This window comes from Plecotus auritus (assembly GCF_963455305.1).
Source record: "Plecotus auritus genome assembly, chromosome: 2".
NCBI classification, from domain to species: domain Eukaryota; kingdom Metazoa; phylum Chordata; class Mammalia; order Chiroptera; family Vespertilionidae; genus Plecotus; species Plecotus auritus.
The window spans coordinates 112,734,828-112,856,723 of NC_137771.1; the positions used below are offsets into that span (position 1 = coordinate 112,734,828).

The following is a 121,896-nucleotide window of genomic DNA, read 5'->3' on the forward strand; positions in this document are numbered from 1 at the left end:
ATATAAAACTGAAACTTATGAACACAAATGGCAGAGTGGTGGTTGTCAGAGGGAGGGGGTTGGGGAGAAGAGAATCATAATATGAGGTGACAGGAGAAGATGTGAGTTTGGGAAATCCACACTTGAAACCTATCCATATATATAAAAGCCCAGCAACCTGTGGAACAACTCGAATGACCAGAACGACCAGTTGACCAGTCGCAATGATGCACACTGACCACCAGGGGCAGATGCTCAATGCAGGAGCTGTCCCCTGGTGGTCAGTGGGCTCCCACAGGGGAGTGCCACTCAGGTAGAAGCCGGGCTCATGGCTGGCGAGCGCAGATACAGCAGTGGGAGCCTCTCCTGACTCCAAGGCAGTGCTACCAAGTGGCAGCAGCAGGCACAGAGGCCGGGATGAGTGTGAGCAGTGCCCAGCCCCAGTTCGGGCTCCTCCCTAGCCGTCTGCCACTTGGTGCACTGCTACATCCCTCGGGGGATGTCTGGCAACTGGACATCCCCTGAGGGGTCCTGGATTGCTGTTTAACTGTTGGTGATTTCCTGAAGGCTTTTGAAAAACATTTTTCTGGGTAGGCTTTTCTTTCCCCCCAGCAGCACACAATTCAAAGGCACTAGCTGTGGAGCTGCCCACTGTGGAGCCACCCAATCTCTCCCGCATCTAGTTGGATTGAGTCTGGTGCATGGTGGGGTGGAACACGCAAAGCCACTGCCCACAGGTGGGAAATTGGTGGAGGTGGGATGTAGATGCAGGGGCCTCAGAGCTGGACCACCTGGCCCCCAGTGTGCTCTCTGCCTAGAGGCATCCAGCTGCAAACCTCTGACACCATTAATTGGATCAGTGGTAGGGTGGAAAGCGACCCGGGAGGGTGAGGAAATGAAACTTGGGGTGAGTACCACAGGTGCAGTCCCTGTGACCTTCTCCTCTTGGGATAATGCTGTGCTCCCTAACCTCCCACACCAAGAGATAAATGTGGATTCACAGAGGCAGGCCCCCAAGGTGCTTCAGCTGGGGGGACGAGAGGAGTTACTCACTTCTGACACCCCACCCTTTGCTTTAAGGCTGCATTCTTCTTCTCTAATACATGTTGCTTGAAGTACAGGATGGTTTGTGTTTAGACATGCAATAAACATGGGGAAAGCAAATTTTGTGCTTTAGAATAAAAGAGTCTGAAGTCTTTGGGGGGTGTCACACACACACACACGCAGAGTCTGGGGTCTTTGGAGGGTGTCACACACACACACACACACACACACACACACACACACACACACTCCTTCCTCCCCTCTTCCCTGGCCTGGCGAATCTTCACGCAGAAAGTTAACCCTAGCTCCTCAGAACCCATCCTCGCTGGAGTGGCCTCTGTTTTGTTTTTTTTGTTTTTTGTTTTGTTTTTCTCTCACAATGTTTTTTTCTAACCTCTAAACCAGCAGTCGGACATTTCCCGAGGGGTCCCGGATTGCAAGTGACTATGTCATAGCTTATAAACTGCTACATCCCACACACAGTTAAACAAGGAAGGTGGCTTCTGCAATATTTGAAAAAGAGATCTGTGGCTGTTTAGTCCTAATTAATCAGAAGAACCTCCAAACGGTCCACATTCTGTTTATTCTACATGGGGATGAACATGCATTCCTATATATTGTGAACAGTCTCTTAGATTTAAAAATTAAAAACTGGCAAGGCTACTCTAACACTGAAAAAACAGGATGGTGCAGTGATGACATGCATGGACTGTGGCTTGCACATTTTGTGGTCAGCCCTGATTCTGACACTTATAACTGTGTGACAAAGCCAATTACTTAACTTCTCTCTGGTTCAGTTTTTCCACCTATAAGATGGGGAAAATGGTTCTACTGTCTCAGAAGGATCATGTTATGTACTACTTTTTATAATCAGGGCAAAAAAAAATGTAGCTGCCCATACAATAGCAAGAAGCCTTTCACCTGTATGAAAAATATGGTCACTGGTGCATGCAGCATCCCAGATCGCAAGAGGGATGTCTGACTGCTGGTTTGGGCCCAATTCCTGTGGTCCTAAATCAGCAGTTGGACATCCCCCGAGGGGTCCTGGATTGCAAAAGGGCACAGGCCAGGCTGAGCGACCACCCCTCCTCACCCCGCCATGTATGAATTTTGTGCACTGGGCCTCTAGTATGTTCATGTTGACCAATGTCAGCCCAATCAATTTAATAAATAAAAAAATTTAAAAAGTACTTTCCCAAATGTTTTTCTTTGATGCTTAGTTCTTTGCTCTCCGTTTCAATTGTAACCAGCATAATCTCAATAACTTTTTTCATTTCAAGCCATTTCATTCTATTATTTACACTTTAATGCTTTGATGCTGCCATGAAAGTTGTATAGACTAATTTTTTAAAGTACTACAAAAGTGAATGAGAAACATCTACACTAATAAAAGAGAAACAGGCAAATTGACTGTACCTCCGCTATGCCCACAAGCCACGCCCACCAGCCAATCAGGAGCGAGTATGCAAATTAACCCAACCAAGATGGCTGTGGCCACAGAGTGAGCAGGAGGCTTGGGTTTCCCCAGCAATGGAGGAAGTCAAGCTTCCTGCCCACTCTGGCTGGCCCTGGCCTCCACTCAAGGCTACAAAGTTTCAAATATAGAAGATAAATAAATCCCAACAAAAATGGCAGCAGCCACAGAGCTGGAGAGAGCAGGAAGCTTGAGTTGCCCCCGGCGATGGGGGAAGCCAAGCTTCCCACATCCCTGGTCAACCCTGGCCTCCGCTCAAGGCTACAAAGTTTCAATTATAGAAGATAAATAAATCACAGATACCAGGGCCTCCGCTTGGGTCGCCGGAGGGCGTGGCTTGCCTGCAAACCACCACAGGCCCCTCGCCCAAGCTGCCCCACACCACAAGGGAACCCACATCCTGATCCGGGAAACCCTTCATGGCAAACCAGCCGGCCCCCTCCCAGGCACCAGGCCTCTATCCTATCTAATAAAAGAGTAATATGCAAATTGACTGTCACTCCAACACACAAGATCGCTGCTCCCATGTGGTCAAAGATGGCTGCCCCCATGTGGACACAAGATGGCTGCCACAAGATGGCCAGCAGGTGAGGGCAGTTGGGAGGGACCAGGCCTGCAAGGGAGGGCAGTTGTGGGTGATCAAGCCTGCAGAGGAGGGCTGTTAGGGGTGACCAGGCCAGCAGAGGAGGGAAGTTGGGGCTACTGGGCCTGCAGGGAAGTGCAGTTGTGGGGGACCCAGGTCTGCAAGGGAGGGCAGTTAGGGGTGACCAGGCCTGCAGGGGAGGGGAGTTAGGGGCAATCAGGCTGGCAGGTTAGCAGTTAGGCATCAATCAGGCTGGTTAGGGGGTGATCAGGCTGGCAGGCAGAAGCGGTTAGGGGCAATCAGGAAGGCAGGCAGGCGAGCCATTGGGAGCCAGCAGTCCTGGATTGTGAGAGGGATGTCCGACTGCCCATTTAGGCCCATCCTACCGAAATCAGGCCTAAATGGGCAATCAGACATCCCTCGAGGGGTCCCAGATTGGAGAGGGTGCAGGCTGGGCTGAGGGACAACCCCCCCACACCCATGCACGAATTTCGTGCATTGGGCCTCTAGTATCTTATAAAGTCAGAATGCGATAGTATGGCTCCATATTTTCAGATCTCCTTAAATATGATGAGCCCATGGGACTTATGAAACACATAATAAAAGTAGCCTCATTTGAAACTTTTGGCGCCTATGCTGGCTCATCTTATGGGCAGTTAAAAGTGTCCATTTTCAATGAATAAGTTTAAAGTAGATCTTGGCATCACAGCATCTGAAAGAGCATCCTCCTTGTTAAGGTGACTAAAGATAAGCTTCATACTACTAAAAGCTATAGCTAAAGGTTTGTCAGGTGGGAAATGAGTGAGGCAAGGTGTGTAAAAATTCACCCTGATGCCCTGCCAGTAGTGAGTGTTTTTATTTACTTCTACTACAAAAATTTTCTGATAATGCTGTCTTTTGTTGTTTTTGAGCCTCTGACAAACCTCCAACAGTCTTTATACTTAATTTTCCAGTAAGTATAGGACCAATTGGGCTCAGCACATAATTTCCTTCAGTGATGGGGTGGAATTGAAGCTTCTGTTGAGGCATCTCATTTCCAGCTTATTGTTCAACCCATTAAGTGCCATTTCCTTTACAGTTAGAGATACTCTTCTGAATTGTTCTAATCTGATTATTTATTCCATTGGACTAATATGTGTATTCTTTTGTGAAAGTTATGCATGACATAAATATTTTTACTGTGATTAAAATTGTTAGCCTTCACTTTTACTACAAATTAGTATATACACTATAAATAATTTGCCTGTCTCCTACCTTTCTGGTTCAGATAGGGATATAACAAGAAGGCATTATAAATTAGAATAAAAGTTAGGAGGAGGATGATACTTTCCTCTAAAATCTATATGCAATAGATAAACTTACTTTGTGGATCTAGAGACCAGACTTTGAAAAATACTTTTATAAGTCAAATGAAGTGTTGAATTGAAATTCTCTTGATCACTTGCTTTTCTATTCCATGTATTTTATCATTTTATATTTACTCAGTCCTATCTCTTTAACTGGATGCTGGCATCCTTGATAATGAATGTCAGGAAAACATCAAAGCCCACATATCATCAGTCATTTCCACCTTAGCCCTCCACAGGTCTTTCTTCATCCTTTCAACATGTATTCACATACCCCTTTAACTCCATAGTTGGGCATTATCCTCCTGATGAATTTCTTTTAGAAAAAACTATTCTGGATTGACACAAGAACTCAAACTCTTTTTAAGATCAATATCTAATGTTTTCCTCCTTTTATTTTACGTAAAATAATGGATAAAAGACACATGGCCATTTCACATTTTCTTCTCTCAACTATTACACATGGATTGGAATTGACCAATGACTAGTATGGGTCCCCTGAATGGGTCTCCACCTACTTTTTTCCCCCAGGGAGGAGTATTAAATTCTTTCCCAAAAGAGGGGTATTGAATTCTTGATTTATCTCTTTTTTTTCTGCTTCTACACTTGAACACAGGTTGCCTTAGTCAAATAGTTGCATAGAGAAGCAAACCTATCATCCATGTACAATAATCTTGCTGATCCTTGGGCCTTTTCTCAATAGTATGCAGTTTGTGTGAACCACAGAGCCTTCAAAACACATGGTACTATGATATCCTATATAATAAAACCCTAATATGCAAATTGAACAAACAGCGGAATGACCGGTCACTATGATGTGCACTGACAACCAGGAGGCAGATGCTCAATGCAGGAACTGCCCCCTGGTGGTCAGTGCGCTCCCACAGGGGGAGCACCACTCAGCCAGAAGCCAGGCTGATGGCTGGCAAGCGCAGCTGCTGCTGCGGCAGCAGGAACCTCTCCTGACTCCGTGGCAACGCTATCAAGTGGTGGTAGCAGGCGCAGCCAGAGACTGGCAGGACACAGCCACCAGGCCTGGCTGAGCATTGATTTGGCCATGTGACTGATGTTCATGTCCAGTTACACTGACTGTTCACATTTGTAGGGAAGCAGGGCAGCCCACTCCTGCCGCACACCTCACCTTCTAGGCTAAGAAAGGCCTGCTGATCTCTGTGTTTCTCCTCCCATCCAGAATCAAAACCTCTTGGGGATGAATGATCCCAGACATAGCCCCAACACGGGCTTGGTGTCACTGTCACAGACATTCCCAGTTATTACAGCCCGTTCCTCAGCCTGCAGTGCCCTACTCCACTCACAGCCACTCCTTACCTATCACCCCTGAAGACCACCTTATGTTATCCTACTTGAAATGTGAGCAAGATCTCAAATGCCCACCTCTCCTTTTTTTTTTTTTTTCCATAGCTCCCTTGCCCTATCTTTCTTCCTCTTAAAACCTTGCATTTTAAATATATATATTTGATTGATTTCGGAGATGGAAATAGAGATAGAAATATCAATGATGATAGAGAATCATTGATCAGCTGCCTCCTGCATGTTCCAAACTAGGGATCGAAACCTCCCACGGTCCCTCCCGTTGGCCGGCAGGCCCTGATTGGTGGTGAGGGAGGGCGGGGGAAGGTGGGGAGGAGTGGAACCTGATTGGTCCTGATCGCTGGCTAGGCCTAGGGACCCTACCCGTGCATGAATTTTGTGCACTCAGCCTCTTAGCAATAAATAATTATGAATGCTATAAATTACTGAAAATTTTAATAAGACTAATGGTTTTCCATGCCTTCTCCCTTAAACCTCAAAACTCTACAAGGCAGTTATCACTATATTTTTCAACAAGAAAAGTGAACATTAGAAATTTCAATAGTTTACTCAAGATCCTCAGTTAGTAATGGCAGTGCTTGCACTATGAGGACTCATTTCAAACTCCATCATGTTACTAACTCCTCCATGTGCAAGTCACCAGGATAGTTTAAAATATAGAATTACTTGGATAAGAAAATATAATTTGGCTGTGGGAAGCTAGTTGCAGTAGATGTTATGTTATTTTGTAACTAATAATAATAATCCTATCTAGTAAAGAAGGAATATACTATTTGACCCTCACACCATTGCAAAGAAGGTGGCGCCCACAGCCAATAAGGAGGGAATATACTAATTGACTGCCCGCCCTCAAAGATGGTGGAGCCCACAGCCACAAGATGGTGGCGTCCAGTCCCATTAGCCCCACAGGGGTGGCTCTGCACACCTGCCTCCAGAGTCCCCCAGCCCCCTCAGCCCCCCCAGCTGCCCAGGGCTGACTCCAGGCATAGGCAAGCCACGGATGGTGGCTGCCCAGCCAACGTTTGAGGAACAGGCAAGCCTCAGATGTCAGCTGCCCAGCCACCCACGGCCACCTGAGGCTCAGGTAACCAGGGCCAGCTGAGGCTTGCAGTGGCAGCAGCAGAGGTGTGATGGGGCATCGCCTTCCCCTGGTCGCCTCCTGTCCCTGAGGGCTCCTGGACTGTGAGAGGGGGCAGGACAGGCTCAGGGACCCCTCCTCCAGTGCATGAATTTTCATGCACTGGGACTCTAGTAGTAATAATAAAGGTCAATAACATTTATTGTGTGCTAACTGTATTCCAGGCTTTGTTTTTTCCATGACTTTTCTCGCTTGATCTTCAGAACAATAGTTTATCCCCATTTTACAAATGTGGAAAATGTGACTCAGAATGTTAAATGAATTAGCCCAGGGTCCTATGTTCCCTAGTATCTAAGTGAGTCACAATGGCACACCACTCTGGAAACATGTAAGGGAAAATAACAGAAGTTCTGACCAGCCAACAAGAAAAGCTTAGTTCTAGGCCTGGCTATGGCACTAATTATGTCTAAGCTTGTACTTGTACAGTGCTTCATAGGTTCAATGATTTTCATGCTTTTTATGTGCTTTTAATCAGGCTACTTTCTGACCCTATCCCAGTTTTGTAAACTTCCTTTGCCTCAATTTTCTTATTTATAAAATAAGGTGGTTAGCCCTAACCAGTTTGGCTCAGTGGATAGAGCGTCGGCCTGCGGACTGAAGGGTCCCGGGTTCGATTCCGGTCAAGGGCATGTACCTTGGTTGCGGGCGCACCCCCAGTGGGAGGTGTGCGGGAGGCAGCTGATCGATGTTTCTCTCTCATCGATGTTTCTGACTCTCTCTCTCTCCCTTCCTCTCTGTAAGAAATCAATAAAATATATTTAAAAAAATAAATAAATAAGGTGGTTAGATAATAGATGATTATCATGCTCCTAGCTCCAACATTCTCTAATTATATGAATTAGAGGCAATCATATGCATTTTGTTCACAATTCTAAATTTTTACTTTCACTTCTAGATGAGCAGAAAATGACATTCTTATTTTGTTTTATATTTCACTTACACTAATTTTCTGTAAATTTTTAATTAAGAAAATAAGGGTGCTTATAAAAATAGTATAAAATTATAAAATATTCTCATCCTCCCCTTTTCATACTCAGAATAAATAAATCTTAACTTTTTATAGATTTTTTAAGAAATAAATCCTGTGTAACAAAATCAATTTCCATACTTTCCCATAGACACCCAGACTTACTTATATCAAAGGGGTTAGTAAGACAGAAAAATACCCTGGAATAGTGTTATATATGTGTGTTTTTTGGCTGTGTGTGTTCATATTTGGAAGAAAAAGTAAACAACAAAACCTAATCAAGTTTAGTCACTAAGAACATGATGAAATGGGCAAAAAAAAAAAAAAAAAAAAAAAATGGCTTCAGTGTCTTCTGCCGTTTTATGGGTGTGCTCAGAGCCATGTGAAAGTGAGGCAGTGGAAGCTCCTGATCGGTCTGCAGCCCAGTCTGCTCAGTGGGTCATGTGAAAGCAGCATAGTGGCCAAGAGCCAGTATCCTGGAGCCAGGCTTTCTGGACTTGAATGCCAATGCTGACACTTAATACCGTGTGCTTGCTCTTAGGCAAGTTACTGTTTTGTTTTGTTTTTCTCAGTTTCTCCATTTGTAAGGTTGTTTTAAGTATTAAGTAAATTAATATTTGTTAATATTTTCAAACCATGCCTAGAATATGGCAAGCATTATATAAGAATCTAAAAATAAACAGTGAAGAACCTTACGGTCATTTTTGTTCAGTTTTTTTCTGAATGCCTATCATGGACCTTGGCAGATTTCAATTTCTCAGTTAATATTTTTGAATGAACAATACTTACGTATTTTCATTGTTAGAGATTACTCCATGAATAGTTTTATTTTTCCTAGTTGGATAGCTCTAGATCAGCAAGTTTCAACCTTTTTCATCTCATGGCATACATAAACTAATTACTAATATTCTGTGGTATTGCATCTTACATTTAAGTAGTTTATCCATTTTGAGTTTATTTTTGTGTATGGTGTAAGTTGGTAGTCTAGTTTCATGTTTTTGCATGTATCTGTCCAATTTTCCCAACACCATTTATTGAAGAGACTGTCTTCACTCCATTGTATGCTCTTGCCTCCTTTGTCAAATATTAATTGAGCATAGTGATTTGGGTCTATTTCTGGGTTCTCTATTCTATTCCATTGATCTACATGTCTATTCTTGTGCCAGCACCAGGCAGTTTTTAGAACAGTGGCTTTGTAATACAGCTTGATATCTGGTATTGAGATCCTTCCTACTTTTTCTTCTTTCTCAGGATTGCTGCAGCTATCAAACAAACAAACCCCAAATAGTCACAGAAATCTTGAGAATGAAGAATAAAGTGTGAGGGATCACAATACTGGATACCAAAATATACTACAAAGTTTTATAATCAAAACAACCTGACACTGGCACAAGAACAGACATACAGATCAATAGAACAGAACAGAGAACTCAGAAATCAACCCAAGCCACTCAATTAATATGTAACAATGGAGGCAAGAACATACAATGGAGTCAAGACAGTCTCTTCAATAAATGGTTTTGGGGAAATTGTACAGTTACATGCAAAAAAACCCAATGCAACTAGACCACCAACTTACACCATACACAAAAATAAACTCAAAATGGATAAATTAAATGTAAGTCGTGAAACCATAAAAATCCTAGAAGAAACCATAGGCAGCAAAATATTAGACATCTCACATAGCAAAATTTTCACTGATACAATGCCTACGGCAAGAGAAACAAAGGAAAAAATAAACAAATGAGACTACATCAAAATAAAAAGCTTCTTCACAGAAAAGAAACCATCATCAAAATGAAAAGGGAACACAGTGTTTGGGAGCACATGTTTGCTAATGATATATCTGATAAAGGGTTAATCTCCAAAGTATATTAAGTACTCATACAACTGAACAAAAAGAAGACAAATAATCAATTAAAAAATGGGCAATGGACTCTTCTCCAAAGTGGACATACACTTGGCCTAGAGACATATAAAAATGCTCAAAGTCACTAATCATAAGAGAGATGGAAATTAACACTGCAATGAGGTACCATCTTGCACCTGTCAGATTGGCTACCATCAATAAATCAACAAAGAACAAGTGCTGGTGAGGATGTGGAGAAATGGGAACCCTAGTGAACTGTTGGTGGGAATGCAGACTAATATGATCAGCATGAAGAAGAGTGTGGAGTTTCCTTAGAAAATTCAAAATTCAACTGCCATTTGATCCAGTGTTCCCACTTCTTGGAATATATCCTAAGAATCTCAAAACACCAATCAGAAACATTATATGCACCCCTATGTTCATAGCAGAGCAATTTACAATAGATAAGATCTGGAAATAGCCCAAGTGCCCATCAGTAGATAAGTGGATAAAAAAGAAGAATCTTTTTACCATTGAGACAACATGGAGGGACCTAGAAAGTATTATGCTAAGCAAACCAAGGTAGTCAGAGAAAGGCAAGTATCATGTGATGTCACTTATATCTGGATTCTAGTGATCGAAATAAACTGATGAACAAAATAGGGCCAGAGGCATGAAAGTATGACACAGACTGATGGATCTCAGAGTTGAAGGGGGAGACAGGAGGTCAGATTAACCAAAAGAACTTATATGCATATATGCATAACCCATGGTTACAGACATTAGTGTGTTAAAGGCGAACAAAATAGGGCCAGAGGCATGAAAGTATGACACAGACTGATGGATCTCAGAGTTGAAGGGGGAGACAGGAGGTCAGATTAACCAAAAGAACTTATATGCATATATGCATAACCCATGGTTACAGACATTAGTGTGTTAAAGGCCTGGGGAGGGCCAGGAACCTGGTGAATGGGGTTATGAGATAAAATGAGGGACATCTGTAATATTCTCAACAATAAAGATAAATAAGAATTAAAAGATTATTTCTTATGCAAGGCAACACAAGAGGAATTAAATGATTGCTCACTATAGTATATCTTTCTGTAAGACCCAGCTTTCTTTTTTTTTAAATTTCTTTATTGATTAAGGTATCACATATTTGTCCTCATCCCCCCATTCCCATCCCAAACCCCTCCCCACGCATGCCCCCACCCCCCTGTTGTCCGTGACCACTGGTTAGGCTTATATGCATGCATACAAATCCTTTGGTGGATCTCTTCCCCTTACCCCCACCCTCCCCTACCTTCCCTCTGAGGTTTGACAGTCTGATCGATGCTTCCCTGTCTCCGGGTCTGTTTTTGTTCATCAGTTTATGTTGTTCATTATTTCCCCTAGTTGAGTGAGATCATGTGATACTAGAAATACACTTATAAGAACCGAAAATGAGACAAGCAATAGACCCAGCTTTCTGAACTATGTTTTATTTGGAGAAATCCTATCTAATAAAAGGGTAATATGAAAATTAACCATCACTCCTACACAAATATGGTGGTGCCCAGTCCCCTCAGGTCTGCCGAAGTCCCCAGTCCTTTCAGCCCAAACTGATTACTATGGCAAGTGGACAGAGAAGGTTTTCAGCAAGTGTGAGAAGCAAGTGTAAGAAGCAAGCCTTGGTGGGATAGAGGGAGACCTGGCAGGATCAGGGCCTCTGCCATCCCGGGAGGCCCTCAGAGTTCGGTTCTGAAACCACAGAGACCCGCTCCACCGCACTGGGGAGGAAGCATTGCTGCTGCCCACCCAGCGCCAGGTCCCTGGTTAAGGAAGCTGGTCCAAGTTGCAGCCACGAGGCCTGGTGGGGCTGTCCCACCCTGGACCATCCTGGCTGAGTTCTGGCAGGGGCAGCCAGCACCTCCGGGATCACTGCCCCCGGGCCGCCTGTGGACACCAGTGGAGTGGGCCGGGTTGAACATTTTAATGAAAAGGGGACGCCTGTGCCCCGCCCCACCGTGCCCCATCCCTGGCGAGGAGAGGGCAGCGGGATCGGGGATGCAGCTTCAGGACCCTGTTAGGAGGCACCGGGGCTCAGGAGGGCCTGGGAGCAACCTGCAGGCCACTACAAAGAAGAGGTGCTGAACCGCCAGGACACCAGACAGCTGGCTGCTGGAGGCATGCAAAGGTGCAGATGAGGTGGCTCTCGCCTGTGCTGAGCTCGAAAAAGCACATCGACAGCCTGATGGACAAAATCACCTTTCTGAAGAAGGTGCGTGAAGAGAAGATCGCGGAGCTGCAGGTGCAGATCCAGTATGCTCAGATCTCTGTGGAGATGGACGTGTTCTCCAAGCCTGACCTCTCCACCATGGACATCCACTCCCAGTAGGAGAAGCTGGCTGCCAAGAACAGGCAGAATACAGAAGAATGGTCCAAGAGCCGCTTCACCTTGCTGACCTAGAGCGCTGCCAAGGAAGAGGTGTCAGAGAGCCACTGCCTGCTCAAGGCCAAGACCCTGGAGATTGAAGCATGCCAGGGCATGAACGAAGCGCTGGAAAAGCAGCTGCAAGAGCTGGAGGATAAGCAGAACACCGACATTAGTGCTATGCAGGACACAATCAACAAATTAGAAAATGGGTTGAGAACTACAAAGAGTGAAATGGCATGATATTTAAAAGAATACCAGAACCTCCTCAATGTGAAGATGGCTTTGGACATTGACATTGCAGCTTACAGGAAACTCTTGGAAGGTGAGGAGAACCGGCTCAGTTTCACCAGCTTGGGAAGCATAGCCAAGGGCTACTCCCAGAGTTCCCAAGTCTTTGGCCGATCTGCCTACAGTGGTTTATGGACCAGCTCCTACTTGATGTCCACTCACTCCTTCCCTTCTTAATACTCCAGCCACGTCCAGGAGGAGCAGATCAAGGGGGAGGAGACTATCGAGGCTGCAAAAGCCAAGGAAGCTAAGGATGAACCCCCCTCTGAAGGAGAAGCTGAAGAGGAGGAGAAGGAGAAGGAAGAGGCTGAGGAAGAGGAAGGAGAGGAAGAGGAAGGAGAGGAAGAGGAAGAAGGTGCCAAGAAATAATTTGAGGATGCAAAGGAGGAATAAGGAGGTGAAGGTGAAAGAGAAGATGCCCAAGAAGCTGAGGACGAGAAGAAAGATGAAGGTGCTGAGGAGGAGCAAGCAACCAAGAAGAAAGTTTGAGCCCCCCTTTCCTTAATTATTTCAGGAATAATCCTCATGAAACCAGGTCAACCCCGTCACCAACCAAGCAGTTGAGTTCCCGATACTATATGAATTAAGAAGTCAATATATGTAACATTCTGAGGTGACTGGGGTTGGACATTAAATGTTGTGCTATGACTTTTCTCCTTATGCAGGGTATCTGTTTGCTTGCAGAGTGGCTTCCAGGCTTGCTGCCAGCCTGTGCATGGTCCATGCTTATGAGTTCAGGGTCTATGACAATGTGAATAATTCAGATGTTTACAATAAAAACACATGGATACATGAATTCACTAATGTTAATGTTAAACTTCATGGAAAAAATAGTCCTTTGAATCTTTGGTGGTTAGAAATTAAAGTCCTCAAATCATGTGCAATAAATAGTAAATAAAGTTACACTGAATTACAAAAAAAAAAAAAAAAAAAAAAAAATACATCAGGGGCCAGTTCAAAGAACTGGGGAACCATTCCCAAAACAGGAAGGGAAGGGAAGTCACAGGGTGTATATTATTTCTACCAATTATATTATTTCCTACTACTTACAACATATACAATGTAATGTATTAGATGCCTTCCTATTGCATGAAGTACGTATTCTCATAGAGTAATACTGGTAGATATGTTATAGTTATGGTGGTATGTCATAGCCTATCTATACTAATAAAAGGGTAATATGCTAATTAGACCATGAGACCTTCCAGATGTCCTTCTGGACAAAGCTATGGTGGCGGGGCTGAGGCAGAGGCGGTTAGGGGTGATCAGGCCAGGAGGGGAGGGCTGTTGCAGGTAATCAGGCTGGCAGGGGAGGCAGTTGGGAGCGAGCAGGCTGGCAGAGGGGCCAGTTGGGAGTGAGCAGGCCGACGGGGGGGTGCAGTTAGGGGCAAGCAGGCCAGCAGGCAGAGTGGTTAGGGGTGATCAAACAGGCAGGCAGGTGAGTGGTTAGGAGCCAGCGGTCCCGGATTGCAAGGGGTTTGTCTGACTGCCGGTTTAGGCCCGATCCCACACCAGCAGTTGGACATCCCTCAAGGAGTCCCAGATTGGAGAGGGTGTAGGCTGGGCTGAGGGATTCCGCCCCCCCCCCCCCCCCCGCCATGCACGAATTTCATAAACGCAAACTTATGTTGAAATATATGCTACTGATTCAGACACATTTAATACATTTATTTGGAAAGGGAAGAAAATACAATGTGACTCTACCAGTAAAAGAAGAAAACTGTGGCTAATGCGTGAATATACCCCCTCCCCCGAGAGAGAGAGAGAGAGAGAGAGAGAGAGAGAGAGAGAGAGAGAGAGGAAGTTAGAGGTTTTTTTTAAAGGGTTATTTTTCAAGAGAAGGGTCTTGTCTTCTAGATGAAAAAACTTTCCCTGGTCCAGGCTGTTAGGGTCACTGAAGGAGGATGGCACAAGGCCCAAAAGGGTAAAGAATTATGAATTTATTAGGTCATCTGAAACCCAGATGGCTGAGCCCCAAAATGGTGCCAGCACCCATGGACTGGAAGTCAGAGATTTTAAAGGATTCTAGGCAGGCTTTCTCTGTGGGGAGAATTCTCTGGGCATGTCCTGAGGGGGTAAGATAATGGTCTCAGCAAGTGGAAAGTGGTCTTAGCAAAAGGAAATGTTAGTGTGAAGTGATCTAAAGGTCAGTTCCCAGGGGACTGGGTGTTGATTCAATTATTCGATTAGAGCTAACATTCCAGCCTTTTTGTTTTATGGAATAGGGATGAAGGTCATATCATCCATAGTTACTTCCTGCTGAGGAGGGGTGTCAAGACCAAAGGGGGATGGACTTTGATTGTAGTTGGCTAGAACACTGTATAGATTCCTTGTGGTTAGAGCAAGGGGTTGCAGCATCATGATTTCCCCAAGAGAATGGTTTGTGAAGGCTGGAAAGTAGTCCTATTGAGTGTCTTGGGAGGTAAAAGCTGGTCCTGAGGCTTCCACATCACTTGTCTGGTTTTGTTGCCTTTGTGGGCCTGGAGCTGAAATATAACTGAGGCCTACATGTTATCTTTAGGGAAGAAACGATTAGGGGTCTAAGCTGCCTAACCTGGTGGAGACAAACTGTTTTATACATTTTAGTATTGCTGGGGCAAAAGCTACAACAATAAGAATTATGACAAGTGGTCTGGTGGAAGGAAAGAGATATTAGTTTGGAGTATTGTAGTCTAATATACCAAAATGGAGTTTATTTTCTTAATTTCATTTGTCCTTGGTTTAGGAAGCTAGGATTTACTAGATGGCTACAGATTGCTTGGCATCTGGATTTTCTAGATGGTTGCAAACTGCTGTTTTACTGTCTCAGTTTCCCTATTCTGCTTGTCCTGACTTACTGGCCTGTGTCATTTATATAACTCCCTTTTAACATTCCTTCCTACAAACCTTCTATAACCTTCTTTAACCTTCTTACAACTTTCACAAACATTCTTACAACTTTCACAAACATTTTTACAATGTTAACTCACTTTCTTTTGCCTTCAAAATGCAAGTTCATTACCCATGCCTTCTATTATCAAAACCATACAACTTTTTTTTCACTTTAATTAGAATTCTTAACTCTTAAAAACCTTAATTTTCCAATGATAACCAAGAAACACACTTTCAAGAAACACACCTTCAACAAAGATATTACATTAACAGTTCCAAATATACTTTATAGATTTTCTGCAACAAAAGCTAAAATCGGGTGAACTTAAAACTTGTTGAAATATTTAGATGTTTATTGTTTAACCCAGAAATACTCCAATTTAAGTTACCAATTAAGCATATGAGACTGGAGAAAAGGCAGATGGGGGGTGGGGGGGGTTCACTAAGGACAAGGCCCCAAAGTCTGTGCTAGGACTGCAGTTTCCAGGCCTCCAGCTGCTTGGATTTAAAACTGCCACATTTTTCCTTAGAGATAACAGGATGAAAGTGAAGCGGAGGTATGTGACTGTGTTCGGGACAACTGGGTTTTTTGAGGGGATGTGCAGTAGCCCTGGTCAGGCACCAAGGTAGAATAAGAAAAGAGGGATAAGGGAGTATTTAGTAAGATGCAGTGTAGAGGTGAGGTGGCTAATGAATGTGAGATTAATCTGTCAACCCCCATAATAGAGACTGAGGAGGGGACAAGGGTCACAGCAAATTTGGGAGGGCAGAATAAGTGGCCCCAGTTTCAATTAAAAAGGGGATTGGGTCACCTACCACCACAATTGCTACCTGAGACTCTGTCCTGGTGATGTAAGTCTGTGGGGCCTTGTCAGGGCCTGGGCAGCTTCAGTCTTTGGTGGCCAGTCCCAGGAAGTCTGGGAGTTCTAAACCAGATCGAGAGGACAGCCTTGCCGTATTGGTTGAGGTCTGACCTGGAAGGGCCAGACTACAGTCTGATTTCCATTGACCTTCCCTTCCACACTGTGGGCAGGGCCTAGGCAGGGCCCTCAGAATTGGGCAGGAGTTGGCCCAGTGTCCTTCCTTGTTGCATTTGAAGCATGGGCCTGAAGGAGGCTTAGCCCCTGACTTACCATTGGTTGGCGGACCGGCACTACATTTGAGGTTCATGAGAGCAGTGGCTAGGAGCTGAAAGGCCTCCATCTGGGCCTCAGCCTTGGCCTGATCTTGCTTTTATTTTTGGATTTGGATCTCCTTGTCTCTATTATTAAAGACTTCAAAGGCCAGGTTAATGAGGTCTTTTTGAGAGGTTTGTAGACCTGTGTCTATTTTTTAAAGTTTGTGCCATATGTTGGGGGCTGTTTGGGATATAAAATGGGTATTCAGAAAAAGGGTTCACTCTAGGGAGGTAGGGTATAAGTAGGTAAATTTCTGTAAGGCCTCCATGAGGTGGGAGAGGAAGAGAGCTGAGTTTCCTCAGGGCCCTGAGTGATTTCATTAAGTTTATCATAGTTGACTGTCTTATGGGCAACCTTTTTGAGTCCAGCAAAATATGGCTACAAAGCCAGTACCCTGGTGAATTAACCTGATAGTTCCCATCTCAGGTCAGTTTAGGGGACCACATCAGAGCCAACTGTGTTTGCCACCACATCCTGTCTATGGAAGGCATGGACATGGTCCTGAGCTGCTAGCCAGATGCACTTCTTCTCCTCTGGGGTTAAAAAGGAGGACAGGATGGCATAGATGCTGTGCTAGGTCAGATCATGGGACTGGGTCAGGTACTCAAATTCCTTAGTAAAGGTGGTGGGGTCAGTGGAAAAAGACTTGAGACGCCTCTCATTCTGTACAGGTCGGGCATGGGATGTGCACCCAAACAATACCCTAGGCTCCAGCCACCTCTCAAAGGGACAAGATGGGGTGGAGGCTGGGCTGTCTTGGGGAGAGTAAGAGGGGGCTTGCTAAGGAGGTCAAGGGACTGGAAGAAGACATGAAATCTGAAGACAAAGGGTGGTCAGTCAGAGGAGGGACATAAGGAGGTGGGTTCCAGGGACCCTGAGGGGGATGGGGAATCAAGTGATCAGAAGGATTGAGTGACCAGAAGGATCAAAGAGCAGGTCTGAGGGACCTGATGGGTTGGAAAAGGATGGATCAGAAGCCTCAGGATAGAAAGGTCCAGGGTTGGCAGAAGAGAGCTTTAAGTGGAAAAGTAGGATTTGATAAGTAGAGCAAGTTTTACAGAGAGAAGGATGATTAAGGATTATAAAGAAGGCCAGAATGTAGGGGATCTCTGACAACTTCCCAATATGTGACAGAAATTAAGTCCCAGAGAATGTTAAAATTTTGGGCCAATGTGAATCATTGTCTAATTTATGTTGTGGGTAAGGAGCTTTGGCCGTACCTCTGTGGAAAGGCTGAGTGTGTTAAGATTATGGAGGACACATCCTAGAGGAGTGTTTTTTAGGGGGATGGGGAAAAAATCCCCGTGGTATAAATTAGGAAGAAGAGGTAAGCAACAAAGAGAGACCTCTAGAGCAAGACTAGAGGGAGGGCGACCCTGCCATCTAATCAGGCTCTGGAGAGAGGACAGTCTAATCCACGTGGTGGGCATCCCCTGTGACAAGGTAGACTGTGGGACCTGTTCCTGGGGCTGAAGCTGGACTGGAGAGGATTTCTGGCCTAGTGTTATGTCTTTTGTCTGAGATGAAGGCAAATCAGAAATCCAGAAGGGTGATCCAATTGTCACTTACGGGAGACGACCGGTAAATGAGCCAGTGTTGAGTGCAGGGTCAGCAATGGGAAAGAGAGGTCCCCGATCTGGCATCCTCCTTGGCTGGTTCTGGAGGGCCCATAAGGGAGGGAGGCCTAATTGAGGCTGGCAATCATGTCACCTGAGTAGGATTCAAAGGTAAGCCCAGGCCAGTTGCCACTGCCTACTGCTCTCTGAATAGGAAACTTCAGGTGACCAAAGCTGGGGCGATGTCTCGCCTACCTCATGGAACCCTCCCAGATTTTCAGCACCAAATGTTAGGGTCACTGAAAGAGGAATGCACAGGGCCAAAAGGTATAAAGAATTACGAATTTATTAGGTCATCTGAAACCCAGATGGGCTGAACTTCAAAATGGTGCCAGCACCCAGGGACTGGGAGTCAGAGATTTTAAAGGAGTCTAAGCAGGCTTTTTCTGGGCAGAGAATTCTCTGGGCAGGTCCTGAGGGGAAAAATAATGGTCCCAGCAAGTGGAATGTGGTCTTAACAAGTGAAATGTAGTCTAAGCAAAAGGCAATGTTGACTGTGAAGTGGTCTAAAGGTCAATTCCCAGGAGAGGGGGTGTTGATTCAATTATTTTATAAGACCTAACACAGGCAAAATATGAGTCCAGAGAAAGTGAATTTGAGAGACTGACATTAATTTGAAATAGCCATGATATTTCTGTACTTTCTTCAGATTGGCCTTGGAATATTGAGAACACCAAATATGGGAATATTGAATCATCTCTACTTCACTTGTTAAGTTTTAAGACATCCTGTACTTTATCTAGGCTTTTGATTTGTGACATAGATGCATGGATTAGGATTTATATTATGGCCAAGTAGATTTCCTCCAGGATAATGGCCTTCCAAAGGATAGACAATTTTTGAGAAAATACCCTTTATGAAGTAAGAGTAAGGGTAAGGGTAGTTTGAAGTGAGAAGTATATAATGCAAAGATAACCATGAAGTTACCACATTCTACATATCTGTGATTGGCAAAACCTTCTGGAGACTGGCAGTATTTAACAACTCTATTTTTACTAGTTCATAGTTCCAGACAAATCTCCATTTCAGACTTTCTCCAAATGATATTAGAAATGGATGTTTATTACACATTTGAAAATGATAAAAATTGAGGACTATTTTAATTTGGAGCATCATGAAATTCCCATGTAATTTTAAAATAAAGACACACAATTTAAATATACAAATTATGACACTGATGCCTTTAATTAAGCAAAGCATTTGCAAGGCCATTTTTCAGGCTTAAAAAGGAATCACAAATTTGTAAATCCAATGTTTCTGCTTGTAGAGATAAAACCTTAAAATGATGTCATAGTGATAATTTTCTCAATGTTTGGCAAGTTCAGTTGGAGTCAAAGTGGAATGTTTATAACTTAAGAATTTACAAAGGAGCTGTAAGTGTAAACTCATGTTCACATGATACTTCACTTAACGAATCCAGAATGGACAAAAATGAAAAAAAAAATGTGAAGAGAACACAAAATGTCTTTATTTCATGGTCAGAAAATTTAACTGACCTCTCCAGATTGCACCAAGTTTCCCCTCTGAAAAACAAATGGATGTATTCTTCCCTATATTTTAGCACATCCAGTAAAAAGGAAAAAGTGACAAATACTTTAAAAAGACTAACAAGATTAAATTACATTCATGATGTTTAGCTTGCTTTGAGAAAGGAAAAGAAACTTAAAAATTTTTTTAATTCAAATTTAAAATTATTTTCCTAACAGGAGAGAATAATGTGTGTGTGTGTGTGTGTGTGTGTGTGTGTGTGTATGTGTGTGTGTTTCAAATGGCTAAAACATGAAATAAGATTATTGTTAGTAAATGATACTGAATAATGCACAGAGGACATCTTCCATGTTGATAATTCCTCTCATTGTCTGGAATAATGTTGTCTCTCTTGATTTATTTTAGTCCAAACACAAGTGGTTTAAAACCATTATATATGTAAATATACAGTAGTTTAGAATGATTTAAATTTGTGAAAGCTAAAACCATAAAACTATGGTTGAAATTTTATTGTATTTTCCCTTGATTTAGAAATACTTTTCCTTTTTTAATATATAAATTTTTGCCTTTATTATTTACATACACTAGAGACCTGGTGCATGAAATCTGTACATGGGGGGGGGGGGGGTGGTGTCCCTCAGTCCAGCAATCCAGGACCACTGGCTCCTAACTGCTCACCTGCCTGCCTGCCTGATGCCCTCAACTGCTCCCCTGCTGGCCTAATATCCCCTAACTGATCTCCCCTGCAAGCCTGATAGCCCCTAACTGATCTCCCCTGCTGGCTGATCGCCCTTAACAGCCTCTGCCTCAGCCCTGTCACCAAGGTTTGGCCAGAAGGATGTCTGGAATATGTCAGGTCTAATTAGCATGTTACTCTTTTATTAGTATCCTATCCTATCTAATAAAAGAGTAATATGCAAATTAACCATGACTCCACTACACCCACAAGCCACGCCCACCAGCCAATCAGGAGTGAGTATGCAAATTAATCCAAACCAGAGCAGGACACTTGGGTTTCCCCAGCAATGGAGGAAGCCAAGCTTTCCGCACACCCTGGCTGGCCCAGGCCTCCACTTAAAGCTACAAAGTTTCAATTACAGAAGATAAATAAATCCTAACAAAAATGGCGGCAGACACGGAGATGGAGAGAGCAGAGGCTTGAGTTGCCCCTGGTGATGGAGGAAGCCAAGCTCCCGCAGCCCTGGCCTGCTTTGTTCTCCACTCAAGGCTACAAAGTTTCAATTATAGAAGATAAATAAATCCCCAAAAATGACTGTGGCCATGGAGCAAGCAGGAGGCATGGCTCTGCTCAATTATAGAAGATAAATAAATCCCAGATACCAGGGCCTTTGCTTGGGTTGCCAGGGGGCGTAGCCAGCCTGCAAACCACCACAGGCCACCCCACGCCCCAAGGGAACCCCCACCATGATCCGTCACACCCTTCAGGGCAAAACAGCCAGCCCCCACCTGTGCACCAGGCCTCTATCCTATCTAATAAAAGAGTAATATGCAAACTGACCATCACTCCAACACACAAGATGGCTGCCCCCAGGTGGTTAAAGATGGCTGCCCCCATGTGGACACAAGATGGCCACCACAAGATGGCCAGCAGGGAAGGGCAGTTGGGAGGGACCAAGTCTGCAAGGGAGGGCAGCTGTGGGCGATCAGGCCAGCAGGGGAGGGCAGTTGGGAGTGACCAGGCCTGCAAGCGAGGGCAGTTGGGGGTGATCAAGCTTGCAGGGGAGGTCAGTTAAGGGTGACCAGGCCAGCAGAAGAGGGAAGTTGGGGGGAACCAGACCTGCAGGGTAGGACAGTTTGGGGTGACCAGGCCTGCAGGGAGGGCAGTTAGGGGCAAACAGTCTGGCAGGGGAGCAGTTAGGCATCAATCAGGCTGGCAGGCAGAAGCAGTTAGGAGCAATCAGGAAGGCAGGTAGGTGAGCAGTTGGGTGCCAGCAGTCCTGGATTGTGAGAGGGATGTCCGACTGCCCGTTTAGGCCCGATCCCTAGGGCTGAGGGACACACCTTCTGTGCATGAATTTCATGCACCAGGCCTCTAGTATAATAATAGAGGAATATGCAAATTAGCCAGAATGCTGTAACTTCACAACCACTCAGCAGGAGGCATGCACAGCAGGAGCAGGTGGGAGGGGACTTCCATCACCAGAGGGCCTCCATGCAGCCTGGGGCAGCCCCTGGCAGAGGCATCCCCCGCCCAGCCTGGCCCGGAGGCCTCCCGGCCTGGGGGCAACCCCATGAAGGAGGCCACCAGCGGAGGCATGTGCAGGCCTTCTTTGCTGCCCGGCCAAGAGGCTGCTCGGCCCGGGGGCAGCCTCCAGCAGAGGCGACCACTGGTGGAGGCGCACACAGACCCACCATGTTGCCTGGCCTGGGGGCAGCGCCCATCAGAGGCGGCCAGTGGCAGAGGCATGAACAGGCCTGCCCAGCACTAAGGTGACGCTACCTGCCTGTGTCCCCACCCAGTGCTGAGGTGAAGCTGCCTACATGTGTCCCTGGCCTGGGACGTGATGCTGCCTGTGTGTGTCCTGGTCTGGGACATGGTGCTGCCTGCGTGCATCACACCCAGTGCTGAGGTGAAGATGCCTGCCTGCGTCCCTGGCCATGGACGTGATGCTGCCTGCCTGTGTCCCTGGCCTGGGACGTGAAGCTGCCTGCATTCATATACATTTTACTAATTTCCTTTCATCTCTGACACTTCTATTATAGAGAAAGGGCAAATAACAATATTAAAATATTTCCTCTAATTAATTACCTTTTGATGTGCACAAATTTCGAGCCACTACTTGACAGGAGATTTGCATATTCTCAAATAATAGAGAAAATGCTCATTATGATTTATTAGAAAATATGTAGGGAGTTTATAGTCATTTTGCTATAATGTAAATGTATGAAGCATACTTTCATCTTTATTTATTAACTGGAGGCCCAATGCACAAAATTCATGCAAGAGTAGGCCTTTGCAGCCACGGCGGCTGCCTGGATCCCACCCTGGCAGCCGTGGTGACTTCCTTGATCCTACAGCTGCAGCCCCCTGTTTCATCCGGAAGGACGTCCAGTCTAATTAGCATATTACACCTTTATTATTATAGATGATTTTATTTTTGCATTAAAATGCCAGTTTGATTATATGCATGCTTAATCTCATGATCTCACTCATTTGTAAAATATAATGAACAACATAAACTGATGGACAAAAATAGATCCAGAGACAGAGGAGCACCGAAGAGATAGTCAAACTTCAGAAGGGAAGGCAGGGAGTGGGAGGTAAGAGATCAACAAAAAGACTTGTATGCATGCATATAAGCATAACCAATGGACACAGACACTGGGAGGGGAGGACTTGTGCTGGGGGGTGGAGGTGGCTGGGGAGAGGTCATTGGGAAAAAGGGAGACATATGTAATACTGTATGTAATACTTTAAACAATAAAGAATTAAAAACAGAAAGAAATTTATCTGATACAGTGTTCAAAATAATGATAGTAAAGATGTTCAACAGCATGAGAAAAGATATATTAACTATGAAAACAGAAATAAAGAATGACATAGCACAAATAAAAAACACACTGGAAGGAATACATTTTTCCTTCCCTTCAACATCAGTCTGTGTGAGTCCTTTGTTCCAAGGTGGGTCTCCTGTAGACAGCAGATATATGGGTCATGATTTATTATCCACTCAGCTACCTGATGTCTTTTTATTGGGGCATATCATTAGCATATTACATTTTGATTGTGTACATGTACCACATTTTTTAAATCACTCATCTGCTTATGGGCACCTAGGCTGTTTCCAAATCTTAGCTGTGGTAAATTGTGCTGCTATGAACATAGGGGTACATATATCCTTTCTGATTGGTGTTTCTAGTTTCTTGGGATATATTCCTAAAAGTGGAAGCACTGTGTCAAATAGGAGTTCCATTTTTAGTTTTTTGAGGAAACTTCATACTGTTCTCCACAGTCACTGCACCAGTCTGCAATCCCAACTAGGGTTCCTTTTTCTCCACATCCTCACCAGTATTTGTCGTTTGTTGATTTGTTGATAATAGCCATTCTGACAGGTGTGAGATGGTACCACATTTTGATTTGCATCTCTCAGATGAATAATGACTTTGAGCATGTTTTCATATGTCTCTTGGCCTTCCTTCTGTCTTCTTTTAAAAAGTATCTATTTAGGTCCGTTGCCCATTTTTTGATTGGGTTGTTTATCTTCCTTTTGTTAAGTTGTATGAGTTAAATGTAAATGTTAGAGATTAAAACCTTATCAGTGATAACATTGGCAAATATGTTCTCCCATGCAGTGGGCTGTCTTGTTGTTTTGTTGATGATTCTTTTTCTGTGCAAAAGCTTTTTATTTTGATGTAGTCCCATTTGTGTATTTTCTCTTTAATTTCCATTGCCCTAGGAGCTGTATCGGTGAAGAAATTGCTTCAGCATATATCTGAGATTTTGCTGTCTGTGGATTCCTCTAAGATTATTATGGTTTCCCATCTTACGTTTAAGAAGTTTATCCATTTTGAGTTTATTTTTGTGTATGGTGTAAGTTGGTGGTCTAGTTTCTTTTTTTACATGTATCAGTCCAATTTTCCCAACACCATTTATTGAAGAGACTGTCTTCACTCCATTGTATGCTCTTGCCTCCTTTGTCAAATATTAATTGAGCATAGTGGTTTGGGTCGATTTCTGGGTTCTCTATTCTATTCCATTGGTTTATATGTCTGTTCTTGTGCCAGTACCAGGCAGTTTTGAGAACAGTGGCTTTATAATACAGCTTGATATCTGGTATTGAGATCCCACCTACTTTGCTCTTCTTTCTCAGGATTGCTGCAGCTATTTGTGGTATATTTTAATTCCAGATGAATTTATGGAGAGTTCATTCTAGGTGTTTGAAATATGTTGTTGGTATTTTAATGCGGATTGCATTGAATCTATAGATTGTTTGAGTAGTGTGGACATTTTAATGATGTTGATTTTAACAATCCATGAACATAGTATGTTCTTCCGTCTATTTATGTCTTCCTCTATCTCTTTCTTCAGTGTCCTGTAGTTTTCCGAGTACAGTTCTCTTACCTCCTTAGTTAAGTTTATTCCTAGGTATCTTAATTTTTTTTGGTACAATAGTAAATGGGATTTTTTTTTAGTCTCTCTTTCTGTAAGTTCACTATTGGTGTATAGAAATGCCATAGATTTATTTGCATTAATGTTGTATCCTGCTACATTGCCAAATTCATTTTTTAAGTCTAATAATTTTTATGGAGTTTTTAGGGTTTTCTATGTACAGTATCATGTCATCTGTAAATAATGACAATTTTATGTCTTCTTTTACAATTTGGATATCTTTTATTTCTTCTTCTTGTCTAATTGCTATGGCCAGCACTTCCAGAACTATGTCGAACAGGAGTGGTAAAAGTGGGCATCCCTGTCTTTTTTCTGTTCTTACCAGAAATAGTTTTAGTTTTTGCCCATTGAGTATAATGTTGGTTGTAGGTTTGTCATATAAGGTTTTTATTATGTTGAGGTATGATCCCACTATTCCCATTTTGCTGAGGGTTTTTATCAAGAAAGGGTGTTGGATTTGGTCAAATGATTTTTCTGCATCAATTGATATGTCTATGTGATTTTTATCTCTCAATTTGTTTATGTGATGTATCACGTTTATTGATGTGTGGATATTGTACCATAGCTTGCATCCCCAGGATAAATCCTACTTGGTCATGTTGTATGATCTTTCTGATGTACTGCTGGATCCAATTTGCTAGAATTTTGTTAGGATTTTGGTATCTATGTTCATGAGGGATATTGGCCTGTAATTCTCTATCTTTGTGTTGTCTTTATCTGGTTTTGGTATTAGCGTAATGTTGGCTTCATAGAATAATCTTGGAAGTATTTCTTCCTCTTACATTTTTAGTAGTAATCTGAGGAGGATAGGTTTTAGTTCTTCCTTGAATGTTTGGTAAACTCCCCCATGAAGCCATCTGGCCCTGGGCTTTTGTTTGCTGGAAGCTTTTTGATGACTGCTTCAATTTCTTCCATAGTTATAGGCCATTTGAGATTTTTAGAATCTTCCTGATTGAGTTTTGGAAGGTTGTATTTTTCTACGAATATGTCCATTTCCTCCAGTTTGTCTAATTTTTTTTAAATAGAATTGTTCATAGTATTTTTTAACAATATTTTTTATTTCTGTGGGGTCTGTTGTTATTTTGCCTCTTTCATTTCTGATTTTATTTATTTGGGTCCTCTCTCTTTGCTTCTTGGTGAGCCTGGTTAAAAGTTCATCAATCTTGTTTATCCTTTCAAAGAACCAGCTCTTGGTTTCATTTATCTTTTGTATTGTTTTGGGGTGGTTTTTTTGTCTCTATGTCATTTATTTCTGCTCTGATCTTTATTATATCCTTTCTTCTGCTCACGCTGGGCTTTTCTTGTGGCTGTCTTTCTAACTCTTTAAGTTGTAGAGTTTGATGATTTATTAACATTTTTTCTTGTTTTTGTTTGTTTGTTTGTTTTTAGGTAGGCCTGTTGAGCTATAAACTTCCCTCTCCGGACTGCTTTCATTGTGTCATATAGATTTTGGATTGTTGGGTTTTCATTGTCTTTCATTTCCAGGATGTTTTTAATTTGTTCTTTGATCTCTTTGGTAACCCAATTATTATTTAATAACATGCTATTCAGCTTTTAAGTGTTTTAATTTTTTGATGTTTTTATTGTAGTTTATTTTTAATATTATGCCATTGTGATCTGAGAAGATGCTTGGTATGATTTCAAATCTCTTGAATTTGAAGAAACTTTGCTTGTGACCCAATATGTGGTCTATCTTTGAAAATGTCCCATGTGCACTTGAGAATAATGTATATTCTGTAGCTTTGGGGTGAAATGTTCTGAAGATGTCAATGAAGTCCATCTGATGTAGTGAGTCATTTAGAATTGCTATTTCTTTGCTGATTTTTCATCTAGAGCAGGGGTGGGCAAACTTTTTGACTCGAGGGCCACAATGGGTTCTTAAACTGGACTGGAGGGCCGGAACAAAAGCATGGATGGAGTGTTTGTGTGAACTAATATAAATTCAAAGTAAAGGAGCTGAGGGGAGAGCAAGAGAACCCTCCGCTCTTTTGGCTCCGCGGGCCGGATAGAACAGCCGAACGGGCCAGATAGAACAGCCGAACGGGCCGGATCCGGCCCGCGGGCCGTAGTTTGCCCACGGCTGGCCTAGAGGATTTATCCAGTGATGTCAGTGGGGTATTAAAGTACCCTACTATGATTGTATTGCCATTGATCTCTCCCTTGATATTTTCAGGAGATTTTTTTTTTAATGTATTTAGGTGCTCCTGATTGGGTGCACATATGCTTAACAGGTTTATATCCTCTTGTTATATCAATCCCTTTAGTATTATGAAGTGGCCTTACTTATCTCTTGTTATGGCCTTCACTTTGAAGTCTATTTTGTCTGATATAAGTATTGCAACCCCTGCTTTTTTTTCATTTCCATTTCCCGGAAATATATTTTTCCATCCCTTCACTCTCAGTCTGTGTGAGTCCTTTGTTCTGGGATGGGTCTCTTGTAGACAGCATATAATATATATATATTGTTTTTTAATCTATTCAGCCACTTGATATCCTTTGATTGGAGCATTTAGTTCATTTACATTTAAAGATATTATTGATTGATACTTGTTTGTAGCCATTTTTATTTTTTGTTCTTGTGTTCCTTCCTCCCTTTTTATTTCTTCTTTTTACACCAGTCCCTTTAACATTTCTTGCATGGTGGCTTGGTAGCGATAAATTCTCTTAGCCTTTTTTTTTCTGTGAAGCTTCTTATTTCCCCTTCAATATTGAATGATAGTCTTGCTGGATAAGGTATTCTTGGATTCAATCCCTTGCTTTGCATCACTTTGTAAATTTCCTTCCATTCTTTTCTGGCCTGATGTGTTTCTGTTGAGAAATCATTTGATAATCTAATGGGAGATCCCTTGTATGTAACTTTCTGTCTCTCTCTTGCAGCCTTCAAGATTCTCTCTTTGTCCTGAACATTTGGCATCATAATTATGATGTGTCTTGGTGTGGGTCTTTTCGGGTTCATCTTGTTTGGGACTCACTGAGCCTGTGTGACTTTTTTCTTCCCCACATCAGGGAAGTTTTCTGACATTATTTCTTCAAATAAATTTTCTAACACTTGTTCCTCTTCCTGTTGTTCTGGCACACCTATTATTTGTATGTTGCTTCATTTCATGTTTTCCCAAAGCTCCCTTAGGCTCTCCTTCTGTCTTTTAATTTTTTTTCTCAAATTGCAGTTCAGTTTGGGTGTGTTTTGCTTCCCTATCTTCTAATTCACTTATTTGATCCTCCACTTCTCCTAGTCTACTGTTGAAACTTTCCATGGTGTTTTTTATTGCAGGTATATTACTCTTTATTTCTGCTTGATTCTTACATAAGTTGTTGATTTTTTTTCCATCCATCCAGGTTATGAACTATATGACCCTTATTCTGAATTCTTTTTTTGACAAATTGCATGACTCTGTTTCACTTAGCTGATTTTCTGGCAATCCCTCCTTTTCTTTCATTTGAGGGTTTCTTTGTCTATCCATTTTTGCTCTCACTGAAGGATCTAGGTGTCAAGTCATGCAGGGGCTGCTTCTTGGGTGGCAGTGGCTCTTCGGGCAACGCTGCTCCTAGGGCAGTTGCGACAGTGGCTCATCCCCAGTTCACAGAGGCTCCTCTGATGGGCACTGTTCTCAGCAGTAGTGGCTCCTCTGGCTGATGGGGGCAGGCTGCTCACACAGCTGCTGCTCCTTGTATGATGGTGGGCTGCTTGCGTGCCTCTGCTCCATGGACAGGGGCGGGCTACTTTTGAGGCTGCTGCTCCTTCGACAGGGGAAGGTTGTTCACAGGGCTGTGCTCCTGTATGGGGATGGGCTGATCATGCAAATGCTGCTTCTTGGATTGTGGCAAGTTTTTAGTGTGGCTGCTGCTCTTTGAACAGGGGTGGACTGCTCGCGAGGCTGCTGCTCCTCAGACAGGGGAGTGAGCACTCACATAGCTGCTGCTCCTCAGATGGAGGCGGGCTGCTCTCATGGCTACAGCTCCTCAGATGGAGGCACCCTTTGCTGGGCTGCCAGTCCTCAGACTTGGGTGGACTGCTCGTGCGGCTGCTGCTCCTCAGATGGGGCTGGGCTACTCTTCAGACAAGGGCAGGCAGCTCGCACAGCTAATGCTTCTCTAATGGGGATGGGCTGCTTGAAGGACTACTGCTCCTGAAACAGGGGCAGGCTGCTCGTGTGGCTGCTGCTCCTCAAATGGGGCGGGTTGCTCCTCGGATACTGGTGGGCTGCTCATGCAGCTGCTGATCCTTGGACGGGGGCAAGCCATGTGAGGGTGCTGCTCCTCGGTCTGGGGGGGGCTGCCTGCGGGGCTGCTGCTCATGTGGTCGCAGTGCCCTGGATTAAAGCATTGGGCCAGTTAAAAGGGGACACTTCAGAACTCACAGGAGCCTGCTCCCAGGGTGGCTGGAGTCTTGGTGACCATGGGACCACAGCCAGGGCAGCAGGTCCCGGACAGGGTGGGTGTAGAATCCCGGGTGTTATCTGAGGGTACTCTGGGTGGAGGTGAGGTTGGGCTCCCAGTCACAGAAGCTCTCCCCTTCAAAAAGGCGAGGCATCTGAGGAAGAGCCAGCCACTCCTGGAGTGTTTGAAATGGTAGCAGATACAACCTAGTTAGGCAAGCCCAGTTAGCCTGCCCCCAAAGTCCTGCAGGATCTAACTATGCCTCAGTCACACACAAACACCCCACACACAACCACACACTCCTCTTTTGCTTCCTCATTCACTCATACTCTCTCCCTCACTGCTGCCTTCTTGACTCTGTAGTTGGTTCTGGAGTGTTATTGACCCATTTGTGGATGGAGTCTCCTATCCAGGTGTCTGGTTATGTGTCTTGTTTTCTAGCACATTGGCCAAACAGGACAAAATTCACCTTGACAAGACACTACACAAAGGGAACAAAACACAAATGTACTCATGGCACTGATAACCCCAATATAATTGACCACCAGAGAAAAGAGAATTAGGGTAGAGAAAATAGAACACAAATGATATCAAAGAGAGAAAAAATGGTATGAGAGAAGAGAAAAAGAAGAAAAAAGAAAATAAAATAGAATATCCTATCTAATAAAAGAGTAATATGCAAATTGAACATACCTCCATTACACCAACAAGCCATGCCCACCAGCCAATCAGAAGTGAGTATGCATATTAACCCAACCAAGATGGCTGAGGCCACAGAGAGAGCAGGAGGCTTTGGTTTCCCTGGCAATGGAGGAAGCCAAACTTTCCGCCTGTCCTGGCCTGCCTTGGCCTCCGCTTAAGGCTACAAAGAGTCAATTATAGAAGATAAATAAATCCCAGATACCAGGGCCTCCACTTGGGTCACCAGGAGGCATGGCCAACCTGCAAACCACCACAGGCCCCTTGCCCTGGCCGCCGCACACCCCAAGGGAACCACCACCCTGATCCGGGACACCCTTCAGGACAAACCAGCCAGCCTCCGACCATGCACCAGGCCTCTATCCTATCTAATAAAATAGGAATATGCAAATTGACCATCACTCCAACACACAGGATGGCTGCCCCTATGTGGTCAAAGATCCTGCCCCCATGTGGTCACAAGATAGCCACCACAAGATGGCCAGCAGGGGAGGGATGTTGGGGGTGATCAAGCCTGCAGGGGAGAACAGTTAGGGGTGACCAGGCTGGCAGAGGAGGGAAGTTGGGCGCGACCAGACCTGCAGAGGAGGGCAGTTTGGGGGGACCCAGGCCTGCAGGGGAGAGCAGTTGGGGGGACAGGCCTGCAGGGGAGGGCAGTTAGGGGTGACCAGGCCTGCAGGGGAGGGTAGTTAGGGGCAAACAGGCTGGCAGCGGAGCAGTTAGGCATCAATCAGGCTGGCAGAGGAGTGGTTAGGGGGTGATCAGGCTGGCAGGCAGAAGTGGTTAGGGGCAATCAGGAAGACAGGCAGGTGAGCAGTTGGGAGCCAGCAGTCCTGGATTGTTAGAGGGATGTCTGACTGCCCATTTAGGCCCTATCCTACTGGGATCGGGACTTAACAGACAGTCAGACATCCCTCGAGGTGTCTCAGATTGGAGAGGGTGCAGGCTGGGCTGAGGGACACCCCCCCATGCACGAATTTCATGCACCAGGCCTCTAGTATATATATATATATATATATATATATATATATATATATATATATATATATATATGAGGGAGAGGGAGAGAGAACACCAGAGAACAAACAGGTAAACCATAACATATAAATACCAAATATCCAGTAAAGAAGATGGGGGCAGAATCTTATATACCAGGGGTCCTCAAACTTTTTAAACAGGAGGCCAGTTCACTGTCCCTCAGACCGTTGGAGGGCCGGACTATAGTTTTTTAAAAAAAAACTATGAACAAATTCCTATGCGCACTGCGGGCCCGGGACAAGTTAGCTGCTAAGCAGAACAGGCAACGGCACCCGGCAGGCTGGATAAATGTCCTCGGTGGGCCGCATGTGGCCCGCAGTCCATAGTTTGAGGACGCCTGTTATATACAGAAGGTAAGGTTAAGAATTGGATGAATATGGGGAGAACTTCAGTTCAATATAGAGGAAGTAGAAAGAGGATGAGTGGATATGAAGAAAGAGAAAGAGAAGAAAATAATAATAATAATTTTTAATTGATTAAAAAGAGGATAAATAAAATGAAATAAATTAGAATGATAGAAAAACAATGTGAAAAGAAATAGAAAATAAAGAAACAAACGAAAAAAGGAAAATAAAGAATAAAAGAGATAACAAAATAGTAATAAAATAAAAATAAAAATGAAAAACTGAAGTGTCATTCCTTTGGCTGGTTTAAGATCCCACTCTTCTGTACTGTCTGTGGCTTCTCAGTCTTCTGTTGCTGGGACTGAAGGCCTCTCTTTAGGCCAGTCCCTGTGGACTCTCAGGGACTATTCAGATTTTTTTGTTTGTTTGTTTATCTTTTGTAGCACTCAGGGTGTAGTCTGAGTGTGGCTGTATTGGTTGCCTGGAGATTGCAGGAAGGGACTATCTCTTCAGAGAAAAATGGCTATCTAAGTCCCGTGTGTCAGGTATGACTCAGCGCCAGACTTGCTGCTACTTCTCCTGGACCCTCTCCTCTCCCAGCCTCTCCCCAGACTCCACAAGTCCACACCTCCTCCTGCACCTGAGCCACAGGTGAGTGTCCATATCTGAAAGGTCCTTTGAGCTAGGTTTAGTGAACAAAAGCTAAGAGCAAAAAGAAGGAAAAGAGCTGCACCCTCTCCTCCCGGCTCAGCGCAGCCTGCGCAGCCATCCAGGTTGCCCCCTCTGGGCTCAGTCTTTCGTGGCTGTGGACTAGATCTAGAATTCCCTGCCCTCAGCAGTCCTGCAGATTTCCTTTCCATAGTCAGACACTGTGCCTGTCTCAAGGGACTTGGACTTGGAGCAAGCAGTTTCCTTTTGACCCTCTGGGTTCGGAGGTCTTACAGTTCTCTCCAGCCTAGATCCCTGGTTTTATCTTTCTCCAGGTGACCTCTGCCTTTCCTGGCTGTGGATTGTCTCACCAGCTGTGTCTACTTTGCCAATTTGGGATGGATGTTATTTGATTTAGTTGCTCATTCTATCTGCTCCAGTACAAGACTCTGGACACATTCATCTATTCTGTCGCCATTTTGTCTCCACCATTTATTTTCTTTATGCCTATGTTCCTTCTTCCCTTCCTATTTCTTCTTTTTACAGCAGACCCTTTAGCATTTCTTGCATTGCTGGTTTGGTGGTAATAAACTCCCTTAGTCCTTTCTTTCTGTGAAGCTCTTGATTTCACCCTCAACTTTGATTGATAGCTTTGCTGGGTACAGTATTCTTGGATTCAGATCCTTGCTTTGCATGACTTTGTATATTTCATTCCATTCCCTTCTGGCCGGATGTGTTTCTGTTGAGAAATAAGTTGATAGTCTGATGGGAGATCTTTTGCAGGTAACTTTTTGTCTCTCTCTGGCAGTGTTAAAAGTCTTACTTTGTCGTTGGTGTTTTCCAGTTTAATTATAATATGTCTTGCTGTCGGTCTTTTTGGGTACATCTTGTTTGGGACTCTGTGAGCTTCCTGGACTTGTGTGAGCTTTTTCTTCCAAATATCAAGGAAGTTTTCTGTCATTATTCCTTCAAACAGGTTTTCTATTCCTTGCTCAGTTTCCTCTCCTTCTGGTACCCCTATTATGCAGATGTTTCATTTCATGTTGTCCCAAAGATTCCTTATGCTCTCCTCCTCTTTTTTACGTTTTTTTTTTTTTTTTCCAGTTGCTGCTCTGCTTGGGTATTTTTTCCTACCCTGTCTTCTAGCTCACTGATGTGGTCATCTGCTTCTTCTAGTCTACTGTTGATGTTTTCTATTATGTTCTTTATTGCAGCAATGTCATTCTTCATTTCTTTTTGGTTCTTCTTCATTTACTCTTGATTCTTACACATATTGTTGAATTTGTCTTTTTAAGCATTGTCATGACCATTGCTCTGAATTCTTTCTCTGACAAATTGCTTGCCTCCATTTCTTTTACTTCATTCTCTGGTGATTCCTCATTTTCTTTTATATGGGGGCTCTTTCTTTGTCTCCCTATGTTTGCTCCTCTCAGGGTGTTGGGTTATTTATGTAGCTCTCTCTCCCCTGGATTGAATGTCTCCAGGTGATCTCTGACATTTCCTCACCAGCCATGTTTAATTCACCAATTCCAGGTGGGTGTTATTTGATTAAGCTATTCCTTCTATCTGCTCTGTGAGAAAGTGCAAGGCCAGACCGCATATTTGGCTGCCTCCTTGTCTCCCCCTGGACGAAATTTTTAGGCTCCCATGGCCAGGGAGGCTGGGGTCTCAGTGATCATGGGTTTGCAACTGAGGCATCTGTTCCCTGGGTGTTGTGGTTGTAGGTATCTGAGGTCTCCCTGGTTGAAGATAAGGCTAGGTTTCCAATGGCAGCCTCTCTCCCCTTCAAAATGGCACAGTCTCTGTGGCAGAGCCAGCCACTCTAGGAGATATTTCAGCAATAGTAGATGCTGCCCAGCTAGGGGAGCCTGGTCCACCAGTCCCAACAGTCCTGTGGAATATAACTCTCTATCACTCACAAATACGGACATTCCCTACACATCCATGCACTCTCCTTTTTCTCTTTCATTCACATACTACCTTGCAGGCTGCCATCCTGTTGGCCGCCATCTTGGATCCTAAAGTCTTATTTCTAATATCTCATGAAATTGATATGAAGAGCAAAGTTTGTGTTTATCCTAAATAAGATGTGGAGTGGACAGTTGAAATAAATCCAATAAATTGGATCTTTTCTGCCAATTATGGCTTTTGGGATCTCTGACGATACCTCTTGGATTTGTTTAAAACATAGTTAACCATTATGTTTATTTCTTCAATTGATTTATATAGAATTGAAATTACAATCAACCTTGAAATTACAGCCTAATTTTTGAGAAATGCAAAATAATTAAGGGCTTTTATCTGTGAAGAGAGTCAAAATGCACTGAAAACTCCCTGATTGTCACTGTATTTTATGTAATCTTTGAAAATGATTTAAATCAAGGCTAAATTTTGTAGGTTATTTTTAGTGTATAGTTAGATTATTTTAGACTGTACTTTGAGATATGGTTTGAGATTATTATAATATATTATTTCTTTTATTAAAATTGAATTATGCAAATATATGTGCATTTTCTCAGCAGTTGTGTCATGTTGGATAAGATACTTAAGTTACTTATATTGCCTAATTTCTTCCTATTAAAAAAATCAAAGAGATAGATGAAATTATATGAGAACACCTTATGTATGTAATAAGCACTCAATCAATGTTAGTCACTATTATTATTATAGTTCTACATAAATTCACCTCAGTTTTACTTCTTGGGGAAATTAATGTTTTAAAAAGCAAAATATATGTATTATTACACTTAAAATTGCAGTCAAGTATACATATAAAAAGTTAAAGAAAAAGGTATTTCATTTTTAATATCTGAAGAAAAACTATACTTAGAAATTCATTGGTATAGAAACTCATTTAGTGGGATAGTCAACACAGAGGACCATTACTGCTGAATACTAAATTATAACTGTGTGGATAAAATGTCCACTTATGCAATTGTAATGTATTCTCAAAGTTTTGAAAAATTAACAAGATCATGAAGATGACTGGAAAAATGAACTTCAGGTGAACTCAATTAACAGGCAGTTTGCTTAGAGAAGGTACACATTGGAGAGTTCCTGAGTCCATATGCAATACAATGAATTGACAGGACAGGAAGATAATTTGCTTCTTTTTAATTAATTGTTTAAAGTATTACATATGTAGACCCCATTGACCCTTGCCCAGCCACTCCCAAACCCAAGAAAAAGCCCCCACCTCCCCAGGGTCTGTGTCCACTATCTGTGCTAATATGCATGCTTATAAGTCCTTTGGTTGATCTTTTACACCCTCCCCCTGTCTTCCCTCTGGGGTTTGACAGTCTGGTGTTTCTCTGACTCTGGATCTATTTTTGTTCATCAGTTTATGTTGTTCATTATATTCCACAATTGATTAAGATCATGTGATATTTATCTTTGTCCGACTGGCTTATTTCACTTAGCATAATGCTCTCCAGGTCCATCCATGCTGTTGCAAATGGCAAGAGTTCCTTATTTTTTATAACAGCATAGTATTCCATTAGATACATGTACCACAGTTTTCTAATTCACTCATCTGCAGAATGGCACTTAGGATGTTTCCAAATTTTAGCTATGGTGAATTATGCTGCTATGAACATAGGGGTGCATATATCATTTCTGATTGGTGTTTCTGATTTCTTGGGATATATTCCAAGAAGTGGGGTTACTGGGTCAAATGGGAGTTTCATTTCTAGTTTTCTGAGGAAATGCCATACTATTTTCCACAGTGGCTGCACCAGTCTGCATTCCAACCAGCCGTGCATGAGGGTTCCTTTTTCTCCACATCCTTGCCAGCACTTGTTGTTTGTTGTTTTGTTGAAAATAGCCATTCTGACAGGTGTGAGATGGTACCTCATTGTTGTTTTGATTTGCATCTGTTGGATGATTAATGACTTTGAGCAAGTTTTCATATGTCTCCTGGCCTTTTGATTGTCCTCTTTTGAAAGGTGTCTATTTAGGTCCTTTTCGCATTTTTTTATTAGATTGTTTATCTTCCTTTTGTTAAGTTGTATGAATTCCCTGTAAATTTTGGAGATTAAACCCTTATTAAATTAGCAAATATGTTTTCGCATACAGTGGGCTTTCTTGTTGATTTGTTGATGGTTGCTTTTGCTGTGTGGAAGGTTTTATTTTGATGTAATCCCATTTGTTTATTTTCTCCTTAGTTTCCATTGCCCTAGAAGCTGTATCGGTAAAGATATTGCTTTCACACATGTCTGATATTTAGCTACATATAGAGTCTTCTAAGATTTTTATGGTTTCCCATCTTATGTTTAAGTCCTTTATCCATTTTTAGTTTATTATTGTGTAAGTTGTGGGTCTAGTTTCATTTTTTTTGGCATAATGTGACCAATTTTCCCAATATTATTTATTGAAGAGACTGTCTTGACTCCATTGTCAAATATTAATTGAGCATAAAGGCTTGGGGCAATTTCTGGGTTCTATTCTATTTATTGGCCTATATGTATGTTCTTATATCAGTACCATGCAGTTTTAAGAACTGTGGCTTTATAATATAACTTGATATCTGGTATTGTGATCCCTCCAACGTTATGCTTCTTTCTCAGGATTGCTGTGGTTATTTGGGGTCTTTCTTATTCCAGATGAATTTTTGGAGAGTTTGTTCTAGGTCTGTGAAATATGCCATTGGTATTTTAATGGGGATTGCATTAAATCTATAAATTGCTTTGGGTAGTATGGACATTTTAATGATGTTGATTCTACCAATCCATGAACACTCTATGTTCTTACATTTGTTTACGTCTTTCTCTATCTCTATTTTCAATGTCTTGTAGTTTTCTGAGTACAGGTCTTTTACTGCCTTAGTTAACTTTCCTAGGTATCTTAATTTTTTTTTTTTTTTTGGTGTAATGGTAAACAGGTTTGTTTTTATAGTTTCTCTTTTTGTCAGTTCATTGTCAGTGTATGAAAAGCCATAGATTTCTGGGTGTTAATTTTGTATCCTTCTACATTGCCAAATTCATTTATTAAGTCTTGTAGATGTTTTATGGAATCTTTGGGGTTTTCTATGTAGTGTATCAAGTCCTCTGTGAATAATGACAGTTTTATTTCTTCTTTTCCAATTTTTATGCTTTTTATTTTTTCTTCTTGTCTGATTGTTGTGTCTAGCACTTCCAGTACTATGTTGAACAGGAGTGGTGAAAGTGGACATCCCTGTTCTTTGAGCAAATGAATTTAATTTTTGCCCTTTGAGTATGATGTTGGCTGTAGGTTGGTCATATAAGGCTTTTATTATGTTGAAGTATGATCCCTCTATTCTCATTTTGCTGAGAGTGTTTGTTTTGTTTTGTTTTTATTAAGAAAGGGTGTTGGATTTTGTCAAATGCTTTTTCTGCATTGATTGATATGATTATGAGATTTCTGTCTCCCAATTTGTTTATGTGATGTGTCATGTTTATTGATTTGCGGATATTGTACCATCCTTGTATCCCCAGAATGAATCTTACCTGGTCATGGTGTATGATCTTTCCAATGTAATGCTGGATCTGATTTCCTAGAATTTTGTTGAGGATTTTAGCATCTATGTTAATCAGAAATATTGGCCTGTAATTCTCTTTCTTTTTACTGTCTTTATCTGGTTTTGGAATTAGGGTAATCCTGGCTTCATAGAAATAGCTTGGATATTTGCCTTCCTCTTGATTTTTTTGGAATAATCTGAGGATGATAGTTTTTCTTTGAATGTTTGGTAAAACTACCCTGTAAACCCGTCTGCAACAGGACATTTGTTTGCTGGAAAGTTTTTGAATACTGCTTCAATTTCATCAGTAGGTATCAGCCTATTAGGTTTTTTATTCTTCCTGTTGAGTTTTGTATGTTTTTAAGAATATGTCTTTGTATTTCTGTAGGGTCTGTTATTACTTCAACTCTTTTATTTCTGATTTTGTTTATTTAGGTCATCTCTCTTTGATTCTTGGTGAGCCTGGCTAGAGATTCATCAATCTTGTTTATCCTTTCAAACAACCAGTTCATGTTTTATTAATGTTTGTATTGTGTTTTTGTTGTTTTGTTGTTGTTTTTTATTTTGATTTCTGTGTCGTTTATTCCCACTCTGATCTTTGTTATTTCCTTCCTTCTGCTTACTCTGGGCTTTTCTTACTGCTCTCTTTCTAATTCTTTAAGTTATATGGTTAGATACCTTATTACAATTTTTTTTGTTTTTTGAGGTGGGCCTGTAGAGCTATGAACTTCCCTCTCAGAGCTACTTTCACTGAGTCCTGAAGATTTTGGATTGTTGTGTTTTCATTGTAATTTATTACCAGGACGCTTTTTATTTCTTCTTTGTTCTCTTTGGTTTCCCAATCACTGTTTAATAGCATGCTATTTAGTCTCCAAGTGTTTGATTTTTTTCATTGTTTTCTTTGTAGTTGATTTCTTATTTATGCCATTGTGGTATGAGAAGATGCCTGATATGATTTCTATCTTTTTGAATTTGAAGAGACTTTGCCTGTGTCCCAATATGTGGTCTAATATCTTTGAAAATGTCCCATTCCATGTGCACTTGAGAAGAATGTATTCTCTGTAGCTTTGGGATGAAACATTCTGATGATGTCAATTAATTCCATCTGATCTAGTGAGTCAATTAAGATTGATGTTTCTTTGTTTATTTTTGTTTGTTTGTTCATTTTGTTTAGAAGATTTATCCAGTAGTGACAATAGGGTATTAAAAGCCCCATTGTGTATTGGTCTTGAACAAACCCTTAATATCTTCTGGAACATTTTTTATGTATTTGGGTGCTCCTGTATTGGGTGCATATATGTTTCCTCTGCAAAGCTTGAGGCTGGGTGTGGCTGCACTAGTTGCCCTGTTGGTGCTGGGAGGAGCTGACTCTTCAGGAGAAAAATGGCTGCTTAGGGTTGGAGGGTCCAGTATGTGGACCCTAAATAATCTTACATAGAAAAGTGCGTGTGTGTGTGTGTGTGTGTGTGTGTGTGTGTGTGTGTGTGTGTAGAGAGAGAGAGAGAGAGAGAGACTGAGAGAGAGAGAGAAAAGGTTAGGTTCATATTGAACTTTATTTTGAAAAACTGTCTATATGTACTAATTGAATTAATCTGAGAAAAAACTATTTTTAAGGACTCTAGTTTTGTGGTGTGGAGCTAGAGGGAGTTTTCTCCCCCTTTTATATGTCAGCCTTTCCACAGAGAAGAGAAACTCACAGATAAAAGTAAAATATCAACAAATGTCTTCCAGAGACCATATGGATTTTGAAGAAATGGGAGTATCCTGAGCCAAAATCAGCTGTGAAGAAAAGTGGAAAAGAGAATCTCAAACATAGAGGGTTATATCCTGGGACACCAGACAGGACCCAAGAGTTGAGCACAAGGCTTTTGTCTTTCTAGATGTCCATTGATTTAGTCCTAACTTCCATGGAGACTAGCCATGAGTCCTAGGCTGGACTTTACAAACAAAATAACTAATCAAGTATTCTAAAATACTAGAGGCCCAGTGCATAAAATTCGTGCACAGGGGTGTGTGTGTCCCTCAGCCCAGCCTGTACCCTCTCCAATCTGGGACATCCCTCTCACAATCCAGGACTGCTGGCTCCCAACTGCTCACCTGCCTGCCTTCTGATTGCCCCTAACCGCTTTTGCCTGCCAGCCTGATCACCCCCTAACCACTCCCCTGCCAGCCTGATGGATGCCTAACTGCTCCCTTGTCAGCCTGTTTGCTCCTAACTGCCCTCCCCTGCAGGTCTGGTCACCCCTAACTGCCCACCCCTGAAGGCCTGGTCACCCCTATCTGCCCTCCCCTGCAAGCCTGGTTCCCCCCCAACTGCTCTCCCCTTCAGGCCCCCCAACAGCCCTTCCCTGAAGGCCCGGTCACCCCCAACTTCCCTCCTCTGCCAGCCTAGACACCCCTAACTGCCCTCCCCTGCAAGCTTGATCACCCCTAACTGCCCTCCCCTGCTGGCCATCTTATCTCGGCCATCTTGTGTCCACATGGGGGCAGCCATCTTGTGTGTTGGAGTGATGGTCAATTTACATATTATTCTTTTATTATATAGGATTAGATAGGATAGAGGCCTGTTGCATGGGTGGAGGCCAGCTGGTTTGCCCTGAAGGGTATCCCAGATCAGGGTAAGGGTTCCCTTGGGGCATGGGGTGGCCTGGGTGAGGGGCCTGTTGTGGTTTGCAGGCTGGCCACACCCCCTGGCGACCCAAGTGGAGGCCCTGGTATCTGAGATTTATTTATCTTCTATAATTGAAACTTTGTAGCCTTAAGTGGAGGCCAAGGCAGGCCAGGGCAGGGGGAAAGCTTGGCTTCCTCCATTGCCAGGGAAACCCAAGTCTCCTGCTCTCTCCATAGCCACAGCCAGCTTGGTTGGGTTAATGTGCATACTTGCTCCTGATTGGCTGGTGGGCATGGCTGTGGGTGTAGCAGAGGTACAGTCAATTTGCATATTACTCTTTTATTAGATAAAATAGTGCTAAAATCCAAGTATACTCTTGCATTTCAATCATAACATTGGCTCCTAACTGACCCATTTTGCTATAATCAAGTTGCCACTATCGTTTTTTGTTGAAATGTACAAGCTTTAATTAATTTTGAGAATGGCTGGTGACCAAAGAGAGGAAGCTTTATTACAACCTGGCTTTGCTCTAGCAGCCAGGGGGAACTCTTGACAAGATGCCCCTTTCAGGACTGTTGTGCAGCTTGAATGAGATAAAAACCTAAAGGAATTTGATTACAAAATTATATAAAATACATAATTTAAAAAATTATAAAAATAAATAAATAAAATATATAATTTATTTTATTATTTACAAAGTTAATATAATTTTCTTGCCTACTTAGGTTTTTGTATATTATTGGATTATTATTTAAGGTATCACAGGCATTTTTTAAGCTCCAGCATTTGAACAGTGCTTTCTCTATTTCATATTTTATAAAATTGCATAAGCTGTAAAATTTCAAGGCCATTTGTACATTGGTTTCTCATTAAAGTGGTTTTTCTTTCCTTAAAAATTCACCTTGCTGTATGTACCTCTTTAAATAATCAGTGTGCTTATCTTCCTTGGTAGGTTCTTTGGTTGTAAAAATGAGGATGATGTGATCCCTGCCCTTAAAGAAAAGAAGATGAAAACTTCCATTTTCTATCCAACAAGCAGGTCCTCTGTACCACTAATGTATGAGGTCATGGAGCTTGTGAGGGAAATTATGGTAAATAACCCAAAGTTCCACCCTCCAGGAAGGATTGTGTATTATTATGTCAATATGTTGGTGGACAGAGAGAATACTATATAATAAAAGCATAATATGTAAATCAACTGAATGGTGGAATGACCAGTTGGCAGGGAGCAGGGCCGGCAAGTAGGTGGCACCAGGTCAGCCAAGGTGCATGCCAATGGGCAGAGGGAGGGGACAGCGATTGGGGGGGGGCGTGGCAACCAGTGTCAGCAGAGGGGTATTGGGGGGGCAGGGCCGACCAGCCATCCCCTGATCAGCCTGCCTGGTTGCCTCCCACAGAGGGAGGCCAGACTGCAGCTTAGGCCCCAGGGAGTTAGCCTAAGCCATCAGTCAGACATCCCCTGAGGGCTCCCGGACTGCAAGAGGGTGCAGGCCGGCCTGAGGGTCACCTCTCCTCCACGCCCAAGTGCACAAATTTTCATGCACCAGCCCTCTAGTTAGTCTCATAAAAGCAAGCCTGAGTGATTCCATCACAGTGTGAAAAAGTAGGAAATCTCCTGTAAAGTCAAAATCTGAAGAAACAGATTTGGGAGGTGACATCAGACTGGGCTTGGAAGCATGATAAAAACATTCCAAAAGGAATGCAGCAACACAAGTCTAAAGAACTAGGTAAGATTCAAGTTACAGAAATTTTATAAGAAAAAAGTAAGAATTTTAAATTTTATTTCTTTTTTTAAAACTGGGGAAAGGTGGATGCCAAGTGGGAATTAAGAAGTTTAAAATAGTGATATAAAACATTTCTGCTTTCATAGATATCTGGTCTGGAGGAAAATTGAAGGGTGCTATATAGTCTAGAGTAGAGAAATAAACCACATGACATAACTAGGAAAAGGTAAGGGTTACATTGGGAAAATGTGATAAGGAATATTTATTTATTTATTTATTTATTTATTTATTTATTTATTTTTCTATTTTTTATTGAATTAATTAGGGTGACATTATTAATAAAATTATATGTGTAAGGTGTACAACTCTATATTACATTGTCTATATATTGTATTATTTGTTCATAACTCCAAGTCAAGTGTCCTGTCACCATTTATTCCCCCTTTACCCTCTCCCATTCCCTCTGGTAATTATCATACTGTTGTCTGTGTCTATTAGTTGTTGTTTTTATTAATTCTTTCACCTGTTTCACCCAGTCCCACAAACCACCTCCCCTTTGACAACTATCAGTCTGATCTCTGTCTCTATGAGTCTGTTTCTATATTGTTTGTTAGTTTATTTTGTTCATTAGTTTTCATATGAGTGAAATTCTATGGAACTTGTCTTTCTCTGACTGGCTTACTACACTTAGCATAATGTTCTGCAGGTCCATCCATGCTGTCTCAAAGGGTAAGCCTTTCTTCTTTTTGTGCAGCTGAGTAGTGTCCCATGGTAAGAAAAATTTAGATAATGAAGAGATTCACATGGATTAATGTAATAGTGGAAATCTCCATGGGAAAGGCAGAATTTATAATGATTATAGAAGCACTCATTTATTCATTCAATAAATATTTATTGAGCAGAAAATGTAACAGTAACATTTTAGAAGACCTCAAGTACATTTCATTCTTTTTTAAATTTCTTTATTGATTAAGGTATTACATATGTGTCCTTATCCCCCTATTATTACCCCCATAGTCCCTCCCACTCCTGCCCTCACTCCCCTGTTATCTGTGTCCATTGGTTACGCTTATATGCATGCATACAAGTCCTTTGGTTGATCTCTCCCCCTTATCCTCACTCTCCCCTATCTTCCCTCTGAGGTTTGACAGTCTGATTGATGTTTCTCTGTCTCTGGATCTGTTTTTGTTCATCAGTTTATGTTATTCATTATATTCCATAAATGAGTGAGACCATGTGATATTTATCTTTGTAGATAGAGACAGATAACTAAACAAGAATTCGAATTTAGTGTGGTAAGAGCTAAATTACAGTATATTGGCAGAAAGGAGACATTTATGTGATGCACATAGTCTATTCTTTTTTTAATATATTTTATTGATTTTTTTACAGAGAGGAAGGGAGAGGGATAGAGAGTTAGAAACATTGATGAGAGAGAAACATTGATCAGCTGCCTCCTGCACACACCCTACTGGGTATGTGCCCACAACCAAGGTACATGCCCTTGACTGGAATCAAACCCGGGACCCTTCAGTCCACATGAAGATGATTAATCTGAATAATCAGTGTGAGTTATCCAAAGTGGAGAAGGGTGGGGAGAATACTTGGGGCAAGGGAGGAAGTTTAAAAAAAAAAAGGCTGAGATGGGGATGCTCATGTCTCCTAGGCAATTGGAGTGATTTTCTAGGATTGGAATTGAGCAAGGTTAGTATAGGAGGTATTTTAGTTATTAGACAAGGTTGATTAAATGAAGTCCTTAAAATTTATGTTAATGAGAGATGGGATGATTGCACTTAAGAATTTTAAGCAGGATCGTAGGTATAATTTTGAAAATTTCCTGGTAGTGCTGTGAAAATTGATTGGATAGAATAAGAATAAGGCTAGTCATGAAGCAGCTTCAATATCTCACAGGAGATATTGAACTAGCTTCAAAAAGGACATTTGTACAGAGAATGAAGAAAAGTGAATGTATAGGATTGAAGATGTGCCTTCAAGTAGACTCAGTACTTGATTGGCTCAGAGGAGTATAGGAGAGGGTGATGGAAGATTCAGGGATGACAACTGGTTTCTAGCTTGAGCAAATGGATAGATGGTGACACTGTTTAGTGACATAGAAAACTGTAGGAAAATAAAAGGTATTCAGGGATAGTTAAAGGTTAAGTTGGGGCATTCTGAATTTGAATTGTGTGAGATCCAACTAAGCTGATATTGAGCCATGGAAAAGAAAAATTAAACATGCAAGTTTTTTGTTTGTTTGTTTTCATTTAATTCTTATTGTTTAAATATTACATATGTCTCCTTTTCCCCCATTGACCTCTCCCCAATCATTCCTACCCACCCCCAGCACATGCCCTCACAATCCAACTGTCTGTGTCCATAGGTTATATTTATATGCATGCATACAAGCCCTTTGGTTGATCTCTCCACCCCACCTGGCTTCCCTCTGAGACTGAATGGTCTGTTCAATGCTTCTATGTCTCTGAATCTATTTTAGTTCATCAGTTTATGTTGTTCATTATATTCCACAAATGAGTGAGATCGTGTGATATTTATCTTTCTCTGATTGGCTTATTTCACTTAGCATAATGCTCTCCAGGTCCATTCATGCTGTTGCAAATGGTAAGAGTTCCTTCTCTTTTACAGCAGTATAGTATTCCATTGTATAGATGTACCACAGTTTTTTAATCCACTCATCTGCTGATGGGCACTTAGGCTGTTTCCAAATTTTAACTATTGTAAATTGTGCCACTATAAACATAGGGGTGTATATATCCTTTCTGATTGGTATTTCTGGTTTCTTGGGATATATTCCTAGAAGTGGAATTACTGGGTCACATGGGAGTTCCATAATTAAATTTTGAGGAAACTCCATACTGTTCTCCACAGTGGCTTCACCAGTCTGCATTCCCACAAGCAATGCTTGAGGGTTCCTTTTTCTCCACATTCTTTCAAGCACTTGTTGTTTGTTGATTTGTTGATGATAGCCATTCTGACAGATGGTTCCTCATTGTCAGTTTGATTTGAATCTCTCAGATGATTAGTAACTTTGAGCATGTTTTCATATGCCCCTTGGCCTTCTGTATGTCCTCTTTCAAAAGGGTTGTTTGTTTATTTTTAATCGTCACCTGAGGATATGTTTCTTATGATGCGAGATAGAGAAAGAGAAGACAAACAGGCAGACAAGACATTGATTGGTTGCCTCCCATCTGTGACCCTACCAGGGATCAAGTCCGCCACCTCTCAATGTACAGGATGATATTTCAACCAACTGAGCCACACAGGCCAGGCCTATACATGCAAGGTTAAAATTCAGATGAGATACTGGGATTGGAGAGACAATTCTGTAAATTATCAGCGAACACATATATACACCTTTAGCCAAGGAGAATAAAATTCCTCTGAAATTATAAGCAAACTTTATGTCCCTGAGTCCATTCATAAATATGTAGAGAGAGAACCCACAGCTTTCTCCAGATTACAAAAATACTTTGATCAAGAAAATTTTAATAATAAATTAGAGTAGATGACAAGTAAAGCTATGAAACTAAGTCATATGACTCAAAAGTAGTATGTAAATTGAAAGGAAGACCTAAAACATTGCTTGAGAAACACCAGCACTTAGGAGATAGACCAAAGAAGAGGAATCCCTAAGATAAAGATTGAGATTGGGTTGGAACACAAAGAAAGGAATGGTGACTGGAGCTGTAATGATTGGGGTGAGACCCCATGAAGTCCTTGACCACCAACAATACATAGAATTAGATAGTTTAGGGCAAGGGAACATGCTTTGTGCATCAAGTGTTTAAAATCACATATCATGGGCTATCCATTTGCCTTGTGACTTCAGTTCTCTGACACATACAATAAATGTTATCACTTTTCAGTTTTTAGCTTTTTCTTGTAAAGGCAGGAGTGATGGACAAGTCCCAAGATCTAAAAAATTGGTCATCCCATTTAAATAAAATAAACTTCATACTACAAACTTCATGCCTTATAAAAACATTAAATCAAAATGATTAATTCAGCTAAATGTAGAAATCTTTGCCTTTTTGAAGAAAAAAATATTTCTGACACTGATGCAGGGACTTATAATCTGATAGAGCACCTGAATTAATCTGAAAAACAATCATTTTATTTTAAATCTTAGAACACATATACTTATGTGAATAGGGGATTAAGTTTCTTATATGTGAATAGGAGGTTAATTTTTCTTAAGTTTCCTTTTCAAGACCTATGCGAAGTGATGGAAGATTCAACTGTGAAGCCAGCAAGCAGAACCAATAAGCAGGTTTAGAACGACCCACCAGAAGTCAAAATATCATCTCATCAACACCTCATCTCCTGATGACTAATTATAATAGCTGATATCTGTGGACCCCCAGGCCTGTGTGTATCTGCATTCCTCACCACAGCCCCTTCCCCTTTATAATTCTGTCCCCTGTACCTTGCTGTGAAGACAGGATTTGAATGCTTTTAAGCACCATGTCTTCTTGGTTGGCTAGCCTTTTCAGTAGATGCCTAATATGATTCAACCCTGCCTTCATTATTAGACACAGCGACAGGCAGTCCAAGCCCAACTGGGGGTTTCCAGGTAACAACACTGAGACATGCAATAACTGAGTTCTTATGGTTATCCACTATGAGCATGATCTATAAATAAAGTTTAAATAGGACCCAATAAATTAAAGTTAATCAAAATAAAAAAACTTTTGCCCTGTGAAAGACATTACTTAGGGAATAAAAAGAAAAGTTACAGACAGAGAGACATTTTATTGAAAATAAGATATTTTTATTTGGGGAATTCTAGAAGATTGTGGAGATTGGGGGAAGCTAGATCTCAAAACTATTCCTGAGTTGTATCTCTGGGACAAAGGTTGAACTATAACCTAGGTAGATAGTAAATTTCCAGAGTTATAGGGTTATAAGCATATCCTAACTTTCAGTGTAAAATTAAAAAGCCAGCTGTGGCAAACAGGAGTTACTTAGAATGAGAGCAAAATAAATAATTAGGTACCAAATTCACCACAGTAAGAACCAGCAAACGCTTGAAGAATACCAACAACATGAAAGAGAATTATTAATTTTTTAAATAATTCTTTATTGCTAAAAGTATTACATATGTCCCTATTTTTCCTCCATTGACCCCCCCCCCAGCCCGCCCCTGCCCCCACCCCAGATCCTAACCGTTCCTTATCTGTGTCCATGGGCCATGCATGTATGCATACAAGGTCCTTGGCTGATTACCTCCCAACCATCCACTCTCTCCCGTCTTCCCTCAGAGATTCCACACTCTGTTCTACGCTTAGATGTCTCTGGATCCATTCTGATCAACAGTTTATTTTATTACTTATATTCCACATATGAGTGAGATCATGTGATACTTGTCTTACTTGTCTTTCTCTAACTGTCTTACTTAACTTAGCATGATACTCTCCAGGTTCCTCCATGCTGCTCAAAGGGTAAGAGAATCTTCTCTTTTACTGCTGCATAGTATTCCATGGTATAAGTGTACTACCGCATTTTTATCCACTCATCTACTGATGGGCACTTGGGCTATTTCCAGATCTTAGCTATTATAAGTTGTGCTGCTATGGACTTAGAGGTGTATACCTTCTATCTAATTGGTGTCTGACATTTTTTAAGATATATTCCTAGAAGTGGGATCACTGGGTCAAATGGAAGTTCAATATTTAATAATTTGAGGAAACTCCATACTGTTTTTCATAATGGCTGCACCAGTCTGTGTATTCCCACCAGCAGTGTACTAGGGTCCCTTTTTTCTACATCCTCACCAGTACTTGTCATTTTCTAATTTGTTGGTGGTAGGTATTCTGACAGTTGTGAGGTGATACCTCATTGTTGTTTTAATTTGCATCTCTTGGATGATTAGAGACTTTAAGCATTTTTTTCAGATGTCTCAGCCATCTATATGTTCACTTTGGAAAAGTGTCTATTTAGGTCCTTTGCCCATTTTTTAATTGGATTGTTTGTCTTCCTTCTGTGAAGTTGTATGAGTTCCTTATGTATTTTGGATATTAACCCTTTATCAGATGTATCATTGCAAAATATGTTCTCCCATACAGTGGGCTCCCTATTCATTTTGTTGATCATTACTTTTGCTGTGCAGGAGCTTTTAATTTTAATGTAGTCCCTTTTTTAAAAATTTTCTCCTTATGTTCCTTTTCCCTAGGAGATGTATCGGTAAAAATGTTGTTTAAGATATGTCTGAGATTTTTCTGCCTATGGTTTCTTCTAAGATTTTAAGTTTTATAACTTACATTTAAGTCTTTTATTCATTTTGAGTTTATTCTTGTGTATAGTGTAAGTTGGTGGTATAGTTTTCATTTTTCTGTCCAATATTCCTAAAATAATTTATTGAAGTGCCTATCTCTGCTCCAATGTATGCTTTTGACTCCTTTGTCAAATATTAATTGAGTGTAATGGAATGATATTGTACATAGAAAACCCAAAAGACTCCACCAAAAAATTACTAGATTTAAAAGATGAATTTGGTTATGTAAATGATACAGAATTGACACCATACATTGATGGCTTTTTTAATACACCAATAATGAATTCTTAGAAAGGGAAACTAAAAAATCAATCCCATTTATCATTGCAACAGATAAATTAAAATACTTAGGAATAAACTTAAACAAGGAGGCAAAAGACCTATACTTGGAAAACCACAGGCCATTGAAAAAAAGAGATAGAAGAGCCACCCTGTGACTACATGCAGAGCAGCAGCCCTGTGACCATGTGAGAAGCAGCTGTTGCCTACAACCACTTGAGGAGCAGCCACACAAGAAGCCGCCACCTGCAACCACCCAAGGAGCAGCAGCCCCACAACCACATGAGGAACAGTTCCGCCTGCGACCACCCAAAGAGCAGCCACCCAGTGAGCAGCCACCACCCATAACCACCCAAATAGCAGCTGCCACCCAAAACCACGTGAGGAGCATATGCCTCACCCCCCCAGGGAGCAGCCACCACCTGTGACTGCATGAGGAGTGGCCACCCCATGAGCTGCCACCACCCCACAACCACACAAGGAGTGGCTGCCCCATGACAGCCCAAGAAGTAGCCATCACCTGCAAATGCCCGAGGAGAAGACACAGCCCATGACTGCCTTAGGAGCAGACACTGCCCGCAACTGCCTGAGAAGCAGCCACTGCCCATGACAGCAAGAACCACCACCTAGTCCACTGCTGAAGCCACAGTCCCCACATGACTCAACACCTAGATCCTTTGGTGAGAGCAAAAATGAAGAGAGAGAACAATCCCTAAAGGAAAGAAAAGGAGGAATCGCCAGAAAACAACTAAATTAAACGGAGGCATGCAATATGTTAGAAGAATTCAGACTAATGGTCATACACTTCATCAACCAGGTTGATGAGAAAATCAACAACATATGTAAGAATCAAGGGAAATAAAGAGGAATATAGCTACAATAAAAAACAATATGGAAGCTTTCAACAGTAGACTAGGAGAAGTGGAGGACCGAATTAGCAAATTAGAAGACAGGGAAGAAAAACACACGCAATCTGAACTGCAATTGGAGAAAAATATCAAAAGACAGGAGGGGAGCCTGAGGGAGCTTTGAGACAAAAGGAAATGAAGCAACATACATACAATAGGGGTGCCAGAATGACAAGAAGAGGAACAACACGCTACCCAGTTTGGCTCAGTGCACAGAGCATCAGCCTGTGGACTGAAGGGTCCTGAGTTCATTTCCAGTCAATGGCACATTCCTGGGTTGTGGGCTTGTTTCCCAATTGGGGGCATGTAGGAGGAAGCTGATCAATGATTCTCTATTATCATTGATGTTTCTATCTCTCTGTCATTCTCCCATATTCTCTGAGATCAATAAAAATATTTTTTTTAAAAAAAGAAGAGGGGCAAGGGTTAGAAAACCTATTTGAAGAAATAACGTCAGAAAATTTCACTTATTTGGGGAAGAAAAAAAGTCACACAAGCACAGAGAGTCCAAAACAAGAACCCAAAAAGACACACACCAAGACACGTTGTAATTACAATGGCAAACATTAAAGACAAAAAGAGAATCTTGAAGGTTGCAAGTGAGAGACAGAAAGTTACCTACAAGGGGACTCCAATCATACTATCAAATGATTTCTCAACAGAAACACATCAGGCTTGAAAGGAATGTCAGGAATTATACAATGTGATGCAACGCAAGGGACTAAATCCAAGAATATTCAACTCAGCAAGGCTATCATTTAAAATTGAAGGAAAATCAGGAGCTTCACAGACAAAAAAAAAAAAGACTAAGGGATTTTATCACTACCAAGCCAGCAATGTAAGATATGCAAAGAGACTGCTGTAAAAAGAAGAAAAAAAGGAAAGAAGGAACACAGGCACAAAAAATAAAAATGACTATAAACAAGTACTGATCAATAATAACTGTAAATGTCAATGGACTAAATGTTCCAATCAAAAGACACTGAGTAGCACAATTGATAAGAAAACATGACCCACATATATGATGTCTACAAGAGACCCATCACAGAACAAGAAATTCACACAGGCTGAAGTGAAGGGATGGAAAAGTATCTTACAGGAAAAAGGAAATTTAAAAAAATCCTGGGGTAGCAATACTTATATCTGACAAAATAGACCTCAGAGTGAAGGCCATAACAAGAGATAAGGAAGGTTACTTCCTAATACTAAAGGGATCAATACAACAAGAGGATATAATTCTGCACATATATGCACCCAATGTAGGAACACCCAAATACATAAAAAAAAAAAACTTCTGGAATATATCAAGAGAGAAATCAACAGCAATAGAATCATAGGAGGGGACTTTAATACCCCACTGACATCACTGTATAAATCCTCTGGACAAAAAAAAAAAAAAATCAGCAGAGAAATAGCAACCCTAAATGACATACTAAATCAGATGGACTTAATTGAAATCCTCAGAACATTTCACCCAAAGCTACAGAATATACTTTCTTCTCAAGTGCACATGAGACATTTTCAAAGATAGAACACATATTGGGTCACAGGCAAAGTCTCTACAAATTCAAGAACATTGAATTCATATTAAGCATCTTCTCAGACCACAATGGCATAATATTAGAAATCAACTTAATAAAAATAATCAAAAAATTCAAACACTTGGAGGCTGAATAGCATGCTATTAAACAATAAATAAGAGATTAAAGAAGAAATTAAAAACATCCTGGAGATGAAAACACAACAATTCAACACCTATGGGAAACAGTGAAAGCAGTCCTGACAGGGCAGTTCATAGCATGACAGGCCTACCTCAAAAAAAAAACAAGAAAAATTGGCAATAAATTATCTAACTCTACAAATTAAAGAATTAGAAAGAGAGCAACAAGAAAAGCCCAGAGTGAGCAGAAGGAAGGAGATAATAAAGATAAAGCAGAAATAAATGACATAGAGACCAAAAAAAACAAACAAACAAACAAAAATACAAGGATCAATGAAACCAACAGCTGTTTCTTTGAAAAGATAAAAAAGATTGATGAACATCTCGTCAGACTCACCAAGAAGCAAAGAATGAGGAACCAAATAAACAAAATCAGAAATAAAGAGGTGAAGTAACAACAGACCCCACAGAAATCCAAAGGATTGTAAAAAGAAAAAAAATATATTATGAACACCTCTACTTCAACAAACTGGACAACCTGAACAAAATGGACATATTTCTAGAAAAATATGACCTTCCAAATCTCCATCAAAAAGAATTAAAAAATCTCAACAGGAAGAAATAACTAAGGAAGAAATTGAAGCAGTCAACAAAAAAGCTTCCAGCAAACAAAAGCTCGGGGCCAGACAGCTTCACAGGAAAGTTTTACCAAACATTCAAAGATGAACTTAAACCTATCCTTCCAGACTATTCCAAAATATTCACGAGGAAGGCACACTTCCAAGCTCTTTCTATGAAGCCAGCATTACCCTAATCCCAACACCTGATAAAGACACTATGAAGAAAGAGAATTACAGGCCAACATCCCTGATGGACACAGATGCTAAAATCCTCTTCAAAATTCTAGCAAATCAGATCCAGGAGTACATTAGACAGATCATACACCATGAGCAAGTGGAATTTATTCCATGGATTCAAGGATGGTACATTATCCACAAATCAATAAGCATGATACATCACATAAACAAATTGAGAGGCAAAAAGCATATAATCATATCAATTGATGCAGAAAGTGCATTTGACAAAATCAAACACCCTTTCCTGATAAAAACTCTCAGCAAAGTGGGACTAGAGGGATCATACCTCAACATAATAAAAGCCTTATATGACAAACCTATAGCCAACATCATACACAATGAGCAAAAACTAAAACCATTTCCTTTAAGAACAGGAACAAGACAAGACTCTCATCACTCCTGTTCAACATAGTACTGGAAGTGCTAGCCATAGCAATCAGACAAGAAGGAGAAATAAAAGGCATCCAAATTGTAAAAGAAGAAATAAAACTGTCATTATTTGTAGACAACATGATATTGTACATAGAAAAACCTAAAGACTCTATCAAAAAACTACTAGACTTAATAAATGAGTTTGGCAATGTAGCAGGATACAAAATTAACACCCAGAAATCTATGGTTTTTTAATACACCAATAATGAACTCACAGAAACTAAAAAAAAAAAAATCCCATTTACCATTGCACCAAAAAATTTAGATACCTAGGAATAAACTTAACTAAAGTGGTAAAAGACCTGTACTCAAGAAACTACAGGACACTGAAAAAAGAGATAGAGGAAGACATAAGCAAATGGAAGAATATACTGTGTTCATGGATTGGTATGATCATTATCATTAAAATGTCCATACTACCCAAGGCAATCTATAGATTCAATGCAATCCCCATTAAATTTCTAATGTCATACTTCAAAGACCTAGAAGAAATGCTCCAAAAATTCATTTGGATTAAAGAAAGACCCTGAATAGCCACAGCATTCCTGGGAAGATTATAATGAGTACAAAATAATAACAAATTATAAGCAAAACATATAAAGCACTTGGTAATTACACCCTGAATGGGTACTCAGTTGGTTAGTGCATAATCTCAATACACAAGGTTGTGTAGGGCAGAGCTCATACAAGACAACCAATGAATATATAATTAAGTGGATCAATAAATTTATGTTTCTTTGTCTCTTTCCCAAATTAATATTTTTTAAAAGACAGAGAGTGTAGTTATATCAGAAAGTTCTAAATTTAATCTATAGGAGTTACCAACAGGACAAATAGGATAAAGAAATAAATAATGGATAAAATCTTACCAGAAAATAATAATTAGTTAGCAGATTGAAAATGACCATAAAACAATGAAAAAAAACATTACTTATACAGGTAAATTTTAGAGCACCAAATATATAGCATAAATCCTAAAACTTTCTGGAGAGAAAATTAAAATTAATTTATGGAAGAACTGCAATAGAATTAACCCCACAGTTTTTATTAGCAACACTGGAAGAAAAGTTACTAGTACTAATATATTCAAACTTTAGTGACATGTAATTTGAAATTTGACTTGAACTAACCCATATTAACTTTCAAAATGATTAACTAAAATAGTTTCTTTTTCATTTAAGAAATCAGAATCATTATATTATGATATTTATTCTTACAATATATCAGATATTATTATAACAATTTTGTATCATTTCTGAAATATTCTTTTTTTTATAAACTAAGAAATTTACTATATACCAAATGTTGTTTCAGGAATAAACATAATATAACATTTATTTCCCAAAATTAAAAAAAGAAAAAAAACTCAAAAATATGTATAATTATTGTTCATACTTTAAGACTGAGGTCACAGAGACACATAAAAGTTAAATATAGTGGATAGGAGAGAAAAAATGGTGGCTGAATAGGCAGACATGTCCTGAGCCTTATTCTAGAGCAGTTAGAAGGAGCATCTAAATCAAATAACATCGACCCAGAATTGGCAAAGTATACACAACTGTTGAGACAATTTGCAGCTGGGAAGGTCAGAGGATGCCAGAGAATGGTAGGATCGAGATCTGGGCTGAAGAGAATCATGAGACCACTGAGCCAATAGGCTCAGAAGGAAGCTGCACAGCACCGAGTCCATATCCTTTGGGGACAGCATAACATCTGACTGTGGAAATAAAGTCCATAGGGCTGCTGGTGGCAGGGGATTCCAGATCTAAGTCAACAGCCTTGAGAGGCTGAGCTCAGAGGGGAAGCTTTAAGAACTGCCCAAGCCACAGAGTGCTGGGGGGAGAAAAACTAGCAGTCATGTGGTTGTTTTGCCTCTGTTTGGTCTTTGCTTTTATTCACTAAACTCAGTTCATAGGACCTTTAAAATACAAACATTCAACCTTGGCTGAGTTGCAGGTGGAGGTGCAGACTTGTAGAGTCTGGGGAGAGGCTGAGGAGGAGAGCAGGTTGGGGAGAGTGACCAGGAGTCTGTCACTGGGAAATTCCTGACATTCTGGACCTAAGCAGCCATTTTTCTCCAGCCCCTTCCAGCAGCCTCAAGACAGCTAATACAGCCACACCCAGACTAAACTCTGAGATGTACAAAGGACAACACAAAAAATCTGAATAGTCCTAAAGAACCCTCAAGGACTGTGTTGAAGAGAGGCCATTCAGTTCCAGAAAGTGATACAGCACTCTCCCTACCTACAGCCTTGTCAGAAACAGCTGCTTGACAGATTAAGATTGACAGCATGCAGACAGGCTAAGTGGGCAGATTGGTCCCCCTTGCTTCACTCAAGGCTGTGGAGATAGACACAAACAGAGGACCAGTGGATTGCTTGGAACTTTAACACCATGCTGACTACCTAACAGAAAACTGAGAAGTTGCAGACAGAACAGAAGAGGGATTTTAAACAAGCCGCAATGGGACATTTAAACTCAGCTGAAACAAATGATACTTCAATTTTTTATTTTATTTTACTTTATTTTTTATCTTTTATTTTAATTTTTTTTCTTTATTTTCTTTGTGGTTTTTGGCATTATTTTTTCTTAATTCTATTTTTATTTTTTATTTTTTATCTCACATTTTATTTTCTTCTTTTTTAATTAAACTTTTTTCCTCTTTAGTTTCTCCTTATCCACTCATTTTTTCTCTTACCTTTTTTTTTCTTTTCTCAATATCACTTTTGCTCTCTTTTCTCTCCCCTAATTCTCTTTTCTCTGGTGGTCACTATTATTGGAGTTATCAGTGTCATGAGTACATTCATGTTTTTTTCCCTTTGTGTTGTGTCTTTTCAAGTTGTGTTTCATGCTGTTCAGTGATGTGGTAGAAAGTGAGCCACATAACTAGACACCCTGAGACTCCATCAACAAACAGGACAATAACATTCAAGACCCAACTACACCAAGAGAATACAAATTACCCATGTAGGAGGCATCCCTAGATTACTCAGCACAGAAGACAGGAGAGATGGCACCACTGGATCCCACAAAAAATCTACTATATAAGACAAACTCAAAAAATCTGGGTGGCATAGCAATTTGATCTAATACAGTACATAGAAACAATCAAATAGGAGCAGAAAAATGGGGAGACAAAGACACAACCCCCATTCGAAAGAAATGGAGGAATCACCAGAAAATGAAATAAATGAAATGGAAACAAGCAATTTGTCAGAGAAAGAATTCAGAGCAATGTTTATAAGGATACAGAAAAGGATGGAAGACAAATTTAACAACAGATGTAACAATCAAGAGGAAATGAAGAAAAATCAAAAGGAAATTGAGAATGATATAGCTGCAGTAAAGAACACAATGGACAGATTCAACAGTAGACTAGAAGCTGAAAAGTGCATCAGAAAGTTAGAAGACAAGGTATAAAAAAACCTTGAACAGCAGCAACTGAAAAGAAAACTTAAAAAGCAGGAGGAGAGCTTAAGGGAGCTTTGGGACAACAAGAAACAATACAACATCTGCATAATAGGGGTGCCAGAAGAAGAGGAAACTGAGCAAGGAATAGAAAACTTGTTTAAGTAAATAGTGACATAAAACCTCTGTGAAGTTGCAAAGAAAAAAGCCACACAAGTCCAAGAAGCACACAGAGTCCCAAACAAGATGAACACAAAAATATCAACACGAAGACACATGATAATTAAATTAGCAAACACCAATGACAAAGTAAGAATCTTAATGGCTGCCAGAGAGAGACAGGAAGTTTCCTATAAGGGATCTCCCATTAGACTATCAAATTAATTTCTCAACACAAAAACACATCATGCCAGAAGGGAATGGAATGAAATATACAGAGTGCTGCAAAGCAAGGGATTGAATCCAAGAATACTATACCCATCAAGGCTATCATTCAAACTTGAAGGAGAAATCAGGAGGTTAACAGACAAAAAAAAAAAATGGCTAAGGGATTTTATTACCACCAATACAGCAATCCAAAGGGACTGCTGTAAAGGAAGAATCAGAAAGGGAAGAAGGAACACAGGCATAAAGAATAAAAATGGGAACAAACAAGTACCTTAAACCTTAAATGTAATAATAACCTTAAACATAAATGGATTAAATGCTCCAATAAAACACATAGGGTTGCTAAATGGATAAGAAAACATGACCTATATATTTGCTGTATACAAGAGACCCAACTCTGAACAAAGGACTCACACAGACTGAAAATGAAGGGATGGAAAAAAAAATTTCAGGCAAATGGGAATGAGAAAAAAGCTGGGGTATTAATACTTATATCTGACAAAATAGACCTCACAGGGAATGCCATAACAACAAGATATAACGAAAGCCACTTCATAATACTAAAGAGATCGAAAAAACAAGAAGATATAACTCTGGTAAACATATATGCACCCAATGCAGGAACAACCAAATACATTAAAAAAAAAATAAAAACTTCTGGAAGATATTAAGGGAGAGATCAACAGCAATGCAATCATAGTAGAGGACTTTAATACCCCATTGACACCACTGGATAAATCCTCTAAACAAAAAATAGCAATCCTAAATGACTCACTAGCTCATATGGAACTAGCTGATATCTTCAGAACGTTTCACCTCAAAGCTACAAAATAAACATTCTTCTCAATTGCACACATGACGTTTTCAAAGATAGACCATGTATTTGGACACCGGCAAAGTCTTCAAATTCAAGAAGATAGAAATCATATCAGGCATCTTCTCAGATCACAAAGGAATAAAATTAGAAATCAACTACAATAAAAACAATGAAAAAATTAAACACTTGGAGGCTAAATAGCATCAATTAAACAATGAATGGGTTAACAGAAAGATCAAAGAAGAAATGAAAAGCATCCTGGAACAAATCACAATGAATACACAACAATCCAAAATATATGGGACACAGTGAAAGCAGTCCTGAGAGGGAAGTTCATAGCTCTATAAAACAAGAAAAAAAATTGTAACAAATAATCTAACCCTACAACTTAAAGAATTAGAAAGAGAGAAAAAATAAAAGTGCAGAGTAAGCAGAAGGAAGGAAATAATAAAAATCAGAGCAGAAATAAATGGCATAGCAACCAAAAAATACAATACAACAGATCAATAAAATGAAGAGCTGCTTCTCTGAAAAGATAAAAATAAGATTGATGAACCTCTAGCCAGACTCACCAAGTAACAAAGAGAAGGCTCAAATAAACAAAATCAGAAAAGAAAGAGATCAAGTAACAACCTACCTCAGGACATACAAAGGATTATAAAAAAAAAAAAAATACTACAAACAACTCTATTCCAACAATCTGGACAACCTAGAAGAAATGGACATATTCCAAGAAAAATATAAGCTTCCAAAACTCAATCATAAGGAATAAAAAAACACCTAAATAGGCTGATAACTACTGATGAAATTAAAGCAGTAATAATAATAAAATAAAAAAAACTAACAGCAAACAAAAGCCCTGGACTGGACGGATTCACAGAGGAGTTTCACCAACCATTAAAAGAACAACTAAAACCTATCCTCCTCATACTATTCCAAAAAATTCAAGACGAAGGCACACTTCCAAGCTCTTTATATGAAGCCAGAACCCCTAATCACCAAACCTGATAAAGACTACAGAGAAAGAGAATTACAGGCCAATATCCCTGATGAACATAGATGTCAAAATCCTCAACACAATTCTAGCAAATCAGATCCAGCAGTACATTAGATAGATCATACACCGTGACCAAATGGGATTTATTCCAGGAATGCAAAGCAGGTACACTATCAACAAATCAATAAAAGTGATACATCACATAAACAAATTGAGAAAAAAAGAACATAATCATATCAATTGATACAAAAAAAGCATTTCACAGAATTTTTTTTTAAATATATTTTATTGATATTTTACAGAGAGGAAGGGAGAGGGATAGAGAGCTAGAAACATCGATGAGAGAGAAACATCGATCAGCTGCCTCCTGCACACCCCCCACTGGAGATGTGCCCGCAACCAAGGTACATGCCCTTGACCGGAATCGAACCCGGGACCCTTCAGTCCACAGGCCGACGCTCTATCCACTGAGCCAAACCGGTTTCGGCGCATTTCACAGAATTTAACACCCTCTCCTGATAAAAACTCTCAGCAAAGTGAAAATAGAAGGATCATACCTCACATAATAAAAGCCTATATGACAAACCTACATCTAACATCATACTCAATGGGAAAAAACTAAAACCATTTCCTGTAAGACAGGAACAAGACAGAGATGCCCACTTTCACCACTCTTTTTGAAATGGTACAGGAAGTACTTGACATAGAGATCAAACATGAAGAAATAAAAGGCATTCAAATTGGAAAAGAAGAAGTAAAACTGTCATTATTCACAGATGACATGATATTATACATAGAAAACCCTAAAGACTCCATAAAAAAACTATTCTACTTAATACATGAATTTGGCAATGTAGCAGGATACAAAATTAACACCCAGAAATCTATGGCTTCTTTATACACCAATAATGAACTCACAGAAGGAGAAACTAAAAGAACCCAATTTACCATAGCAACCGTAGCCCATAGGACTTTTGTAAAGGTGTCTACAGAGACACGTAATGCCCCAAGGTGTCCAAAAGGAGTATAATGTGTTACATCCATTTTCCAGATATGGTCCCTTATCAATCCTCTAGGGTTAACTCCTGTGTTAGGTCCTTGAGATAGATGTAACATGCAAGAGGGACATTCTCTGATAATCTGATTTGCCTGTTGTCCAGTGATTGAGAATTGTCTAGACAACATTTTGGCAGGCTGATGTAAAAGCTGATGAGATTCTGAGGCCTGTTTTAATAAAGCAACCAATTGATCAACATGTGCATTTCCTTTTGTTAATGGGCCAGGTAATACACTGTGATCCCTGATGTGAGTAATATAAAAAGGGTATTGTCTTTGTTGCACAATCTGCTGAACTTGTTTAAATAGTAAAAATAAACTCTGGTCACTGAGCCATTTTAAACAAGCTGTTTCAATTCTATTTACTAGACCTGCAGTATAAGAAGAGTCAGAAATTATGTTAAGAGGCTCTTGGAAATCCTGCAATGCAGCCTTAATGACTTCTAATTCAATTCTTTGTACAGAAGTATGACTAGTTTGAATGACTCTATCTAAATTCATTGCATGATAAGCAGCTTTACCATTGATGCATCAGTAAAAACAGTTAATGCTCCAGGAATAGGCTCCTGCCTAGTATTTTTTGGTATAATAATAATAGGGGTATAATATAAAAATTGTAATAATTTGTCTTTTAGTAGGTGACAACTAAGTTCCCCTGAATATCCCCTCAGTCCAATTTGCCAATTTAAATCAGTCTGAAATAACATTCCTAATCATTTCTAATTGCTTCCCAGTGAAGGGAAGGTAAATGCATTAGGGTTCTTCTCCTCTAAGCTATCTGCAGCACTTTCTAAGTTGAGATATCAACTGAGCCATAAGTTCTATATATGTAACCCAGTTTTAGAGGATTGATATCCTAGGAGGACCCATTCAATAATAGCAAGAGAGTTTTTATTTTAGAAGATGACTCCAGTGGGACTATTTGCAGTAGAATTAATCTGTCCCAATAATGGCAATTCAGGCAGTACCCATGCCACTTGGGCTAAGGAGATTGCCTGCTCAATTCTTTGTAACTCCTTTCTAGCTTCATCTGTCAATACTCAGGGTGAGGAAGATTAGAGTCATCTCTAAGTATATTAAATAAATTTGTCATTTCTCCTGTAGAGATTTTTAGATAAGATCTTAACCAATTAAGGTCCCCTAATAATTTTTGAAAGTCATTTAAGGTTTTAAGGCAATCTTTTCATATTTCCACCTTTTGATGCCTAATGTATTTGTTTTCAATTATGGTTCCTAGATATTTGAAAGGCATTTCTTTCTGTACTTTTTCTGAAGCAATTTTTAAGTCCCATTTAAGAAGTTCTTTTTCTAATTGGGAAAACATTTCTAAAGTCTGTTTTTCCCATGGACTTGCTAGAAGTAAGTCATCCATATAATGGACAATATAACACTGGGAATATTGTCTCTTAAAGGCTGAATAGCTTGAGCTACATATTTTTGACATAAGGTAGGACTAATGGCCATTCCTTGAGGCCAAACCTTCCATTGATATCTTTTCATAGGCTCTATATTACTAATAGATGGCATTGAAAAAGCAAATCATTGTTTATCTTGTGGTACCAAGGGAATGGTGAAGAAACAACCCTTAAGATCTACTACTATAAGAGACCAATCTAGAGGGATTTGTGAAGGCGCTGGGAGTCCAGGCTGTAAAGCTCCCATGGTATGCATAGAAGTGTTAACCCCTCTAAGATCACGTAACAATCACCATTTTCCTAGAGCACCACCTTGTGTCCTTTTTGGTTACCTACATTCATTTTTAAAATGTCCTTGCTGTCCACAGTTGAAACATGTTTTATTTATTTTTGTAATTGTGGCAGCTAGTAAGCTTGCTTGAAAAAATGCATGATCCCACATTCTGACATGCTTGAGTCATTTCTGTAATGGTACTATTTTTTCTTAGAGGGGTTAGACATTTGTTACTATCAGCATTGGCATTTTCATAAGCTAATTGCTGAGTCAAAATGTCTCCTGCTGTCTCATGTTGAATCTGCTGTCTCAATGCTCAAGTGAGGCAAGCTACAAAATCAGAAAATTACTCAGTGGGTCCCTGCATGCACTTACTAAAGGCTCCCTCAGGGTCTCCTTTTGCTGGTAAATCCACCAGGCTTTTCTTCCACAAAGTCTAATTTGTTCATAAGCTTGCTATACATACTGGAGCTGATTATGCATGTTACTAAATTGCCCCTCTCCTGCAAGCATCTCAAAAGTTATTTGAACATTCTGTCTGATATTTGAATAAGCTTGTTCTTGAAATTTCTCTAAAAATTCTCCCTTCCATAGCAAATAATTTCCTCCATCCAGGGTTGCATGGGCCAGAGAATACCAATCATAATAAGCTAGGAATGCATCAGAAATGTTAGTCATAATTTCTCCAGTAAATGGAGCATTAGGGCCATTTTGTATTATGCTGTTTACAAGGCCATTATCATTTTAAAGTCAAATCTTTAATGCTGTCTTATTATTTGATTTGGGAATTGTGGATTAGCTACCTATATAATAGAAAAAGTAGGTCTATCCTCTACTATCATGTCCTTTAATCCTTCTTGGATAGCTCTTTGCATGGGTGATTCTATAAGGGGTGATTTAAATGTTTTAGGATCAGGACATGAAGGCCACTCCTCCAATTTATCTTTCTGCTTCTCTTTAGGAGTGGAGGATGCAAAGGGAGGAGGTCTTTCTTCTCTAAAAGGCTCTAGAAAATGCAATACCATTTTCCACAAGGAGAAACAATTTGGAGGCAAAATTTCCACCTGCTGCTGAGCTTTGTTCAAGTTCTGACCTACTCTTTTCCAACATTCAACATCCAATGTACCCTTGACAGAAAACCAAGGATTATCTACATAATAAAAGCCTGTTATGGCAGAATGACCAGAACAACTGGTTGCTATGATGCACACTGACCACCAGGGGCAGACACCCAATGCAGGAGCTGATCCCTGGTCGTCAGTGTTCTCCCACAGGGGGAGTGGCTGCTTAGCCAGAAGCCAGGTTCATGGCTGGCGAGCACAGCAGTGGTGATGGGAGCCTATCCCGCCTCTGCAGCAGTTCTAAGGAGCAGTGAGCCTAGCAATAAGGAGCCTGCTGCTAAGGAGCAGTGAGCCAAGTGTTAAGGAGTGAGCAGGTGAGTGGTAAGGAGCAAGGGATCCTGGATTGTGAGAGGGATGTCCAGGGATCAGGCCTAAGCCCACAGGCAGACATCTCCTGAGGGGTCCTGAACTGTGAGTGGGTGCAGGCCAGGCTGAGGGACCCCCCCCAATACATGAATTTCATGCACTGGGCCTCTAGTATTCTATAATAATCTGTAGAAACTGTAAAAGAAGATCTTCTGACACTGCAATTCCCTTATCCTTGAGCATGCCAGCCAAAAGTCTACAAGAAAGTCTCTCCCCTTTTGACAAATTCTGCCCCATTATGATGTGGCTGAAAGAAAAAGAAATTACTCACGCACTTACGGATCTACAGGCTTCTGAAGCTGTCATGAGCTTTTCCCGCAGTTAATCTTCCACCACCAATCTGGTGATTGTTTTTCACTCCGGTGAATACTTTTTCTCCAAGTCCCAGTTCAAGGTGCCAGATGTGAGGCCATGGCCAGCATGACCTGGGTTCAAAGACCTGGAGAAAGGGCTGACACACAAATTAATACACAAGACAAGAAATATAAATTTGGAAATTATGGGGGAAGCCAGTTGTGAACATGGTTCAAGGGACGAAGTACCCCTGCATCTTCATTCCCATCCGCTTTTTATTTACTAGAATACACAATTGCCTTTTAGGAATGTAAACAGACATATCAATGGTAATGTTTGGTAAACAGTCAGATTATCAGGTTGGGGGAGTTTGCTTTCCTCCACTGAGTCAGCAGCAGGTAATAAAATGCAGATATTCAGCCCTGTGAATATCAAAGCCCCATTCAGCCTTCTGACTGGACTTCTTGTATTTATATTAATTACTGTTGATTTGGCTCCTGGCACTTCCTCTGCCATTTCACTGAAGTTAGACGGTCTGTTCAGTGATACCTTGTCTCTGGAACTGTTTTTGTTCATCAGTTTATGTTGTTCATTATATCCCACATATGAGTGAGATTATGTAATATTTATATTTCTCCAACTGGCTTATTTCTCTTAACATCAGGCTCTTCAGGTCCATCCATGCTTTTGCAAGTAGTAAAAGTTCCTTCTTTTTTTATAGCAGCATAGTATTCCATTGTGAAGATGTACCACAGACTTTTAATCAACTTATCTGTTGATGGGCACTTACACTGTTTCTAAATCTTAACTACTGTAAATTGTGCTGCTATGAACATAGGAGTGCATATATCCTTTCTGATAAGTATTTCTGGTACCTTGGGATATAGCTCTAGAAGTGGGATTATTGGGTCAAATGGGAGATCCATTTTTAGTTTTTTTAGGAAACGACATATGGTTATTCACAGTGGCTGCACCAGTCTGCATTCCCACCAGTAGTGCAAGAGGGTTCCTTCTTTTCCGCATCCTCACCAGCATTTGTTGTTTGATGATTTGTTGATGATAGCCATTCTGAAAGGTGTGAGATGGTAACTCCTTGTTGTTTTGATTTGCATCTCTTGGATGATTAGTGATTTTGTGCAAATTTTCATATGTCTCTCAGCCTTCTGCATGTCCTCTTTCAAAAAGAGTCTATTTAGGTCCTTTGCCCATTTTTTGATTGGATTGTTTATCTTCCTTTTGTTAAGTTGTATGAGTTCCCTGTAAATTTTGGAGATTAAACCCTTATCTGAGATGGCATTGCCAAATATGTTCTCCCATGCAGTGGGCTTTCTTGTTGTTGTTTTTTTGGTTTTTTTTTGTGTGTTTTTTTTTTTTTTGATGGATTCTTTTGCTGTGCAGAAGTTTTTATTTTGATGTAGTCTCAATTGTTTATTTTCTCCTTAGTTTCCATTGCTCTAGGTGCTGTATTGGTAAAGATATTGCTATGACATATGTCTGATATTTTGTTGCCTGTGGAGTCCCCTAAGACTTTTATGGTTTTCCCTCTTACATTTAAATCCTTTATGCATCTGGAGTTTATTTTTGTGTATGGTGTAAGTTGGTGATCTAATTACATTGTTTTGCATGTGTCTGACCAATTTTCCCAGCACAATGATTGAAGATCTGTCTTGACTCCATTGTATGCTGATGCCTCATTTGTAAAATATTAATTGGGTATAATGGCTTGGGTCTATTTCTGGGTTCTCTGTTCTGTTCCATTAATCTGTATGTCTGTTCTTATGTCAGTAACAGGCAGTTTTGAGATCTGAGGCTTTGTAATATAGCCTGATATCAGGTATTGTGATCCCTCCAACTTTGTTCTTCTTTCTCAGGATTGCTGTGGCTATTCAGGGTATTTTTTCATTCCAGTTGAAATTTTTGAGTTTGTTTGGTCTCTGAAATATGCTGTTGGTACTTTCATGGGGATTGTATTGAATCTATAAATTGCTTTGGGTAGTATGTACTTTTTAATGATGTTGATTCTACTATTTTATGAACATGGTATGTTCTTCCATTTCTTTATATCTTCCTCTATCTCTTTTTTTTATGTCCTGTAGTTTTCCAAGTACAGGTCTTTTACCTCCTTTGTTAAGTTTATTCCTAGGTATCTTAATTTCTTTGTCGTGATGGTATATGAAATTGCTTTTTTAGTTTCTCTTTCTGTGAGTTCCTTATTGGTGTATAAAAAAGCCATAGATTTATGGGTGTTAATTTTGTATCCTGCTACATTGCTGAATTCATTTATTAAGTCTAGTAGTTTTTTATGGAATCTTTAGGGTTTTACTATGTACAATATCATGTCGTCTGTGAATAATGACAGTTTTACTTCTTCTCTTCCAATTTTATGCCTTTTATTTCTCCTTCTTGTCTGATCACTATAGCTAGAACTTTCAATACTATGTTGAACAGGAGTGGTGAAAGTAGGCATCACTGTCTTGTGCCTGTTCTTAGGGGAAATGGTTTAAGTGTTTGCCCATTGAGTATGATGTTGGCTTAGGATTGTCATTTAAGGCTTTAATTATGTTGAGGTATGATCCCTCTATTTGCTGAGAGTTTTTATCAAGAAAGTGTGTTGGGGGATTGAAAGATGGCTGCCAATGGGACTGCAGAATGCTAGATAGTGTGAGAGTGAGAGAACATAAGGAGAGTGAATGGAGTGCACTGAGTGTCTGTATTTGTGAGTGACAGAGAGCTATACTCCAAAGGACTGTTGGGGACTGGCAGATTCGGCCCCCCTGCCTGTGACTGGGAAGTCTGTACTGTGGCTGAAATCTGTCCCTTAGCATCTGGCTCTGCCACAGAGGCTATGCCATATTGAAGGGGAGATGGCTGTGATTGGAGACTGACTGTGATCGCAAATCCAGCCTTACCTTCAAATGGGGAGATCTCTTATGCCTCCGGGGAACTTACATACCACAATGCCCTGGGACCAGTTACCTCACCTGAGAATCCACAAAGGCCAGAACTCCAACCTCCCCAACCATAGGTGCCTGGGAGGTCTGCTCAGGGGGAGACAAATCCACAAATTCACCGACGGGCCCTGCACTTTCACACAGAGCAGAAGTAACAGCTGAATCCAAAGGCACCCACCCAGAACTGGAAAATTAAACACAGCTGGCATTGCAAAAAGAAAGTCAAACCAGGAGAAAGAGAGCTATATAAACAGAAACCCTGAGTGGAGCAATCATGGGGAGACAAAGAAACAGCCCACATAAGAAAGAAAAGGAGGAATCTCCAGAAAAAGAAGTAAATGAAATGGAGACAAGCAATATGACAGAGAAAGAATTCAGAGCAATGGTCATAAGGATGCTGAAAAGGATGGAAGACAAATTCAACAATATGTGTAAGAACCAAGAGAAAATAAAGAAGAACAAAGAAGAAATGAAAAATGACATTGCTGAAATAAAGAAATCAACACAAAGCAACAACAGTAGACAGAAGTGGAGGACCCCATCACTGAGCTACAAGACAAGGTAGGAAAAAATACCCAAGCAGAGCAGCATCTAAAAAAAAAATTAAAAAACACGAGGAGAGCCTAAGGGAACAACAAAAAACGAAACAACATCCACATAATAGGAGTACCAGAAGGAGAAGAAACTGATCAAGGAATAGAAAACCTGTTTGAAGAAATAATGACAGAAAACTTCCCTGACATCAGGAAGAAAAAACTCACACAAATACAAGAAGTTCACAGAGTCCCAAACAAGATGAACCCCACCAAGACACATTATAATTAAATTGGCAAACACCAATGACAAAGTAAGAAACTTAAAGGCTGCCAGAGAGAGACAGAAAGTTATCTACAAAGGATCTCCCATCAGACTCTCAACTAATTTTTCAGCAGAAACACATCAGGCCAGAAGGGAATAGAATGAAATATACAAACTCATGTGAAGCAAGGGTCTGAATCCAAGAATACTATAACCAGTAAGGCTATCGTTCAAAATTGAAGGTAAAATCAGGAGCTTCACAACAAAAAAGGACTAAGGGAGTTTATTACCACCAAGCCAGCATTGCAAGAAATGCTAAAGGACTGCTGTAAAAAGAATAAACAGAAAGGCAAGAAGAAACACAAACATTAAGAATAAAAATGATGACAAGCACTTATCAATGATGACATTAAATGTAAATGGATTAAATGTTCCAATCAAAAGACATAAGGTAGCTGAGTGAATAAGAAAACATGACCCATTTATCTGCTATCTACAGGAAACCCACTTTAGAACAAAGGACTCACACAGACTGATGGTGAAGGGATGGAAAAGTGTTTTTCAGGCAAATTGAAATGACAAAAAAGCTGGGGTAGCAATACTTATAGCTGACAAATTAGAACTCAAAGTGAAGGCCATAACAAGAGATAAGGAAGGCCACTTCATAATACTATGAAGTAATGTGGTTTCTTGTTCAAATTAAAATCTTAATTGGTATTTGGAATTTAAAAACTGTAATAAGTGAAATTCTACTGATGAAACTGTCTCTGGTGCAGAGAAATTCAAAGGTGGCAGGAGAGGGCAAGGTTATCTGCTCTCCCACAATGAGATTGCTTAAGGTATTGTTTAAAAATTATAAAAGAACTCACAGGTAAATGCAAATTTTGGCCAAATTGGGTGTTAATTATTGCTTCAGAAAGCAAAAAAGAAGGAAAAAATTTAAGATCTGTCTTTATCTATTAAGCATGAAAAGAAATTCGTCCAGATCTGTTGCTAAAACTTCCTCCGAAGTAAGCAGGATGTTGTTATTAACAGAGGGACTGCTAAATGTTTGACTTGCCAGTTTTAAAAGTACAAAGTGCAAATTAAATTGGGAGAAATTATATAATTGTGGTAATTAAAATCATATATGGATATATATATATATTTGATCTTTTTTTTCCATGTTAAAATTTCAAGGCTTTACAGAGATGATTCTTGGAAAGCTCCAAGGGCCCAGAGTAATACAGGAAATTTGTTCTCTCTTCTTAAAGGAAATATTTTTGAAATTTAACCAATCTAATATACTTAAAATTGCATAGAAAGCTTTATCAAATAAAAATTAATAACTATAATTTATTTTTAAATGTTATAAAGGTTTTGGCCTCTAAGGAGGGCAAAATATTTCTTAAAATCCCAACTTGGAAAACAAAAAGGGGGGATGATGGAGAAATCACCTGCGGGTAGGCTGCACCAAGCCTTAATTACTTTAAATTTCTTCACTTGTGATGCTGATGGAAAGATACCTATGGAGCTACATTGGTGTCAGAATAAAACAAAAGAAAATGGTCTAGTCAAATGGAAGGATCCCGAATCTGGTTTATAGAAGGGACCCGATCCATTATTAACCTTTCGCAGAGGGTATGCTTGTATATTTCCAGAGAATTTTTCTAAACCCGTGTGAATTCCTGCTAGAAATATTAAATTGCAACAGGGATCCAAAAGAGAAATTAGTCAGACTAACGAAGATCTTGTGCCTGGAGCTACACCATGCAGCTGCAGACAATCAACTACCTCAGCCACAGAGAGCAGCAACTCCAAGCAATCCACTGAAGATGAGGAGCAGGAGGAGGATGAGCCAGATAACAAACAGCCCAGAGACCACCTGAGGCATGGTAAAGAAGACGGTACAGATGCTTGAGAACGTCTTTTTCTGCCATGCTAATAGTGATCAGCTATACGGTAATATTACCTGGGGAAAATGGGGAAGTGTTTTTGACTTATGTTCCTGACCCTTTATGGGTAAGAACCCTTATGTGGGCTGATCCCCGCCTAATGTAATCACCAATAATACCAAACACCTTGGTTCATTCAAGAGGAACATGGGTGGGGCAAGGAAGTATAATTATACAGGTGTCGCCACCCAGTTTTGTTGTTTGTTTGTTTTTTTGTATGACATAAAATTAAATCACTGTTCCTTTGTGTGTAAAATTAAAGAGAGGTTTCTGGCTTGTATGGATACCAAAGAAGTAGGGGATTATCACTACTTGCTTTTGGGAAAGGTGCAGAAAATTGTAACTAGACCTTGACTATACAAAAAGAAATTGATAGCCAGTTTGAAATTGAATTGTCATGGCTTAGAGCAAATAATATCCTTATATATTATTCTACAATGTCATAAAAATTTTTGGATATTTTTAAACAGCATGTTGTACAATTATTCCAAATAAACTTATAAATTAATTCTCTGAATGACTGACAGTAATATAAAAAGGACATGAAAGGATTTAATCCCTTCCACTGTGTGGAAGGTCTCTTGGGAAGGCACCTGAGCATTCTATGTTGGCCCCTCTTGCCCTTTTTGCCAAGAGGGACCCCTTTTCAATCCAATTGCCCACAGCTGTTGCCTGAGTTTTCTGCTCATGCTGAGGTTGAAACCTCGTAGTGGCTGGTACCATGGATTTGTCTCTTGCCCAATGGTATGAGCTGGGCCCTCTCTGGAGAAGAAACCTGTGTTTCCCAAGATCTGTGATCAGTGCCGGGGGCCTGCCAACAGCTGAATTGGGATCCCGAGGCAGGTGCTGGGCGTGGAGGCCATGGGGGCATAGGCTACCAAGGAGACAGAACTGAACCTCACATTACCCTGCTTGGCCCCGGAGGATGGCTGCTTAGCCAGAGATGAGTAAGATTCCTTAAGGAAGGAATAACCTAAGACAGGCACAGTTGCAGAGGGGCCATCAGGAGAGAACTTGGGGGTCAACAGAGGTGGGGCATAGACCCTCAGGCCCCCTAACCTTGCAGGGGCCTGAATCCTAGCCCCTTCTGAGGGAGGTCTCCTGCCCCAGGGCTGCTTTGCTTCCCATGCCCAGCTCAGTAAGGACCTAGGCAACAGACAGAGGCTTGACCCATCTCAGATTGGAATCCAGGTAACAGACAGAGACTTGACGACAGCAGCTGCCCTATATTTAAATCCAGCTTAGCACCAGGAATGCTCAGAGCCTACACAAGAATGCAAATAATCCTTTCTACTAATATTTACAGGACAAACTAAGATTGTTATTGGAGTATTAAATTTGACAGTAAAATAGTAATCAAGTTTTCAGATTAATTTAATTGGCTAATTGAAATGAGTAAATATTTTGGAAAATTTAATTGTACTGGACAAAAAGCCGTTCCTAAAGTATTACTTAAATTTCTATTGGTAGTTCATCTCATGGTAAAATTGCTTAACATGCAAAGAACCTAAAGCAGTCATATTTTTATGCAAAAAATTAAAATTTAAAGTTATCAAGACTGCATTATAAAAATTTCCAAAAGCCTCATAATTAAATTTAAAAAAGGGGAGATAGTGGAGTAATATTATGTAAGGAAAAATATTCTGTAAGTAAATTACATCTAGAAGAATTTTACTTTAAAAAATTAATTTTCATTTGTAATGATAACAGCAAGACACCCATGAAAAACACACATGGTGTCAAAATAGGTCAAGGAAAAATCATTTGGGCAAGGACGGAAAGGATTCCAAGTCAAATTTGCAGAAAAGATTCCTTTATTAACTTTTGGTTGAGAATATGTTTGTGTATTTTCAGAAAACAACTCCAAGACCATATGGATTAAAAGCAGTCCAGAGATGGAATACGCTGACGATGCCTTGCCATACTAATAGTCAGCAGCTGTACGTCGCTGCAGATTGCCTAGGACCAAGCTAGAGAGGGTCAGACCTGCATTGCTACCATTTGCCCACCATGTAGATATTATTACTGATATGTATACATGGAGAACTGTTTTGACACTGAAAACTGAGACTCAGAATTGTTGGACATTGAAGTTTGGACTCAAATATTTTATTCTTATGTGTTTATTTCTAAATCTGCAGATTTTTTAAAGGAAAGAAACAGGGGAGATGCCAGAAGCCCATCATTGTAGAAAGCTGTGGGCAGGGAATTCGGAGGGCTGGTCAACCTTAATTGAAGCCCCCACCTGTTAGTCCTAAATTCAATGATTAGCTTCTATTGGAGTTTCCTGGGTGTATCCTGTAATCTTAATAAAAGGGATGGCGAAGCCAGAGTGAGCAGTAGTTCTCCCACTAGAGTTGGACTACTGCCTGGCCCCCCATTTACCAAATTAATATTTTTCTAAGTCTCTTTCATTTGTGTGCGACCTTCTCCAGAACCTGAATCCTGAACCAGAACCCTGGATCATGTGGGATATGAAAGGGGTTTCCACAGTCTTAGGCTCTACAGCAGTGGTTCTCAACCTGTGGGACATGACCCACAGGTTGAGAACCACTAGCATGGTCACCTAAGACCATTGGAAAACACAGATATTTACATTACGATTCATAACAGTAGGAAAATTACAGTTATGAAGTAGCAACGAAAATAATTTTATGGTTGGGGGTCACCACAACATGAGGAATGATCGCGGCATTAGAAAGGTTGAGAACCACTGTACTAAAGGGAGCAATTCAACAAGAAGATATAACTCTGATAAACATATATGTACCCAATACAGGAGCACTCAAATACATAAAAAAAACTTCTGGAGGATATCAAGGGAGAGATTGACAGCAATACCATCACAGTAGGGGACTTTAATAACCTACTAACAGGACTGGACAAATCCTCTAAACAAAAAATCAGCAAAGAAACAGCAATTTTAAATAACTCACTAGATCAGATGGAATTAAGTGACATCTTCAGAACATTTCACTGCAAATCCAGACTATATGTTCTTCTCAAGTGCACATGGCTCATTTTCAAATATAGACCACATGTTGTGGCACAGGCAAAGTCTATTCACATACAAGAAGATAAAAATCATATCAAGCATCTTCTCAGATCACAATGGCATAAAACTGGAAATAAACTAAAATAAAAAAATCAAACTCCTGCAGCCTAAATAGCATGCCTTTAAACAATGATTGGGTTACCAAAAAGATCAAAGAAGAAATAAAAAACATCATGGCAACAAATGACAATAAAAAAAAACACAATCCAATATCTATGAGACACAACGAAAGCAATCTTGAGAGGGAAGCTCATAGCTCAGCAGGCCTATCTCAAAAAACTAGAAAAAAATGGTAATAAATTATCTAACCCTACAACTCAAAGAGTTAGAAAGAGAGCAACAACAAAAGTCCAGTGTAAGCAGAAGGAAGGAAATAATAAAGATCAGAGCAGAGAAAACTGACATAGAGACCAAAAAAACAATACAAAAGATCAACAAAACCAAGAGCTGGTATTCTGAAAGGTTAAACAAGATTGATGAACCTCTAGCCAGGCTCACCAAGAAGCAAAGAGAGAGGACCCAAATAAACAAAATCACAAATGAAAGAGACAAAGTAATAACCGATCCCATAGAAATACAAACGATTATGAAAAAATATTATGAACAACTGTATTCCAACAAAAAGGACAATGTAGATGAAATGGACATATTCTTAGAAAAATATAAGTTCCCAAAACTAAATCAGAAGTATAAAAAAAAAACTGAATAGGTCGATAACTACTTAAGAAATTGAAGCAATGATCAAAAATCTTCCAGCAAACAAAAGCCCTGGTCTGGATGACTTTACAGGGGAGTTCTACCAAGCATTCAAAGAAGAACTAAAACCTATCCTCCTCAGACAATTCAAAAAAATTCAAGAGGAAGGCACACTTCCAAGCTTTTTCTATGAATCCAGCATTACCCTAATTCCAAAACCAGATAAAGACACCACAAAAAAGAAAAACTACAGGTCAATATCTCTGATGAACATAGATGCTAAAATCCTCAACGAAATTCTAGCAAATCAAATTCAGCATTACATTAGAAATATCATAACCATGACCAAGTGGGATTTATACTGGGGATTCAAGGATGGTACAATATCTGCAAATCAATAAATGTGATACATCACATAAACAAACTGAGAGACAAAAATCACATAATCATATCAATTGATGCAGAAAAAGCATTCAACAAAATCCAACACCCTTTCTTGATAAATGCTCTCAGCCAAGTGGGAATAGAGGGATGATACCTCAACATAATAAAAGCTTTATATGACAAACAGCCAGCATCATACTCAATGGGCAAAAACTAAACTCATTTCCCCTAATAATGGGAACAAGGCTGGGATACCCACTTTCACCACTCCTGTTCGACATAGTACTGGAAGTGATAGCAATAGTGATCAGACAAGAAGAAGAAATAAAAGGCATCTAAATTAGAAAAGAAGAAATAAAACTGTCCTTATTCACAGATGACATGATACGATACAGAGAAAACAACAAAGACTCCATCAAAAAACTACTGGACCGCCCTAAATGGTTTGTCTCAGTAGATAAAGTGTCAGCCTGTGGACTCAAGGGTCCCAGGTTCGATTCCGGTCAAGGGCATGTACCTTGGTTGCGGGCACATACCCAGTAAGGAGTGTGCAGGAGGCAGCTGTTCAATGTTTCTCTCTCATTGATGTTTCTAACTCTCTATCACTCCCCCTTCCTCTCTGTAAAAAATCAATAAAATATATTAAAAAAAAAACAACCTACTGGACCTAATAAGTGAATTTGGCGAAGTAGCAGAATACAAAATTAATACCCAGAAATCTATGGCCTTTTTATAAACTAATGAACTCACAGAAAGAGAAGCAAAAAACAAACAAACAAACAAACAAACAATCCCATTTACCATTGCACCAAAAAATTAAGGTACCTAGGAATAAACTTAACTAAGGATGTAAAAGACCTGTACTCAGTAAACTACAGGACATTGAAAAAAGAGATAAAGGAAGATATAAACAAACTAAAGGCCCGGTGCATGAAATTCGTGCACGGGGGTGTGTGTGTGTCCCTCAGCCCAGCCTGCACCCTCTCCAATCTGGGACCTCTCAAGGGATGTCTGACTGCCCGTTTAGGCCCGATCCCACTGGGGCTCACAATCCAGGACTGCTGGCTCCCAACTGCTCGCCTGCATACCTTCCTGATTGCTCCTAAACGCTTCTGCCTGCCAGCATGATCACTCCCTAACCACTCCCCTGCCAGCCTGATTGAAGCCTAACTGTTCCCCTGCCAGCCTGGTCACCCCTAACTGCCCTCCCCTGCAGGCCTGGTCACCCCTAACTGCTCTCCCCTGCAGGCCTGGGTCCCTCCTAACTGCCTTTCCCTGCAGGCTTGATCACTCCCAACTGCCCTCCCTTGCAGGCCTGGTCTCTCCCAACTGCCCTCCCCTGCTGACCTGCTCACCCACAACTGCCCTCCCTTTAAGGACCGGTCCCTCCCAACTGCCCTTCCTTGCTGGCCATCTTGTGGTGGCCATCTTGTGTCCACATGGGGGCAGGATCTTTGACCACATGGGGGCAGCCATCTTGTGTGTTGGAGTGATGGTCAATCTGCATATTACACTTTTATTAGATAGGATAGAGGCCTGGTGCACAGGTGGGGGCCAGCTGGTTTGCCCTGAAAGATGTCCCGGATCAGGGTGGGGTTCCCTTGGGGCATGGGCTGCCTGGGTGAGGGGCCTGTGGTGGTTTACAGGCCGGCCACACCCACATGGTGACCCAAGTGGAGGCCCTGGTATCTGGGGTATTTTTATCTTCTACAATTGAAACTTTGTAGCCTGGAGCGGAGCCAAACCTTATGCTTGCTCCGCGGCAGCAGCCTTTTTTGGGGGGATTTATGTATCTTCTATAATTGAAACTTTGTAGCCTTAAGTGGAGGAATGGGCCGGCCAGGGTGTGCGGAAAGCTTGGCTTCCTCCATTGCCAGGGAAACCCAAGCCTCCTTCCTGCTCTCTGTGGCTGTAACCATCTTGGTTGGGTTTATTTGCATATACTCTCTGATTGGCTGGTGGGTGGGGCTGGTGGGCATGACTTGTGGGTGTAGCGGAGTGAGGGTTAATTTGCCTATTACTCTTTTATTAGATAGGATGGAAGAACTTACCATGTTCATGGATTGGTAGAATCAACATCATTAAAATGTCCATACTACCCAAAGGAACCTATAAATTCAATGTAATCCCCATTAAAATACCAACAGCATACTTCAAAGACCTAGAATAAACTCTCCAAAAACTCATCTGGAATAAAAAAAGACCCCGAATAGCTGCAGCAATCTTGAGAAAGAAGAACAATGTAGGAGGGAACACAATACCAGATATCAAGCTATACTACCAAGCCACTGTTCTCAAAACTGCCTGGTACTGGCAAAAGAACAGACATATAGGCCAGTGGAACAGAACAGAGAACCCAGAAATTGACACAAGCCAGTATGCTCAATTAATATTTGACAAAGGAGGAAAGAGCATACAATGGAGACAACACAGTCTCTTCAATAAATGGTGTTGGGAAAACTGGACAGATACTTGCAAAAAATGAAACTAGACCACCAACTTACACCATACACAAAAATAAACACAAAATGGATTAAGGACTTAAGTGTAAGATGGGAAATCATGAAAATCTTAGAAGAAGCCATAGGTTGCAAAATAGCAGACATTTGTCGTAGCAATATTTTTACCTATACAGCTCCTAGGGCAATGGAAACTAAAGAGAAAATAAACAAGTGGGACTACATCAAAATAAAAAGCTTCTGCACAGCAAAAGAAACCATCAACAAAACAACAAGAAATCCCACTGCATGGGAGAACATATTTGCCAATGTTATCTCCCATAAGGGCTTAATCTCCAACATTTACAGGGATCTCATACAACTTAACAAAAGGAAGATAAACAGTCCAATCAAAAATTGGGCAAAGAATGTAGCAGGATACAAAATTAACACCAAGACATCTATGGCATTTCTATACACCAATAATGAACAATGAACTTACAGAGAGACTAAAAAAGCAATCCCATCTACCATCGCACCTAAAAAATTAAGATACCAGGGCATAAACTTAACTAAGGAGGTAAAAGACCTATATGCAGAAAACTACAGGACACTGAAGAAAGAGATAGAGGAAGACATAAACAGATGGAAGAACATACTGTGTTTATGGATTGGTATAATCAACATCGTTAAAATGTCTATACTACCCAAAGCAATCTATAGATTCAATGCATTCCCCATTAAAATACCAATGGCATATTTCGCAGACTTAGAACGAACTTTCCAAAAATTCAACTGGAATAAAAAAAGACCCCGAATAGCCACAGCAATCCAGAGAAAGAAGAGCAAAGTAGGTGGGATCTAATACCAGATATCAAGCTGTATTACAAAGCCACTGTTCTCAAAACACCCTGGTACTGGCACAAGAACAGATATATAGACCAATGGAATAGAATAGAGAACCCCAATATCGACCCAAACCACTATGCTCAATTAATATTTGTTTTGTGTGTGTTTTTTATTGTTTGAAATATTACAAATAGTAGTACATATGTCTCCTTTTTTTTCCCCCATTGACTTCCCCGCAGCCTCCCCTACCCTGTTAGAGAGTGGGAATTTCTGAGCATGCTTACTACTACCATTCCAGAGAGGCCGTGGACTATGCCCCAGATAGAGTTGTCAGTGCTGACACCAGGCCAGGCCTTGAGATACAGTCTCATGGCCCCTTCCCAGCATGTAGGCCTTCTTTCATAGAACACTGTCAGCTTTCTGAAGAACAGGATGACCCTGTGAATAACATGGTCGTCAATGGCATGATCCTGACGTTGCTTAGGAAAAACTGTTTTGTCTTGGGTTACTTGCTCTGCAAGAACAGGATGTGGTTAATGTGCTTAAAAGTGGTCCCGCACAAAGGGTCGGGGCTGCTCTCTGGACTCCCTGCATGGGTAAAGGCAGAGCAGTCGCCAGCCGGCTGGCCGGCCAGCTGGCCGGCTAATAAAGGCTCCCTAAATTTTAATTTGGTCTGGGCTCCAGTGGTCATTCACTCGCGCTTGCTCCACAACAACCCCAGTACATGCCTTTACCTTCCCCCCCCCCCCCCGGCAGTGTCTTATACCCATTGGTTATGCTTATACGCATGCATACAAGTCCTTCAGTTGATCTCTTACAGCCCCCCGCCCCCAACCTCCCCTGCCTTCCCGCTGTAGTTTGACAGTCTGTTCAATGCTTCTTTGCCTCTGTATCTATTTTCCCCTATTTCTTTCCTTTAAAAAAATCTTGCCTCTGCAGACTAGAAATAAACATATAATAACAAAAAATGTTTGAGTCCCAATTTCTATGTTCAACAGTTCTCAGTCCCCGTTTCAATGTCAAACAGTTCCTTATGTGTACATGTCAGCAATGATATCTGGATGGTGGGCCCATGGTAGCAATGCAGGTCTGACCCTCTCTGGTTTGGTCCTAGGCAACCTGCTGCGACGCACAGCTGCTGACTGCTAGCGTGGCAAGGCGTCGTCAGCATCTTTCATCTCTGGACTGTTTCTCCTCTTGTCTTCGTGGTTGGAGCAGACCTGTCAATTCCTCTCTGTTGCAGGAATGCACATGGTCTTGGAGTTGTTTTCTGAAAATATACAAACATATTCTCCACCAAAAGTTAATAAAGGAATCTTTTCTATATAATTGATTTGGGATCCTTTTTATTGTTGCCCAAACGATTTTCCTTTGTCTTATTTAGACACCATGTGTTTTTCATTGGTGTATTGCTGTTAGCATTACAAATGAAAATTAATTTTGTAAAGTAAAAATTTTCTAGATGTATTTACTTATAGGATATTTTTCCTTACATGGTATTACCCTACTATCCCCCCTTTTTTTGATTAATGGAGGCTTTTGTAAATTTTATAATGCAGTCTTGATAACTTTAAATTTTAATTTTTTGCACAAAAATATGACTACTTTAGTTTCATTGCATGTTCAGGAATTTTACCATGAGATGAACTACCAATAGAAATTTTAGTTACCACTTTAGGAACAGCTTTTTGTCCAGTACAATTAAATTTTCTTGAATATTCACTTATTTCAATTAGCCTATTTAAATTAATCTGAAAACTTGATTATTATTTTACTGTCAGATTTAATACTCTACCAACAATCTTAGTTTACCCTGTAAATATTAGTGGAAAGGATTATTTGCATTCTTGAGTAGGCCCTGAGCATTCCTGGTGCAAGCCTGGATTTAGATATAGGGCAGCTGCTGTCGGCCAAGTCTCTGTCTGTTACCTGGGTCCCAATCTGAGCTGGGCCAAGTCACTGTCTGTCACCTGTGTCTTGATCTGAGCTGGGCGTGGGAAGCAAAGCAGCCATGGGGGCAGGAGACCTCCCTCAGATGGGGTGAGGGTTCAGGCCTCTGCAAGGTTGGGGGGGTGAGGGTCTGTGCCCCACCTCTGTTGACCCCCAAGTTCTCTCCTGATGGCCCCTCTGCGACTGTGCCTGACTTAGGTTGCTCCTTCCCTGAGGAATCTTACCCGTCTCTGGCTAACCAGTCATCCTCCGGGGCCATGCAGGGTGATGTGAGGTTCAGTTCTGTCTCCTTGGTAGCCTATGCCCCCGTGGCCTCCATGCCCAGCACCTGCCTTGGGATCCCCTGGCCTGCTGGCGGGGCCCCAGCACTGATCACATATCTTGGGGAACTCAGGTTTCTTCTCCAGGGTGGGCCCAGCTCACACGATTGGGCGAGAGACAGATCCATGGTACCAGCCACCACGAGGCTTCAAGCTCAGCATGAACAGAAAGCTCAGGCAACAGCTGAGGAAAATTGGATTGTGAGAAGAGGGTCCCTCTTGGCACAAAAGGCAAGAGGGCACAATATAGAATGCTTGTGCCTTCCCAGCGCCTTAATTCCTTCTGAAAGGGATTAAATCCTTTCATGTCCTTTTTTAAAAAATTGCTGCCAAACATTCAAAGAATTAGTTTGTAAGTTTGTTTGGGATAATTGTACAATATGCTGTTGTAAAATATCTAAAATTATAATGACATTGTAGAATAATATCATGTAAGGATATTCTTTGCTCTAGGCCATGGCAATTCAATTTCAAACTGGCTGTCAATTTATTTTTGTGACTTTATATAAACTTTGTCAGGGAGGCAAAAACACAAATTATTTACTTTAGTTCAAGAGGCCAAATATATTGACTTTCAATTACAATCCTTACGACTTTTGAAGGAAACTTCTCTTTGTTTCCTTCCAAAATAATTTTCTGGCTACAGAGAGTTTCATTTAAAAATTTTGTCACATGAAACAATTTCTCTTAAGGTTATGGTGACCACTAGTATGGATTAAATTTAATATTTTACTTTTATTTTATTTTATTATAATTTTTAAAATTTTTTAAAATTGTTATTTTTTACATATGTGTCTTATTCCCCCATAACCCCCCACCTCCCACTTATGCCCCACCCCCTTGTTGTCTGTATCCATTGATTAGGCCCATATGCATGCACACAAGTCCCTTGGTTGATCTCTCCACCTTACCCCCACTCTCCCCTACCTTCCCTGAGGTATGACGTGCTTTTTGACGTTTCTCAGTCTCTGGATCTGTTCTTGTTCATGAGTCTATGCCATTCATTATATTCCACAAATGAGTGAGATCATGTGATATTTATTTTTCTCAGCCTGGCTTATTTCACTTAGCATAATGCTCTCCATCTCCATCCATGTTGTTGCAAATAGTAGGAACTCCTTCTTTTTTACCACAGCGTAGTATTCCATTGTGTAGATATGCCACAGTTTTTTAATCCACTCATCTGCTGATGGGCATTTAGGCTGTTTCCAAATCTTAGCTATGGTGAATTGTGCTGCTATGAACATAGGGGTGGATATATCCTTTCTGATTCCTGTTTCTAGTTTCTTGTGATATATTCCTAGAAGTGGGATCACTGGGTCAAATACGAGTTCCATTTTTAGTTTTTTGTGTGTGTGTGTGTGTGTTTTTTAAATATATTTTATTGATATTTTACAGAGAAGAAAGGAGAGGGATAGAGAGTTAGAAACATCGATGAGAGAGAAACATCGATCAGCTGCCTCCTGCACACCTCCCACTGGGGATGTGCCCGCAACCAAGGTACATGCCCTTGACCGGAATCGAACCTGGGACCTTTCAGTCCGCAGGCTGACGCTCTATCCACTGAGCCAAACCGGTTTCGGCTATTTTTAGTTTTTTGAGGAAACTCCATACTGTTCTCCACTGTGGCTGCACCAGTCTTCATTCCCACCAGCAGTGCTTGAGGGTTCCTTTTTCTCCACATCCTGGCCAGCACTTGTCATTTGTTGATTTGTTGATAATAGCCATTTTGACAGGTGTGAGATGGTACCGCATTGTTGTTTTGATTTGCATCTCTCTGATGATTAGTGACTTTGAGCAGGTTTTCATATGGCTCTTGGCCTTCCTTCTGTCTTCTTTCGAAAAGTGTCTATTTAGATCAGTTGCCCATTTTTTGATTGGGTTGTTTATCTTCTTTTTGTTAAGCTGCATGAGTTCCCTGTAAATGTTGGAGATTAAACCCTTATCGTTGATATCATTGGCAAATATGTTCTCCCATGCAGTGGGTTTTCTTGTTGTTTTATTGATTGTTTCCTTTACTGTGCAAAAGCTTTTTATTTTCCTGTAGTCCCATTTGTTTATTTTCTCTTTAGTTTCCATAGCCTTAGGGGCAGTATCAGAGAAGAAGTTTCTTCGACATATGTCTGAGATTTTTCTGCCTGTGGATTCCTCTAGTATTTTTATGGTTTCCCGTCTTATGCTTAAGTCCTTTATCCATTTTGAGTTTATTTTTGTGTATGGTGTAAGTTGGTGATCTAGCTTCATTTTTTTGCATGTATCTGTCCAATTTTAGCAACACCATTTGTTGAAGAGACTGTCTTGACTCTATTGTATGTTCATGCCTTCTTTGTAAAATATTAATTGGGCATAGTGATTTGGGTCAATTTCTGGGTTCTCTATTCTATTCCATTGATCTATATGTCTGTTCTTGTGCCAGTACCAGGCTGTTTTAAGAACAGTGGCTTTGTAATACAGCTTGATATCTGGTATTGAGATCCCACCTACTTTGTCCTTCTTTCTCAGGATTACTGCAGCTATTCCGGGTCTTTTTTTATTCCAGATAAATTTTTGGAAAGTTCGTTCTAGGTCTGTGAAATATGTCCTTGGTATTTTAATGGAAAGTGCATTGAATTTATAGATTGCTTTGGGTAGTATGGACATTTTGATGATGTTGATTCTACCAATCCATAAACATGGTATGTTCTTCCATCTGTTTATGTCTTCCTCTATCTCTTTTTTCAGTATTGTGTAGTTTTCCATGTATAGGTTTTTCTACCTTCTTAGTTAAGTTTATTCCTAGGTATCTTAATTTTTTAGTGCGATGGTAAATGGGATTGCTTTTTTAGTCTCTCTTTCTGTAAGTTCACTATTGGTGTATAGAAATGCGATAGATTTCTTGGCATTAATTTTGTATCCTGCTACATTGCCGAATTCATTTATTAAGTCTAGTAATTTTTTGATGGAGTCTTTAGGGTTTTCTATGTACAGTATCATGTCATCGGCAAATAAGGACAGTTTTACTTCTTCTTTTCCAATTTGGATGCCTTTTATTTCTTCTTATTGTCTGATCACAATGGCTAGCACTATATTGAACAGGAGTGGTGAGAATGGGCATCCCTATCTTGTTCCTGTTCTTAGGGGAAATGGTTTTAGTTTTTTCCCATTGAGTATGATGTTGACTGTGGGTTTGTCATATATGGCTTTTATTATGTTGAGGTATGATCCTTCTATTCCCACCTTGCTGAGAGTTTTTATCAAGAAAGGGTGTTGGAATTTGTCAAATGCTTTTTCTGCATCAATTGATATGACTATGTGGTTTTTACCTCTCAATTTGTTTATGTGATGTATCACGTTTATTGATTTGCAGATATTGTACCATCCTTGCATCCCCAGGATAAACCCTACTTGGTCATGGTGTATGATCTTTCTGATGTATTGCTGTATTCGATTTGCTAGAATTTTGTTGAGGATTTTGGCATCTATATTCATGAGGAATATTGGCCTATAATTCTTTTTCATTGTGTTATCTTTATCTGGTTTTGGTATTAGGGTGATGCTGGCTTCATAGAACGAGCTCGGAAGTGTTCCTTCCTCTTGAATTTTTTGGAATAGTCTGAGGAGGATAGGTTTTAGTTCTTCCTTGAATGTTTGGTAAAACTCCCCTGTGAAGCCATCTGGCCCTGGGCTTTTGTTTGCTGGAAGCTTTTTGATGACTGTTTTAATTTCTTCCATAGTTATCAGCCTATTGAGATTTTTAGAATCTTCCTGAGTAAGTTTTGGAAGGTTGTGTTTTTCTAGGAATGTGTCTATTTCCTCCAGGTTGTGTAGTTTGTTAGAATATAGTTGTTCATGGTATTTTTTAACAATGCTTTGTATTTCTGTGGGGTTTGTTGTTATTTCACCTCTTTCATTTCTGATTTTCTTTATTTGGGTCCTCTCTCTTTGCTTCTTGGTGAGCCTGGCTAGAGGTTCATCATCTTGTTTATCCTTTCCAAGAACCAGCTCTTGGTTTTGTTGATCTTTTGTATTGTTTCTTTGGTCTCTATGTCATTCATTTCTGCGCTGATCTTTATTATGTCCTTCCTTCTGCTCATTGTGGGCTTTTCTTGTTGCTCTCTTTCTAATTCTTTGAGTTGTTGAGTTAGATCATTTATTAGCATTTTTTCTTGTTCTTTGAGGTAGGCCTGTAGAGCTATAAACTTCCCTCTCAGGAGTGCTTTCATTGTGTCCCATAGCATTTGCATTGTTGTGTTCTTATTGTCATTAGTTTCCAGGATGTTTTTAATTTTTTCTTTGATCTTATTGATCACCCAATCATTGTTTAATAGCATGCTATTCAGCTTCCAAGTGTTTGAATTTTTTGGAATGTTTTTATTATAGTTTATTTCTAATATTATGCCATTGTGGTCTGAGAAAATGCTTGATATGATTTCAATCTTTTTGAATTTGGGGAGACTTTGCTTGTGACCCAATATGTGGTCTATTTTTGAAAATGTCCCATGTGCATTTGAGAAGAACGTATATTCCGTGGCTTTGGGGTGAAATGCTCTAAAGATGTTAATTAGGTCCATTTGATCCAGTGTGTCATTTAGAATTGCTGTTTCTTTGATGATTTTTTGTCTAGAGGATTTATCCAGTGATGTCAGTGGTGTATTAAAGTTTCCTACTATGATTGTATTGTTGTCGATCTCTCCCTTGATATCTTCCAGGAGTTTTTTTATGTATTTGGGGGCTCCTGCATTGGGTGCATATATGTTTACCAGAGTTATATCTTCTTGTTGAATTGCTCCCTTTAGTACTATGTAGTGGCCTTCCTTATCTCTTATTATGACCTTTACTTTGAGGTCTATTTTATCAGAGATAAGTATTGCAACCCCAGCTTTTTTCTCATTTACATTTTCCTGAAAAATGTTTTTCCATCCCTTCACTCTCAGTCTGTGTGAATCCTTTGCTCTGAGGTGGGTCTCTTGTAGACAGCAAATATATGGGTCATGTTTTCTTATCCATTCAGCTACCCTATGTCTTTTGATTGGTGCATTTAGTCCATTTACGTTTAATGTTATTATTGACAAGTACATGTTTGTTGTCATATTTTCCCTTAGTGTTTGTGTTTCTTTTTGCCGTTTTCTTTCTTCTTTTTACAGCAGTCCCTTTAGCATTTCTTGCATTGCTGGCTTGGTAGTGATAAACTCTCTTAGCCCTTTTTTGTCTGTGAAGCTCCTGATTCCACCTTCAATTTTGAATGATAGCCTTGCTGGGTATAGTATTCTTGGATTCAGACCCTTGCTTAGCATCACTTTGTATATTTCATTCCATTCCATTCTGGCCTGGTGTGTTTCTGTTGAGAAATCAGTTGATATTCTAATAGGAGATCCCTTGTAGGTAACTTTCTGTCTCTCTCTGTCAGCCTTTAAGATTCTTATTTTGTCGTTAGTGTTCACCAATTTAATTATGATGTGTCTTGGTGTCGGTCTTTTGGGGTTCAACTTCTTTGGGACTCTATGTACTTCTTGGACTTGCATAGTTTTTTTCTTGCCAATATCAGGGAAGTTTTTCTGTCATTATTTCTTCAAACAGGTTTTCTATTCCTTGCTTCTCTTCCTCTCCTTCTGGCATCCCTATTATTCGAATATTGTTTCGTTTTGTGTTGTCCCAAAGCTCCCTTAGGCTCTCCTCTTGCTTTTTAAGTCTTCTTTCCAGTTGCTGCTGTGTTGGTGTGTTTTTTCCTACCTTGTCTTCTAATTCACTGATGCGGTCTTCAGCCTCCTCTAGTCTACTGTTTAAGCCTTCCAATGTGTTCTTTATTGCAGCTATGTCGTTCTTCATCTCCTCTTGGTTTCTTTTCATGTTGGTGACATTCTCATTCAGCTCCTTATAGTTCTCATTGAGTTGTGTGTATTTGTCATCCATCCGTTTAAACATCCTTATAACCATTACTCTGAATTCTTTCTCTGTTAAGCTGATAGCCTCAATTTCATTTAACTCCCTTTCTGGTGATTCCTCCTTTTCTTTCCTTTGGGAGTTGCTTTTTTGTCTCCCCATGTTTTCCTGTAATGTTTTAATTGTAGGTCCAATTGCTTTGCTACCCAGGTTTTTTGGTGATGGTGCTACTGGTGTAATCTCTCAGTTCTCCTGGGCTTGGTAATCTCCCTCCTTGAGCTATTTGGGTTCTCTTGATGTAGGCCTGCGAGTTTGAGAGGCACAACTGTGGTGTCTAGAAGTCAGCAGCTGTGGAGGGGAGTATCCCAATTTTTGCTGTCTTGCACCCTTAATTGAAATCACACGGTGTGCCCCGTGGGGACTCACAGTGGCACCAAGGAACTGTCTGTTGGGGTGATGTGGCTCAGTGGGCCTGCACTCTGGAAAGGTGTAACTGTGATGCCCAGAGTTCTGTAGTTATGGGGTGGGCAGACTCACCTTTCGCTGCTGCACCTGTGGTGGATAAGCGCTTACTCCCAGTGGCGGCTCACAGGAGCACCCACGCTAAGTTTGCCAGCGAAGCACACTGAAGCACTCTGAAGGGCCCTGGCAGTGTAGCCGTATAATTGAGGTGCCTAGCTTCTAAAGATTTCTCTTTAGGGCAGATGCTATGGCCTCAGGGAGTATTCAGATTCCATGGCGTTATACAGGGTGGGATCTGGGTGTGGCTATATTGGTTGCCTGAAGACTGGAGGGAGGGGCTATCTCTCAGGAGAAAATGGAAACGGGGGCTTAGATATGACTCAGCACCAGACTCGCTTCCACCTCTCCTGGACCGTCCACTGCCTACTCTCCCCAGATTCCACAACCGACCCCTTCTTCTGAACCTCAGTCACAGGTAAGTGTCTGTATCCGAAAGGTCCTACAAACTAGGTTTAGTGGAGAAAGGCGCAGGCCCCAGCGCGAGGATGGACCACGTCTCTGCAAGTTCCTCTCTTGCCGGCACTGTGCGGTCCGGCAGCTCTTCAGGGCTGCCTTTGAGCTCAGATCCCAAATCCAGACTCCAAGTTCTAAAATCCACTACCTCCCGCAGTCCCATGGACCCTTTCTATTTATTTATTTATTTATTTATTTATTTATTTATTTATTTATTTATTTCCAGTCACACTCTTTGCCTGTCCTCAGGGATGCGGTTTGGCGCCGTGTAGTTTCTCCCTGACCTTCTGGGCACAGAGGTCCGGCAGATTCTACTGCCTAGATCTCTGATTTTACCTTTATCAGGGGGATCTCTGCCCTTCCCGCTGCAAACTGTCTCACCAGCTGTGCCTCCTTTGCCAATTCGGGCTGGATTCCACTCGTTTCAGCAGCTCCCTCTATTTGCTCCGGGACACGGCTCAGGACACGTCCGTCTATTCCGCCGCCATTTTGTCTCCTCGCTCAATTAATATTTGACAAAGGAGGCATGAACATACAATAAAATCAAGACAGTCTCTTCAATAAATGGTGTTGGGAAAATTGGACAGATACATGCAAAAAAATGAAATTCGACCACCAACTTACACCATACACAAAAATAAACTCAAAATGGATAAAGGACTTAAACATAAGACGGGAAACCATAAAAATACTAGAGGAATCCACAGGCAGCAAAATCTCAGACATATGCCAAAGCAATTTCTTCACTGATACTGCTCCTAGGGCAATGGAAACTAAAGAGAAAATAAACAAATGAGACTACATCAAAATAAAAAGCTTTTTCACAGAAAAAGAAACCATCAACAAAACAACAAGAAAGCCCACTGCTTGGGATAACATATTTGCCAATGTTATCACCGGTAAGGGCTTAATCTCCAATATTTACAGGGAACTCATACAACTTAACAAATGGAAGATAAACAACCCATTTAAAAAAATGAGCAACAAACCTAAATAGATACTTTTCTAAAGAAGACAGAAGAAAGGCCAAGAGACATATGAAAACATGTTCAAAGTCACCAATCATCCCAGAGATGTAAATCAAAACGACAATGTGTTACCATCTCACACCTGTCGAAATGGCTATTATCAACAAATCAACAAACGACAAGTGCTGGCAAGGATGCAGAGAAAAAGGAACCCTCGTGCACTACTGGTGGAAATGTAGTCTGGTGCAGCCACTGTAGGGAACAGTATGGAGTTTCCTCTAAAAACTAAAAATGAAACTCCCATTTGACCCAGTGATCCCACTTCTAGGAATATATCCCAAGAAACTAGAAACACCAATCAGAAAGGATATATGCACCCCTATGTTCATAGCAGCACAATTTACAATAGCTAAGATTTGGAAACATCCTAAGTGCCCATCAGCAGGTGAGTGAATTAAAAACCTGTGATACATCTACACAATGGAATACTATGCTGCAGTAAAAAAGAAGGAGTTCTTACCATTTGCAACAGCATGGATGAAACTGGAGAGCATTATGCTAAGTGAAATAAGCCAATCAATGAAAGAAAAATACCACATGATCTCACTATTTATGGATAATAAAGATCATTATAAATGGATGAACAAAATAGACACAGAGGCAGAGCAGCATCGAACAGACTGTCAAACTATAGTGGAAAAAAAGCTGGGGAGGTTTGCTGGGGGAGGTAAGAGGTCAACTGAAGGACTTGTATGCATGCATATAAGCATATCCAATGGACACAGGATACTGGTGAGTAGGGGAGACTGAGGTAAGGACAATGGCGAAAAAAAGGAGACATATGTACTACATTTTGTAATACTTTAAGCAGTAAAATAAAATTTAAAGATAGAAAGGATGTTGGATTTTTTTTCAAATGCTTTTTCTGCATCAATTGATAGGAGTATATGATTGTTTTATCTCTCACTTTGTTTATTGACTTATGGATATTGTACCATCCTTGCATCTCCAAAATAAATTCCACTTTATCATGGTGTATGGATCCAATTTTGTGAATGATTTATGTTCATCAAGGATATTGGCCTGTAGTTCTCTTTCTAAGTGGTGTCTTTATCTGGTTTTGGAATTAGCATAATGCTGGCTTCATAGAAATAACTTGTAAGTGTTCCTCCCTCTTGAATTTTTGGAATCGTCTGAGGAGAATAGGTTATAGTTCTTTTTGAATATTTGGTAGAATTACCCTGTAAAGCCATCCAGAAGATTTTTAATTACTGCTTCAATTTCTTCGGTAGTTATCAGCCTCTTCAGGTTTTTTTATTCTTTCTGATAGAGATTTGGAAGCTTGTTTTTTTCTAAGAATATGTCCATTTCATCTAGGTTATCCAGTTTTTTGGAATAGAGTCATTAATAGTATTTTTTCATAATATTTTCTATTTTTGTGTGGTTGTTACTTCACCTCTTTCATTTCTGATTTTGTTTATTTGGGTCCTCTTTCTTTGCTTGTTGGTGAGCCTGGCTAGAGGTTCATCAATCTTGTTTATCCTTTCAAACAACCAGCTCTTGGTTTTATTGATCTTTAGTACTGTTTTTTTTTGTTTGTTTGTTTGTTTGTTTTGTCTCTATGCCATTTATTTCCACTCTGATCATTATTATTTCCTTCCTTTACTTACTGTGGGCTTTTCTTTTTGTTTTCTTTCTAATTCTATGAGTTTCAGAGTTAGATAATTTATTACCTTTTTTTTTTTTTTTGAGGTAGGCCTGTAAAGCTTTTTATTTCTTCTTTGATCGTTTTGCTAACCCAATCATTGTTTAATAGTTGATTTCTAATTTTATGCTTTTTTTATTCATGTTTTTGGGACTTTGTGAGCTTCTTGAACTTGTTTGAGTTTTTTCTTCCCAATTCAGGGAAGTTTTCTGTCATTATTTCTTCAAACAGGTTTTCTATTACTTGCTCAGTTTCCTCTCCTTCTGACACCTCTATATGTGGATATTGTTTCATTTCCTATTGTCCCAAAGCTCCCTTAGGCTCTCCTTCTGCTTTCTAAGTTTTTTTTCCACTTGCTGCTCTGCTTGGGTAAAACACATTTATTCTTACCTACAATCACATTGCATTGGTATTTACATTGGTCTATTCATCACTCTCAATAGCTAGTAACTTTATTAATTCTTATATAACAAAACAGGAATGACAAAATCAGAAGGATATTCAGGAGTCTAGGGAGAGACAAAGGAGAAGCAGGGTTTTGCAAAATCATTCCATTTTTCATTTCACATCACCAAATATGTAGATAAATTCTATTTAGATATGAAATGTATTTTCATTGTTACTTTTTCAAAACTACTTCACATCCAGTGATTCTAATGGTTCTGCTTAAATGTTTCTCTTGATTGGATTGCTATTTGACATCAACATGTACCACTCTATTAGGTAACAGTGTTACTAGAATTATTTAGGATCTTCTGTTAATTGGTCCTGCTTCTGATCTCTACAAAAAAAGAAGAAATTTAATGTTTAACTCTGAAAGAGATTTGCTGTTGAATACAATAGGTGAGTTGCCGCAGTCTTTTCACAGCAGCAAGGGTTCAGGAATCTGGAGAAGCACTGTGCATAAATGAATACAGAATAGACAAGAAATATAAATTTGGGAGGCATTGCAGGAACCAGGCAGAAACTTCACTCTAGCGGCAAAGCTCTCTGCATTTCTGGACCCATGGCTTTTTATTTACTGGAAAATACATTGGCTCTTTAGGAATGCAAACAGCCATATCAAAGGTAAAGTTTGGTAAACAGGAAAAGATTATCAGGTTAGAGGAAATGCCTATAGCTGTTCAGCAGCAGGTAATAATATGTAGGTTTTCAGCCCTACTGAAAATGTTCATCAGCCTTCTGATGAACTTCTTGCATTCATTATGCTAACTACTATACTTAGCCTCCAGCATATCCCCTTTTTTATTTAATAAATTTAACAAGAATGTATGCCATTTGCAGAGCTCAGGTCCTTTTAAGATATTTAAATTCAATGGAAAGAATTGAGTTCTTTCATGTCCTTTTAAATTGCTGCCAGACATCAAAGGAATCAGTCTGCAGTAAGCTCCTTTCTGGGCCAACAGTTCTTTTTAAGTCCTCTTTCCAATCACTGTCCAACAGTTTTTTATGGGTTCCTTTCTCAATTGCTGTCGAACAGTTTTTTATGGGTTCCCTTCCCAATCACTGTTCCCGTGACATTACAGCAATGATATTACCGTTCTGGATGGTGGACAAATGGTGAGCAATGGTAATGCAGGTCCGACTTTCTTTGGCTTGGTCCTGGGCAACCTGTAGCAATGCACAGGTGATGGTTACTAGCATGGCAAGATGTCTTTACCATCTGCCATCTCTGGACTGTTTCTCCTCTGTCTTGTCAGTGTGTTGCTTGGGGCTACTACTATCTGGGGCTAGAGTAGTCTGGTCAGTTCCTCACTTGAATCCATTGTTGCAGGAATACACACAGCTTGGAGAAGTTTTCTGGAAATACACAAGCCTAAGCTCTACCAAAGATTAGTAAAGGGACCTTTCTATAAACTAGACTCTCGGGATCTTTTCATTTTGCCAAACCATTTTCCTTTGGCTTATTCTGTCACCAGTGTAATTTCATGGGTGTCTTGCCATCAACATTACAAGTGAAAAAATTTAAGTAATTAAGGCTTGATGTAATTTACTTACAGGAGATTACTACCCCCTTTTTTTGTTTTAAATAATATCAAGAGGCTTTTGGAAATTCTGTAATGTAGCCTTGATAGTTTTTAATTCAATTCTTTGCACAGAAGTATGACTGGTCTGAATTCATTGTATGATAAGCAGCTTTTACTATGAGATGAACTATCAGTGAAAAATTAGTTACTGCTGCAAGAATAGGTTCCTGTCTAGTACAACTAAGTTCCCCTGAATATTTGCTTATTTCAATTTGCCAATTTAAATCAGTCTGAAATAAGGCTTATTTTCTAACTTTATTTGTCCTTGGGTGTGGACAGTAAATGACACTAATTGAATTTCTGCTATCAGTCTTTGAGTATATCCACATAAGCTTTTAGAGAGACAAAAATGCAAATTATTTACTTTTCTATTTGAGGCCTAGTACATTAACTTTTAATTACAGCTTTCTAGATATTTGAATGGAATCTCCTTTCATTTTCTCCCAGAGTAATTTCTAGGCCACATTTAGGGAGTTTCTTAAAACCATTTTTTCTTTCTTTTCAACTGAGCAACAAACGTGGTTGCTTTTCAGATGCTGACTTATACTGCTATGACTATATTTTAAGTGACTCTCTTATTTCTTAATGATGACTCATTAATTATCAGATTTAATGCTTGAATAATAACCTTCAGTTTACCCTGTAAATAGTAGCAGAAGAGATTTTAAAAGTTCTCCTTTTTATTAAGCTTAAAATTTACTTTTAAACAGTATTCTTTTTGGCTAGTGCTCATTTGCATACACAGAGGGATCGTGGGAGGTCTCAGGAACTATTTCAGAGTACTTTACTAGAATTAATTGTTTAATATTTTGGGTTCTCATATAACTGAAATTATATGAGACCTAGCCATCTTTATTAAAAAGTAAAGTAAGCAAACTTATACATTTGACCTATGAAGTACAGATGCCATCCTACTCCCCAACCTATTTGAAGTGCAGGCTGCCTGGGTGCTTTTGTTTTTAAAATTCTGCTGCTGAATGATCTGGTTCTGCTTAAGAAATATTCAGCAACCTTGTCCTGCTCTCCCTTAGAGGGTAAAACCTTTATAATATTTAAAATATATGTATATAAATAAAATATAGTTCTTAATCTTTATTTGATAAAGTGTCCCGTGTGATTTCAAGTATGTTAGATCAGCTTAATTCAGTGTAAAAATATTTCTTTAATGAAGAGAGAATAAATCCTTGAATCATTCCAGGGCCCTTGGATGTCTAAGGCCATCTCTCCTTTAAAGTCTTGAAATTTAACTTGGAAAGACCATCAAATATATATAGATTGAGTGGCCAGATTATTATGATCTCTGAACGCATAACAATCTGGCTACTCAGTGTACTTCTCTTGAGTACCTCATTTATTTGATATCAAAGATACCATAAATCATGCACCTGATCAGTTTTCCCCTTTGCACTGGCTGATAGAAAACTAAGGACAAATAGGTGGTTGATCTCCAGCAAAAGTCTAGAATACTTTTGGTACCCATTTGAGATACAAATATACTGAGTGGCCACATTATTATGCATTCAGAGATCATAATCAGCATATATATATATATATATATATATATATATATATATATCCTAGAGATTATATTATATACTTTTTGTAATTATTCTAAAATATATCAATTAAATTTAAACTGGTTTTTATATTAAAAATTTGGTTCAGACCATAGAATTAATACTCTTTTTTAAATTTCTTTATTGATTAAGGTATCACATATGTGTCCTTATCTCCCATCACCTTCCAACCCCCCCCACTCATGCCCTTACCCCCCTATTGTCTGTGTCCATTGGTTAGGCTTATATTCATGCATACAAGTCCTTTGATTGATCTCTCCCCCTTACCCCCAACCTCCCCTACCTTCCCTCTGAGGTTTGATGGTCTAATCAATATTTTTCTATCTCTGGATCTGTTTTAGTTTATCAGTTTATGTTGGTCATTATATCCCATAAGTGAGTGAGATAATGTGATATTTATCATTCTCTGACTGGCTTATTTCACTTAGGATAATGCTCTTCAGTTCCATCCATGCTGTTGTAAATGGTATGAACTCCTTTTTTACCATAGCATAGTATTCCATTGTGTAGATGTACTACAGTTTTTTAATCCACTCATCTGCTAATGGGCACTTAGGCTGTTTCCAAATTTTAGCTATGGTGAATTGTGCTGCTATGAACATAGGGGTGCATACATCCTTTCTGATTGGTGTTTCAAGTTTCTTGGGATATATTCCTAGAATTGGGATCACTGAGTCAAATGGGAGTTACATTTTTAGTTTTTTTGAGGTAACTCCAAACTGTTCTCCACAGTGGCTGCACCAGTCTGCATTCCCACCAGCAGTGCATGAGGGTTCTTTTTTCTCCACATCCTTGCCAGCACTTGTAGTTTGTTGATTTGTTGATGATAGCCATTCTGACAGGTGTGAGATGATACCACATTATCATTTTGATTTGCATTTCTCGGATGATTAGTGACTTTGAGCATATTTTCATATGTCTCTTGGCTTTCTGAATGTCCTCTTTCAAAAAGTGTCTATTTAGGTCCTTTGTCCATTTTTTGATTGGATTGTTTATCATCCTTTTGTTAAGTTGTATGAGTTCCTTGTAAATGTTGGAGATTAAACCCTTATCGGTGATAACATTGGCAAATATGTTATCCCATGCAGTGGGCTTTCTTGTTGTTTTGTTGATGGTTTCTTTTGCTGTGCAGAAGCTTTTTATTTTGATGTAGTCCCATTTGTTTATTTTCTCTTTAGTTTCCATTGCCCTAGAAGCAGTATATCAGTGAAGAAATTGCTTCAGCATATGTCTGAGATCTTGCTGCCTGTGGATTTCTTTAGTATATTTATGATTTCCCAACTTATGTTTAAGTACTTTATCCATTTTGAGTTTATTTTTGTGTATGGTGTAAATTGGTGGTCTAGTTTCATTTCTTTGCATGTATCTGTCCAATTTTCCCAACACCACTTATTGAAGAGACTGTCTTGACTCCATTGTATGTTCATGTGTCCTTTGTTGAGTCAGACCTAGGTTAAAATTTTACCATATGTAGTACATACAATGACTACAATATATATTAAAATACTAATTTCTCCAGAGAAAATACAAGAATTATTTTCTCAAAAATAAATCTCTATACTTTATTTTGTTACCACAACTACATAAAATAATTTATATACCACAACATAATTTGAACTTTAAACTCTTAGAAGCCTTAAATTTTAGGTGGCAAGTTAAATACTTAGCATTTCTCAGATTAATAATTACTTCACAGTTTTAAGAATATATTTTAAAAATACAAGACACATTTAATTAATATATTTAATTCTGTCCTCCAGATTTTTCATAAGAGGCCAACTCAGATTAATATTTTAGTATTTTTTATTGGAAAATATCTAGATATTTAATAAGTTTTATTATTTAATTCAGTAAACTCCAAAGCTTTAAGTTACCAGAGACTTTGGAAAACTATGTTTAGAGAGGGAGGGAGAGGGAAGCAAGCCTCCCTCTGCTTGAATGTAAAATCGCCACATTTTTTCTGATGGGGGAAATGTGACTCGCCCCCTTCTCCATCAGAAGTGCAACCAGTCTCCGCCCCCCGCAGTGGGACTTGACCCCCACTATCAATATACCCATAATAATTACTGAAAAGCTTTACTACAAATCCTTCATTTACTTACATCTATTTATCTATGTTTTAACAATTTTGAGATTTTAAAGCTATTATTATTATCCAAGGCATTTACTTTGGCAAATTCTGTAACAGAGATAACTTACTGACTTTCAATGGCTTTAAGGTTAACCTTGGAATGCGGTCCATTATTATTCAAAAACTGCCCTTTATTATGGAAACACTAATCTTATTGCTTAGAACCAGCCTGTATTTTTTGCCTTGGGTCATTTTTGCCATCTTTTTGAGAAAAGTAGTCTTGGGTTTATTCTATAGCATCCACAAAGAGATTGAGCTTAGCCCAAGACCTATCCAAAATCAGATGTTGAGTACTTTTGTCTTAAGCCAGCTTTCTCTCTCTAAGAGTACAGAAATCCCAGATGTAACCCTTGAATTCTGCCAAATTTCATCTCTACCTCCCTTTGTCTCATGACTCTCCCCACCCCCACATCCTGTTCAATCTGGGGAAATTCAGTAAATGGCCTGGCCGCCCAGGCATGCTTAATAGACTAACAATAAACACATTAAAGCAAACAAAAAGGAAAGATCAACAAACATATGGACAAGACTTAATATATCACAGTTTTTTCCTGGAAATTTCTCTCCATAGCATTGACTACCCTTTAAAGTTATTTTAGCTAAACTCTGCCTGTCCAAAGGCATCATATGGTAATTATCAAACAAAGCATCAGAGAGTTCCCCTGCGAGAGAGCTGACAGCTCCACCCTCTCTACCTGCCAAGTCTCTCCACACTAGAGGCTGAGGATTTGGGGCCTTTTTAGTACTTACAGACTTTTGATCCCCAATACAAATTAGATATTTTGCAATTTGAACGAGACCCCACATAGTTAAATATGACAATGACACTCTTTTTTCTTGAGCCTGAATTAAGAGATTACCTTTTAACATTTTAATTTCTTTATAATTTTGCCTTTTAACCGAATTCTTCCCCATTATGGCCTGGCTTAAAAAAGACGGCCTTGCCCACTTTGGATCATGAATTTCAAAGCTTGGTACAAGCTTTATGTGCAGTGAATCTCCCCACCTTTTTTCTGGTGATCCCCACCTTTACCAGTGATCCCCACCTTTAACAGTGATCAAATTCTTTTTGCTCTGGTGAATCTTCTTCTCCAGTCCCTGTCTTGGGCACCATAAATGCTGCAGTCTTTTAACAGCTCCAAGGGTTTAGGAAACTGGAGAAGAGCTGCACATAAATAAATAGAGATTAGACAAGAAATATAAATTTGGAAGACATTGGGATAACCAGGCGGAAACTTCACTCTAGCAGCAAAGCTCTCTGCATGTCCGGACCCATGGCTTTTTATTTACTGGAAAACACATTGGCCTTTTAGGAATGCAAACAGCCATATCAAAGGTAAAGTTTGATAAACAGGAAAATATCAGGTTAGGGGAAATGCCTATAGCTGTTCAGCAGCAGGTAATAATATGCAGATTTTCAGCCCTGCTGAAAATGTCCATCAGCCTTCTGATGAACTTCTTGCATTTATTATGCTAACTACTGTAGTTATCCTCCAGCAGTGAATTTTTACTTAGCTTGAATATCATCATTCAAAGCTTCTTCATAAGGTATAGTTTCTATGCACTTAATGATCATGGGCATTATCCTACAGTTATGCTTTATTTTGTTGAGTCCCTTTGGTTTATTAAGTTATAATTCATTTATCTGGTACCTATTATGTGTAAGATATTAGGTTAGATTCCAGGGAATATTTACTTTTATTTAACAAATATTTACATATTATCTTCTGTGTTCTAGGATATATTCTAAATGCCTTGTCAATATTAACACATTTACATTGTTAATATCAATTCTTACGAATTCAAGAAGATAGAAATCATATCAAGCATCTTCTCAGATCACACTGGCATAAAATTAGGAATCAATTACAATAAAAACAAGGAAAAAATAAAACAATTGGAGGCTAAATAGCAAGCTATTGAACAATGATTGGGTTACTAAAGAGATCAAAGAAGAAATAAAAAGAATTTGGTAACAAACTACAATGAAAACACAACAATCCAGAATCTATGGTACACAGTGAAAGCAGTCCTGAGAGGGAAGTTGATAGCTCTACAGGCCTACCTCAAAAAAACAAGAAAAATTGTAATATATTATGGAACCATACAACTCAAAGAATTAGAAAGAGAGCAAAAAGAAAAACCCAGAGTAAGCAGAAGGAAGGAAATAATAAAGATCAGTGCAGAAATAAACACAATAGAGACCAAAAAATAACAAACAACAACAAAAGATCATAACAACTAAGAGCTTGTTCATTGAAAGGATAAACAAGAAACAAAGTCTCAGCAAGAAACAAAGAGAGAAACCAAAGAAACAAAATCAGAAATGAAATAGGTGAAGTAACAACAGACACCACAGAAATACAAAGAATTGTTAAAAAAAAAATACCATGAACAACTCTACTCCAACTAACTGGACAATCTAGATGAAATGGACATAGTCTTAGAAAAATACAACCTTCCAAAACTCAATCAGGAAGAATAAAAATACCTGAATAGTCCTTCAACTACTGAAGATATAGAAGCAGTCATCAGAAATCTACCAGCAAACAAAAGCCCTGGTCTGGGTGGCTTTACAGGGGACTTTTACCAAACATTTAAGGAAGAACTAAAACCTATCCTCCTTTGACTATTCCAAAAAATTCAAGAGAAAGGCACACTTCCAAGCTCTTTCTATGAAGCCAACATTACTCTAATTCCAAAACCAGATGAAGACACCACAAAGAACGAGAACTACGGGCCAATATCCCTGATGAACATAGATGCTAAAATCCTCAACAAAATTCTAGCAAATTGAATCCAGCATTACATTAGAAAGATCATACACCATGACCAAGTGGGATTTATTCTGGGGATTCAAGGATGGTACAATATCCACAAATCAATAAATGTGATACATCACATAAACAAATGGAGAGACAAAAATCACATAATCATATCAATCGGTACAGAAAAAGTATTTGACAAAATCCAACACCCTTTCTTGATTAAAACTCCCAACAAAGTGGGAATAGAGGAATCATACCTCAACCTAATAAAAGCCTTATATGACAAACCTACAGCCAACATCATACTCAATGAGCTAAAACTAAAACCATTTCCCCTAATAACAGGAACAAGACAGGGATGCCCACTTTACCACCCCTGTTCTACATAGTACTGGAAGAGCTAACCATAGAGATCAGTCAAAAAGAAGACATAAAAGGCATCGAAATTGGAAAAGAAGTAAAACTGTCCTTATTCACAGATGTCATGATATTGTACATAGAATACCCAAAAGACTCCATCAAAAACTACTAGACTTATTAAATGAGTTTGGCAATATAGCAGGATACAAAATTAATACTCAGAAATCTATGGCTTTTTTTAAACACGAATAATGAACTCACAAAAAGAGAAAGTTAAAAAAAAATCTCACTTATCATTCCATCAAAAAAATTAAAATACCTAGAAATAAACTTAATGAAGGAGGTAAAAGACCAGTACTCAGAAAACAACAGGATGTTAAAAAAAGAGATAGAGGAAGATATAAACAAATGGAAGAACACACCGTGTTCATGAATTGGTAGAATCAACATCATTAAAATGTCTATACTACCCAAAGTAATTTATAGATTCAATGCAACCCCCACTAAAATACCAATATCATATTTCACAGACCTAAAACAAAGTCTCCAAAAATTCATCTGGAATAAAAAAGATCCTGAATAGGCACAGCAACCCTGAAAAAGAAGAACAAAGTTGCAGGGATCACAATACCAGATATCAAGCTATGCTACAAAGCCACAGTTCTCAAAACTGCTTGGTACTGACACAAGAACAGACATATAGACCAATGGAACAAAACAGAGAAACCATAAATTGACCCAAGCCATTATGCTCAATTAATATTTGACAAAGGAGGCAAGAGCATACAATGGAGTCAAGACAGTCTCTTCAGTAAATGGTGCTGGGAAAATTGGTCAGGTACATGGAAAACAATATAACTAGATCAGCAACTTACACTATATACAAAAGTGCACTCATAATGGTTAAAGGACTTAAATGTAAGACGGGAACTCATAAAAATCTTAGAAGACTTCACAGGAAGCAAAATATCAGACATATGTCTTAGCAATATCTTTACTGATACAGCTTCTATGGCAATGGAAACTAGGGAGAAAATAAACAAATGGAACTACATCAAAATAAAAAGCTCTGCACAGCAAAAGAAACCATCAACAAAACAACAAGAAAGCCCACTGCATGGGAGAACATATTTGCCAATGCTTTCTCAGATAAGGGTTTAATCTCCAAAATTTACAGGGAACTCATGCAACCTAACAAAAGGAAGATAAACAATCCAATCAAAAATGGTCCAAGGACCTAAATAGACACTTTTTGAAAGAGACCATACAGAAGTCTGGGAGACATATGGAACATGTTCAAAGTCACTACTCATCTGAGAGATGAAAATCAAAACTATAATGAGGTACCATCTCGCACCTGTCAGAATGGTTATCATCAACAAATCAACAAACGGACAAGTGTTAGTGAGGATGTGGAAAAAAAGGAACCATCATGCCCTGCTGGTGGGAATCCAGACTGGTGCAGCCACTGTGGAAGACAGTATGGAGATTCCTCAAAAAATTAAAAATGGAACTCCTATTCAATCCCATAATCCCACTTCTGGGAATATATACCAAGAAACTAGAAACACCAATCAAAAAGAATATATGCCCCCTATGTTCTCAGGAGCACTATTTATAATAGCTAAGATTTGGAAACAGCCTAAGTGCCCATCAGCAGATGAGTGAATTAAAAACTGTGGTATATCTACACAATGGAATACTGCTATAAAAAGAAGGAACTTTTACCCTTTGCAACAGCATGGATGGAACTGGAGAGCATTATGCTAAGCGAAATAAGCTAGTCATAGAAATATAAATATCACAGGATCTCAGTCAATATGTGGGATATAATGAACATCATAAACTGATGAACAAAAATTGATCCAGAGCTAAGAAACACTGAACAGTCCAACCTCAGACAGAAGACAGGGGAAAGGGTGGGCGGTAAGAGATCAACCAAAGACTTGTATGCATGCATATTAGCATAAACAATGGACATGGACACTGGGGCAGTGGGGGCTTGTCCTGAGTGGAGAGAGTAGCAGGGGGGTCAATCATGGAAAAAAGACACATATGTAATAATTTAAACAATAAAAATTATAAATAAAAAAGGCATCAGTCATATTGTATTAGGAGTCCACCTTACACAACTTGGATCTCATCTTCACTAATTATATCTGCAGCTACACTGTTTCCAAATAGGGTCACATTCTCAGGTACTGGGGGATAGTATTTATTATATTTTTATTGGGGACACAATTTAATCCATAACTGGAAACACAGGGATTCCAAATCAATTTTGGGTAACTCCAAATTCCATGCTTTTTCTACTTTGGAGTGTAAGAATGAGAACCCTGGCACATAATTAAAAACTACAAAGTGAAAAGAAAACAAGTAGATTTTCATCTACCTTTGTTTTAGAAGAAAGGAAAAAGAGTACTTTTAGGTTTTTGTCACTCTCATAGCTATAGAGTGTTTTGTTGAGCAAAATTAGGGGATAAATGCCTATATTTTAAATGAATAGTATACTATCTAATAAAAGAGAAACATGCAAATTGACCATAATTCCACTACACCGAGAAACCACTCCCACCAGCCAATCAGGAGCGAGTATTCAAATTAGCCCAACAAATATGGAAGCGGCCACCGAGATGGAGCAAGCAGGAGGCCTGGGTTGTCCCCAGCGAAGGAGGAAGCCAAGCTTCCTGCCCGCACTGTGGCCCTGGCCTCCGCTCAAAGCTACAAAGTTTCAATTATAGAAGATAACTAAATCCCAGATACCAGGGCCTCCACTTGGGTCGCTGGGGGGTGTGGCCAGCCTGCAAACCACCAGAGGCCCCTCGCCCAGTCTGGCCCACACCCCAAGGGAACCCCCACCCTGATCTGGGACACCCTTCAGGGCAAACCAGCCAGCCCCCACTGTGTACCAGGCCTCTATTCTAGCTAATAAAAGAGTAATATGCAAATTGACCATCAATCCAATACACAAGATGGCTGCCCCCATGTGGACACAAGATGGCCACCACAAGATGGCCAGCAGGAGAGGGCAGTTGGGAGGGACCAGGCCTGCAGGGGAGGGCAGTTAAGGGTGATCAGGCCTGGAGGGGAGGGCAGTTAGGGGTGACCAGGCCTTCAGGGGAGGGCAGTTAGGGGTGACCAGGCCTGCAGGGGAGGGCAGTTAGGGGCAATCAGACTGGCAGGGGATCAATTGAGCATCAATCAGGCTGGCAGGGGTGTGGTTAGGCAGGGGTGGGCAAACTTTTTGACTCGAGGGCTACAATTGGTTCTTAAACTGGACCGGAGTGCTGGAACAAAAGCATGGATGGAGTGTTTGTGTGAACTAATATAAATTCAAAGTAAAGGAGCAGAGGGGAGAGCAAGAGAACCTGATAGAACAGCCGGATCCGGCCCGTGGGCCATAGTTTGCCCAAGGCTGGGTTAGGGGATGATCAAGCTTGCAGGCTGAAGTGGTTAGGGGCAATCAGGAATGCAGGCAGGCAAGCAGTTGGGAGCCAGTTGTCTGGATTGTGAAAGGGATGTCCAACTGCCCGTTTAGGTTGTCAGAAGGATCGGGCCTAAACGGGCAGTCAGACATACCTCGAGGGGTCCCAGATTGGAGAGGGTGCAGGCTGGGCTGAGGGACCTCTGGTGGTTTGACAGGTGTGAGATGAGGTACCATCTCATGCACGAATTTCGTGCACCAGGCCTCTAGTAAAATATATTTGTGAATCTGAGGACAAAGCAGATCAGAGTGGTAGATACCAGGGGCATATAATTTGGTCAGACTGTTTATTAACATGCAGTATCCCATAACCACTGTTTCACTGATTTGGTTTGCTTGAAACTTGAATGCATATGAAAGAGAGAGTAAATCATAAAGAAATTGCTTGAAGGTAGGAAATGTGGGAGTAGATATATAATTTAAGAAAAAGAAGTAGCAACTTGAAAAAATTATTATTTCTTAAGAGAAACACAACCCACATTACTATGAACTAATTTGCTTCTCTAAAATAAAGCATAAGAGAAGAAACCAAGATAGCGGCATAGGTAAACACCTAAACTGCTGCCTCGCACAACAATTTCAAAACTACAACTAAAAGACAAAAGGAACATCATCCAGAACCACAGAAAGGCTGGCTGAGTGGAAATTCTACAAATAGAAGGAAAAGGAAAAGCACACTGAGACTCAGAGGAGCTGCAGGATGCAGAGGTACTGAGACGCTCGTGCAGAGAGGACTGGCAACTGAGTGCGTGGCTGGCTTTCTCAAGCAGAAGGGAGACAAAAACTCCCGATTGCACTAAACTTCGGTTTCGGGCAAGAATCTGGGGACCCAGACTCATTTGGGGAGAAACTGGACTGTCTGGCAGCAGGCAGAACTCGAGGGCAGCTTTCTCTCAGAGGTGCTTGCAGAGATTACCACGGGACACTGAGACACAGGGGCCTATTAGGGCAGGGCTGACGGGAAACCAATGCTGTCTGCTCTGCCCAGAGACTCCGCCCCATCCAAGCTGAGCACAGAGGCTTTTGCAAGTCTTCTCCAATAAGGGTATCTCCAGCACAGAAGTTCTCCCATTGTAGACACAGCTGATCCTCACAGCCAATTGGCGTGGAGGTCAATTCTTCCCAGTGATACAAACAACAATCAAGGCTTTACTACAACAAGACTTTGCACACAGCCCACAAAGGGGTGCACCAAGAGTGTCCACCTCAGGTAACTGGGGAGGCTGAGCCACTGGGCCCTATAGGACACCTAGCACACAAAACCACTCTATTAACTCAGGGAAGCAGCCAAAATGTGGAGACAAAGAAACAGATCACAAATGAAAGAAATGGAGGAAATCAAATGACTGGCTATAGAGTTCAAAACCACAGTTATAAGGTTTTTCAAGAATTTTCTAGAAAAGGCTGGTAAATTTAGCAAGACCCTTGAGGATATGAAAAAGGATCAACTAGAAATTAAGCATACACTGACTGAAATAAAAAATATTATACAGAGATCTAACAGCAGACTAGAGGATCCCAAGAATCAAGTGAAAGATTTGAAATACAAAGAAGCAAAAAACACCCAACTGGAAAAGCAAAAAGAAAAAAGAATCCAAAAATATGAAGATAGTGTAAGGAGCCTCTGGGACAACTTCAAGCGTACCAACATCCGAATTATGGGGGTGCCAGAAGAAGAGAGAGAGCAAGATACTGAAAACCTATTTGAAGAAATAATGACGGAACACTTCCCCCACCTGGTGAAAGAAATAGACTTACAAGTCCAGGAAGCGCAGAGAACCCCAAACAAAAGGAATCCAAAAAGGATCACACCAAGACACATCATAATTAAAATGCCAAGAGCAAAAGACAAAGAGAGAATCTTAAAAGCAACAAGAGAAAAACAGGTAGTTACCTAAAAGGGAGCACCCATACAACTGTCAGCTGATTTCTCAACAGAAACTATGCAGTCCAGACAGGAGTGGCAAGAAATATTCAAAGTGATGAATAGCAAGAACCTATAACCAAGATTACTCTACCCAGCAAAGCTATCATTCAGAATTGAAGGTCAGATAAAGAACTTCACAGATAAGAAAAAGCTAAAGGAGTTCATCACCCCCAAACCAGTATTATATGAAATGCTGAAAGGTATTATTTAAGAAGAGGAAGAAGAAGAAAAAAGGTAAAGATAAAAATTATGAACAACAAATACATATCTATCAACAAGTGAATCTAAAAATCAAGTGAATAAAAAAATCTGATGAACAGAATAAACTGGTGAATATAATAGAATCAGGGCCATAGAAAGGGAGTGGACTGACAATTCTCGGGGGGAAAGGGGTGTGGGGGTGCGGGAAGAGACTGGACAAAAATCGTACACCTATGGATGAGGACAGTGGGGCGGGGGAAGGGCAGAGGATGGGTTGGGAACTGGGTGGAGAAGAGCTATGGGGGGAAAAAAGAGGAACAATTGTAATAATCTGAACAATAAAGATTTATTAAATTAAAAATAAATAAAGCATAAGTAACAGGTTAGTACACTTGGGAAAAAAATTCAGTATTTAGAGTGAAATTTGATGTAATTTAAGGAATGGAGGCTTTACCTTGTAAAAAGCTGGATTTATGATTAAACTGCAAGTTAGAAAGGTAGAATGATGGCCTATCTAATGAGCCTTAGAAAGTCTTCACAACTAAGTAAGAAAAAAGTTGAATAAATCAATTACGGATGACTATTATGCATTTTCCTTTTAAATTACCAAACCCACATAATGTTTTTACTAGTAATAATAATACAGTGTCTCTCTCAGTCAATCCTTTGTATATCTTTCTTTTTTCTTTCTTTATTGATTAAGGTATTACATATGTATCCTTATCTCCCCATGCCCCCCCACATCCACCCCGCTCATGCCTTCACCCACTAGTGTCTGTGTCCATTGGTTAGGCTTATATGCATGCATACAAGTCCTTTGGTTGATTTCTCCCCCATCCCCCCACCCGCCCCAGCCTTCCCTCTGAGGTTTGATGGTCTGATCAATGTTTCTCTGTCTCTGGATCTGTTTTTGTTCATCAGTTTATGTTTGTCATTATATTCCACAAATGAGTGAGATCATGTGATATCTTTAAGAGAATTATCAACCCAAGAGCCTCTATGAAACCTTGGGGCAAGTCCAATTATTCAATGTAATGGGGCCTATTTCCAAATGTAAAATATTCATAATCACAGAATCTATATCCTAATTTTAGTTATTATAAATAGACTAGAGGCCATGCACTGGGGCAGAGTGGGGTGTCTCTCAGCCCAGCCTGCACCCTCTCCAATCTGGGACATCCTTCTCACAATCTGGGACTGCTGGCTCCTAACTGCTCACCTGCCTGCTTGCCTGATTGCCCCTAACTGTTTCTGCCTGCCAGCCTGATCACCCCCTAAGCGCTCCCCTGCCAGCCTGATTAACACCTAACTGCCTCCCTGCTGGCCTAGTCACCCCCAACTTCCCCCCACCACTGCGGGCCTGGTCACCCCTAACTGCAACCCCTGCCAGGCGGGTCACCCTTTACTGCCCCCCCCCCGATGGCCTGGTTGCCCCCAACTTCCCAACTGCTGGCCTGGTCACCCCTAAATGCCCCCCCCCCGCCTGCCTGGTCGCCCCCAACTTCCCCCCAGCAGCTTGGTCGCCTCTAACTGCTCCTACACCAGCCTTGTCACTCCTTACTGCCCCCCATACCAGCCTGGTTGCCCCCAACTCCCCCCCCTCGCCAGTCTGGTCGCCGCCAACTGCCCCTCCTTCGGGCCTGGTCACCTCACACAGCCTGCTTTTTGGTCATTTGGTTGCCCCTCACTAGCCCCCTGCTGGCCAGGCCTGCAGGGTAGGGTAGTTGCGGGGGGACCAGACCTGCAGGGGAGGCCAGTTGGGAGGGACTAGGCCTGCAGGGGAGGGCAGTTGGGCGTGACCAGTCCAGCAAGTGAGGACAGTTAGGGGTGACCAGGCTTGCAGGGGAGGGCAGTTGGTGGGGACCAGGCCTGCAGGGGAGGGCAGTTGGGGGGGGACCAGGCCAGCAGGGGAGGGCAGTTAAGGGTGACCAGTCTTGCAGGGGAGGGCAGTTGGGGGCGACCAGGCCGGCAGGGGTGAGCAATTAGGGGCGACCAGGCTGGCAAGGGAGGGCAGTTAGGGGTGACCAGGCTGGCAGGGGAGGGCATTTAAGGGTGACCCAGCTGGCATGGGAGGGCAATTAGGGGCAATTGGGCTGGCAGGGAAGCATGTAAGCATTGATCAGGCTGGCAGGGGAGTGGTTAGGGGTTGATCAGGCTGGCAGGCAGAAGCGGTGAAGGGCAATCAGGAAGGCAGGCAGGCAAGAGGTTGGGATCCAGCAGTCCTGGATTGTGAGAGGGATGTCCAACTGCCCATTTTGGAAAATAAAGTATATTGATTATTTACAACACTATTATCTGATATAGTCCAATATTTCAGTTGGATCCCAAATTGAAATCATGACTCCACAGCCTCTTAAAACAAATGTGGTTGTATTGATGCCAAAAGTAAAGAAATTACATAATCTGCCCAATGAAAAACCTGGAAACTTTCAGTTTTACTACATTCTTTCAAATGTGTGGAAATTTGAGTTACAAGATCCTTAAAACTCAATGAATAATGTTTGACAGGTGGTAGCCAAAAAAACTGACATCACACAACATCTGTAATAGTTTCAACAATAATGATAAATTTAAAAATAATTTCTGTAAGACAAATGACATGACTTATTTAAAAAAGAGAAAGAGAGTAAAGTCATAATAATCAAATGCAATGTGTGAATGTAGTTTGGATGGAAAAATACAATAAACAGATATGGAAGACATTTGGCAACTATTTGGGAAATATGAATATAAATAAGATATTAGGTAACATTACAGGGTTATTGTGATTTTCTTAGGTATGTTCCTAGAATTGAATTTATGGGAGAGAATATCTTTATTTTTAGTAGACAAGGAAAAGCCAATATGCCTGCCATGTATTTTAAATGGTACGGAGAGAAAAAGGATAGATGGGTAGAAAGAGGTAAAGCAAACTATGGCAAATTGTAAACAATTGGTGAATTAAGATTAGTAGACATTTATTGGACCATTCTTTTCTGTAGGTTGATAACTTTAAGAATGAAATGTTGGGGCAAAAGCCCTTTCTCTTACTAAAGCTAAGTGGATTCAAGATTTCAAATCCTTGATTCCTTTCAGGTAAAAAACTTCAATAATTTGTGATTCTTCGTGGACTAAATAGTTCTTCAAGTAGTGGCTATAACTTTTGATTATAATAAATTTGCTATAAATGATGAGGTATTTTGGCTAGAAAGTAAATCTTTTAATTGGGTGCCAGTGTTTTGTTTTTATAAGATGAAATTATTGTGGCTCATGATTGAGCACTGACCCATAAACCAAGAGGTCACCTGTTTGATTCCCGGTCAGGACACATGCCCAGATTGCCGGCTGAATCCCCAATAGAAAGTGTGCAGTAGGCATCCAGTCAATAATTCTCTCTCATCATTGATGCTTCCATCTCTCCATCTCCCTTACTCTCTGAAATCAATAAAAGTATATATATTTTTTAAAGATGAAATTGTATTTTACACAACAAGAAATTAATGCATTGCTTTACATTATATTTGTTTTTACTTAGGAAGCTTCTGGATTGTTAATTTTTAGCATTCTGAATTACTTTTTCAACTGCACCACATGTAACTGGAGAACTATGTGCATGCCTGCTATGCCCTTAGCTAACATAGCCACCAGAAGTTTGGCGACACCTATGTGCTGCTTAGTCTTGAATAGATATATGGAAACAAAGACTGATGGCATCCTGACTAGACAGATATGTGTAGGTGAAACAATCAGGTGATCCTATTGTCTGGTTATCACAAATTTTAAGAAATAGCAGATTTCATGCCCTATATGTTGAAAATATGGAATATCTAAAAACTTCATGATACCTACCAAATTTGGTTTCAGGATATAGGGCCTTCAAATGAACATGCATAAGACCATCTGTATTGACTCTTAAGAGTAATAAAGTTTGGAAAATATTTCCTTAGGCTTTGGGGTATCACTGAGATATTTTGAGTGGGAAAATCTAATAAAAGAGAAACATGCAAATTGACCATGCTTCTGCTACACCCACCAGCCAATCAGGAGTGAGTATGCAAACTAACCCAACAAAGATGGTAGCAGCCATGGAGCTGGAGCAAGCAGGAGGCTTGGTTGCCTCCGGCAACATAGGAAGCCAAGCTTCCCGCCCACCTGTGCCACCGCTGAAGGAGTGACTGGGGGCCTGGGTCACCAGGGGCGACCCAGGCTTCCAGCCTGCCCTGGCCTCCACTCAAGGAGGGGCTGGGAGCCTTGGTCACCAGGGCTCGTGGCCAGCCTAAAAATGGCCCTCAGCCCCTCACCCCAGGCTGGCCACGCACCGATGGAGTAAGTGTCCCCGCTGGGGGGTGTGGTCAGCCTGCAAACAGCCATGAGCCCTCACCCAGGCTGCTCACACCCCAAGGGAACCCCCACCCTGATCCGGGACACCCTTCAGGGCAAACCAGCCAGCCCCCACCCATGCACCAGGTCTCTATCCATACTAATAAAAGGGCAATATGCTAACTAGACTGGGAGACCTTCCAGAAGACCTTCTGGACAAAGCCATGGTGCGGGGCCAAGGTAGAGCTCATTAGAGGCCAAGAGGGGTGGGCAGTTGTGGGTGATCAGGCTAGTAGGGGGGCCATTGGGGGTGATTAGGCTGTTGAAGGGGGCAGTTGGGGGTGAGCAGACCAGAAGGGGGGCCAATTGGGGGCAAGAAGGCCATCATTGGGGGTCAGTTGGGAGTGATCAGGACAGCGGGGGGCCAGTTTGGGGTAAGCAGGCCAGTAGGGGGCAGTTGGGGATGAGCAGGCTGACAGGGGTCAGTTGGGAGCAAGCACACTGGCACGGGGGCAGTTGTGGGTGATCAGGCTGACGGGGGGGTCATTTAGGGGCGAGCAGGCTGGCAGCGGGTGGCAGTTGGGGGTGAGCAGGCAGACAGGCAGAGTGGTTAGGGGCAATCAGGCAGGCAGGCTGGTGAGCGGTTAGGAGCCAGCAGTCCCGGATTGTAAGAGGGATGTCCGACTGCCGGTTTAGGCCTGATCCCTGTAAACTGGCAGTAGGACATCCTTCAAGGGGTCCCAGATTGGAGAGGGTGCAGGCCGGGCTGAGGGACACCCCCCTCGTGCACGAATTTTGTGTATAATAACTGCTATATTTATGTAGAATAATCGAGCTAAACAGACATTTTTGCTCAAAGATATTGGGGACTTTAATAATCCCAGGACAAGTTACTCTCATGAAGGGAGAGTGTCCTTTGTGCAATGTGCCCCTAAACATCCTAATTGACAGGAGGGATACAAATTATGCTGGTCCTCAAAGTCTGAACTGCAGCAGGCCTTCTGAAATGAAATGTCAAAGATCTCCCAGTCAAATTCAGAGACCTTAAGGATAGAAGGGAATATACTACTGTGTTAAATTTTTCCTGAGTTGAAATTCTGAACATGCCACGTATTGGTTGTGTGATCTTATACAAATTGTTCCATGTTATAAAAGACACACAAATAGTAATTACTCATATAATTATAAAGATTACAAATGATAATGCTTATAAAGTGTTTGGATATGTGGAAATAATTGCTAAAAGTATATACAAATCAACCAGATTGTAGATTATAACATCATCTTTTTTTATATACCTTTTGTCTATTATCTTATACTAGAGGCCCGGTGCACGAAATTCGTGCACTTAGGGAGGGGGGTCCTTCAGCCCAGCCTGTATGCTCTCACAGTCTGGGACCCCTCAGGGGATGTCTGCCTGCTGGCTTAGCCAACAGTTGGAAATCCCTCTCGCAGTCCAGGACCCCTTGCTCCTTACCTCCCACCTGCTCGCTGCTCCTTACCACTTGGCTCGCTGTTACTTAGCACTGCCATAGAGGCAGGAGAGGCTCCTGCCATTGCCACTGTGCTCAACAGCTGTGAGCCCTGTCTTTCTGTGTAGTTGTATGTGAGCCAACTGCTATCTTCTTTCTCATTTAGGGTGAACAGCATGTGAGGGAAGAGCATGCCATTGTGGAACACAGAGGGCTGCCCAAAGCTGAGGGGGGTGGCCGAGCCCACGGGGTGAGAGGTAGACAGAGAGGATGCTATCTCACTCAACTGTGGGGCAGGCTAGCCAGCCTTCATCTGCCTGACCCCATCCAGGGAGGGACTGAGCACGGTGTCCACCTCTCCATTCTTCATCCTTCTATCTGTGACACCTGTCACCCTTGCCAGGCATCCCCCAAAGTGATTTCAGCTGAATCCCTGAATGTAAAAGGGCATGGGGGGGTGTCCATTCCAGTGGCCCCTGATTCCCAGGGACAGGACCTGGTCGACAAGACCTGGTGTCAGGACAGTTGGCACAGCTGCAAAACACAGATCTGTTTCAAGAAAAGTTGGGAATGCAAACTTTCGTATGAGCCCCTGTACCAAAGGGTGGCAGTTTATTCACATTGTGGCAAAGACACCTTCAAGAGTAACATAAGTGGGTAAAGTCAGGGCCAAACTGGGTCATTTCCTCATCCAATTTCTCTGAGGTGCGTGGACGGAACCAAGTCTCAGCTCTTCGCAGGACACTTCCAGGTTTTTTTAAGCCTAAAGGACAGTAGTCTGTCTCCATTCTTGTTCTTTGGGATTTTTTCATTGTCGGATAAAAGGATATGTACATTGGGGCAATCCTCTCGAGATACAATATTCCAGTTGCACCCATGTGACGACGACAGCGCCCCTCAGAGGGAGGGAGCCAACTGATGGGGAGCAGGGAATTCTGAAAACCAAAGCGATGACAGAGATGCTATGCCTTTCCTTCACTCATCTGACACCCCTCTTCAGGTGGCCTGCAGGCCGGGCATCTGCTGGACCTTTACCACTTGATGTCCTTGTAGGCTGCCCTGGGCCCTGTTAGGTGGTGTGCAGGGCAGCCTGGGCCAGGGGGGAGTCGCTCCCCCCACTTCCTCACACACTCCTGGTACAGCTCCTGCACATGGGCGCTGGTTTCCGGGGGCCACACTGGGATGGCAGCGTAGATGCCTTCCATTCGCTGCAGCAGTGCCCTGTCCACACACCCTTTGTCCTCCTGGGCCTGGCCTCTGCCACTTAGGCATCCCCAGCACAGGCCCGAACCTCCATGAAGTGGGAGGGGAACTTGCCCCTCTACAGCTTCAGGACCACTTCTGGGTGTTCCAAAAGCCGTAAGTAGCCTCAAAGTATAGCAGAACCTCTCTGTCCCTTTCAAGGGTGACCTCCTGGAAGTCTTGTTCCTCAGGCTGTGGTAGGTGAGCACCCCCACCTCCTCATTGAACAGCTCCTTGGCCATGATCCTGAAGATGTGCGCCAGGTACCCATCAGAGCTGGCACCCTCGTGGAGCCTCACCTCCTCCTCCTTCATGTCTCCAAATAGAGTGCCCACGGCAGCATCATTCTAGGCGAGGTCACTTTGCTCCATTATTTGGATAATTTCATCTGAGGTTAACATGCAGTCAACACCCCAGGAACTATGCAAAGCTGTGGGAACATCTTCTCAAAGGGCCTCCAGTTTCTTATCATAACATGGTGCCACAGTGACGTGGGAAATCTTGCCTGGGGACAGGTTCTGCCATCTGGCGAACCCATGATCCAGAGAGCCCATGATCTGCTGGGGAGACTTGGCCATGCAGAGGTGGGAGGTGATGGGGTGATCCAGCACATGCTCTGCATATCAGTCCCAGCTGGGGCAGGCAGAGGTCAGGATGGGTAGACAGGGTTCTTCCTTACGGTGCTGGTAGTTCTGATGCACAAATTCCTTCTGACTCTCCAGGATACTGAAGTCCGCAGCTATCTTCATGTCAAAGACCATGCACCCCCAGGCTTTTTAGAAAGCCGCGGAGTCTTCTGGATGCATCAGTGGCACTGAGGATGAATTTAGCAGCAAAATAAGGCAGAGACTAAGGACACATGGACACTGCCAACACCTTGTGCTGTGAAGTATCACATTTCTTATTAAGGTTCAGAACACGGAAGAAGTCCTTAGTATTCTCTTGAGAAACTTGGACTCCTTCTTCTGCGGTCACACAACTGTCACACGCTAGGCAATCACTCAGAAATATCTTGGCATTGTCCAACTTACAGAATTCTCCCTTCTCTCCATTCTCCTGAGCCAGACTCTGGATTTTGACTGTGGCATTCTCTTGGTCATCCTTTTTTTTTTTTTTTTTTTTTTTTTTTCCCAAAACGTTACAAAGTTTATATGAATATAACATACAAAGATGCAGCCTCCTTTGTAGGAACATGGAAGGAAGGGGTGGTTAAGTAAGGCACACGGAGCTGCAGCTAGCACCAGCTGTGGGGATGGCCAACGGGGAGAGGAGGTTGGCACTGGGGCTGAGCCCCTAGAGCTGTTGCTGGGGAAGTAGGAATCCCCTCTGAGTGCCACGTTCTGAGGCTGAACTAATTGGTCAAGCTGAGGCAGAGGTGGGTGGCCATATCAGCCATCTTTGGTGCTGTTTACCCTTTCCCACCCCAGCTCTGTTGTAAAACCCCAGAGCCCTGGATTCCAAAGGCCCCTTCCAGAGAAGAGGCCCTGGAAGAGGGTGAGAGGAAGTGAGTAGGACAAGTTTGAAAGCCGATATGCCTGTGTGCTGAGAGATGGCCGGAGGCAGTGGTGATAGGTAGCAGGGGAAGGGCTCTCATACACACCCTTCTGTGGGGGCCACAGGTGAAGGAGGCCAGGGGAGTAGGGTAGGCATGGGGCATCATGGCTCCAGCCTCTTAGGCATCCCTGTCTGTCCTCTGCAGTGTACATGGAGGAAAGGGGCTGCCTCTGAGGAGGGCCAGGTCAGACCAGGTGACCATCTTGAGTTCTGGCTGGTGATGGTCCTCACCCTGAGATGCCATCTAACTGGTGATGGCAGAGGGCCCAGTGCCTCCTCGCTTCTCAAAGAACATGTAGTCAATGAGGAATGTGGCTCCCAGCAGTACAGCCTTCACTCTCACATCCAGATCCAGTGGGAACTGTAAGCCAGTTATCTGCATCCGGGAGGGCTTCTTGGAGCAGCCCCTCCTCCCCCACTGCTTGCTGATGTGGCCCACACTGTTGGACTCATCTTTAGTCTTCACCTCAAAGTTGGTGTCTGCCACAGCCACAGGTCCAGAAGGGTCTCACCACTCGCAGGATCGTATGACGATCAGCATCTTGAATGGAGAACTTGGGGAGGAAGGGATGCCAGGTCTGGAGCACATGGCCAATGGTGGTGCCTCATGGTGACTGTACTTCCATCTCTCCATCCCTGGAGTCCACCAGATGGATGCAAAGGGACCAGCAGGCCCCGCAGCACAGACGTGCACAGCAGTTTCTCTCTTAAGCCAGCCCCTGAGCAAAGTTCATACCGGTTACTTGTCTCCCAGTCTAGGAGCGTTTCCACTCATGCAGCCCGCTGGTGAATCAGAATCTGATCAATCAGCACCAAGAATTCAAGGCCAGAAGGCACCCAGGGCAGTGGCAAGAGGAGGGCAGCAGGCCCAGCAGCAGGCCCCAGGGCACTGGGGCTGAGCGAGGGGAAGGGATTGAAGCCAGGCACAGGGGTAGACATGTAGGTGGGCACTAGCCCTAGTCTGGGCCCAGGATGCTGCACCTGATCCGGGTACCCAGCAGTCACAGGGTAGGGAGAAGGGGAAAAAGGGCTATAGCCTGTGGGGGGCAAGTATCCTGCCATAGGAAAGGTATGAGGGTTCACGGGTTGTTGCTATATCAGAAGCTAAGTTCTAGAAGTGGAGGCAAGCTTGGGGACAGCCTGACAGACACAGACACAGACACAAAGATAAACAGGCAAATGCAGAGAGGTGGCTGTGCCAGGCGCCTTCCCAGGGTCTCTCAGGCAGCTCCTCTGACTCAGGGAGAAACCGAAAGTGTCAGCGGGAGGGGCAGAGTATCTGGGACCCTGGATTCCCTTTGGGGTTTGCAGAACCGCCCCCTCCCTTTGTTCTCCCATTGTCCGTGGAGGCGGCTGTTGTCAGATGGCAGGATGGTGGATTCATGATCAGACTAACGGCCCCACCTTAAGGGCAGTTTCCTGACTCCTCTGTGTCCCTCACTCACCTGAAGCCCCTTAAATAGTTGGGGTGCCCAGCACTCAGAGGCTCCCGAGAGCTCATGCAGGTGGGCCCTTGGTCATCAGTTTTTGTTTTTTTACTATATTCCTTCCGTGTGCAGTGACCACACTTCATCTGGAGCGGGGTGAGTGGGGGCTGGCTCAAGTGACCTTGTAGAAGCATGAGGAGAGCAGTAACTGATGGTCACCCCTGGCACTGCTGGTGGTATCCTTTCTTCCTTGTGGACCATCTAGGGAGGGGAAGTGGCCGCAGTGCCTGGGGCCAAGTTCCAGGAGGCCAGCAGCACTGTTGGGATCATGCCAGCAGCACTGGGCTGTTGGTGCTTGGCCTGGCCCCTTGAGATTGAACCTGCAGGACTACTAAGAGAGCCAGTCCCCAGTTCTGCCCTGCCTCTGCCACCGATTAATTGGAGTCTGAGGGCCGGGAGGAGGGACTAAGAGGTCTGCCTTCCAGCCACTCGCCAGTCTCCACTGCCACCGATTGATCAGCTCCTGCTTCCTCAGGTCCCTAGCATGCTGTTCAGTCATCCGCCTGGTCACTTAGGTCATGAAGGCACCTGGCTTTTTATATATTAGGATGTTCTTCTTAGTGGTAGTCCATGCATTTTTTTGTTTTTGTTTTGTTGTTATTTTTGGGTTACTATTATTTAACACTAAGTAAAAAATGTATTAACTGTTGTTAAGAATGAGAAAAGTACATTGCACCATATTTTGGAAATAAAAATGAATTTATTTAATCAGTAATGAGAAATAACATTTGGACTTAAATAATTTGAGAGCTGGTCTGTATTATTAGCACATAGTTTAAAAAACAGACCAAAAATGATATTATTTATTTGCTCCCAAATTACCTAGGAAGAGCCATAGTAATTTGACCAAAATTTTAGTCAAATATCATCACGTCAGGCAATCATTTTTGGGTGTAAGTTAATGATGATTGATAAGGATAATATTTTTAAAATATCATTATCCCTCTTTTCCCCTCAGATATATATACCATCTTGTGGAAAAGTAGAAATGCTTGATTTAACTTTATCAACCACCTCTCATATTTTACTGTCACCACCTTTTTAAAAATTAATTTATATAAAATATTATTATTAGTGGGTACAAAATATTCTTTAATCATCCCATTCATATGCTCACCAATTGATTTTTTTTAAATTCTTTATTGTTTAAAGTATTACATGAGTCTCCCTTTTCCTCCATTGACCCCTCCTCTCCCCCGACGCCCAAGAACAAGCCCTCACCCCCTTACTGTCTGTGTTGACTGGTTTTGCTCATATGCATGCATACAAGTCCTTTGGTTGATCTCTTATTGCCTCACCCCCACCTTCCCTCATAGGTTGTACAGTCTGTTCGATGCTTCTGTCTTTGCTTCTATTTTTGTTCATTAGTTTATGTTGTTCATTTTATTCCATAAATGAGTGAGATCATGTAATATTTATCTTTCTCCAAATTACTTATTTCGCTTAGCAAAATGTTCTCTATTTTCATTCATGCGTTTGCAAATGGTAAGAATTCCTTCTTTTTTACAGCAGTGTAGAATTTCATTGTGTGGATGTACCACAGTTTTCTAATCCACTCATCTGCTGATGGGCACTTAGGCTGTTTCCAAATCTTAGCTATTGTAAATTGTGCTGCTATGAACATAAGGGTACATATATCCTTTCTGACTGGTGTTTCTAGTTCCTTGGGATATATTCCTAGAAGTGGAATTACTGGGTAAAATGAGAATTCCATTTTTAGTTTTTTGAGGAAAATTCATACTGTCCTCTACAGTGGCTGCACCAGTTTGCATTCCCACCAGCAGTACACAAGGGTTCCTTTTTCTCCCCATCCTGGCCAGCACTTGTTGTTTGTTGATTTGTTTATGATAGCCATTCTGACAGGCGTGAGTTGGTACCTCATTCTTGTTTTGACTTGCATCGCTCAGATGATTGGTGACTTTGAGCATGTTTTAATATGCCTCTTGGTCTTCTGTATGTCCTCTTTCAAAAAGTGTCTATTAAGGTCCTTTGCCCAATTTTTATTGGACTGTTTATCTTTCTTTTGTTAAGTTGTATGAGCTCTCTGTATATTTTGGAAATTAAACCCTTATCGGAGATAACATTGGCAAATATTTTCTCCCATGCAGTGGGCTTTCTTGTTGTTTTGTTGATGGTTTCTGTGCTGTGCAGAAGCTTATTATTTTGATGTAGTCCCATTTGTTTATTTTCTCCTTATTTTCCATTGCCCTAAGATCTGTATCAGTGAAAATATTGCTACAACATATGTCTGCTAAATTGCTGACTACGGAGTCTTCTAAGATTTTTTATGGTTTCCCATGCTATGTTTAAGTCCTTTATCCATTTTGAGCTCATTTTTGTGTATGGTGTAAGTTGGTTGTCTAGTTTCATTTATTTGTAAGTATCTGTCCAATTTTCCAAACCCATTTATTGAAGATACTGTCTGGGCTCCATTGTATGTGCTTGCCTCCTTTGACAAATATTAATTGAGCATAATGGCTTGGGTTGATCTCTGGGTTCTCTGTTCAGTTCCATTGGTCCATACATCTGTTCTTATGTCAGTACCAGGCAGTTTTGAGAACTGTGGCTTTGTAATATAGCTTGATATCTGGTATTGTGATCCCTCCTACATTGTTCTTCTTTCTCAAGATGCTGCAGCTATTCAGAGTCTTTTTTTACTCCAGATGAATTTTTGGAGAGTTTGTTCTAGGTCTTTGAAATATGCTGTTGGTATTTTAATGGGGATGGCATTGAATCTATAGATTGCTTTGGGTAGTATGGACATTTTAATGATGTTGATTCTACCAATTCATGAACACGGTGTGTTCTTCCATTTGTTTATGTCTTCCTCTATCTCTTTTTTCAGCGTCCTGTAATTTTCTGAGTACAGGTCCTTTATCTCCTTGTTAAATTTATTCCTAGGTATCTTAAATTTTTTGTTGCAAGGTAAATGGGATTGTTTTTTCAGTTTCTCTTTCTGTGAATTCATTATTGGTGTATAAAAAAGTCATAGATTTCTGGGTGTTAATTTTGTATCCTGCTATACTTCTGAACTCATTTATTAAGTCTAGCAGTTTTTTTATGGAGTCTTTATGGTTTTCTATGTAAAATATCATGCCATCTGCGAATAATGACAATTTTACTTCTTCTTTTCCAATTTGGATGCCTTTTATTTCTTCTTCTTGTCTGGTCACTATGGCTAGCACTTCCAGTACTATGTGGAACAGGAGTGGTGAAAGGGGGCATCACTGTCTTGTGCCTGTTCTTATGGGAAATGGTTTTAATTTTTGCCCATTGAATATGATGTTGGATGTAGGTTTGTCATATAAGGCTTTTATTATGTTGAGGTATGATCCCTCTATTCCCACTTTGCTAAGAGGTTTTATCAGAAAAGGGTGTTGGATTTGGCAAATGCCTTTTCTGCATCAATTGATATGATTAAATGATTTTTGTCTTTCAATTTGTTTATGTGATACATCGCGTTTATTGATTTGTGGATATTGTACCATCCTTGCATCCCTGGAATAAATCCCACTTGGTCATGGTGTATGATCTTTCTAATGTAATGCCGGATCTGGTTTGTTAGAATTTTGTTGATGATTTTAGCATCTATGTTCATCAGGGATATTGGTAATTCTCTTTCTCTGTAGTGTCTTATCTGGTTTTGGGATTGCTCTACGGCAGGCAGAGATTATGTCTAGTTCTGCCCTAAAAGATATGAGCAATGGTGGGAACCAGGAAAAAGACCCAAACTGTTAGTCAATATTGAAATATTGGAAATCTACCACTATTCTCATGGCATGTGGAGATTTTTTTTATGAGTTCTAAAGTTATACATGTTTTGACTACTATTAGAATTTGAATACTTAAAAATACTTTTGGCAAAACTGTTACATGCTCATGAAAGTGTTCCTCTTAACATAGTTTAGCAAACATTGCACACAACTTTTTTATCACCCACATGCCACAGCTGCAGTACCATGCCTTGCTTATATATATCCTATTTTTGTCTCTTTCTGAGATCTGAGACAAAATTTATGCTCTGCCACCTCTTCTTTTTCATTCTTTTTGCAAACTTTATAATCAACATTTTCAATTGCAATTTTATAATTTTTCAAGATCACAATGTTAAAAATTATCTTTCTGACCTTGGATGAGTGGCCTCAGTTGGTTGAAGCATAGTCCCATACACCAAAAGTTGCAGGTTTGATCCCCAGTGGGGGCATGCACTAGAGGCAACCTACCAATGTTTCTCTCACACATCAATATTTCTTTCTCTCTCCCCCTTTTCCTCTCTTTAGAAATCAACAAACACATCCTCAGGTGAGGATAAAAAAAAGATCTTTCAGGGAACTTTTATGCCATTGCAAACCATCTTATATACCATTTAAAACAAATTACCACCTATGGTGAGTTAATGCCATATATGTCTGAGCACTTTTACTAGAACATAAGTTTCCTAAAGGCAAGGGGAACTAAATCTACTGCCCATTCCTTCTTAGTGTTTGCTCAATAACTATTGAACAAGTATTTCATAAATTCAGGATTAATGACTAAGATAAAGAGAAAGAAAATTTCCATGAGGACTTGGACTATATCAGCTATTGATCGCTATAACTTCAGGTTTTAATCCCTCCCCATAAGGAATGACTAATTTATAAGAGTACAAAGCACATACTAACTGACTTCAACTGGTAATTTATTTATCTATTTAAAATTTTTGAAACAATTATTACATTTTATTTAAAGGTTTTAGTAGGTGAGTGGTTTAATTCAAACAAGTCACTTGAATCATTAAAACAATAACATTGAAGAATTTTTTTAAAAAGTAAATTTTAGTAAGATGATAAAATTGTCCAAGAGAGCCAAAAGGAGACTGAAGATTTAAAATATAAAGTTATATTTATAAACATGCTGAAGAATACATTAAAATAATAAGAAAGAAAAAATGTACTGCGCCTTACAGGTTAAATCCTGTTATAAATGAACATCATTTCTATAGAACTCTACAGTCTACTTCAAGGATATTAAAACAACAAAAAGCTCATTACTAAAAGTGCTTCACACTCCATTGTAGCTGGCTCTTACAGAATTTATCCTGCACATGGAATATGCATGAAAACACCCTAGAGAGACTCAGAATATCTGCAAACATGAAACTGTTTCTCTAGAAGGCACTTATTGATCCTGAATCCAGTTCAGTGGTGGTCAACTACAACTTAAAGCTTGTCATCTTGGGGCGAGAGAGCAATTTGAAGCCAAAGGGCATGTTGTTATAGTTAATTTGTGTGGCTACAAGTCTATTCTATAAGTTTTGACTCAATGTCAACTGTCTGTTGGGAATTAAAGAGCAGATGAAACTTTCTAACCAATTCCAATAATTTGTGTAATAAAGGATAATCATTACAGAGTTTATATATACTCAGTGTCTTAAAGTCATGGATTTTATTAAAGAAAGAAGTGTTTGGCATTAATAGATCAAGCATATGAATTCTTAAATACTAAATTAAGTTCTTTTTCTCTTGCTTAACAACCAGTTATATTTATGGGCTGCAAAATCAAATCCATGACAAAATTGTTAGTATTTTGCATCATCAAAGCAAAGACCAATATTTTTGCCTGCATGTCCCACTAACCTTGATCTAGAGCTATTATACTTAAACTTTTTTAAATGTTTTTTTTTCAAATAATTTATTAATTATAACAACTGGGAAGAACAGTGTGAGGAACTGGATACTTTAGCCAAGCAGTGAAGGCAACAAACTTCCTATAAAACTGCTATCATGCCTAAAATTTTATATAACCCTTCTCCCTTACTTCTGCAAGGTTACCCAGAATTCAGTGCATTTCTTGACCATCACAAGTCTCAGGTCAATTTTCTCTGTTCTTCGATGTTCTGACAAAGGCCTCTGGCCCCGCAACTCATCCCTCTGGTAATTCAGTCTTGTTCTCAATGATCTAGGTATCCATTGTTAACTTAAAACAAAAAACATTCAAACCTGTAAAGAATTATTGTGAGTTCATTTGAACCAATGTGGACAATTGCCTGGAAGCAGAATCTCAACCTGTTGGGATAATGCTCAGGAGAATGGCAGTTTTTCACCTGATTTTATACATTACAATCAAAAGAGAAAATGTAAGTGGATTACATTATTAGTAAATCCATTGGTGATGGATTAGTGATGCATGGGAGAAAGCAAATCAGGGATGAGGTTGGATAAAAAGTAAAATGATAGACATATGCTTCCTTTACACAGGGGGGTACAGGTTAGTTAACAGTCAACAATTAACACAATAACAGTGAGGGAATTTGTGATCTGCGCCCTGGCTCCATTGTTGTGCTCTGAGAGGTCCAGCAAAAAGGAAGTTACAAGTTACCTTGACATTCCACAGGTATGTTACCTTATATGCAAAAAGGCAATTGGCTCAGTAAAGATTGAAGTTGATCTTTGTCAGGGAAGATACTGGACTAGGACATGACTACCCACTATAAACTGCTCCTTAAATAAAAGGTTTTCTTGTTTTGTTTTTGTTTTGCTGTATGATCTAATTTTATTGGTATTAAATTTTCTTTATTGATTAAGGTATTACATATGTGTCCTTATTTCCCTATTGCTCCCCCACCCCCCATTCGTGCCCTCACCCCCTTGGTGTCTGTGGCCATTGGTAAGCTTACATGCATGCATACAAGTCCTTTGGTTGATCTCTCTCCCTTACTCCCACCCTACTCTACCTTCCCTCTGAGGTTTGACGGTCTGATTGATGCTTCTCTGTCTCTGGATCTGTTTTTCTTCATCAGTTTATGTTGTTCATTATATTCCACAAATGAATGAGATAATGTGATATTTATCTTTCTTTGACTGGCTTATTTTGCTTAGCATAATGATCTCCAGTTCCATCCATACTGTTGCAAATGGTAAGAATTCCTTCTTTTTTACCTCAGCATAGTATTCCATTGTGTAGATGTACCACAGTTTTCTAATCCACTCATCTGCTGATGGGCACTTGGGCTGTTTCCAAATCTTAGCTATGGTAAATTGTGCCGCTATGAACATAGGGGTGCATATGTCCTTTCTGATTGGTGTTTCTAGTTTCTTGGGATATATTCCTAGAAGTGGGATCACTGGGTTAAATGGGAGTTCCATTTTTAGTTTTTTGAGGAAACTTCATACTGTTCTCCACAGTGGTTGCGCCTGTCTGCATTCCCATCAGCAGTGCAAGAGGGTTCCTTTTTCTCTGCATCCTCGCCAGCACTTGTTGCTTGTTGATGACAGTCATTCTGACACGTGTGAGATTTTAATTTCAGACCAGCCTTTGTGGTAATTTTAGGTGTCTTAAGTTTACATGGCCACCACACAGGCCTTCCCTGAGTTAGGTTATTATGTGGCCCCTTTTCATCCATACAAGCACAGGTAAGAGTAGCTGAAGGGGCATCCTGAATATAGAAAGCACTATTTGATACTTCTAGAAATAATTAATAAATTAAGGACATCTGCCTTTTCTTTGACACTAGTGGTTATTAGACAGGTGGTAAACTCTTTAGACAGTACAACTCTATGCACAACACAGCTGTCATCTCGTTTTCCTTTTAGGTTCTGCTTCCTTCTGTAGAGGTCACTTCCTGCTTCTGGGCATGCAGAACCAGAGTTGATACTTGTGAAACAATTCATTTGTTTCACAGTCTGTTCTAGGCTCTGGATTGTAAATGCATGGATATCTTCTATTGAATTTTTATTGATTTGTTCAGTTTTTTCTCCTTCCAATTGTTTTCCCTCCTTCTTTCTTCTCTTCTAATGGCCTCTCCAGAGATGTCCTGATCCATTCCTAGTCTATTTCTTGTCCTGCCAAGTTTCTCTGGTTTGGAGGAGATATGCATCTGGGGAAATATATTTGTTACCTATCTCATTTTTTCTTTTCTTCCTCTTCCTCAGAGAACGCTGCTAGGGAAAATGCTTTTTTCAGTTTCCAATTCAAGCATAAGAGTCTTTAATTCTTCTCCACTTAGAGAATTAATATTTCATCTTTACTTCACTTTCCCAGGAAATCATCTCAGGACCTTCTAGATGAAAAAGTGCCTTTTAATTAATCAAAGAATAGTCCATAATGAGTTTTCTGTTTCCATAATCATCTCATTGATAGTTCACTGCTTTTCTTTCTCCTTTCCTAAATAGTGTAGAATTCCTGCTCATCAGACCTTTGGTCCTTTTAAATCCAGAATCCCCTTCTGTTATTACATCCACTGTCTTTTCCCCAATTAATGGTAAGGCATCTAAACCCCCACTGATAATGATTTTTACTGTTCTCTGAACAGCAATAGAGATGGTTGAGAATACACCAAATGGCCTAGAAATGGGGTAGGATTTTTCATTCTTTTTGGCATTTATCTCTCCTGTTGCATGCTGAAACTCAGTTGAAATTTCTCTGAGACTAGGAATTACAAGGGAAGTCTCTGCCTTCCTTCTCAATGACATTTGAAATACCTTGTCCTACTGTGGCTACTGTAGCTAAGGCTGAGGAAAATAAGGACTTGCCCCTGCTCCCCTAATAGCCCCATGAGGTCTGAGGTACATTTTGAGAAACAGTTTCTGCAGGCAACAGTGATGCCTGAACAGGAAAAACTGCTAGCTTGCAGTCACTGGAAGGTTTGGACTCTGGTATTTCCTGAGCAGAACCTATAGGTTATTGTTTACTCTCTATTTTGATACTTTGGTCAACAGAATTGCTCAGAGTTCCCTTCTTCAAGGATGTGGGTTGCTTTAGTTATCACTAGAATCTTAATATCATCTTCATCCAACATGATTACATCACAGCTGCCACCACAGCTGCCCATGAGTCACTACTGCTACCCCAGAAGTCAATTGGTAATTTATTGAAGAATAGCATCTCAATTCTATGCACTGAAAAATTAGTCAGAATAATGCATATAATTACAATGATTCAACTAGCCCATTCTACCTCTAGAACAATCCAGCATTGTAAGTAACTACTTGATTAACAGTTATTTCACAAAAATAACCATAACATTTAATATAAAAGTTTATGTATAAAACCAGATAAAAAATATTTTCAATAATTACTTTTGGGAAAAGTTATGCCAATATTTCCCCTACAAGAATAAGAAATGTTGCTTTTTCTATAAGTTGAAGTGAAATAAACATTGTGTCATGAGTCCTTGGACCTGAGTTAAAACCCTGGGCTTAATGTCTATACTTATTATTAATAGTCACATGTATAAAATCAAGATAATACTGCTTTTCCCTGCTCAATTATAAACTTGCTTAAATTTTCCCTTTATTTCTTCTGTAAGGAAGGAAAATTTCTCCCACTTTTCTAATTTCTTGCGGCTGGACTCATAATCAAATTAACATAAAATGGATTCGCTGGAGAGAATGACCAACTTTATTATGTATGTGCATATGGAGGTTCCATAAGAATATGAGATACCAGGACACATTGTGCATTTGGGGCTTAAATACCAATCTGGACAAAAGCGATGGAGGCAGGAGTCTGAGATTTCAGAAGGAAAGTAGGCAATTCACAAGTAAATGAGAAAGAGCAAATACATGGTAAACAGATCCTTGCTGGGTCACCCAGAAACAACAGGACACAGAGAGGAGTCCACCAAACAGACTTGCTGGATCCTCCTTGTCTGCTATACTTAATTCACACATGCCAAGGTAAATATGCTAAGGCTGTCTTCCTGAAGCAGGTTTTTTTTTTTTTTTTTTGCAATTATGTAAATACTAGAGGCCTGGTGCATGAAATTTGTGCACAAGTGGGGTCCCTCTGCCTGGCTGGTGATTAGGGCCAATCAGGGCTATCTCCCCCAGTCCTGTTCAGGACCGATTGGGGCCAGTGACTGCGAAGGGACTGTGGGAGGGACTATTGGAGGGCTTCAGGGCATGTCCAGCCCTGTCTCACCCAGTCCCGATTGGCTGGACCCCAGTAGCAAGCTAACCTACTGGTCAGAGCATCTGCCCTCTGATGGTCAGTGCACATCATAGCAACCAGTCAGTTGACTGCTCAGTCGCACACTTAGCATATTAGGCTTTTATATATATAGATTGTAACTCACGGTGCAGAATACTCAGCATGCACTTTCCCTCCAGTCCTTGGTCTTGGAGACCTCACGTCCTTCCAAGGCTCTGCTGCCACATGAAGTAAATTGCATCTTGTGCGTGGAAACCCTTTGCAGGCTCCATGGGTGTGTCTTTACTTCACTGCAGTTCCAATTACCCCAACATAAGGAAAGACACCTACATTATCAGGTAACACCATCATGGTAAGACCCCTGCTCAGCCTACTGCAATGGTTTTAAATAGGTCA

General features: G+C 40.6%; 3 pseudogenes across 3 annotated transcripts; all 3 read right to left on the reverse strand.

Annotated features, from left to right (window-relative positions):
• Window positions 1–11,825: 11,825 nt before the first annotated feature.
• On the reverse strand, window positions 11,826–110,207 carry LOC308241178 (nuclear prelamin A recognition factor-like; annotated as a pseudogene). The gene is made up of 3 exons: window positions 110,151–110,207; window positions 108,449–109,651; window positions 11,826–12,099 (listed from the first exon to the last, which is right to left on the reverse strand). The product of its transcript is annotated as a nuclear prelamin A recognition factor-like (transcript).
• Window positions 110,208–110,348: 141 nt separating this feature from the next.
• LOC308240847 (phospholipid scramblase 3-like) lies at window positions 110,349–111,166 on the reverse strand (annotated as a pseudogene). The gene is made up of 2 exons: window positions 110,841–111,166; window positions 110,349–110,740 (listed from the first exon to the last, which is right to left on the reverse strand). The product of its transcript is annotated as a phospholipid scramblase 3-like (transcript).
• Window positions 111,167–118,941: 7,775 nt separating this feature from the next.
• LOC308241179 (protein FAM114A2-like) lies at window positions 118,942–120,400 on the reverse strand (annotated as a pseudogene). Its single transcript has 2 exons — window positions 120,338–120,400; window positions 118,942–120,231 (listed from the first exon to the last, which is right to left on the reverse strand). The product of its transcript is annotated as a protein FAM114A2-like (transcript).
• Window positions 120,401–121,896: the final 1,496 nt, after the last annotated feature.